Genomic DNA, 143,318 nt, shown 5'->3' with positions numbered 1-143,318 from the left:
CCCAAATCAGAAATGACAAGAAGTCATGGCTACCTCTGATGTATGACTTCCAAGCAAATCCTCACAGCAAAAGAGAAAATGCTCCCCCTGGGTCCCATCTCAATAATCTGCTCAGTAATTTGTTTATTTTACAAAAGGAAGGAAGTAGGCTTTCTCAGGAAAATCTCAGAGCTGATGTGTCTCTATTAGAGTCACCTTTTAACCCAGAGACATCTGGTAGGAAGCCTAGCTCTCATTTAAAAGCCAAGTGAACTTCTCCCCCAGTCTCAGTCTTGTCCCCTTCACATTGGGTATAAAGACACTCCCTCTGGGTTGTTGTGAGGATTAGAATAATATGTGTGAAGTGATAGCACACAGCCTGGCACCTAGAAAGCTCTTGAGAAATGGTGGCTGTTATTGGATTGATATGACCATGAATAAGGAACACTTGGCTCCACCTGGCACATAGTAGGCCCTCTGCATATGGCAGCTAATTCATTCAACAGTTTGTTTGTAGTTCCCCCTCTTGTTTTCCCATCTCCTGTAGCCCCAGTACTATTGGAATGGAGCCTTCATACTCTACTATTTAAAGCACCTACTATGTGCCAGGCATTCCATACATGATCGCTTATTTAATTACTACACCAACCTTCTGAAGCCTTATTATTAGTCCCATTTTATAGCTGAGAAAACTGAGGCACAACAGAGTTAAGTAATTTTCCCAAACTGGTGATAAGTGGTGGGATTTGAATCCACATTACAAAACACTTGTTGACCTTGCTTCTGGGTCAGAAAGAAATTGGAGGTCTCACTTCTCCTTTCTCACCATCTGTACCTCCCACCCCATACCACTTCTCCAGGTTGTTAGAGTTATTGGGCAATCCAGGGGTTGCAAACCCAAATGTCTATCAGGTGCTCTGCAGGGGCAGACATGAGGGAAGCCACAGGGTGGGGACAATGATGACAAGGTCACATGTGTCCCCTCTGTGACTGATTAGAATGCAGGCCTCATGTCTCCAAGGCTCTTGATTTTTAAAGATATTTGGAAATTGAGACTTTTAAAATGTAAAACTTTCCCAATTTAAAAATGCTGGCAGCAAAAATTTAAATTTTTTTAAAAAAATTAAAAAAATTTTTTTTAAATCCCTGTACAAGTCAGAATACCCTCTGCCTATTTGCTGAGTTTGTCCTGCAAGCAGCCAGTTTGCACCTCTGGACACTTGCCATGTGCTAGGCTGGGAGGAGGAAGCCAGACGCCTCAGCCCCACCTGACCCTGCACAACCCCCAATGTCTCCATCTCTGTCCTTGAGAAAAAGGTAATTATGTGATAGAGCCAGCACAGGTGATTGTGGGAGCTCAGAGGAGGGGCCTAATCCAGACAGACTTCCTGGAAGAGGCAACTGAGACTGAGTTTTGAAGGACAAATAAGAGTCAGTCAGGTCAGAAGGAGATGGGAGTGGATGGGTGGGGTGAGAAACATGTTCCAGGCAGATGGAACCCCATATGCAAAAGCTTGGCAGATGGGGCGCTTGGGGAATTCTTTGGAATTAGAGATGGTGTGGTCAGGCTCAGGTCAGATGGAGCTCATACCCAGTCTGGGTGCTGTGCATTTGTTGGCTTATGTTAGACAGGTGGTGCAATCTCTCTGTACCTCTGTTTCCTCATCTGTAGAATGGGGGAAATATTAGTCCCAGACTTATAAGGTTGTTATAAAGACCCCTTGCATTAAGATGCACATGGGACTCAGCACAAGGCCTGGCATACCATGAGCCCTGGTCAATTTCCTTCTCAGTAGGAAAGCCCTTGAGGCCCCAGCTATGGGGTGCACTTCCTCTCAAAAGCCATGGAGAGCTGGGATACAAAGCAGGGCGGCAGTCAGATTGCCGTTTCAGAATTGTCCTCTGACTGCTGTGTGGAGGGTATCTTAGAGGCAACATGAGGTTCAGGAGCCAGGAGGAGGCTGATACGGACCCCTGGAGGGAGAAGCAGGAGGCTGGGGAGGGGTGGATTGGAGGGACCTGGGCCATGCACCCTGGTGAAGAAGGTGGGCTCTGGAGGCAGACTGCCTGGGTACAAATCCCACCTTGGCCACTTACTAGCCTTAGAATCTTGGCAGGTGTCTTAATTCATTTTCCTCATCTATAAAATGGGCATGACAATAGTTCTCACCCCATGGAGTTGCTATGAGTATAAATGAGTTCATCCTGAGAGTTGCTGAGAATATTTGAAATGCTTAACAACCATTGGACCAGCTAGAATTGTTATTATTAAATATAAAGGTAATGGATGAAAGGAAAGGATGTTGGCACTATTTTTGCCCAGGACAAAGCGGTCTCAAAAAGGGCCTCCTACTGCAACAGCCACGCTGTGTGGGAAGCCTCTGGCCAGGAGTGAGAGATTGGTAGAGGTTTCCCTCCCCAGCTGGTTAATTCACTGCTAATCTTGCAACAGGCCAGCCTAGCCGTCGCTGGCTTCAGAGAAAACACGAACTGCCTGCTTTGTATCTGCATATAAGTGGTACAGCTCTCTCTCCTGGAACCCAAATCCGCTTGGCAGCTGGCAGAGCGTGAGAGAAACTCGAGGACAGGAGAGAGACGTGGGATGGACACAGGCCACTTACCTGAGTTTTCTTCTTTGAGCCTCCTGCTTAGGGGAGCAGACCTTGTCTCGCTTCCCACACAGCGTGGCTGTTGCAGTAGGAGGCCCTTTTTGAGACCGCTTTGTCCTGGGCAAAAATAGTGCCAACATCCTTTCCTTTCATCCATTACCTTTATATTTAATAATAATAATTCTAGCTGGTCCATTGGTTGAACTCAGACAGACCTGAGTTCTCATTTCTAATTGCTCTGCAACCTCAGGAGATTTACCAAACTTCTCAGAACACCAGTTTTCTCATTTATAAAGCGGGGATAACGATGCCCACCTCTCTGAGTTGGTGGGTGGATTGAGAACAATATACAAGTCAAAGACCTGTGCATCGAGCCCTCTGGGCTTTATGGGGGGGCGGGTCAGCTGATAGTGAATCAGGTGTCCTAGAAATTGTAATCATTAAAGGCACATGTGTGAGGCGTCAGACAAAATGGCCTTGCACCCCAGCTTCACCACTCGCGGGAGGGATGGGCAATTCACAGAACCGGAAGTGCCCACTTCACTGGGGAGGAATAAATGAGATGATGGATTTAGGCCCTGAGCTCCAGGCCTGAAACACAGTAGGGGCTTCATACATGGTGGCTGCGATCACTGCCAGGCTCTGGTGAAAGAACCTACTGTGGGTTCTAAGGAGGGACACTGGCTCTGGGCTACAGCACGGGGCTCAGGGGCCACGTGGTGGAATCTTCTAAACCCTTTAAACACATGAGCAAACAGGGCAGTTGGCAGGAATGGGGCACACGGAGGAGGGAAGGAGGATAGCCATCCTTGACAGCAGCATTAGAGGAAGCAGGCTACAGGACCAGGCGGGGAGGAGCGAGGAACCCTGTTCCAGGCAGGTGTCTTGGGGGGCGCCCCATTTCCAGTTGGGAGAACTGCCTTGTGCCCTCATTGGAATGGCTCTGGCTTTTCATATTGGGTTTATAAGGAGTTAACTATGAAAAGGACAGTTTTTAACAGACTATTTGTAAAGCATTAATTCATCCGCCTAAGTATTTATTAAGGGCCTACTATGTATTAGTCAGGATTATAGGTGCTAGGATACAGCAGGGACCGTGACCGTTAGCATTGGTGCCCCTGAGGAGCTAACATTTGAGTGGGGGACATGATAGCAAACAACGACAGTAACAAACATCAAACAACAGGACAGTATGAGACAGTGATGCCAATGAAACAAGGGTGATGTGAGACCCAGGAAACCCCGTTAAATACAGGAGTCAGCCCACACCTCCTGGGTGATGTGACCTTGAATGCACTTGATTATAAGAAGGAGCGAGACATGGGAAAATCAGGTCAGGGTGCAGCAGACAGAGCAACAGAAAGTGCGAAGGCCCTGAGGTAGGAGCCACATGGTATGTTTGAGGAACGCAGAGAGAACATTTCAGAGACGAAGACAAGACAAAGTCTAAAGTCTTCATGGGAATGAAGTCTAAAGCCGCATACAACTGATTACCAAATAGTGGAATGTTTTGATTGGAGGAGGCACAAGGTGCCGGGAGAATTCAAAGGAGGAGATTCCCACCCAGTGTAGGATATCAGGGAAAGCTGCCTGGACAAAGTGATATCTAATCTAGGACATAAATGACAGGTAACAGAGGAGGACAGGAAGGGTTTTCCAGGCAGAGGGAACAGCCTGTGCAAAGGCCCAGAGGTGGGACAGGGCCTGATATATTCATTAGGAGAATTGCAAATAGATGGATATGGTTGGAACCCAGACCTGAAGTATTGGGGTGTAGGGATGGGATTGAAGGTGTCCTTAACATTTAGGAGAAGGGTCAGGTATGACCCATCCCAACATGTCTGATCACAGAATTGATATGCTGAGCAGGGCAGGAGGAATCAGAGAAGGAACTGGAGGCAGGGAAGCCAGCATGGAGATGGATGGAGGTGGAACTATGTCCAGGGTGAGTAGAACTTCTGGGGCGGAAAAGGCAAATTCCAGGGACATTACACCACAGAAAGGACTGGCCTGGGGATAGCTTAAGGAGCAAGGGACAAAGGGAGGTGGATGGAAGCCTCAGAGAACTCAGAAGAGTGGATGGCTGAGTACTTCTGGCTTGGCGGGTGATCAAAGTGGGCTTTGAAGGATGACTGACCCAGGTCAAGTCCTGGCCTGTCCACTGCCCAGCGGTATGGACCGTCACTCCCCCTCGCTGAGTCTCAATTTCTCCATCTGTCCAGTGGCACAAGCTACCTTAAGAGCTGTTGCGCAGACTGAGTGTGAATGTGTAGGAAATTTCCTAGCACAGAGCAGGCACTCAGCGCATGTTAATTCCTTCATTGACCCTTGGCCTTGGGCACCCACTGTGCCTCTCTAGGCCTCTTTTCCCACCTGTAGAATGGGAACCAGGATGCTTGCCTTGTGGTGCTGCCAGCAGGCATTGGTGAGATGACTGAAGGCTCAGGATACACCCCAGAGCAGAGCACAGATTTCATAATTTTCTCTTTCTCCCTCCCCTGCAGGAAGAGCCAAGAAGAATGGTGTGGCAGGGGCTGGTGCTGGCTGCTGGCCTCCTCATGCTCTCCTCTGCCACAGCGGACTGCCCATCGCACTGCTCCTTGTGTGCTGTGAAGACCCAGGATGGACCCAACCCCATCAACCCCTTGGTAGGTTTCAGGCAAGGCTTCTGGATGGCCAATCCTTGGGGGTTGTGTACAGAAGGGACCATCAGTGTGTGAAGCTCAGAGAGGGAAGATAGAGGCCTGGGTAGCAGTATGCCAGTCCTGTATACTCGTCCCACTTGTCCAGGGCATGTCCTGCCCTGTGGTCAGTTTTGGTATCCAGGGGCTGCTGTTTTCCAACTCTTAGCCCCTCTCCAGACCTCACCACCATGGGTTTGCTCAGGTTTGAGACAGAGACTCTGGTTTCCAGGGACCCTGATGCCTGGCAACAAGGAGAGTCATTCATGGGGTGTGCTGACTTCGAGAGTCAACAGGCCTAGAGTAACTTTTCAGGGCTTCTTAGCACCAGGATGATGGGCACCTCCAAATCTAGTCATTCTCATGGAAGGAGCTCATTCTACCACATCTAAATACCAGGATCTGGTTGATGGGATCCAAGCTTTGACACCACTCCTGGGTCTTAGCATCTTTTGCCTCAGCCTTATGGGCTTTGTTTTGAGTCAAGCTTCCCCACGTTCCTCACCTGTGAGAGCAGGTGGGCTGGAGTAGAGGCACTAAGGGTATGGTGGACAGAATGGAGACTTTGGAGCTGCCACTTTCTATTAATAGTTCCATGACTCTGGACCCCTCTCTCTGAGCCTTAGTTTCCTCATCTGCAAAATGGGGTGATTCCACGAGATGATGATGCAAAGTAATAAATGTACAATTCTAGCCACTCTGCTGAGATGAGCCCAGCTTGCCGGGCGCTGTCCATCCATACGTGATCTCAGGACAGAACAGTGGTTAAGCGTGAGGACTCCTGGCATTAAACTGCCTCGGTCCAAATTCCAGAATTGTCCAGTATTGTTATCACTGCCATCATCATTATCATCGTTGTGATGTTTGAATTCTCCCAACACCCCCAGACTTGAGGTCCCTTCATGTGTTCTTTCCACCATTATGCATTGTTTTTGTCCTGCTCTATGAAGTGTTTGCAGCATCCTTCCAAGGGAAGGTTGGGAGAACCAACTACCTCCTCTGGAGTCAGAAGTAGAAATGATGGGTGAGCTCAGCAGAGCACTCTGGGAAGATCTCACTTCCAAATTTGGCATTGCCACCTGTAGCCATGTGCCTTTGGGAAAGCTGTTTCACTTTTCCATGTCTGTTTCCTCATTTTTTTCATGTGCACGATATCACCTACCTTTATGTACCATTGGAAGCATGAAAGTGGGCAGCTGGGGGCAGGGGGCTTAGTGATCACAGCTAATTTTGATTTTCTCAGACATTGGGCAGAGGACTCTCTGGGGCATGGGAGTACATGTGCTTTGACAGTTTGATGGGGCTGACATTGCTACTGTGGTCTTTTGGGGTCTTTTGCAGATTTGCTCCCTGGAATGCCAGGCTGCCCTGCTGCCTGCTGAGGAGTGGGAGAGGTGCCAGGGCCTTCTGTCTTTTTTCACCCCCTTCCCCCTTGCGCTCAATGGCAAGGAAGACTTGGAGAGCAAGAGAGCTCTGGAAGAACCCAGTAGTGAGCTGGCCACGCACACGGGGCCCTTCCTGAAAGAGCTGGAGAAAAACAGATTCCTCCTCAGCACTCCAACAGAGGGGAAATCTCCAAGCAGGAGCCTCGCAGAGAAGCTCAGAGGTCTTTCTGGCATGTTGGGGGAGGGAGTGGAGTCAGAGCTGGTGGGGGACACCCAGCTGAATGATGGCGCCATAGAAGCTGGAACACTGGATTCTGCTGAGGGGAACCCGAAGGAGCAGGTCAAACGCTATGGGGGCTTCTTGCGCAAATACCCCAAGAGGAGCTCAGAGGTGGCTGGGGCTGGGGACGGGGATGGGGATAGGGTGGGCCACGAGGACCTGTACAAACGCTATGGAGGTTTCTTGAGGCGCATCCGTCCCAAACTCAAGTGGGACAACCAGAAGCGCTATGGCGGTTTTCTCCGGCGGCAGTTCAAGGTGGTAACTCGGTCTCAGGAAGACCCTCTTGCCTACTCTAGAGAGCTTTTTGATGCTTAAACACCCCCCTCCGCCTTATGGACGTGAGTCAGGAGCTTCTCCTGACCCCCTTCCAGACTGGAGTGCACTCACTCTTCCTCCCTACATTGCCTGTCCCCATGCTCAGTTCAGCATTGCCTACAAAACCTCCAAACCCAGCCTGTCTCTCTTCTGCCTGGAGTGCAGTATCTGTCTGGGGTCAGTGCAGGGGAAAGATGGAGGTTCCTCTCTCCAATAGGCTTAGTGCTTAGCTCAGACCCAAATCTTTAAACTACCACCAGGAGCAGCTTTTGATACCAATCCCTCCACCCCATTCACATGACTCCCCAATTCCATTAATCTAGGCTGACTTGTTCTTCGTCCCTCTAGACCTATTGTCTCCAAGCTTTGCTGATCACATGCCCTTCTCGGAAGAAAAATGAGCATACCCACATGCAGATACATTCATTTAGATAGTATGTACATGTATCATAAAACATACAAAAGACTGAAATGAAAAACAAGATAAATAGACAAATAGAAATCCTAATATTTTATTCCTAAACCTCAAAGTATCTCCTTGTGAACCCCACTTTGGAGACTATGCTTTAGGTAAAATGCTCAGACACTGCCTTTTATTGGAGCAGGAATGTTGACACTAGAAAGTTCAGTCTTCCAGTGGGTTACATGTTCAGTCAATGTACTCTGAGTTTTCATTGTTTAGAAACACACATCTCACAGAACTGGGTTCCTGAACTCCGGTCCATCTCAGTACCCTGGACAGCGCCCAGCTCCTCACAGGAGAGGAGTCTGCGTTGACAACCCATTTCCCAAATGGTTAAAGAGAGCAGTTTTCCCTTTGAGTGCTAAAATGATCGAGGAGGGAGTGAGGCAAACCAATCTGTTCTGTGCAACAAATTCAAAATGTGGACCAGTTCCCTCAGCCCTCATTAAACTAATTAATGTGATCAGTATCACGCTCCTACCCCAGGATGAACTGAAGCTGAGTCAAGTTGCTGAGGTTAAGCACAGCCGTGTTCTTGAGCAGCTGAATCGGCTGCCAGGAGTCCGAGCCATCTGGCCAAGCATATGCAAGTGGGCATTGAGTAAGGGAATCCAGAGAAACCATGAGAAAAAGGCCCTCCTCAAACCCCCGTAGTGATTCTTTCCTTTTAATGTCTCACAATGAAACCACAAAGAGAGCTGCAATGATTAAGTGCTTGATGCCGAATGAGTTCCCTTGATTCAAATAACCCAGAATCAGAGGCGGAGATCTCCTGATGCCTTGGTTTCAATCACAGTTCCCTCTGTCTCTATCTCTCTGTCTCTCTTGCTTATTTGTCCTCAAGCTCTGTAGTAAGGTTTGTGGGTCCAGGAGGCTGAGCTGGACAGGAGAAGAAATGGACTTGAATTTGGTTATTTTGTATAAGATCTTACTGAGCACCTCTTCATGCGCAAACCCCAGCTGGCTCATGATGTTCTGAAATGTATCGATTGTTTTAGGGTTACTTTGTGTGCTTTTTAAAAATCCCATTTATGCAATTTACTTGGAATTTGCTTAATCCTTAATAGGCCTGTGTTATTTCCCACTCCTCCCGTACAATAAATAAATAAAATTGCTGATGACTTGGGGGCTGTGTATGTGTATGCCTCAGTCCCCAGAGAGGGAAAAAACCATTTGCAGAAAAGAGTGTTAGGGAATGAAAAATATACATGTGCACGTGGGCGCACGTGCGCGCGCACACACACACACACACATTTTTCATTTTTGAAAATCAAATATAGAATAATAGAAAGAGCACATAGAGTGCCATAGCCTTTAATCTCACATCTGTGTGACCTTGGGTAAATCACTTGACCTCTCTGAGCCTTAATTCAGTAAAATAAAGACTAATAAAATCAAGACTGAGAGTACCAACTCTGTAAGGTGGCTGTGAGAATTACATGTGCTCATCTATGCAAAGCTCCTAGAATGTAGTAGGTGCTCAGTAAATGAGGATGTCCTTTCTGCATTGTCTGATGGCACAGTGGCAAAGCTCAGGCACCCAGCCACACAGTGGGGAGAGCAATGGGAGGTGCTACAGAGGGAGCCTGAGCCTCACGAACTCCCAGGGGCTGTCTCCTGTGCTGCATGACCAGGGCACGAGAAAAAATGTCCCTGGACAAGGTGAGTGGGCCAGGCAGGAAGAGCACTCTGGAGAATGGGTGGCATAACGTCCTTTACTGAAATGACATCCTTCATTAAATGGCATAAATAGGCCTTGTGTGAAAGACTCAGTGACTCCAGACCATGTGGGTTCCATTTCGACCCTGGCTTTCTGAGAGACTTCTTGGAAAACACAGAATCGGGGAGGCCTCATTCATTCTCACATTCATTCAACAAAGTGTTAATTGAAGGCCTCCTGTGTGGTAGGCCTTGTGCTAGGTGCTGGAGGTACAGAAAAAGAAAATGGAGATGGTTTCTGTGCTTATGGAACTTACAGTCCAGTGGAGGAAGAAAGCAGTAAACAAGTAAACAAAAATGTAAATGTGAAATTAAAAATAAAACTAAATACATTTAAATTTTAAATAAAAATTTAAATAGGTGTAATCGTTGTGAAGAAAACAGTTGGTATTTAGTAATAATGGATAATAGGGGGAGGGTAAAAATCTCCCTGGGATGTTCAAGAAATCCTTCTTGAGGAATATCCCGTTCTTGATATTCATTGGGTCATCAGGTTGGAAGGAACATGGTTGGGGTTATCTCCTCCATCCACCTACGTTGTGCCAAATTTGACGCATTGATAATAAATTTTCATCTGCTTGAATGCATTCATTGACTTGGATTTCACAACGTATTGCTACTCCTTAATGATTCAGTGTTGGGAATTCCATCTTCATGTTGGGTTAAAATTTAGGTTTCTGTCACTTTTACATATTGGGTCCTGTTCCTGCTGTCTGCTAGCCCAGAAGCTTCTTTAGGGAAGATTTTTCTGCTACTTGCAAACAAATGGCTCCTAACTATCTCAAATAATTTAAAGATACAAACAAACAAACAACAAATAATTTGTTGGCTCGCATAAATGGAGAATATAGATATTAGCTTCAGGTAGAGCTTGATCAAGGGGCTCAATGAGGACACCAGGACCTCTCCATTACTAGGCTCTTTTTTCTTCTGTGTTGGCTTAATTCTAAGACTCCACATGCTTTTGAGGTGTCTGACAGCAGCTCCAGGCTACACCATGCAACTTCAAATCCAGTATGCTATTTTCACAGCAAATCCCAATCAAAGTTTCAATGCACCTCATTGGCTCTAATGGGGTCATATGTCCAATCCTGAGATGATGCAATCATTGTGGATAGATTAATATGACGCTATGATTGGTGAGGACTGAACCACTCCTGGATACCAGAGTGGGATTAGGAGTGGGAAATGAGGTGGTTCTCAAGAGGAAAATTGGAGCATGGTTCCCAGTAGGAGAACAAATGAATGCCAGCCCACCAAACAGTAGATGGTCACCCCCTAGTGAGTGAAGGTGGCTGGGTGCCCACTGGGGCAAACGAGAGTGTACACCATGGGGAATGTGGGCCCAGAGTAGCCAGATCTGATTTTTAAGAGACCGCAGAAATCTGGGTTTGCATTTTTTTCAATGTAGGCAAGTAATATTTTTTTAAAAGTACTGAACAGGACAAACAACAGTATGTTTGGGATAAGACACGTCGCTCTCTCACCACTATTTTGTGACCTTTTTTACGAGAAACACTCTTTTGGGGGTTAAAAAATTTCCCCCGATATGCTATGGATTCCTATATTTCCCCCCTGCCATGGAATGCAATCGTTCTGGACTTCCTTCTCTGGACGCATTTCACTTGGTCAAGGAGGCATGCCCATACAAGGTGGAAAGAGCTTGGCTAGGGGTCCTACAGACTTGGGTTCAGATGCCCCTTTCCTGGGTGGCTCTGCACTTCACTGAGCCTCAGTTTCCAATCTGTCAAATGGGGAGAAAAAGACGGCGCTCTCTGCCCAGAGGTGAGGATTCAGTAATATAAAGTCTGTGATGTACCGACATACAAGAGGTGCATGACACAAGTTGCTGTCCCTTCTTATCAGGTGGTGCCTCTGATCATGGCATTCCAGTTGTCACCTGAGTGAGGCACACACCTGTTGAAAGGACAAAATCCTCCTGGTGGTAAGAAAACGATGAAATTAAAAAAAAAAATTTTAATCGACTAAACATATGTGCTGTAAAGTGTACTGAATCTTAAGTGTGTGGCTCAATGGATTCTTACATATGTCTACACCTGTGTGACCCCCCACTCAGATCACACTATAGAACAGTTTCAGCACCCCAAAGGGGTGATCATTTTTTTATGAGCTGTTTGTGGGGATGAAGAGAAAGCCAGAGGAAGAATTGGAATAAAAACATCACAGGCCTTGCAGAGCACTGATTCTTTGTCTGTGTCACCAAGGCCACTGTGGAGTGATCGCAGAGCAGGCGTGGGTTAAGGGATGCCAACGTCTCGGTAACCTTAAAATAGTGTGTTATTAATAAGCACGCGGTTTCCACGACAACGCCGTACACCATCGTCAGCGAGGAAAGTCTTGTCATAATGATCATGACGATCAGAACGGTCCCTCGGATTCAGATCACCCCTCCCCACCCCAACCCCAAGCCCTCCACACAAGCGGGCCCAGTGACAGCGCTCGTCTGTTCATTAAAGGCCCCAATGCAAAGACCACAAAAATCCCGACGACAGTGTCAGGAACAATGGTGCCCTAATAGATGCCATTTTGACATTCTCAATTCATGTCGCCTCTCATTATAGCTGTGGAGATTTATAACACAGATTTATAATTACTCTTCTAATACGTAAATGTGCACATAAGTTGCATTCCCACCCCATTTGTCTTGTCTCTGTCTACCTCAGTCCAAGTCCCATTGTTCTTTGTCCCCAGGGCTCCCCTCATCCTTAATCTCCTTTGACATGATGTTTGCCATCTGAAAATGTCCACCCGTCTCACTCTTAAACCCCTATTATACCAGCGTAGCTCCTTAGGGACCTGCCCTGGCGTTGGGGAAAGCCCAGAGTGCTTTTCTGTCACTGGTAAGATCCGTGCAGCATTTGGACTCGGAGAAGGAATACTGCACTGAGAGTCTGGAGACCTGGGGACCTGGATGTGGTCCCGGCTCTGCTAATTGGCCATGGGAGGGGGGCTTTGAGTTATTCAGGACACAGTTTTCTCATTTGTAAAACATGTGGATAAATATCATAAGGGCTTTTGTCCTTTCAAGAGCTGGCATCTAATACCTGCTCTCCAACGGAACAAGGGACCTTTGGCTTCTGCATCTGGAAATGGGGCTGACGAATTCCTCCCTGGCAGGTAGTGGGGGAGGGTCCCCATGAGAAAACACAGGGACTCTGCCTGGCCCAAGGTTGTTCCATAATCAGTGCTAATGCCCTCCCCTTCCGAGCTCATCCAATCGATCACTTGGTAGTTTGTGCAGCCCCTGCTGTGCACCCTGCACTGCAGGCGGGACGGGATTCAGCAGTGATTAAGCAGAGTCTCTGCTTCACAGGGCTCACTTTCTGGGGGTGGCGAGAGACCAATTACCTATAAGTGAACAAATGGGTCAGTGGTTCACGTGGCTATGAGTGACGGCAGCAAGAGGTGCCACTCAGAGATGTCACGAAGCCCTCTCTGAAGGGTGATATTTGGCCAGAGCTGTGTAGGAGGTGGGGAAGAGCCTTGTGGGTGTCTGAGTGGAGTGTGGGGGACAGCATTTCAGGCAGGGGGAACAGCAAGTGCAAAGGCCCAGAGGAGGGCTCGTTGGTGTGTAAAGAAGAGTAAGGAAGCTGAGGGGACAAGTGCGGGCAGATGGTAGGAAACAGGTTATAGACACAGACGGGGCTCCTGGGACACAACACTGTCTCATTTCTGCTGTTACCTCTTGGGATTAGTAGAACCTCCTTTTCTTGCAATTGTTGCCCAATTTATGGGCCATGAAAAGGACCGATTTTTGCTCTGAGTGAGATGGGAGCACTCGAGGGTTTTAAGCTCAGGAGAGACATTATCTGACATGAATTTAAATGGATCAGGGTGGCTGCTGTGTGGAGAGCAGGCTGCAGGGAGCATGAAGGACCATTGTGTGGTCCTGTCAGTGAATGGCACCCTCCAAAGATGGAGGATACCAGGAATGAGGCCCCAGGCACCATATCCTGTCCTTAAGAGGCAGTGGTGGGCATCTGGGGGCATCAGGGCCATGGTCAGGCAGAGGCCAGCTCTCAGGACGCAGCCAGCGGTGGTGGTGAATTGCACTTAAGAAATCAGTCTGCAGAAGCCAACTCCCAGAAAACCCCTCCCTGCCCTTTCCCCAACCCCCTCTTATCTCAGCCTTGAAAAAATGGGAGTCTCAGTGGTTTGAGCTTCACGATTTTAGGAAGAAAAGCCCCTGAATTGGGACTTGCTTTACATAAAAGATGCATCATTGGAAAGTATATAAATAAAATTTTTGCACATCAAATTGTATTTTAGTGCACTAGGGAATATTGTTGTTCAATTGCCTTATAGATTTTATAGATTACAACTGTGTCTCTTGCCCACTTAGGCACATTTGAAAACTCAGAAAATCATTAGGGAGCTCATGTGAAATGACCCAACAGTCAGGGTTCAGATATCAAGTGTTTACTGAGCCCCTGCCCTGGGCCAAGGCACATGCATAACCTTTGCCCTCAAGGAAGACCTCAGCAGGGAAAACCTCATAATACAAATAACTATGAAAAATAAACAATGATTTACTCCTGGGAGGAGTTTGTAACAAAGGGAGCTGCAGGTGTGGAGAACAGGGGGCTGGCCCCACGGAGGCTCTGAGAAGTGTTCCAGAAGATGTGACTTTGAAGCTTAGGTCTGAAGGAGGAGCAGAATTTAGCCGAATGTGAGTGCGGGTAAGAGCAGAGAGGGTTTTCAGTGAAGGACCAGCATGGGCAGACGTCCAGCGGTGGAGGGAACATTGTGTGTGTAAGAGTCTAGAGGAAAGCCAGGGTGACTGAGCAGAAACACGGAGATGGAGCTTGATCATGGAGACAGAGCGAGACCAGGAGGCCATGTTGTGATGCGTGGCTTGATGTCAGAATGAGGGAAGCAAATGGAGGATTTCAGGCAAAGAAGCGACATGGTCAGATATGCTGAGCCAGAGTTTCCTGAAACCAGGTGAGGCATAAATATTTATACATAAACCTACCACAAAGAAAATATCACCTTCGATCCCACCTCTTAGAGAAAGCTGGATGTTTCCGCTTGTCTCCTTCTGGGGTGGTTGGTGTCTCTGCTTGTCTCTGAACGCTGGCCGACATGCTTTCCTCGTTTAGCATTAGATGTCTTACGCACTTTCTACACATTCTTCTTGTGTCGTTTATAAGTCTACATAATCATCACAGTTCACAAACTGGATAGACCATAATTTACTCAAGTATCTTCTGATGGGGAGAGAGACTGATCGTTCCCAATTGCCTGGAATAGTCCCAAGATGGTACCTTAGCTTTAGTACGACCTTGGATTCAAATGTATCTAGTCATAATTCCTATGGGATAAACATTCGAGTTGCTTGCGTTATTATGAATATGACTGTTACTGCTGTTATAAATAACCCCGTGATGAATGTATGTCAGCTAATTGGCTTAAGTAAACCATGTAAAGTCACAACAGTCCTCGCTGAAAGGACCCTTAGACTTCATCTTGTCGTGTTTCTCAGACTTCAGACATACACGTGCATTCTGCCACAGCCACACACCACCGACACTAACACTTTTTTTTTTATAAATCAACTTACTTTTTAAAATCTTCTGAGAATGAATCGATTGGTGAAGGAAACTTGATGTTGCTACCCTGAGTGGAAAGCCAGTATTGTATTCTATTAATAGAAGCGGCGTAACAATGAATTTAAGGAACAATGTTACCAGGGACCAGCTCTGGCCTGAAGCCTGCTCCGGACTGGAGGAAAGAAAAGCATTGCAAGCATAACAGGGATGTTAAAGACTCTAGCATCAGAGGAGCCTTTCTCTTTAACAGAATCAAAATGTTTCAAAGAGCGTTTCTCCCTCTGGGGTTTCTGGTGGCAAAGCTGAACCCAGTATCATCATTGAGGGCTGAGGTAGCTTCAGATAATGGCTTTGTGCGTGGTAATGAGTTTGGAATTTATTTCAAGGGTTTTAAGTATGAGAGGGGTGTGGAGATACTCTATTTTCATGTAAGGAAGGCTGCTCTGTGCCAAGCCCTGAGCTGTCAATTGACTCACTAAGTCGCTCATTCATTCATGTGAGTCTGGGGACCCATAGGCTCGCTTTCTAGTCTCCTGGAGTTCACGTTCTAGAGGATGAGACAGAGATAAATCAAGCCCCACTTCAACTTCATACGTATAGGTTAAATGCCATAAGAGCTTTAACTTTTTTTAAAAAAAATTATAGACTTCATTTTTGAGTTTTAGGTTTAAAGGATAATTGAAGGAAAGTACATAGAGTTTCCATATACCTCTTCACCTCCCCCAATACATCCAGTTTCCCCAGTTATTAATATCTTGCGTTAGTATGATGCATTTGTAACAATTTGAGGTAATGTCGATGCATTATTATTTGAGTTCACTCTTTGTGCTGTATATTCTATGGTTTTTTACAAATGTATAATGACATGTTAGCACCATTACAGTAGCATATGGAATAATGGCTTCACTGCCCTAAAAATCCCCTGTATTCCATCTATTCACCCCTCCATCCTTCCCTCCCTTCACCCTTGACACCCACTGGTCTTTTATTGTCTCCCTAGTCATGTCTTTTCCAGAATGTTTTATCGGTAGAATCGTACAGTGTATAGTCTTTTTAGACTGGCTTCTTTCACTTGGTCATATGCATTTAAGCTTCCTTCATGTCTTTTTATGGCTTGATAGCTCATTTCTTCTTAGCACTAAATAATATTCTATTATCTGGATGTACCACAATTTATTTATCCATTCACCTACTGAAGGACATCTTGGTTGCTTGCAAGTTTTAGCAATTATGACTAGAGCTGCTATAAACTTCCCTCTGCAGATCTGTGTGGGTGTAAGCTTTCAACTAAGGGCTCTACTTTTTATTAAACTTATAATTTCATTATTAGTTAAAATTATTTTTATTACCTTTGATGTGTAGGGGTAAGACGGGATAGGCTGGCTCTTTCACAACATGCTCAGGGGAGAGGACTTTCTAAATAAGACCTGAAGGGTGGAGAAGGAGCCGGCCATGGGCGAGCTGAGGGGAGAGCATCCCCAGCAGAGGGAAGAGCTAGGCACAGGCCTTGAGGTGGTGACACACAGAGCCTTGGGGAGTGGCATGAAGCCAGGGTGGCTGGTGTGGAGTGGAGAGGTGGAGAGCCACGCAGGCCTCCAGGCCACAGTGAGCATCTGAGATTTTATTACCAGTGCTCTGGGAAGTCATCTGGGGCCTTAAAGCAAGGAGTGAAGGGGCTGAGAACTGCAAGGTGTTTGCAGGCATTAACTCGGGGGTGTCCCCACCACCCCATGAGGTCGGAACACTGTCTCCTGTTGCATATCAGAAAACTGAGGCTCAGAGCCAGAGAAGGCCCACGGTCTCTGTCTCACTCAACTTCAGGAATGTTGCAGCACCAAGCGTGGAAAGAGAGATGCAGAATCCGAAAGGGCGCCTCCGAATATCTATCAGAGTGGCAATCTGGGCAGACAGCAAGGGTAAGAAAGAGCTTCATAATTCAATTAGACTGTAAGGACATTAGTGAAGGAAGTCGGCTTTGACCTCAGGGCAGCCGGTGGGCAAGGCGAGGGGAGTGTGGGGGGCGGGGGTGTAGTTTCAGATCAGGCAGAAGAATTAGGTAATGGGTATGGCCAGAATCTAATTGTTCAGGAGACTAACCTCTTTAGAGGAAATTGAGTCCCTTGTTGTCATGGCAACCAATTAAGAAAGAGCTCAGATGTCCGTCAGCAGAAGAGAGAATCACCCTGGACACTGAGTGATCAAGTCCCAGCAAGAATCTCTGGTTTATGGGTGCACCAGAATTTCGTTCAGCCAAGACCCCCAACAACGATGGCTTAAATAAGATCAAAGTTTCTTTCTCATTCAGAAGTCAGAGGTGGGCAGCCTAGGGCTGTGTTTTCTTTAGCTTTTGCTGCACAAACAAACTGCCCTACAACTTAGTGGCTGAAAACAGTGACAGTTTATTTCTCCTACTCTGTGCGTTGGTGGAGTGTCTCTCCTGCAGGTTTCAGCTGGGCTCAGCTGGAGGGTTGTCTGGGCGGGAGGTTCCACTTGGCCTTATTCTCATGCCTGGCAGCTGGTGCTTCTGGCTGGAACCCTCACCCTGTGGTAGGCAACACAGACTTCCTCACATGGGGTCTCGGCTCACATGGGGTCTCGGCTCAGCACTCCAAAAGGACACATGTGGAAGCTGTGTGGCCTGATGGTGTAGTCTCAGAAGTCACCAATGTCAATTCTGCCACATATGACTGATCAAAGCAAGTCACCAAACCAGTCCAGGTTCAGGGGAGGAAAACAGACTTCATCTCTCACTGGGAAGAGGACAGAGTCACATTGCAAAGAGGCACTGGGGTGGAAGGGATCTTTCCAAATAATCTATCACAGGCTGAAATGGACGCTGTGCTCCATGAAGCCATCAGAATCTGGGATCCTGCCAGCTCACCATCCCTAGAGTGGGACCCTGGCCCTCCAGGTCCAACAGAGTAGCTAGAGGCCAACCATCACACCCACGGTCCAGGTGGCAAGATGGAGGAATGGACAAAAAAGGGGGCAAAAGACACACGTACCAGCTGTCTTTTCAGAAAGGTTTCTGAAACATTTCTGCTTGCATCTCACTGGCCAGATCATAGTCACATGGCCACACTTAGCTGCAAGGGAAGCTGGGAAATACTGTCATTATTCCAGGTGGCCAAATGCTCATTCAGAATCTGAAGTTCTAGTTCTAAGGAAGAAGGGGAGCATGGATATTGGGACCCAACAGCTTCTGTCCCAATATGAAACCTTTGCTCCCGAGATAGTACAGTGTACTGAAGGAAGTCACCCCATCCCACTTAGGATGGAGAAATGTCTCCTCATTAGGCAAATGCATGTGACCCTGAAAAGGTTTAGAACTCAAACCCATATCATTGTGTATTTTGTATTTAAAGTACTCATAACATTGAAGAGACTTTTTTTGGCATATTAGAGAATGAACAAATTAGCCTTGTGACTCCAATTTAAAATGCGTAATTGATTTTAGACTTGTGATTCTTCTGTTGAGAAGCATATGAATCTTCTTATATTAAACTTATAAATGATACCAGAATGTGTAAGAGAACTTGAGATTCGTTGGATGTATAAGGTTTTAAATTATATTTTCCAAAGTGGTTTAAGTACTTTGAAAAGTTTTGCTTGACAAGTCAGGCAATGGAAGTGTTTAAAAAAGGAAACTGCATGTGTTAAATTAGCAAGTCCTGTGTAAAATGTTGAAGATAATTTAATTAACAAGTTTGCAAATGGATGGATCATGTAACTCAGTTTGAGTGGACTGACCATTAATCAAAAGCCCCTTGAAACTGACTGCATAGAAATAGAATAATGGTTTGTAAATTGAACTTAAAGGCTTGAGAATGACTAGGTGTTTTTTTTTTTTTAAAGCTACTGTAATACATTGAATGTTAATTAAATAACAAGCACTGGCAAGGAACTTTTATGTATGTTAAAAAATCTTCCCCACACTGACATTCCCAACCTCACACAGGAGTTAAGTTGGGATTTCTTTGGGTGACCCAAAGTCCCTGCTTGTGCCCTGGCCACAGTGATGCCAGCCTGGGTGGGGAATTGGCAGGACGTGACACAACTGGATGGGGGAGGGCAACAGAAGAGGTATCGAGAATGAACTGCCCACAGGTCGGGCACAGGTGTGTGTGCTCAGGGAGCCCATGCTGGCTGCAGGAGCCCCTCGGAGGACTCCCACGGCCCCATCCCACTCACCTCAGCCTCCTAAGTTTACACATTGATTTTCATTGGAGACTTACCTTTGGAGAGAGGAAGGAGGTCCCGGGAGACACTCATGAAAGAGTCAGGGCTGACACTGAGGCCCTTGGAGGAGTTGTGGGAGAGAGGGCTTCTCTCCAAGTCATCTCCACACTTTGTGCCTAGGAAGGGATGAATTATCATAATAATCTGAATCAATCATTACTGACTTTGGTAGTCAGTGCTGTGGGAGCCACGCCCAGATCCCCAATTTTGGCTGCTGCACCCTCCCCTGTTGTCTTAATACTGGGCTCTTACCATCACTGTCCTCTCAGAAAGTTGGCCTCTCCTCAGTGAGTCTACCCTCCCCCAATTCGGACTGGGGTTGCGAAACACCAGTCTCTCACCTTGTGCCAGTGTCATTCACGCTCCAGGGCTCACCTGGGATCAGGCTGGAGATATCCACAGCTGAGATGAGACCACTTTCTTACTTAGCAGCAAGTGGAAAGTGGTGCTGGCCACTAGCAAAAGACATCTGAGAGTCAAGTTTCCTCCTTGATCCTCAGCTTCCTCCCAATACTGGGAAGCCATTACCAAAGCCCCTCTGTATTTGTGAAGGATTTGAGTTATGTGCAGCACATAGTAGGCCCTCAGTTTAGTTACCGTTGCCTCGCCAGAGACCCAGTCTCTTTTTAGTGATCCAGGGAAATTTCAAGGAACATCCTGTTCCTCTGTAGTGACCTTGCTCCAGCCGTCAGGGATGCACCTGGCCTTCACAGAGATCTGAAGGGGCCAGGAGGCCATTGGTCCAGCTCTTTTGGGTAGGTTTGCAAAGATGCTACATCCACACGAGGTGGCAGCAGCGAGGCAGGTGGCTGGCAGTTACCCGTGTCTGATCTGGGAGCGCCCCCTCGTGGCGATACAGAACAATACATGTTGAGGGAGGTTTTCCCACCCTCCAGGTGGTCTTGTGATTCAAATTCCAGGAGACAAAAGAAAATGAGGATTTAAGGCGGGAGCTCAGGAACCTATTTAATATAAATGGGCAGTCATTAACGTTAAGATGAGAAATTTTCTCTGTACTTCCTATAAGACACTTCAGTGCTGTCTTTTCTCTTTGGCCGCAAATGATTAAGCAATTTCCTCACTGCAAAGAAAAGGAAATAAGGCTTGCCTTAGCTCTCCTCTGCACCAGTGGCTTTCAGAAATTCAAGCCTCACTCCAGAACAAAGCACTTTACTTTCTCCACCCATTCCCTATTTGCTCCACTCAAAATTTAAAATGAAGATAAAAACAGGCCCAACTTTTGGGTCACCTAGACTTTCCTGAAGCTCTGGGAGAAATTTTAAATAAGAATGAGGATGATAAAAGCAACAATAATAAACTATAAATGCTGAGGGCTCTCAAATAAGATTGAAATGACTTAGTGGAAGAGCATTTCATGAGTCCATGAAATGGGCATTTCATGATTGCTTGTGTAAGGGTGATGGTGTACTTTTCAAGATTTAACAATTTAATTTATTTTTCTTTATATTTTTCTTTTTCCTTTCCTTCCTACCTGATTCAATCACTGTGCTTTTTTGAGGCTACATGCATACCTCGTTAATCTGATTAATTGCCACAATGCTGACTTAAAAGAAACCGATTCAGCCCTCTGACATCTGGACACCAGCAATCACGCTGCAATTCTGGACTGCAATTTTCCGTCAGATGATATATTAATCACTCCTATGACCGGGTTTGAGACAACCATCGTGGAACAAACCAGACCCCAGGAGATGTTCTTGCAGACCTCAGCCCTAAGGAGTCACATGCCTATCTCCCCCTCTCTTTTGTTCTGCCCCTTCTTGTGTACCTATAAAACTCCTTGACCCGTCTAGGAACGTGGAAGGTGGCCTTCGAGATGTCAGTCCGTCATCTTCCCGGAATGTTGGCAGTTTGAATAAACCTACTTTTCTTTCCATCAACCCTTGTCTCTCGATCATTAGCTTACGAACAGCAAGCAGCTGTATCTGAGTTGGTAACACTTGGATGGCCCAGATTACCCAGGGCATTTCCTCACTTACCACGTTTGTTCATTGACTCATTGACCCATCTACTTGTTCTTCATTTCATTCATGCAAAGAGTTTCCTGATTTATTTATTCATTCATTCTCTCCGTCACTTATTTCCTCATTTACTTATTCACTCACCTCCTCATTTATCAATTCACTTGCTCGTTCATTCTTAGGGCTGTTTATTTATTTATTTACCTGGTCATTATTTGTTCTTTTTCATACTATGCTGATCATTTCCCTATTTACTCATTTCTTCACTGATTCCACATGTACACATTTATCTGTACATCTCTTTGTCCATGCATCCATTCCTCTGCCTATCCCTCACATATCCGTCTATCTCTCCATCTATCCATATCTCCCTCCATCCTGCCTGCCATCTATCCATCCATTCATTCCCTCATCCTTTCTGCCATCAATCCCTCCCCCCATCCACCCATGCCTGCATCCACCTATCCATCTTTTCAGGCCTCAGGTTGACCCTGAAAATTACGTGGATAAAACCTAGTTTCAACCTCTGAGGCACATGGTGGTGAATAAGAAGAAAGAACACCATTTCATTGTCATTAGAACTATGCCAAGGGGTTGACAGAGCACAAAGGAATCCTAAATCACCGGGGGTGGGGGGTGGGGGGGGCAATTTTGGAGGAGATCAAGGCCAAGCCCTAAAGGAAGAATTAGCCAATTGGAGTAGGATGCAGGCAGTAGGAATTTCAGGCAGAGGGAATAACATGTACAGTAAATCCTCACTTAACATCATCAATAGGTTCTATGACTTTAAGCGAAAGGACGCATGACAAAACCAAGTTTACCACAGGCTCATTGATATACACAAGAGTTAAGTTCCTATGGCATCTCATCAACGTTATAATGACATGACATTGAAGGAAATGACGTTATTGGAGGACCTGCTATACACGTGCTTGGAGACAGAGCAGGCAGAGTGATTGGGGACCTGCAAATATGGCTGGAAATTAGAAACAACCAGAAGGAAGGGTAGGGAGGCAGTGGGTCTGACCGCCTGGGATCACACTCACTTCTCTGCAGTATTAACTCTTAAGACTTTTAGCTTTGTGCATCGTGAGGATGGCTGTTAGCTCTGTCTGCCCTAATCCCCTTCTGGTCTCCATCAGCTCTGAGAGAACAGCCCTGCAGGACTGCAAGAAATACAGGCTCCCCCACAGTGTCCTTGGTGACAGAGCCCACCTCCGCTGATCACTGTCAGGGGCGAAGTCACCCTTAGCCCTCCCCTCTCTCTGTGGTCATACTCTGGGCAATTCGCTTCCACAGAAATATACTCATAGCTCAACTCCAGCACAGCTGTCCCCAGCTTCCACTTCCTCCCCCGAGTCTGATAGGTTTCCAGGCCCTGCCCGGCCCACCTCTTCACTTCATCCACCCCCTCCTTGTCAGCCAGATTGACACTTACTTATACAGACCCCCATTATCTCTTGCCAGCATCTCCCTCCCAGCACCTCCTCTCATCTTCTCACTTCTAGTGGCTTGCCCAGCCCCCACATGGCCATTCCTCTGCCTCCAGAGTGGCCCCTCTGAAACGCCAATATGTTGATGTCATCCACCTGCATCACACCCTCAAGACAACCTTGTTCCAAGCCAGGGGGTCACATCCAAACTCCCTGGCCAGGCGTTAAAAATCCTTTCCTGCCTGGCTCATTCTATGTCTCCAGGCTTGCCTGGCTCCACCTCCTCACAAAGCCTCGGAACTCACCACATGCCCCGCCCCTACTCACCTCTCCCTCTGCAACTTCTCCTCTGCCTACCAGGGCCTTCTCTGCTCTGTTTTCCCGAAAACCTCCTGTTCACCCTTCAAAACATGGTTGAATACATCCATTATATCTTGTCATGCTGCTATTTCAGCAGTCCTCATTCTTTGCAAAGACTTATTTTCCATCTGTCTGTCTGTCTCCCTCCACTAGACTGTGACCCCCTGGGAGGCCGGAATCTTTTCACAGTCTTTGCTGCATTCTCAGAGCTGAGAACAGTGCCTGGCACACAGAAAGTGCTGTGTAAATCTTTTATGGAAGGAAGGGATGAATGAACAAAACATCTCTGTGGATGTCTGGGTCTGGATTAGACTGATAACTCCTCCTGGTCCTGAAAGGTTTGTGTCCAGCCTAGCCATTTATCCTGCTGTGAGAACAGCTCGGAAGATCTTTGACAAACGCCCACCTCGCATCCGCTGGAGAAGCTAGGATAATCTGGTTGCTTGGCATTTGGGACCGGTTTCCAAGGGCTTGTCTTCCCAAAGAGATCTTGATGCTAATGCTGACTGGCAGAACAAGATCCTGAGGGTGGGATGGGCCAGCCAACGATTATCCAGGTGCTGGGCTGTCAGTCAGCTGAACTCTGGAATCAGAACCAAGGCCCTGGGGGAGGAGGTGGTGGCAGATGAAAATTCATTCTGAGGGGCTGGCAGCTGTTTTCCAAGGCTAACTTGCTCCAGCTCTGCGCAGACATTCCCGTAGCACATGCTGGGATGTGATCCCCATTCTCAGCCCCCAGCACAGATGGTCCTGCCTTCTGCTTTGGGAAGGGACCACACATCCAAGAGGCAGCAGAGTGGGACGTTAGAGCACAGCTGCTGGGCTGCCCAGCTCCACCTCTGACGAGGAGGTGAACCTGACAAGTTCCTTCACTTCTTTTAGCCTCAGAGTATAACCTCAGTTTAACACACAGGTGACATTAGTACCTACCTCATGGGGCTGTTGAGGATTAGATGAGTTAATATTAATACATCTCAAGCCCTTCAAACACTTCCTGGCATACAGGAAACGTTCAATGAGAGGTACCATTTCCTGTGTCTTGACTACAAGGGCAGCAAACTCAAGAGCCTAAAGAGATCAAGCATATGATGGGGTCTTGATTTTTAATCCAATCTGACCCCTTTATGTGGAGTATTTAGACCATCTAAATGTAATGTGTAAATCGATATAGTTGGATTTAAATCCACCATCTTGCTATGTGTTTTCTATTTGTCCCATTTGTTGTTTCCTTTTTTTTCTTTGTATTAAACGTTTCTTATGATTTCATTTTATCTCCTTTGTTGGCTTATTAGCTAAAACTTTCATATTCAAAGTATTTTTTAGAGCAGTTTTAGGTTCACAGCAAAATTGAGAGGAAGGTGCAGAGATTTCTCATATGCGCCCTTCTCTGACACAGGCACCGCCTCCTCCATGATCGACAGCTCCCACCAGAGGGGGACATTGGTTCCAACTGATGAACCTACACTGACACATCATTGTCACCCAAAGTCCATAGTTTACATTCGGATTTACTCTTGGTGGTGTACATTCTATGGCTTTGGACAAATATATAATGATATTTATCCACCATTATAATATCATGTAGAGTAGTGTCACTGTCCTCTGTGCTCCGCTTATTCATTCCTTCATCCCACCTACCTCACCCCTGAAAGCCACTGATCTTTTTACTGTCTCCATAGCTGTGACTTTTGCAGAAGATCACACAGTATGTAGCCTTTTCAGACTGGTTTCTTTCTCTTAGTCATACGCGTTTAGGTTCCTCTATATCTTTTCATGGCTTGTGAGCTCATTTCTTTTTAGTGCTGAATAACAGTCTACTATCTGGAAGTGCCACAGTTTATTTATCTATTCACCTACTGAACGACACCTTTGTTCCTTCTAAGTTTTTGGCAATCATGAATAAAGCAGCTACAAACATCTGTGTATAGGTGTTTCTGTGGATTTCAGTTTTCAACTCCTTTGGGTAAATACCAAGGAGTGTGATTGGTGGATCTTATGGTAAGAACATATTTAGTTCTGTAAGAAACTGCCAAACTGTCTTCCAAAGCGGCCGTACCATTGTGCATTTTCACCAGCAATGGGGGAGAGTTCTCGTTGCTCCACATCCGTCAGTATTTTGTGTTGTCAGTGTTCTGGATTTGGGCCGTTTTAATAGGTGTGTAGTGGTATCTCATGGTTGTTTTAATTTGCATTTCTTTGATGACATGATGCGGAACATCTTTTCATGTTCTTATTTGCCATCTATATCTTCTTTGGTGAGGTGTCTGTTAAGGTCTTTGGCCCATTTCTTAATCAGGTTGTTGAGTTATTTTAATGGTTGTTTTGAAATTTATAGTATACACATCTTTAAATTATCATATTCCATGTTCAGGTGATATGATACCATTGCACATATGAAAACCTTACAACATTACACTCCCATTTCTCCTCTTTCTTTTTTTTCATTTTTATTCTTTTTTCTCCTCTTCTTTTGTTGTTATATATAGTGTTGCTATATATATGAAAACCCCCACAGCACACTGTTATTTACTTTGGCTTTAAACAATCAACTTATTTTAGAGATGTAAAACAAATTTTTAAAATAAAAAACAAAACAAATACATAACCCAAATATATAGGAAAACTATTGTAGAGGTATGTCAGGGAGTTCATTAACATAAATGTGTTATATTTTCTGGATTTTGTGATGTCCGAGGTGATTATTAGCTTTTATTATTTTAAATTGTGAGGTTTCTCATTTTGAATAAATCTTCGTATGTGTACTAAACAAAAAAATGAATGTTTAAAAATATTATTCTTTGCCCAGGTAGTTGCCATTTCAGTGCTTTTCATTCGTTGTTTTTTTTTAGAAAAAATAAAATAATATTTTTATTTATTAATGACTAACAAACCTCTAAACCACTTTTCTACCACATTTTTGCCACATAATCTTTGCATCATTATGTGACTATTATAATATTCTTTTTTGTGAGAAAATAAAGATATTTCTATTCCTTGTGAGCTTGAAAGATAATTCAGTTTTTTCTGACTATGTATTTTAATCGGTGTCATTGAGGTATAATTAACACACTATTTAATTTCTCATTGTGAGTGCACACAGTTTGGTGATTTTTAGTAAATTTATATAGTTGTACAGCATGTTTTAAAACATCTTCATCAACCCAGAAAGTTCTCTCGTTCCCATTTGCACTTGTCTTATTAAATTAATTCTTTAGGCTTTTCATTCCTTTGTGTAGATCCAGACTCTTCTTGGTGTCTTCTTTCTACTTGATGAGGGATTTCATCAGCATTTCACATTGTACAGGTACGCTGGTCCTGAATTCTTTCAGCTTTTGTACATCTGAAAATATTTTTATTTTGCTTTCATTAAAAAAATTTTTTAAAAGACATGTTTGCTGGATGTAAAACTCTAGGTTGACTTTTTTTCTTCCAGCACTTTAAAGATGCTACTCCTCTATCTTCTCATTTGTCTTGTTTCTTTTGAGAAATCTGATCCTATCCTTACATTTGTTCTTCTGTATGTAATATGTTCCCCTCACCCCCTGCTGCTTTTTAGAGGTTTCTTTTTATCCAGTTTTGAGCAGTTTGATTAAAAAGGCCTTGTTATTTTCTTTATGTTTCTTTAAGGCCAGGAGGGGAAAATGGGAGTATAATGTTATCAGATTCTTGAGTGCAATGTAAGGTTCTCATGTTGTATGTAAAGTGGTATGTCACTTGGAAATAGGAAATAGGTTCTGATAAGTTAATGTGTGGGTTCACTGAACTTTTTGGATCTGTGGGTTTATAGTTTTCATCAAATTTGGAAAAATGTCAACCTTTATTTCCCTTGCAGGACTCCAAATTATCTGTCTGTCTGTCTGTCTGTCTGTCTATCTGTCTATCTATTTATCTATCCGTCATCTTGACTTGAAGTTGTCCCACAGCTCGCTGGTGCTCTGCTCATTTTTATTTTCAGTCTTTTCCCCACCCTGTATTACATTTTGGATAATTTCTATTTCTTTAAGTTCACTAATCTTTTTGATTTGAGTACTTTTAATATCGTTCATATCACAATTTAACATGTTCAATGTTTCCTCTAACATCTTGAACATAGAAAATACAGCTATAATTATAGTTCTAATGCCTTTGTCCATCAATTCTATTATCTATGTTTTCTCTGGGTCAATTTCTGATGATTGAATTCTTTCCTCATTAAAGTGTTGAATTTCCCTGCTTCTTTGAGTGCCTGGTAATTTCTTATTAGATACCAGGCATTATGAATTTCACATTGTTAAATGCTAGCTTTTTTTCTTTTCCTTCTTTTTTTGTATTTCTACAAACATAGAACTTTTTCCAGGGATGCAGTTAAATTATTTGAAGGCAGTTTAATCTTTGCTTTTAATCTTTTTAAAGATGGGACCAGAGCAATGTTTAGTTTAGAGCTAATTTTGTGCCACTACTGAAGCATAAACCTCATGAATACTCTGCCTATTGCCCTATGAATTATGAGATTTTTGTTTTTACTCTGGCCTCCTGGGCTTGTTTCCTCTACTCTTGTCAGTTCTTTGCTGGCCTTAGGTAGTTTCATGTTGTGATAGTAAATTTAATGTGTCAACTTGACTGACTTAAGGGATGCCTAAATAGCTGGTAAAACATTATTTCTGAGTGTGTCTGTGAGGGTGTCTCTAGGAGGATTAGCATTCAAATCCTTAGACTGAGCAAAGAAGTTTGCCCTCACTAATATGGGTGGGCCTCATCCAATCTGCTGAGGGCCTGACTAGAAATAAATGTGCAGGCAGGATGAATTGGCTCTTTGCTTGAGCTGGAACATCCATCTTCTCTTGCCCTCAGATATTGGTGCTCTTGGTTCTCAGCTTTTGGACTTGAATCAGATACCATCTATCCCCACTCATCCCCTAATTCTTGGGGCTTTGGCCTCAGAATGAATTACACCACCAGCTTTCCTAGTGGGTCTTCTTAGCCTCCATAATCACATGAGCTAATTCCTATAATAAATCCCCCTCTCTTTCCTGTCTGTCTGTCTGTCTGTCTGTCTGTCTGTCTCTCTCTCTCTCTCTACACACACACACACACACACACACACGGTGCCAAAAAATGTATATACATTTTAGAAAGGAAACTCTGTGTGTGTGTGTGTGTGTGTGTGTGTGTGTGTGTGTGTGTGTGTAGTTTCTCTGGAGAGCCCTAACACAGATGATTTTGGTAGCAAGACTGGTTCTAGAGGAACAACATTTTAAGGATCAGTTTTCTGAATTGGTTCTGGGGTTTCTGGAATAGGTACTCTGATATGCTTAGATATATAGATGCAAATGACTCTATATCCAATAGTACAGAGGGCTCTGATAGGCCATGGTGTCAACAGTTTCTCGAGATACACAAACTATCTGCATGGGGTACGCCTAATCGACCTATTTAACAAGAAGCAAGGAGCTGGGTGACTGCATTTAACACTTTCAAACATTTTTGGAAACAGGACTATAATGACATTTGTTGGTTGTTCCTAGCGTTGCTGAACAAAGTGCTGAAGGAAAAGGATGAGCTCAGGGATTCAAATTCCCAGCTCAAGCCCAGCAAAGATGACCTAAGAGCTTCTATGTGTACCCTGAAGGAGAGCCTTATCTCCTGTAGCCACGGCTGAAATTGCTGAAAATCAAATACAAAACCTCATCCTGCAATTGGCTGAATTACAACACAAGTTAAATTCCCAGTCTCACAGGGTGTCTGCTGCTAAAGTGAGGGCACTGATTAGGAAAGAATAGGATCCTACAAGTTGGGATGTGGGCTGTGGGAAGGCCTTGATGAAGCTGGGGACACTGAATCCTTAAATTCTGATGAGTCTTCTTCACCAGTGGAAGAGATTTCCCTACCCCCAGGAGAATTGCTTCCCCAGCATAGGTGGCCTCCCCAGCCCCAGTGGTATCTGCCTTTCCACCTTTGCTGAGGGAATTAACCCTGTATCACCTAAGGAAATGGTAATGACCTTCCTGAGGCAGTTGCCATGCAACACAATGCCGATTCTCCCCAGGATTCACCACTATCACCCCTCTTTGCTTATAGATCTGTAGCTAGACTTATATCCCAGCAGGTCTCCACACTTGAGGTACGAGGTGAGATACACTCCAAAAGAACTACTTGAGTTTTCTAATTTGTACAGACAGAAATCCCAGGAACATGTGTGGGAACGATCCTAAGGGTGAGGCATAATGGTGGAAGGAAGAGAAAGTTGGGTCAGGATAAATTTACTGACATGGGCTCACTAAGTAAGCAGAGAGTCTCTATTTACCATTGAGGCTCAGGAAGTCAAGAAGGGGTCTCATAGTTTATTTGGTTGATTGGCTGAAACATGGACCAAAAGACAGCCCATGGAGTGAAATGGAAATGCTTGACCTCCCACGGTTTAAAGCAGAAGAAGGGATTCAGAGGTGTAGGGAGATTAGAATGTTAGAGTGGATCTTTCATTTAAGATCTACTGGCTCACATTGGGAGGGTCCAGAACACATACCTTTTATCAATACTTTGAGAGATAAATTCATGGGATGGGTCCCAGCATCCTTGAGGAGCTCTGTGTTCACTCTTCTCGGTAGGGCAGACCTCACAGTGGGAAATAAAGACCATCAATTGGAAAACCTAAATGCAATGGAAGTAATTGGATCCTGGGGTGATAGGAGCCAAGCAGCTGCACTCAACCACCAAAGGCAAGGTGGACATGGTTACCACAACGGACAGCAGAATCAAAGCAGCAATCAGACTAGTGTGGCTTGCATCGATGGGTGACACTGGCTAGTTAATGGCAGTGTTTGAAGAAGCAGAATCGATTGGAAGCCTACTAAATTTTTACTTGATCTGTATAAGCAGAAGAGTGCTAGGTCAAATGAACAAAAGTCAAAACTGAATCATAAAAACAGAGTCATGGCCCCTCAAGTAATTCCCAGACTTAAGCCAGTTAACAGACCCAGAACCCCCTGAATGAAATGGGGGTGAGGTCCTCTTGAGGAAAGATCCCAGGATACTACCGAAAATTTATACTGTTAATCCCAGCCTTCCCAAAGAGACCCATGGCCTTTTACCAGGGTAACTGTACATTAGGAAAAAGGAAATAATCAGAACTTTTAGGGTCTACTGGACACTGGCTCTGAACTGACATTAAATCCAGGAGGCCCACCAGTCAGAGCAGGGACTTATGGAGGTCAGGTAGCAATGAAATTTTAGCTCAGATCCATCCCACAGTGGGTCCCCAGACCCATCCTGTGGTTACGTCTCTGGGTCTAAAATACTGGAATTAACATACTTAGCAGCTTGCAGAATCCCCGCACTGGTTCCCTGACCTGTGGAGTGCAGTCTATTGTGGTGGGGAAGGTCAAGTGGAAGCCATTAGAACTGTCTCAATTTAGGAAGATAGTGAATTAAAGGCAATACCACATTCCTGGAGGGACTGCAGAGCTGAGTGCCACCTCCAAGGATTTGAAAGATGCAAGAGTGGTGATTCCCACCACATGTCCATTCAATTCTCCTATTTGGCTGGTGCAAAAGACAGATGGATCTTGGAGAGTGACAACGGATTGTCAGAGCTTAACCAAGGGGTGACTTGAATTTCAGCTGCTGTACCAGCTGTGGTTTTATTCCTTGAGCAAATTAACACATCCCCTGGTACCTAATAAGCAGTTATTGATCTAACAAATGCCTTTTTATTCATACACATCTATACGTTTCAACAGAAGCAGCTTGTTTTCAGCTGGCAAGGCCAACAGTACACTTTCACTGCCCTGTCACTTTCTCTGGAAAATCCTGGCTAATATCAACCCTCAAGGCCTATGTCATAATTTACTTCGCAGGGATCTTGGTTGTCTTTCCTCTTTACACGACATCACACTGATCCATATTGATGATATGATGCTGATTGGACCCTGTGAGCAGGAAGTAGCAACTATTTTATACTTATTGGTAAGAGATTTATGTGTCAGACTGTGAGAAATAAGTGTGACAAAAATTTAGGGGCCTCCTACCTCAGTGAAATTTCTGGGGATCCAGTGATGTGGGGCATGCGGAGATATTCCTTCTAAGGTCAAGGGTAAGTTGTTGCATCTGGCCCTTTCTACAACCAAAAAAGAGGCATGATGCCTAGTGGGCCTCTTTGGATTTTGACGGCAACATATTCCTCATTTGGGTGTATTACTCCAGCCCATTCATTGAGTGAGTTGAAAAGCTGCTAGTTTTGAGCGGAGCCCAGAGCAGGAGAAGGTGTGCCACAGGTCCTGGCTGCTGTGCAAACTGCTTTGCCACTGGGCCATGAGATCCAGCAGATCTGGTTACAGAAACAAGGACTGACTGCCATGAGCATTTCCTCCTTATCTTGTTAGGAACACGTTTGTGTGTACATATGCAAATATTAAATAAATAGCTTTGTTTTCTTTCTTCTCTTGTTACCGTATCATGTTAAGATGTATTGACTTTATATTAGTATTTAAGTATTGTTAATTTTACATGATAGTGTTTAAGTTATGGGGTATCAGGTGAAGAGTAAATATCACTCAAGGATTTTATCTCTTCTTCTAGGGAAGGGATTAGTGCATTTTGGGTTGTGCACAGGGTAATTGTATCATGTCATAAGGTATTATGACCTTTTGTTGTCTTTATGTGGAGCTTAAGTACGGTTTAAGGAGATGTGTATGTGTGCCAGATTGACAAGGGGTAGACTTATGATGGCTATGGATCTCAGGTAGCTTCCACACATATTGTGATGGTTAATTTTATGTGTCTACTTTACTGGGCTAAGGGATGCCCAGAGAGCTGGTAAAACATAATTTCTCCTGTCTGTGGGGATGTTTCTGACTGAGATTAGCATTTAAATTGGTAGACTGAGTAGAGAAGATAGCCCTCACCATTGTGGGTCAGCCTCATCCAATCCCTTGAGGGCCTGACTAGAATGGACAGGTGGAGGAAGGGCGAATTTGTTCTTTGCTAAAGCTGGGCCAACCATCTTTCCCTGCCTTTGGAAATCAGAGATCCACACTCCTGGTTCTCAGGCCTTTAGACTCAGACTGAATCACAGCACTGGCTTTCCTGGGTTTTCAGCTTGTAGATAGTAGATTGTGGGACTTCTAGGCCTCCATAACTGTGTGAGTCAATTCCTATACAGTAGTCCTCTCTTATTCATGGGAAGTATGTTCCAAGAACCCCCAGTGAATGTTTGAAACTGAGGATAGTACGGAACCCTATTGTCATGTGGGGTCTCTGGTCCCACTCCGCACATAAGAACGCAGGACATGGTGAGGCCAAAAAGGAACACCCACGGAGCCATAGATAGGGGAGTCATACCACTATAGTCTCGCTGGCGTCTGTGTTGGGGACACAGGAAGCAGGAGCCACACGAGCCGCAACCGCAACCTGCCGTCCACTGGTCTCTGCCAACCCACCTCACTTGCTAACTGCAATCTGCCTCTCTGCAATCTGCAATCCACACTCCACCACGCCACACCACTACACCACCAGACCTTGTTAGCTTGGCTATGGCAGTTATATCAGTGGCTAATGGCTAACCGGTAACAGCTGATGGCCAACTAGTCACAAGTGATGACCATCTACTACCGGAGCCAGCACCTTTCAATGTGAGGCCAAGAGCCTGGAAACTGCTCTCTGGGGCTCTGTCCCCACACCTACATATGCCGTTGTTTTTTTCCTATGCATACATATACTTCACAGCTTCTCTCTGGCATATTCAAGTTGCCAGCATCACCACTCTAGCAATTCAGGGCCATTATTAAGTAAAGTAAGGGTTACTTGAACACAAGCACTGTGATACCATGACAGCCAATCTGATAGCCAAGACGGCTGCTAAGTGACTAACGGGCAGGGAGCATATATAGCTGGATGAAGTGATGATTCATGCCCCCAGAGGGACGGAGTGGGATGGTGTGAGATTTCATCATGCTATGGAGAACAGTGCGCAATTTAAAACATGAATTGTTTATTTCTGAAACTTCCATGAAATATTTTCGAACTACGGTTGACCGCTGGTAACTGAAACCATGGAAAGTAAAACTGCAGATACGGGGGGACTGCTGTATACATTTCTTCCCCCATTGGTTCCGTTTCTCTGGAGAATCCTGGCTAATGCAATGCTCATCAGTACTCAGAAGAAGACTCTCGGGGTCCTCTGCAGCTCTCCTGAGCTGGTTCATGGTCTCTTTCTCTCTTTGTCTCTCAGTCCCTCTCTCTTTTTTTCTTTTTCTGTCCAGCTTGCTCCTCAGTGAATTCTGGCCATGTTTGCTCCCTAGCTGCATGTCCTCAACTTGGGGAGACCACTGGGCTCCACTTAGGTTCCCCCTCTTGCACCGTGGTCTGAAAAAAATCTCTCCAGATAGTAAGCTGGGGGCAATTACAGGGCTCCCCTCTTTGGTTTTCTATCGCTCAGGAATCACTGCCTTTGTTGTCTGATGTCCAATGTCTTGAAAACGGTTGTTTTGTATATTTTGCCCATTTTTGTTTGTTTGTTTCAGGTGAGAGAATAAACACATTCCTTGTTACTCCATCTTGGCCAGAATGAAAGTCAACGAATGAGCCCAGATCTCTTCTCAAGGAAACACTATATCTCCAGGTGTTTCTGTTGGGCAGTTATGATGGAAACTATTGGTCTTAGTCGTCCTAATTCTTCTTTAAAGTTCTTTTAAAAAACACTGGGTGAACCAAACAATTCCTTCTATAGGCTATATTTGGCCCTTTGCTTGCCATTTTGGTACTTATGCTGTATCTGTTTCCAGATGTATTTTACTTGTCATTTTAACTCGTTTACGCCTCAAAATGGACATTCTTTACATTTTGCAAGTGCAGAAATTAAGACTCAGAGAGGTTAGTCAACCTGCCTAAAGTTAGGAGCTGGAAGAGGCAGGATTTGAACCTGGGTCCTCTCTGACTTCAAAACCAGTGCCACTTCTTGTATGAAATTCCTACCCCTTCGTCCTCATCTGCACCATTACATTTCATATTGTTTTTGTGTATTTACTGCAGGCTTCTTCCCTCTCCCCCTGGGCTTTGAGACTTCCGTGTCTTTTCATCCCCATTCCACTATGTTTAGCAGAGGGCCTGACCCGAGGGAGATGCTGAGGGAAATTTTGTTAAATAAATGACTGCTTTCCATATGTTTGCCCTCTTAATGTTTCATACTTTCTCTAGTCCACACCTGTCTATTAAATGGGAGGTACATTACCAGTAGCACAGGTGGCATTTAAATCAGGCAGCTGGTACCTGTGAGATGATGCCTCTGCTCCCGCAGGGGAGTGATGCTAAGACAGAGTGAGATCATTTGAAGGGAAAAGGGCTGGTTGGCTTCATGTAAACACAAACTTTGAGGGACTGAAAAAATTTTTTAAGTCCTAAGATATTGGAGGGGGGATATTCAACTTCTGTAGTAATCAAAAAAATTCAAATTAACAAACAAAATATTAGCATAATCTAAAATATACCACAACACAGGTACTGATGAAAATATAAGGAAAAGATGCTCTCACACGCTGCTGATGGCATTATAAATCAGTATAATTTTTCTGAAAGGCCATTTAGCAAAACTTATCAAATGCCTTAAAATGCTCATATTGTTTGACCAAGCAATTTCAGATCTAGAACATTCTATCCTTAGGAGCTAATCGGACAGGAGCACTATAATTTATCCATGAGAATGCTTATTGTAGCACTTGTTCATATTGTATTAGCCAAAAACGAAGGACTTGATAAATGCATCAATTTCAAAGAAAACCCCGCAGCCTTTAAAAACAAATATGCAAAAGAGTAATGATTTGAAAATGCTTATGAACAATTGTTGGTTGAGAAAACTCAATTATAAAATTATGTGCATTTAATAATTATCAATACCTCCTGTGTGCTTTACTTATCTCATTAACTCATTTGGTCCCTACAATGATCTTATGAGGCAGGTACTTCCTTTGTGGATGTAAGAATGGAGTATGGAGAGGCCAACAGACTTCTCCACAGGTAGGTGGCAGGTGGCAGAGCCAGGTCCACGACCTTCCCAGCCACACCAGCAGTTCTCAAAATGTGGTCCCTGGCCCAGCAGCTCTGCATCTCCTGGAAACTGTTAGAAATGCTAACTCCCAGGCCTTCAGACCAGAATCTCTGGGGTGGGGCCCAGCCACAGGTGTTGGAGCAAACCTTCCAGGTGAATTCACGCTAAATTTGGAGAACCGCCGCTTTACAGTAATCCAACTTTTCTTGAAATTTTGTTCAGTGAATGTATATGTTGGTATAAAAACATTTCTGATGAATTAGTCACTAAAATATTTACAGCTTCATCTCTGGATGGTGAGATATGGGGTGATTGTTTCCTTGTGAAGTTTTTTTTTTTTTTTTTTTCCATTTTCAAAAGTTACACGATGAACATTTGTGACCAGGGAAAAAAAAGTGTTCTTAAAAAAAAGGTCCCCAGGGAGAAGGAACTCTGTCTAAATCTCAGTGAGTGGGTATATATTTGTGGGGTAGGAAATGTAAAGTGGGGAATAGTGTCCTAAGTCAGGTAGACGCTCAGGCAGTGCTCCTCAAGTGTGCATGAATCCCCAGACGGTCCTGTTAAAATGCAGACTCTGACTCAGCAGGTCAAGGAGGCTGAGATGCTGGATTTCCAACCAGCTCCCAGGTGCTGCAGATCTGGGGACCACACTTGGAGAAACAAGTGACCAGAGAGGTGTATGTTCTCAACTCTCAGAATGTAGGCTCCACAGGGGAACCTTTTCTGGTTCAATGATGTGTTCCCAGTGCTGAGAACAGAACAAGAGTTATCAAATACATGCATGGAGACCCTGAAAGCCGAGGGTCCTGCTGGGGATTCAGGAAACTGGGTTTTGATTGTGGTCCTGTATCTGCCGCCGGCTCCCTCCTGGGCAAGCTGTGGCCTCTCGATATTCACTGGGCAGGGTGACAGCTCTGGGCCCTCTTTTTCTATGATGTGTAAATCCCACTCGGCCTGGGCCAGGACTGCCTGACATTTCAGCCTATTCGAAACGGAGTATCAGGAACTTGGCAACTTGTGACCTGTGCTCTGAGAGGCCCAAGGAAAGAAGTTAGAAATGAAGAAATCTCCAAGTTGAGGTTTCTGTAGAAACATTAACTCATTCACACAGTCTACATGCTGTAATTGGATTACAGGTTAGGCTCGTAGCCTGAAATAAATTATATACTCTCCGTATTATTCAGCACTGTACTGTATAATAATAAATTATACAGTTACAGGCCTCAGCCCAAGTTATATCAAATTATACCACAGTGTATAATTACCCTGCACTGCACCATGTAATAATAAATTAGACAGCTACAAACCTAAGTTGTGATTCCGGAAAGAGATATGAGAATGAGCAGGGGCTGTTGATCCATTCCTCTGATTGGAACCTTGTCAGACAAGCCAGGGGCCAAAGGAGAAAGGGGATGTTCCTTCTTCCTTCTCTCTCTCCCTTTCTTCCTTTTCCTTCCTTCCTTCCCTCCCACCTTCCTTCCTCCCTTCCCCCACATCCTCCCTTCCACATAGATACCTCCTTGATTCTGAGTATAGACTTGACCTTGGAAACCTGGACTAATTGAAACTGATAACCATCCTCAAGGGTTCCCAGGTTGTGGAGAAAACCACATGTACACATGAATAATAAAATAATGAAAGCATCCAGGTATCAAATGTGTCAGCACAGGTGTTAACTCCTCATAGCCCTGTGATGTGGGTTTCATCATCTCCGTCTGACAGGTGAAATGAGCAAGGCTGAAGTGACTTGCTCAAGGTCATACAACTGGAAATGGCAGAATGGGATTTTAGCCCAGGACTATCTGCTGGTTGTATTCTTTTGAGGGTCCTCTTCAATGGAATCAACCTGGAAAGTAATAATCAAGTATAATAAAAACTGACATGTCCTTCGGAGACACCACGTTGGAGACTGACATATCATCTCCTGGTGAGCTGAGCACAGGCAGGTTTCTCTACCATGGGGTCAGTCTGCTCTTCCTTCCTGGGAGCTCCTGGGCCTGGTGTAACATGTGATTGTAATGTTAGTGGGTATGAGGCACTGCTGTGAGCACTCTACATATTGTAAACTTAGCTTATCCTCTCAACAACAATCTTATGAAGAACGCACTCTTCTTGTGCCCATTTTACAGATGAGGAGCCCGAGGCAACAAGGGGTTAACAACTTGTTCAAGGTCACACAGCTAGAAAGTGGCAGAGCTGGAATCTGAACTTAGCCAAGTCTGGTCTGCCAAATCCCTCATTCTTGACCACTATACTGTTAATTAAAAAAAACCAAAAAACCAAAAACCAAAAAAAAAAATCCCCCCAAACCCACATTTATCTTTAAAGTTGAAACTTATCCTCAGGTAGTTGTAGGATGAGAGGCCCTGGGGGACTGAACCCCACATATACATTGTGTTGAAATGTATTGAATATTTCATTCCAATACATATGTGTCATGCTATTTTTTGTAAGTAAATGATGTAATAAGTGAAAAACCTGAATGTGCATGGTTTAAAAAAGGATTCTCACAGATTCTCACATGTATCTCATATCCACTCAGGGTGTGCATGTGCCCATTGGGCCACTGGTGCGTTATTTAATTATTTATATTTCTTTCTTTTTCTTTTTGTCCTAAGAGCATATTAAACATGCATAAGCTGTGTTCCATTGTAATCTAAGTGTGAAAGAAGCCCAAAGGGACAGAGAAGTGAAGGCAGGTGCCTCTCTGCCTGTAGTAGTCAGGGAAGGCTCCTGGGAGGAGGTGGCATTAACATGTAAAGGGTGAATAGGAGTTTAAAGGGCATTCAAGGAGGGAGAGGCATTCCACGCAGGGAAAAGAGTAAAGGTAAAGCCCTACAGGTGAGAAGTGATTGTCTTCGGGGGAATCCTAGTCCTTCTAGGTAGTTGTGTGAGCTGGGCAGGTGGTAAGGTGGGGTGGCAGGCTGGGTCTTTGGATGCTTCACTAAGGAACTGAGACTTTATCCTGAAGGCAGTGATGATCCGTGTGGTAGAGTCGGGGTTCCTTGGGGACTTCCCAGCTTTTCAAGGTAGCCCAGCAGGGGGAAACTGAGGCCCTGCAAGGACTACCCTCAGCCTGTCCTACTCCAGCGTGCAAGGCTCTCACATTCTGATCGAGTGTTTACTCAAATGTTCTTATCATGTCTGGCAAATAGTAGAGGCTTGGTTATGTGGGTCTCCCTGGAAGGGCATCTATTGGGGGTGGGGCGGGGGGGTGGAGATAGGGTGGCCAGATAAAATCCAGGATGCCCATGCCCAGTTAAATTTGAATTTCAGATAAACAACAAATACATTTTTAGTATAAGTATGTCCCAAATATTGCATGAGTTATACTTACACTAAAAAAGTGTTCATTATTTGTGTGAAATTCAAATTCAATTGGGTATCCTGTATTTTTATTTGCAAACTCTGTCAAATCTAGGTGGAGGGGAGCTGGCCACTTTCTATATAAAATTCAAACCCCTGTGCATCATCTGTCAGGGTCCCATCAGAGAAGAAGAGCCTTTACGAGTGATCTGGAAAGAGGGAATCCTCACAGGGCTGTGTGAACTCATGCAGTGAGGGAGCTGGGCGAGGCTATGTGTGCCAGCGGTTGCCCCTGCATATAGTATGAGCTGGAAGTTTCTACGGGTCAGCAGGACCAGCAGTTGGAAAGGAGAGCTGCTGTGGGCAAGAGCAGGACAAACCGGAAGCAGCGTCTGTCTGTCTCTATGTCCAATCTCAATGCTGCAATGACCTGCAGGAGAACCACAGGCCCTTCCCACGGCACTGCACGCGTACCTGACCCAGGACTCAGGGAAGCTGAGGGCGATCCCATGGGAGCTGTGGATCTGAGTGCTGCCGCCCATGCCAAGGAGATGGACAGCAGGTCACCAACAGCATGCATGAGTGGTCTCTCTGCCTGGCGACATTCATAGTGTAAAACGACGGTGGTGTCTTCACTTGTGCCTTTGAAACCTGAAGTAAAATGTTGCACATGGCCAACACCAACCCAGAACCACGTGGGAAAGGGATTCTGGGACATGCAGCTCCAGTTTGGCTAGGATGAGACAGTTTAAAGCCCTGTCATCTGCGCAAACCACAATTACAAAGGAAGGGAGTACTGGGTTTGCTCCTTGACTAGCTCCGCAATCTTGGGTAAGTTAACTTCTCAATGCCTCGGTTTCTTCACCTGTAAAATGTTTACAAACTCATACCTCCTTGGTAGAATTACTGAGAAGATAAAATGAAACAATGAATCCAATCTGACAGCTGACACCTCATCAGCAGTTAATGAATAATAATGACTACTTGTTTCAAAGAGGTTGCTATCCATCTATTTTGCTATGGGAAAAAGAAAAAAGTCACTTGTCTTAAAAGATAAAATATTAAGAAACAGTATGTTGCAAAGTCCTTTCCCAATTAAGTAACTCACCAGGTCAGTCTTGGAAAGATAACATACACCTTCTTCAAAGCGTCTCTAAATGCCAAGATTAAAATCAGATACCACATGCAGACTAGTTATAAAGCGCCACGCTTTCAGCAACCCTTTCTCTTCTCCAAAATAAACAACACAAATAAACCTTAAGTGATGAGAAAACAGTAAAAATTATGCCTCAACACTGCTGCAGATGCTGTGGTTGCTGATTAAAAGAAAATGCTTTCTTTGAAAAGGCCACTCATGAAAAGGAAAGTCTGGCAGTGGAGCAGACGTGGAATGGAAGCTGGGAGGCTGGTCTGCAGGTGGTGGTCACCACCAGGGGACACTGACAAGGCCAGGAGGGAGCTCAGAGGGATGAGAGGCAAAGGGCTCAGAGGATAGATAGCAGCTCTCTCCATTTCTCGTGCTCAAAGAGTGACAAAGAGAAGCGTTTTCCAACTGGCCCTTCATCATTTGTAAACTCAGGGACTGTTTTCACTGCCATCTCAGTGCCATGCCTTATTTTCACAGTTGAAAAGAAAAGAAAAAAAAAAAAAAAAGAAGCAACTTCACCGTGGTTGGAAGAATAGGGGTAAATTGGCCATCTTTGGAACGCTGGAGGCCTCTCTCTGACTCCCATTGGAAAAGGCAGCCCCTGGGCAGTCTTTTTAGCCACTTAGTCTGATTCTGAGATTTCCCTTTTAACGACTTGTAATTTCAGATTGCAACAAGAAATGTGAATGCATTCAGGACTCGTGGGCTTGTGCCAGGACTGGAGAGGTTGGGGAAAGTGTTCCCAGGAGCAAAGCAGGTGGCGAAAGTTCAGAGTGGAAACTGGAAGTCCTGCATGTATGTACGGCAGGAGTGAATCGGAAGGCAATGGGGCAATAAGGAGATGATAAAAAAAACAAACGTTCGCCTGTTAAATCTGACCGTTCCACTTCTAGGAATTTCTGTGCAATGATGTTTATTGCAAAATTGTTTGCAAAGAGGGAAAAAATAGAAACAGCTCTAACCTCCTTTAATGGGGAATTCATGACCTCCCTCAATCTTCCATTAGTGCCCCTCCAATCCTTTCCTACCCAGCAGCCAGAATGGGTTGTAAAAATTCATATTAGAGCAGGCGGTTCCCCTGCTCCAATGTCTTCCTATTTCTCTCAGGATAAAAGCCAAGCTCCGCATCGTGGCCCTACCTCCTGGGGCCCCAGCTGGCCTCTCCACCATCATTTCAAAAATGCTCATTCTCTACCTCCAGTCAAGTCACTCTGAGCTTGGTCCAGCCTCACAGCCCAAATTTGCCCTTGCTCATCCCTCTGCCTGAAATAGTCCAGCCCAGGTTCTTCCCTTGCCCTCCCTCTTCTCTTTCTGTTGGTGGCGGTATGAATGTCATCTCCTCAGGGAGTTAGAACACTGTATCTAAATTGCTCTCCCTCCCCTACTCAGTATCTCTCCATTACTTTGTCCCATCTTATTTTCTTCATAACACTCAGCAGAAGGTGAAATGATTTCGATTATTTATTTGTGCATTTGTTAATTGCCTCTCCCACTGGAACGGAGAGCAAGGGCTTAATGTGTTGTGTGTCCTTGCCTGGCGTAGAGAAGCTGCCGCCACATGCAAGCTTGGCAAATGAATGGATGAATGAACGAATGAATTAAGAAGCCTGTGAAGCTATTTAAAAGAATGAAGTAGATCTCTATGTGTTACTTAGAAAGGTGCCCCAAACATATAAAGTAGTTGGAGATGAGCCTATTTATGTAAAAACAAAGCTTATACAATAAGAAGAGCTACCAGTTTGTGTGGACTCACAATCATCTGGGCCCAGTTGTAACCACTTTTACATTTATTGGCTTGTCTCATTTGAGCTTCACAGCCACTCTTTGGGAGATGTTCTAGGCTCCATTCTACGGAGGAGGAAACTGACACAGAGAGGTTAAGAAACTTGCCCAAGGTCACACAGCTGGAAAGTAGGGCGGCCAGAAAATGAATCCAGAGTCTGACTTCTAAAACTCTATTCACTAAATGGTGTAGAGTGATTACCTTAGGGGATGGAGAGAGGCTGAGGTGAGATTCAGGAGCTCCTGGGTTTTGGGGGAGAGGGCCAGATTCCAATTCAATGCTTACAGCACTGTGTGATCTTGGGCAAATCACTGCCCTTTTCTGTGCTTACCTGGGAGCCCAGGTGGTGGTCCGGAGCTACTGAGAGGAATAAATTACGTAGGAATCCAAGTGCCCAGCTCGGATCCTCAACACCTGGAAGCTATCAGCAAAGGGTTGTGAGCGTTTGGGAATAGGCCTAAACTCCTCTGCCTGAAAACCCTGTTCCATTTCTTGGAACCGAGGCCAGACAGAGTTTCCATAAGGCCTGGGTGCTTGGCTCAAGGCAAGGGTCTTTCCTCAGGGCCGCAGGCACCTCCAGCTGTCCCCAGCATGCTGCTCCAACTGCAGAGGAATGTGACTCCCTGGGCGGCCCAGCAGGGGAATGCACAGGGGGCATTCCTAAAATAGCTGAGCTCCAAGCTCAAGGTGCTAAGAGCAGGGCAGGCAGGATTTCAAAGGGCCTTTGCCACATTGTGAAAGACAAGACTTTAAAACTTGTCCTGCATCAGCAGAATGGCAGCTTGGAAGGGAAATCAAGTTAACAGCAGGTGGCTCGGGAATTTTATGCAAGCAAGGGCAGCACTGTTTCCACTGGAGGGTGTGGTCTTGGGCTGTGGATTGTGCCTTTGGGTTCCCTGTAACCTCCCCTTCTGAGCACTCCTCACCGACTGCAAGTTCACGTTCAGTTTTGTGATTATTTGGTGATCTTGTCCCCACCTGCCCTTTACCCCCTCCTGTCCATAGTATGCTTCCCATGTGTCCACAGTGTGACCTACAGTAGATGCTGGGTAAATAGCTCTTGAATGAAGTTTCCCCTTCTGCCAGTTTTGTCATATTAGAAAGGCCCTGGGATTTAATTCTGCAGCTCTAGGACTAAGTATCTGGGTAACTTTGACCTTTGCTTTCAAAGCTATGAGACTCCGGAGTCAACCTGTCTGGATTTGAAACCAGGCTCTGTCTCCTACTAGCTGTGTCACCTTGGGAAACTTTCTTAACTTCTCTGTGCCTCAGTTTCCTCATCTAGGAATCTGTGACTACATCATAGATTGCATGAAGGATAAATGGCTCAACACATGGAAGGTGCTTACAATAAGGACTGGGATGGAGCAAGGTCTAGATAAATATTAACTTGTATTATTTTTTAATTATGTGTAAATCAACTTTATTAAAGTATAACTTACAAACAACAAAATGGACTCATTTTAAGACTCCTGTTCTGTGAGTTTTGGTAGCTATATACACTCCTGTAAGCACCACCTCACCTCGATCAAGATAAAGGACATTTCCATCTTCCTAAGAGTTCCCTCTGCCCCTTCAGTCAATCCGCTTCTCTACTTTCTGTCATGATAGATTCGTTTCGCCGGTTCTAGAACCTCATATAAACGGAATCACACCGTGTGCACTCTTTAGCATCTGGCTGCTTTTGCCAAGCATAATGTGTTTTTGAGAGTCATCCACGTTGCTTGTGTATCGGTAGTTTGTTCCTTTTTATTGCTGGAACTCATGTTATTAGCAATTGTTTTCTCAGTCTCAGTTTTCTCATCTGTAAAATGAGGTTCATAATTTCCACCTCACAGAATGTGGTGAAGAACTAACAGGAGTGTGAATAATGCTGCTGCCACATTGATTCCCCCACAGAGGACCCAGCATCCCACACTCAAGCATGCTCTCCCCACCCCCGCCCCCTTACCCCCTGAGCAGGGCCCCTTCCCCTGTTCCAGGGACCCTGGGGCCCAAAGGGTCAGGGCCTTGTGGAGTTGATGGGGGGAGAAACCTTGTGAATAGATGCACAGGCCAAGATGATGGCCATGTTTATAAAGCAGACTGCTATTTTTTTAATACTTTGCCTTGTGTCCTTTCCCCTACTTCCCTCTTCTACGGATAATTAAAATGCAAGCTGGCACTCCCTGTGAGGAGACAGCTGAAGATTTAATTGCCCCAAGAAAAATTTTCCAGCGAAAGGTCCTGTGGTAATGGCAGCTCCCGGCCTGGCCGCCCCAGCGCCTTTGCGTTCTGCACATAATATTAGCGGTAATGTGTTAATCTGCATGAGCAAGGGTCCATTTACTGGCACCAAGGGACTCGGGGCTGAACGGAGCTGACAGCCTCAGTCAGGCCACAGCCTTCTCGCCACTGAACTCTCACCCAGCCTCATTCTGGAGACAGGTCTGTGGCCCAGATCCATGCGACCAGCTGCCACACCAGCTGACCCTGCTCAGGGTGGACTGCGGGAGCAGAAGGCCGGGGTGGCTGGGAACGGCACCTTCCACCATGAGGTCTTGGCCTGTTGTCCTTGAAGCGGGACCCAGAGAACATGTCTGCAAAGCGGTCAAACCCCACCGGCTCTAGAAGTTGGGCCATCTACAAGGGGCGCCAGGGTTGTGCAATTTCAGGACAGAGAAAGGCCTTCACAGTCTCTCATCCTGCTTTCTAAATATGGCCCCGGTTTCCCCAGATGAGGCATCAAAGGCTCAGACAAGGGTCAACGGCTCCTTGCCTACTGGGGAGCATGCATCAACTTTCAAAAAAGTGACAGCTCTGAACCCAGGCTCATGATGGAAGACAGACTGTCTCAGTGGAGAAAGTCAGTTAGACAGGGGTTTGAATCCCAGTTCTAAACCTGCCAGCTGGGGAACTTTCAATTCTCCTAAGACGCCACACCGTCTTCAACTTCTATGCTTTTTTACATTCTCTTCATGTTCTTCTTTCCCACATTTCCTTCCTCCTTCTCTCCCTCCCTCCCTTCCTCCCTTCCTTCTTTCCCTCTGACCCATCCACCCATCCTCCCATGCATCTATCCATCCAGCCATTCAACCTCTCTCCCTCTTTCCCATCCATCCATCTATCCATCCATCTTCCCATTAATTCATCCTCTCATCTTCCATCCTCCCATCCCTCCATTCCTCCTCTCACCTATCCAAAAAATATTTATTGGATGCATCCTATGGACTGCGCACAGGATAAGTGAGCAAAGCCAACCCCTTGCTTGCCCTGAGTCAGCTCCCAGGGCAATGGAGGTCAAGTAATCACAGCGTGAATGTACAATTACACATGGTGACAAGGGTTACCAAAGGAGAAGTTCTGGGCAGGGTTGTTACGATGGTGTTTAACAAAGGGCCCAGTCTTTGGATTGGAGGACAAGCAGGAAAGACCCAGGAAGTATTCCAAGCAGAGGGAGCAGCATATGCAAAGGCCCTGTGGTTCATTCCAGGAATTGTCAGGGCACTGTTGTTGCAGGGAGTGATGGAGAGAGTAGTACAAGAAAAGTCTGCAGAACTTGGCAGGGGCCAGCCCACATGGGGAAGGCTTGCTTCTGCCTGGCACTGCCTCCTCCATACTCTCCATTTGGCTCATTCATACCCATCCTTTAGGTCTCAGCTCAGGGATTTCCTTTTTAGAAAGCCTTTTCTGCCCTATGTGGGCTAAGTGAGGCCAATGTACTTTCTCCTAATAAGAAAAAATATCCAAAATTTAGAAAAAAGGCAAAAGGAAGTGGCACTTCCTTTCAGTGCCATAGTGGGGCATTGTTTAAAAAGGTCCACTAGAGTTAATTTTATGGAGAATACACCTGAATTGGACTTTGCTATTTGATTAGGGCCCAGATTTTATAAAGTTACATGCTAATCTGTAGATTTTTATCTAGAAGAGGTACAACTGACTTCTGTCTGGTAGAAAAGTTAACTCCAAAAGTATGGTTTAATTGTCCTAAAGAACATTAACCAGTTTTACATGTAACCTAAACATCTTATTCTCACATTCCTTTTCCGAAAAGCCTGTAAATACCCATTTATTCTTGGAATCAGCTTTTGCCTCCTGCTGGCGCCCTCATTAATGTGTTCATTCTGTATTTGTATGTATCATGTTTTATAACTTCCTGCAAATCACACGCTGACACCCGCTTGTCCTAGCAGCACTCGTGCACATGTTGGGGGTACCAGATGCTCTGGCTCCCTCACAGCCCATGAGCTCGCAAGAGTGGCCCCTCGTTTGTCAACATTGAATCTTCAGAATTTTGTACAGGGCCAGGCTCATAGTGGGCTCTTGAGAAATAATTATGGGCTGAATGAGAGATCTTGAACGCATCTCTTTACCTCGGTTTTCATATCTGTGAAATGGACATCAGAGCACCCATCTTCAAAGGATGTAAAGGTTCAGTGAAGTAAAGAATTCAAGTGCCCAGGATCCTGTCTGGCCCATGGTGGGCTTCAATCCCCTTTCCCCAGGGGCTGGATCTCAAAGGTAGGACATGAAGTTCTGGGGTTGAGAGATTGTGGTCTGGTTTGGGGGGAGCGTGACTAAGTCACTGGGAGGTGACTCACTGTGGAGTGAGGGTGTTCACATGTGGCTCCACCTGGTGTTTGGTGGGCTAGGAAGACTAGGGAGTCCAGTCTGAGCTGGGGAGGAGCAGGAAGCGTCCTGTAAAAGGTCACGTGGGGGATAAGGAAGAGAACCCTGAAAACCAGGCGGGGGTGCTCGATTCTCCAAAGTTGGTAAGAGGGAGCCATCCAGGCTAAGGAGGGAGGGAGGGACCTGATGACATGATTTCAGCCAGGAGAGGTGATCTGTCATTGTTGAGCTTCTCCGAGAACCTAGCATTGGTGCGTGCATGTGAATGTGTATATGAGTATGTGAGTGTAAATATGTGCGTGTGTGGGTGTGAATGCGAGAGTGCGCTTGTGTGCAAATGTGTGTGAATGTGTGAAATATGTGCAAGTGTGGGGGTATGGATGTGTGTATGTGTGAATGTGTGTGGGGTGTAAGAGTTTGCATGTGTGTGATTGTGTGTGGGTGTGAGAGTGAGTGTGAGTGAATATGTGTGGGTATGTCTGTGTGTGTTGACTGCTGTCTGCCTCACTCTGTTGCAGTCTTAGATCTAGTGTCTATTTAACCTGCACTAGAAGCATCCGAAGTGAAGACATCTACTGACCCATTTCCCAGGTGACCAAACCAAGGCTCAGAGGTGAAGCAATTTGCCCGAGGTCACAGGGTGAGACTGTGTGTGCAGCTGCTTCTATAACGCTGGGTAGAGGGTGGAGAGGTGTGGGTATAGGGTGAGTGGGAAGTGGGGGAGATTCTCAGTAAATAAAGAGATGACAGATAAATTGTTTATCCTTGTAGCCAGCCTTGGTCTTCATGCCCAGTTCGGCACTTTTTCTTTCACCATTTTATGTGCTATTTTGGTAGCTGGAATGCTATCTTTCAAATGAACTCAGCAACGCTCCCTGAGTCCCTCACCTGAGCCAGGCCCTGGGCTGGGTTTGGGAACCAAAGGTGAGGCATGGACACCATCTTTGTCAGGTTGGGGCAGGCATCAAAGTTGGGGGGTTGAATTCCCAGTCTTTTTAACCCTTGGAGGTGAAACTTATACCCAGGGAGATGCAGACGTGTTAAGTCCGCACTGATGGATTTTTATACCTGCAGGCCTACACGTAACCACCCCTCAGACAAACAGAACATCCCATTGTCCAGAGGGCCCCTCTGGCTACTCGCCATCACTGCTCCCTCCAAGGCTAGCCCCCTTCTGCCACCAGGTTTGTCCTGTTTCTGAACATCTGGGGCACATGTGTTTGGGGAAAGCATTTTCAATTTTACAATCTTGCATTCAGAAAACAAACCCAGACCGTGGTCAAGCACAAAGCCATGGTTAAGGGGTGGGTGCAGTGGGGACCCCAGTGGCGGCAGGCTGGACCCTGGGGAGGCCCAAGGGTACATCTGCTGGCTGGTGATCAGACAGGTGACCAGGACTGCCCTGACGCTGACACTTTGGGAGTGAGACCACGTGGTGTTTCCTGGCTCCTTATGGAGCTCAGTGTACCCCAACACTGTCTGTAGACCCCGCTGTCTCTTCAGCAACCCCCAGGCCCCCATCTTGCCCATCCACTGCTCACTTACACGCACAGACACAGCACTTCCTCGATGGCGGCCCTTGAACAAGATGGGTAATCTCTCTGTGCTTCACGTTGTCTGCTAAACAGGGGATAATTATAGTCCTACCTTGCAGGTTTGTTAAGAGGATGGAGTGAATTGATATTAAATAAGTTCATATTAGTACAGAATTTAAGAGCCTGTTGATACATAGTAAGCGCTTATGTAAAAATAAAATAAAATAAATAAATTTGATCCAATCTTGGCTGGTGGGAATATGCTAGAAGACACGGGCTTTTCCAGTTGGGCATTAGGATCTTGAGGAGGGGGCAGAGATTTTCCTGATCATTGTGTAAAGTGGGCGGGGGCTGCAACTGGTCTCTGGATCCTCATGGAGGAGGTGGTTCCTATCCTTCTCGATGCCCAAGGAACCCAGTGGAGATGCCCAATAAATGCCAAGTGCCTGACTGATTTCCTGGCGGGCAGGAAGAGGGTCACTTGGCTTCTATCAACTTTCATTTTGCCTGCCAACCACCAGCCCTGGAGATTCTGGCCATGGAGGAGCCAGACCCAGGTGCTGCATGAAATACATCCCCAAGTCTCCTTGCTTGGACACGGAGTCCTTCATCCCCCACCTTCCCAGAAAACAGAAGGCATTTCTCCGCCCACTCAGCCTGGATTCATGCCTTGAATACCTCATCCTCACAAGTGGCACACTTGATTTCACAGAGAACTGAGTTCTCCGTGATAGCCAAGGTCCTGGCCTGTGAGGCAGGTGAACTCTCAGCCCTGCAGGAGGCTCCTTGCCTCAGGTGTCTCTGATCACATGGACCAGGTCAAGGGCTCAGTGATGGTCCTGGGTGCGCTTGTGGAACAGAGCACAAGTCACAGCTCAATTAGAGATTTGTTGTGTGAGATTGGCCAGGTCACGTGCACATCCTGAGCCTCAGCTTTCCTTCTCTGCAAAATGGGCACAAACACCACTGACAGCAATGAGAATTAAACGAGGCAGTACAGGGTGGTGGGGAAGAGCCAGACTCCTTGGATTCAAACCTTGGCTCTGCCATGGGACACTGAGGAAATCACTTAACCTCTTTGTGCCTTGGTTTACTCATCTGTAAAATAGGGATAACAAGAGTTCCTACCTTACATGGTGGTTGGGAGATTAAATGAGCTAATAACTGTAAAGCACTTAGCATATTACATAGTCAGTAACAATACATGATGTATTGATATTAGCTCAGGGGTTAGAAGTTGGGCACTGAAGTCAGACAGCTAAAGTTTGAGTCCCAGCAACATCATTCATTAGCTGTGTGACCCTGTATAAATTACACCACATCTCTGTGCTTTGTCTATAAAATGAAGTCAATAATATTATTATAAATAAAGTCAATAATATTATAATAAATGAAGTCAATAATCGAGTTGTGAGGTTTATGAGTTAATCAATGAAAAAGGCCAACACATAGTAAATACCAAATATTATATAATTGTCATTTATATTATTTATATACTAATGGAGGGGAGGTAAGGAAGCTAATATTTATTGAGCACCTACTATATACTAACACTCGACATGAATCGTCTGGCAAGGATGATTTCTAGGACAAGCACATTAGGTTTCTGCATTCAGTAGAGGAGGAAAGTGAGGTCTTGCTTGTTCAAGATCCCATGGGCTGTAAGGGGTGACCAGACCCCACTGTGCAAATGTTTAGGGCGGGAAGGAAAGACCCAATGTTTAGAGAAGGACTGCATGTGCCACGCATGGGGCTTGGGACCCCATGACCCCCTTTAATCCCCACATAAACCTTGGGACATTATTGTCCCCACTGTACTGATGACAGGCCTGAGATTCTAGGTGAGTGGATTGAATTCCCACAGCTATGAAGTGGTAGAGCTGATTCAAACTCGGTTGTCTGTCAGAATTTTACTTATGAAGGTGTCCTGGGCTCCTTACAATGATTCCCTCTGAGCCAGAGAAACAAAGTCTTTGTGTCTATTTAAAACCCAAGAGAGAGGGCCAAACGCGGAGATCATTGCCAAGCTGTAGGGCCACAGGTAGTCCTCTCCTAGGCTTCTGGGGACAGGGTGACACACTCACAGAGACAAGGACACTCAACACCCGCAGGGGTCATTGTTACCCAGAAATCTTTATTACAAAAATATTTTGCAAGCCAAAAAGTTTAAGTTGCAACTATATACAAAATGGGGCCTGTTTCCTTCCCAGCAGTTTTAAAATAAACTCCCCCAACCACGCTCCTTCCGCACTGTTGTTTTAACCTCTTCCTTTTCCTGGGGTTCGATACACAAGGTACGAGAATCTCCAGGCTGCCAGGCTGGAGCTACATCTACACGGCTTCCTCGGCCTCATTCCTTAACTCCCCTTCCAAAATTCAAAATAAAATAAAATTAAAATGGCACCAAGAAAACATTCTTTTAAGATTCTATGTGCATGTGTATATGTGCGTGTGTGTGCTCACGCACATGTGCTCTCTCTGGGCAGAAGAGAGCGAGATGAAGGGTTACAAGCCAACGTTTTGGAATTTGGAAATAGCCCGAGCCAGGTGGCTGGGCCACTGCGCTCCCAGATGCCACAGAGAAACTCTGGCTTGTTGGGCCAAAGCTGCCCACATGGCCTGTTGGCTCAGCTCATTCCTGGATGTCATCATGTAAAACACCAAATCACTGTCCCCCAGAGAGTCGGGTCTATGCTAAGCTCCCGGAGTTCCACCTGCAGGACGTGCTGACAGGCAGGATGGCTCAGCTTCTCGCTCTGATCATCCCTTGGGTACCAAATGGCTGGACCCGGGTGGGTAGGGGGGTGGGGCAGTGAAGATTAGTGTCTCAGCTCTAAGAGCTGATCAGTTATATGTGAAGACTGAACACACACAGCGTGCAACATTTGCTTGCCCTCGGCCCAGCCAGGCCCCCACACCTAATTGGAAGGGTCGGGGTCAGAGGATAATGGGTCACAGCCTCTGCTCAACCTCCTGAGACAGAGGGACAGAAAGACAGGTCAGTCCTGGCTTCACAGCTGCCCAATCCTCCTGGCTGTCTTGGATTTATTCCAGTTCGATCCCAATAGGGTTTGAGAGCAGAAATGCAGGATTTTTCCTGCAGAGAACAGCTCAGAGAGCTGGAATGGGAGAAGGTCTCTAAAGGAGTGGGGGTAATGGCCAGGCAGGGCTTCCTTCCCTGCGTGGCTCTAAAGTGCTTGTGAGCAATGGTGGGGGAGGGCAGGGGGAAGGCATCTTTCCTCTCCCCTCCTTCCAGGTGAGAAGACTGAGGCATTAGGTCTCGACAAGACTGCATGGTGAAGGAGGCAGCCCGGAGAAGCACTGGCAGATTTGGACTTACCATGCTGGGGGCAGGAAGGCAGTAGTACCAGCCACGTGGCTCGGCTGAGAACGTGGCCAACTTAGTCCTGGAGAGAAGGCTAAGCATCTCCATGAAGCAGCCAAACTGGAACCTTCTTCCCCATCCTCAGGGCCCTGGGATATGGAGGAAGTCAGTTTCTGCTTGTAGGCTATTCCCTCCAGGAAACCAGCTGCTAAACCTTAAACGGCACAAGACCCAACCAGGTACTTCAACACATGACAAAGAGCCAAGATAACACTGCCGTTGTTTTAAGAAAAAAAAGAAAAAAACAAACAAAAAACAAAACACCACAGATCAAATTTTCTAACACCTCAGTTTCAAGATTGCACGTTTCACATTTCTCAATAATTTACAGGCGTCCGCAGCGAGATGTTGCTGAGTTAGTGCTAGCTGGAGGAAGCAAGCTCGGGTCTAGAAAGGAGAGGCAGGTCCATGTGGAATGTCACCGTCAGGACGCTGGGTCTTCAAGGAGTCTCAGAGGGCAGGAGGAGGAGGGTCTTATTACTCAGTCCTTGTGATGGTGGAGGATTCTCGGAGGTTCCTTTCCTCCCGGGGATGGGGGAGGCCAGGGCTGTGGGCAGCCACCTCACCGAGTCTCCGGATGAGGTCTCAGATTTTTTTCATTGTTCCAGCTTCTCCATGGATGGGGCAGTTCAATCGAAAGAGAAAAGTTTTCCCAAAACCACAGTTGGGTGGCGATGGTGGGAGGAGGAGGTGGGGATTTTCTCCCTCCTCACCCTGGAAGATCAGGCTACAGAGCATCAAGGAGGCAGTCAAGGGTCATCGAGAACATGACCAAGACCCACGATTGATGGAGAGAGGCATGAGAGTTCTTGGTTCCCCGGCAGCTCTGGCCAGTTCCCAGGCTGGTCTGGCAATATCAGTTTCCATGTGTGGCAATGCGGGGGTTGTGGTCACCCTGGAAATGCTAGAGAGCCAAGTGGGTTGGGGAGATAAGAGCCAGCCTCATCCTTGGGCCCAGGACCTGTGCCACCCTGGCCCTCTGGAAACTGGGCTAGCTGTCCTCATTGCGCCTGCCCCACATGGGACAGGAAGGCTCATGGGCACAGACCCAGAGACAATGCAGGCCCTGTTTACTTCCTCTGGACCTGGACGCTGGCATACTCTGAGTAGGATGGCTCGGGCTTGGGGGCTGGCTGCTTATGGGCCCGGTTGAGGTGGACCATGTCCAGGTCAGCATAAGTGAGGGTGTCCTCGGGCTTGGGTGGCGGGACAGCCTGAATGCTGGCGTACTCCGTGTGGTTGTTTGGCTCAGCAGCCCGGGGGGCCGACTTCTTCCTCTTAGGCAGGTTCAGGTCTGCGTATGTGATGTCATTGTTGTCCTGGATCTAAATGAGGCAGAAAGAAGGTCATTCTGGAGCCCCAGCCTCTCACCCACTCTTGGTACTAAGTCTGGATGCTTCTGTCTCCTCTTGGCCTCCATTGGCTCAGCTCTAATTCATACCCAGCTCTTCTTTGACCAAGGTTACCTTCCTCCAGCCTTATCCTTCCAATCCACCTCCCTCCTCACACAGCCTGAAGGATCTTCCTAAATGCTAGTCACCTCAAAAGCCCGGACTCAGCGTCACCTCCTCCCACAGTTCTGTCCTGCCTTATCAACGCTCCTCCATCTGCCCAGCAGCCACTCTACTCCTACTCACAATGACACCCAATCTATTCTGTACATTTAAGCACAAGCATCACTTCTTCCTGAGACCTTCCCGTCGTCTGGGTTCAGGGCTCCTTCTCTGTGCTTCCTCAGCCAATGTTTCTCCATCACAGCACCCACCATCTAGGACTGTGTCTGTTTGGGGGTTTGAGTAGATGCTGATCCCCCAGTGGGTGGGAACATGCTTTCATTTACTCATTTATTCAACAAGTATTCACTAGGCAGAAACCAAGGTTGGCACAGAAGAAGCCTGATCGGTGTTGAATGAAGAAAGAATGAATGAATGGCAACAATTTCAGCCCCACTGGGGACTTGGAAGCAGAGAATAGGGACATGTGAGAATGAGACACAAGTTAGCAGGGTAGTAAATGTTCTGAAATCAGAAGACTAGAATTTGAATCGTCCTTCTCTCTAGCTGAGGAACTTCGGGTAATTCACTTAACCTTTCTGGGCCTCAGTGTCCCCATCTGTAAAGTGGGGACAATAATCGTATCTACCACCAGGGTCACCGTGAGATGAGATCATCCAGGGAAAGCTCTTAGAATGGAGCCTGGCACCTACTGAAAGAGCACATATGTTCGATAAATGGTTGTAATCAACAGCCACCCAGTGACCCTGAACATCTATCTCCTATGTACTAATCTATCCCATCCACCACTGAGCCTTAAAATTACCCATCAGGAATGATAAACTTTGCTCGTTCTGTGCCCGGCACCTGTGCTGCAGAAGCAGAGAGGAGCTACCAACGATGGGAACTCCTGGTTGGTGCACAACAATAACCACAGATTTCATCCCAACAGCTTATTAGTACCATGCTAACACCTGGATCACCTTATTTAGCACCTGTCACAACGCTGTTTGGTAGGAATTTTGTACCCCATTTTACAGGTGAAGAAACTGAGACCCAGGGAGGTTAAATAATTTGGTCAAAGTCCCACAGCTGGAGAAGAAACAAAGTCAGACTCTAAAGCTGTGTTCTGACCATACAGCTCCTTTGTCCCAAACCGTGCACGTTCACACTTCTCTCTCAGAAAACCACACCAACAACATTAAATCCTCTCCCTGGCAAGGGCCGGCACCTGGCATCAGGAATCCCAGACACAAGGCTGTAAGTGCCACAAGAGCTGGGTTGTGACTGCCCTGCTCACTGCCCAGGGCCGTGCACACAGTAGGTGCTCAGTAAGTCTTTGCTGATTGACTTTTATACAGGTTTCAGTGACCAGTTCTTTTTACTGTCATGCTTTCCCTGGAAAGTTCCAGAAAGAAGTCGAGAGGTAAAATGACTAAGAAGAAGGTCCCCGTCTCCCATAATTGGAAATTGTCTTGTTTTTCTAATTACCTCCCGAGTTCATGGTCAGGGCCACTGGGGGGCCGCACTGAATCAGGAGCGTGACCAGTGTTTTGGCCTACAAACATTGTGCCTTTTACCAGCCCTGACTCTCTTCAACAGATTACACCTAAAACGATGACAACAGCCAGGGAAATGTCAAGGACAGCTGGCGCTCTCTTGTTCCAGATTCAGGGCAGGTCCTGTCTTGTTACAAGACGGAGGGGAGCCCTCTGCCTCCAAGGTCTGACAACGTTAGCCGGTAAGGAGCAAAGGCTAGGTTTCTCGGAAACAGGCCAACCATGCTGCCTGTGAAATCTCCTCAGCAATGATGAGGAGACACTGCCAGCTGGAGGGAGTGTGTCCTTGCAGGAGGTAATTAATGACACAGGGTCTTTCCATCAGCAAAGGCAAGAGAGACTCTGGCAGCACTGTGTACTGCATGTAAGGAACAAGGCGGAGGTAGGGGCGAGCTGGCCAGGTTGCTCCTGGTGGAGGGACCGGCCTGGGCAAATGCACGGAGGCAGGATGGCACAGTCCACACTAAGCAAGGCTGCAGCCTGACTCCATTTACACAGAATACGTTGTGAAGGGCGCCCCCCCCCCCCCAATTGTGCGATGGGTGGTGCTGACTCAAGGAGGCAGAGACAGACTCTCCTGGCTGGAGCAGAGGGAGAGAATGTGCAGAGAACAAGGGAAAAGGAGGAATGTAGAGATAGATCCTCCACCCTCCGCACCCTCCCGCCCTGAGGAAGGAGTCTTAATTTAGAACAAGATCTGCAACTCTGGTTGATGCAAGAAAATCACACCATCGCATTTCCCAGGAAAGGCACCTCACCAAAGATTGTACCTGGGTTACTTCTCTGGCGTTCTTCTCGGGCTCATGCAACCTAAAAAGGAAAGAGACACAGAGATAAAAATATCCTCCCTATCTCAACCACTCATGGGAATTGGTAAGCATAACATTGAGGCTCCACTTCCTATCTGGGTGGAGGACATGACGAGAGGTTAACAGACACGCAACTGCTTATCACATGTTTGGACGAAAGGGTCAGGCTCACGAAAAAGGAGTTTTAAGCAATGCACTATCAATTTGGTTTTTGAAACCTACTGTATTGGCAAGGATCTTTTAAAATGATAATACTCGGTGTTGGGGAAGGTATGGTGACACTGGCACACTCATACATTGCTGGTGGGCGGGGCACGTTCATACCTTTGGTACCAATCTTTTGGGAAGCAACTTAGCCAAATCAAGACTTGGAAGGTATCCTCATCTTTTGACTCATAATGGTATTTTACGGGGGTGGGGGGCGATTCAAAATATAGAAAAAGGTTTATGCACAGAGGCATCTATTCCAGGGCAGGGTGAGGGAGGGACGTCTGCATCTTATAGCTCTGCCAATTGTGACTGGTTAAAGAAATTAGGAGAGATAGACTCATAGATAAAGATTTAAAAGGTTCATGAAGAGGTTTCTTTTTTAATTACAGATGATTACATTGAAAAGATGAACGGAAAAGCAAAATTCTCAGTGGAATGATCTCAATTATGAAAAATGTGTAGCTAACACTGGAAAGAAACCCAGTAAAATGCTAACAGCGTGGTCTTTGGGTGGTATTTTTTCTTTTCTTTTTTTCAATTTCCCATAGTCTCCAAATGTTCTATATTCTACACATCTACGTGTTACCATTAGAAAAAGAAAAGAGAAGAACCAAGTGCCCTGGTTAATGAAAGAAGCTGTTCACGAGTTTGATTCTGTAATTGGAGGCCGTGGCTTGGCTCACTGCAGGTTCATGGTCAAGGTGGTGAGCAAACCAGCGCCACTGGTTCTGCGGGAGCTGTGTGAAATCTCCAGCCGGCCACGCCAGAGATGTGAGCCTGGATAATGTCATAAATGAGCAATGGAGCTTGGCAGCGGGGTTATTAATGGATTTGGCATGAGTGCTTGGCTCAGAAAGCAGTTCTGCGGCATGACTGGCCCCATGTGGCCACAGAAATGGCCCCCCAGGAGCAGGGACACTGTCTGGTAAGGCAGATCACGCAGATCTATATACACCCCTCCTGTTTCCAACCCTTCTGGAACTCTCACTGCCTTGGGATTGAGTCCAACTCCTCACCCGGCTTGTAAGCCCCATGTGGTCTGACCTCTGCTGACCCCCCCACCCCACCCCCCAGGCCATCCACTCCTCTGCCCTCATTTACTCACTTATCCACCCACCAAATACTTCAAGGTGGCTACTTAATGCGATGCATTTTATGTGTCAACAACCGCCTTGAATGACCCTATTGACCACTTTTTCTCTTGGTTAACTTTTGTGTACCCTTCAAGTCTTAGCTATGGAGTCACGTCCTTGGGGAGGCTTCTCTGATAGTGCTGGGCTGGCTGGGCCGCTCCTCCATGACAATTGCAAACCTCCTTGCATATTTTCTCATCTGGTGTATATGTCTGTCTGTCTGCCTGCCATGCTTCTTTACCACGTGGGGGCTCAAAACGTGTTCAAACGCAACTAGGAATGAATACCAGTCAGACTGCCCCAGGGCCTTTGCACAGTCAGTCTTCCTTACCTCTTCATCTAGTTCACTCCTCTTCCCTCAGGTAGTGTTTCAAATAGTCCTTTCTTGGGAAAACCTTCACTGAACCTCCATGCTCCATTCTCAGAACACTGGGCTCCTTTCTTTCAGAGCAATATTTCCAACAGGAAGAAATTATCCACTTTTTTTCGTGTCTGTTTCTCCTCTGGTCTCTCCTGTCTCAGTGAGTGGCACTGCTATTACTCACTAGTGCTCGGGCTAAGGAAGTGGGAACCCTCCTCGAGTCTCCTCATTCCTCCTTTACAACCCATGTCTAATCCACCACAAGGCTTGTTGACTTTGCCTCCAAAGTACACATCAAACCCACCACTCCATCACCTCCACCATCCCAGCTCCCTAGATTCCTGAGGTGCCTCCCTGTGTCCCTGTTTCTTCTATTCCTGCCCCCTTGCGCTCCATTCCACGTGTAAAATGCATAAGCAATGTCACCTCTTTTCTCTGCTCAAAGTCCTACCCCCTTTTCCCCATACCCTGAAGTCCATCTCCGTATCCTGACTGGTGAGGCCTGCATGACTGGCTTCCACCAACTGCTCTGGGCTCCTGTCTCTCTTCCCCTCGCTCACGCCACCCCAGCTGCCCTGGCCTCCTCCATGTTCATCAACGTGTCCAGTTGCTCCTGCCTCGAGGCCTTGGCACTGGCTGTTCCCTCTGCCTCGTCGACTCTTGCCCCAGATATCCGCATGGCTGGAGCCTTCTCACCCGTCAGCTATCTTCTAAATGTCACCTTCTCAGACAAGCCTTCCCTGGTCGTCCACTGCACCCCACCTCCTGCTCCGCTCCGTACCCAGCTTTATTTTATTTAGTCAGCACCTGCATCACGCTGTGTATTAACCTCCTGGCTTGTCTGCCTTCCTCCCGATGGACCGTGAGCTCAGTGTGGGCAGGGACTAGGCCCACCTCCTTCACCACTGGAGCCCTGACACCTGGTAATGGGCTGGTGCCTCGTCAGCTCACCATAGATATTTGTGCAGTGAATGAATGAATAAACACCTCTCTCATGGCATCAAAAGTGCCATGAGACCAGAGCTTGTGTCTTTTTTGCTGCCCTTTGCAATCCCCCAGCTTAAGGCCTGGTGCTGAGCTGGGCTCAATCAGATGAATAAATGAAAGAATCAGGGAAGCCCTAAATATTCCAAGAATAAACGCAGTGAATGTCTGACAAGCGAACAAGTAGCCAACCGAATGAACCCCAGTGCCCAATTAAGGGAGCAGACACATTTTTCTGTCGTCTGAGCTGGGGAAGATTACAGACGACGTTCTGCCTGTATGTTCCAAACCCAGGGAGTTGGAAACCGCCAGTCCCTCTGCTGGCCCTGCAGCCGGAAGGGCCCTTTGAGCTCAAAGCTGCGGCACCCCCCTTGGCACCCTCCCTGTGGTGCTCAGTGTTACCCATACCACCGCCACCATCCTCTGGAAAGCGTCTGATCCCAGCCAGCCGAGCGGAAGCAGCTGCTACATGGGAAACCACCATTACTGCTCACTAGCTGTTGCTTTGCTTTAGAGAGATGAAAGGGAGCAAGCGATCTCACGGCTCCCTGGGTAGGCTCACGCTGGAAAAATAAAATAACAGGCAGAAAACGGTTGGCTTCTCTGGGGAAGAAGAAACAGGCAGCAAGAAGCCTGGGCACAGACGAAGAATGTCAGCTTCAGTGTCAGAGAAATGTGGGTGGGAGTCGCAGTGCCAGCACTTACGAGCTGTGGGACCTTAGGGATGTCACACGACTTCTCTGAGCCTCAGTTTCCTCAACCACACACAGGGACAATAATAACTTTCCAGAACAGGGGTTCTCAAAAGTCTGGCTTGGGAGCCGTAGTATCCGCACCACCTGACAGCTTGCTAGAAATACAAATTCTGCATCAGAAACTCTGGGGGGTGGGGCCCAGAAATCTGGGTTTTAACAAACCCTCCAGAGGATTCCGCTACACACTCAAGTTTGAGACCTACTGTTCAATTAAATTGGGATAATAGTAAATCATAGGGTCTTTTGTGATCATTTAAAATCACAATGGGCTGATAAAGGTAAAAGCATAGGTTGGTTCCTGGAACACAGTGAGTCCTCTACAGATGTGAGCTGCTGATGCTATTGTCATTATTACTGCTGACACTGCCCTTTTCTTCCAGAACTTATTGTCTAATTGAGGAGATAAGACAACGAAAAAATAATGACAACAATAAAAAGAAAACAAAAAAGAAAGATATTTGGATATTTGGGACTGTGAAGCCACTGAGAGGGAGAGTTTTAGGGATTCAGAGATGGAGATTGCTGCAGTAATTTGGCATGGCATTCATTCATTCATTCATTTGTTCATCACTGAGCATCTATTCCATTCCAGGCACGGTGCCTTGTTCAGCAGCTATGAGCAGTGAACACGAGGGAAATGGTCCTTGCCCTCAAGAGGAATGGGTTATAACCTGGGGAGAAGTGCAGAGACAGCTTGAACGCATCAGGATGTTAGTGCAGGGGCACCAGGAGAGCTCACATGAGGGGCTTCTGGTCCTGAAGGAGGTAACGCCCTTGCTGAGCCCAGAAGGAAGAGCAGGAGGTAACCAGGTGAAAGGAGGGGTGCCTGCTCTAGCTTCCAAGTCTCACAACTCCAGGGGGTGCTGTTCACAGAGCCCACTGGAACTGCTGTCCCCTGGAGTGGTGGAGACCTTGGGTGGTGCCTGAGCAGGGGTGGGGGAGCACATCTCAGGGAGCTGGGCCAGCACACAAGGGCTAGGAGGAGAGCGAGGCTGCAGCACGTGGGAGTGAAGGGAGGGCAGCACGGCTGAGCCACAGAATTTGAACACTGGGGAGTGGCTGGAAGTGAAACTGTCCAAGTCAGCAGGGGCTGGACCACAAGGGTTTGAGGATCTCAGGCGGGCATCTGGACTATCCTGAGGGCCACGAGAACCACTGAAGGTTTGTAGGCAGAGGATGGAGCCACGTCTTGCCCTTGGAAAAGAGTGCGCTTGCTGTGCACACACGCACACAGCACTTCTATCGCCCCAACTTTGGGATTGTTCTCGACTCTACATCCAATCCATCAGCAAGTTCTCTTGGCTCTACCCCCAAAATGTATCCAGAATCTGACCATTTCTCAGCCCTTCCCACCACCCGGGTCCAGGCCACCATCATCTGCTTGGACCATTACAGCAGCCTCCGCCCTGGCTTCTCTGCCTCCATCCTCACCTTCTACAGCCTGGTCCCTACACGGCACTCAGGGAGATACTCTTAAAAAAAAAGTCAGATCATCTTCCGTCTACGGCTCCTCATCCCACTGGGAATAAAACCCCAAGTTCTAACTGCCACAGGCCCTACTAGACCACTGGCTTTCACTCTAGGTCTCTCAGTTCCTGCTCTGGAATTCGGAACTCCACGAAGCTCTAAAAAATTCAAAGATGTGCAAAACCCATTTGGTGGCAAAATCTGAACCAACAGGAAGCTATTTACAGTTTTTGGGTTTTTTAAATCGCCCTTAGTATGGATGTTCGTATACTTCCAAGCAGGCACATTCACGTGGTAGATTATGGGGTGCTGCTTCTACTCTACTGGGGTGAATATCGGGGGCCTTCCTAAAAGCTGAAAAGTCTGGATGAATCACACATCCGGCTGCATGGGCTTCAGCTAGGAGGCCGTGGGGTGCAGCTCCCTGCCCTCATCTCCTGCCCTTCCTCGTTCCTTCTGCCCCAGCCGCACCGGCCTCCTCTGTCCCTTCTGGTACTCCTCATCTTGGGCCTTAGCCACGCCTGCTCTCTCACGCAGCACACACCTCTGCATCATAGTTCTCTAGCTCAGTACCCTGCTCACATCCCCTCTTCAGAGGAGGCCCCTTCACCTGCCTAAGGTAGCCATGCAATAAATCTCCATCCCTTCGCTGTGTTTGCTTTGTCACCACCTGACATGGCACTATGTATCATTTTGCCTCTACTCTTTTCTGGTGTCTGAGCCTCATTTAGGCCCGGACTGATTCTTGTTCACTGCTGTATCCCCATCACCCAGAACAGAGCTGGCACATAGTAGGGACTCAGTAAAAATCACTGACAGTATGAATCAACAAACTAATGCACCATCTGTGACGTAATATCATCGCCTTAGCCTCTAACCAGGGCATGGATTTCAGGAGGGCACCCATGCTTTCTATCCTACTCACTCAGCATTCCCAGGGCCACCCATGCCAAGGTACTCAATAAATATTTAACGAATGAAGGAAAGAACAAAGTATACAACTTGGATCTGAGGGCGGCATGTACAGGAGGTGGCTTCTGCCACAGTCCAAACAGGATTTGATAAGAGTCTCGCTGTCTGTGGACAGCACACATGAAATCAGTGCCTCTATGCACGGAAATCCCGTTAAATCCCCTCACTTGAGACCATAATTAAAAATGGGCCTGGCATGAGGAGCTTACAAAGGAAAGAGGTAGAAAGGCTGGCTGGCACAAGTGTGAGGGTCAGTGGGTGTGGATTATGCTTTACAGTGTTGGGGGCTGTCAAAACAACTAAGTAACAATTGCAGAAGCATCCCAGTACAGCGATGCACTTACCTTGTAGAAGAAGTGGAGCCCTTGGCTGAAAGTGAAAAGAAACAAAAGCTGGTTATTTAACTTAGAAACATACTTTTCTTATGTAACATTTTTGGGGGAGGGCAAAGGTTTGTGTACAGTGACATTGGGAGAAATTGTTGAAATCATGTCCTTCCAACCATAGGAAACCCCAGTGAGATGGTCCATTATCTTTCATCCAGGAAGACCAGTGGCTGGGCCTTCCTGCATTCTCACCTCCGGGAATTGCCAAAGGTCAGATCCAAAAGCAGCCCTCAACCCTACCCCTGTGTGGGCCTAACTTCCATTCACTACACACCTTACCTGAGCAAGCCTGGGGCCCAGTCAGGGCCGTTCATTGCTGGACAACATATTCTAGCAGGGCTGCGAGCTGGGGGAGCAGGTATGAATCCCACTTCTGTCACCAACTCGCTCGCCACATGACCCTGAATGGATCATTGTCCCTCTCTGAGCTTGGATTTCAGCTCTCTAACTCACAGGATTGTGCTGGACATGCATTCATTTTCATGTGACCTCTTTCCAAAAACAGATCTTGGGAGGACATAAAGGGTTCATTTGGTTCAGAGATTTTTAAACCTGTGATACAAGGCACCCTGCAGAGAAACCGCCAGGGTTCAGCGACCATTTGACTCGAATTTCACTGCAAAATTGTAATTAAAAAGCAACATGCACACTCACATGTGCTCGGCACCACATGTCAACAGGCTGGAGGCCGCCACAATGCAAGAATTCTCACTGCCAGGTTAACACTTGGTGCCTGGGCACGTATTGGATTTTTAGGTGAGTGGGTACCTGTTGCAGCTCAGCATCTAATGTTTGAATAAGAGGCTGGTAAATTGAAAAGTGCTAGGACACGAGTCATCTCATGACAGGACAGGACACTGATGCTCCTGTTTTATACCAAAGAGACTGAGTGACTCCTCAGGGTCACAGACCCCGTAAGTGGCAGAGTTGAAACGAGGGTATTTTACTACGAGTACTGAGCTAGAGGATGGGGAGACCCATCCAGGGACCAATGAGGAAGAAGGGGGTATGTCATTAGGGTGGAAGTGACGTGCAGTGATTAGGGTCCCTGGAGATCCACTGCCACAGTTTGAATCCTGGCCCCACCACTTACCAGTTGTGAGGCCCTGAGCAAGCTTTATAAGTTTCCCGTGCCTCAGTTTCCTCATATGTAGATGGGGTTAGTAATACTACTGCGGAGGTCTGTGGTGAGAACAGTGCCTGGCACATCAGATCTGAGTGAGTGCTAGTTGTCACTGTCACTAGAGCCCATGTGTGTGAGCCGGGCTCTGCACATGTACAGACCTGCCACTCAGGGGCTGGGTGGCTTGAACCCGTGTCTGCAGCTCTCCGAACCCCCATTCCTCCTCTAGAACACCCGGTTGCTTGAGCCTAAGCCCACAGTAATGAGCTCACATGTACCGGGAAGGATTTGGTGCCCAGGGACGAGCCTCTAAAGGGGACTGAGATTTCACTAACGGCCACCGTGAACGCTCCATCTGATGGGCTGGCTTGTCACCTTTGGTAGGCAAAGGACCCTGCTTTCCCATTCAAGCAGGGGCTCTCCAGGAACTTCAGAGAAACCACCAGGCAGGCCACTTGACAGATCCTGTTCCAGATTCCAGAGACGTGGGGCCTGACTCTAGCCCTCCTGGATGGGGAACTTGCGGCTCGGTCAGTATTCACAGCTAAGTCTTTCCAGCCAGCCCTGGAGGGAGGGACCGCTGGGGGGCAGAGGTGATGGGGGGTGCAGAAGGGATGGGACGTGTGACTGATGCACAAATGCCCACTCAAGCTGAGCCTGTGGGTTGGGCAGCAGCTCAGGATAGTGCTTCACACTTTGCTGGCTGTGGCACATGATACTTCCCAACAGCATTTTTAAGACAACTTAGTATAGAATATGACAAAAAAGAAAATATCAGAGTTCTAATTTTATCTATAGGGTGCGTGTGTGTGTGTGTGTGTACATGTGTGCGTGTGTGTGTGTTGGGTTCAGATGTGAAATGTATTTCTATGAATTGTAGTCAAGGAAGGTTCAGAAAGACAGGCTTAAAATTGTTTCCTCTGAGAGTGGGAAAGAGAACTTGTATTTTTTGAAGTCTAAGAATGTGTCAGAGCTGTTATCTCACACGAGCTTCTTTGATTTCATAACTATCCTTCAACATAGGCATCACTATACCCATTTTACAGGTGAGGAAACTGAGGCTCGTGGAAGCCCAAATGATTGTTTAGAGCCTATAACAACACTGGTTTGTCTGATTCCAAAGTCAGAGGCCTTGTCATAGCAGCAACCTCTCCCTCTCTCTCTCTCTCTCTCTCTCTCTCTCTCTCTCTCTCTCTCTCTCTCTCACACACACACACACAATGCCCTGTATTTGAACCTGTACCCTCCTTCTGTGGAGTCAAAGACTGCACACCTTGCCACTGTGAGGGGAGCTTTCCAGGGAGGTGGCTTATGTTTCTGGCCTCACATATTATATAATGCTGACAACAGGAGCTAACATTTTTTGAGTACTTGCTGTGTGCCAGGTACTTTCCTAACCTTTTACATGTCGTCACCCACTTAATCCTCCCAACAGCCTTGCAGGTAGGTTGTGGTATTATCCCCACTCCCTTCCAGCCTCCTGCCCAGGGGCTGCACACATAACCTGGGCAGGTAAGAGGAAAACAGAAGTTTTCCAGAGGGTTGCTGGGAAATATCATTTCCTCCTGAGACTCTCTTGCCACCCTGACAGTTCCCTGCTTGCCGCCTCGGTAGTGGTCCTGTGAGGATGTGAGGCCTGGAGCAGTGATGGCCATCTTACCACCAAGAGGGGAAGGCTGGTGAAGAGGCCACACCAGCCATGGCACTGCTACCTGTGGACTTCTTGTTACTGGAAGTGACTGGACGTCCTTCCAGCTTAAGCTACGTGTAGCTCAAAGTACTCGAGTGGCCTCTCCCTCTGGGAAGGAGAGTCCAGAGGCAAACTCTCGGGGAGGAAGCAGGAAATTCACCCACCTTTCTTCTGTCGAACTCGGAGGAGGTAGAGGGCTGCGATCAGCAAGGCCACCAGCAAAGCACACACCACGCCCACCGCAATAAAGATATTATTCAAGCTGCCACCTAGGGATCAGACAGAAGAGAGGCTTCATGCATGCAAATGAAAAACAGAGAAAATCAGAACCCGCCACCTCTTTTCACCACTAGGCGGGCATCATTAACTGAGACTATCTGGCTGGGCCTTCTCAGAGGTTTCGAGCCACATGGGCACGGTGATGGGTCTGCACACACTTCCCCACATGAGTCACACCCAGGCAGCGCAAAAACCATACCAAGGTGCCAGGAGGGAAACTTGGTGCTGACAGCCATGGTGGAACCCTGACTGCCGGGTGTGGGCAGAACTCTCACTCCTGAGGAGCAGAAATGTGTTCCTGCTCATCTGAGTGAACCCGATGGCCACCATGTCAGCACAGGTCCATCCAAAACTCTGAATTTCGATTGGGTGTCACACAGCAGCGTCACACAGGGCGTGGGGGAAGGGACAGTGAGGAATGGCAGACGCAGAACTGACTAATGGACTCTTCAGTGCTCTTAGGGGCTGTCCACGGATCTGTGCCCGGGACCTGGGCATAGGAGCTCTGAACCAGGACACTTGAAATGAAGACAAGCACTTTGGTGCCCCCAGGGCACGGGTAGGGAATCCCATACTAGAGCACAGTGGATGGTCGAGAGCAGGGCTCTGAGCCAGGGGAACATGGGTTCAAATCAATTCCCCTAGTTGTGTAACCTTGAGCAAGTCATTTAAACCTCGCTCCACACACTGGCTTCCTCTTGTGCTACTGAAGCCAAAAATAATCTCTACCTCATTGGATAGCTCTGAGGATTAACTCACTAACTAACCAATCAACCAACTAACCCATCCTTTCATCCTTTTTAAAAGTATTTCCTGAGTGCCTACAATGTGCCAGTCTGTGTGCCAGGTCCTGAAGCTATGATGCTGAGGAAGATAGCCGTGGTCCTCAGCAGCTGAGACTCAAAGCTGAGGGTCAGAAAGCTCATCTCCTTCAACACCGCCATGAGCAAGTGAAGAGGCCAGAGAGAGGCACTGACTTGTTCAAGGTCACCCAGCAAGTCTGTGACAGAGCCAGAGATTTATCCACATGTCCTGTCTCCCAGTGCAGGGCTCATCCTATAAAAAGCAGGCATTGGTGACATTAAAGCGACACCCAGACAGGACCGTAAGGCTTTAGAGTTTCCCTGTTCTCTTGAAGGATGGATGAAGGAAACAAATGGGCTCTATTCTAATCCATTCAGAAGGTCTGCTATGTACAAGGCATAGTCATGCTAATGACAGGTGATGGAAGATTCCACAGTGGCACCAAAATGCCAACTAGTGCTGCCATTTCGAAGAAAGAAGAGATTATTGACCACAGGTTCAAAGGGGGCAGAGAAAATGACACTCTGACACCTTTTATTTTCCCAGAAGAGTGGCAGCATTACCATCATCTTAAATGGGCATAGACTTTGGCCCAGACATGCTCTTTGGGAAACTGTCCCACACAAATAGTTGCACATGGAACAGAATATGCACAAGGACATTTATTGAAACTGATTATTATACTTGAGAAAAGCACAAACATCCTGAAGCCCCTGCCCCACTCCCACTAGAGCAGGCTTGTAGTGGCAGCCAGGGAGATGAGGCAGCAGTTAGAAAGAGCAAGGGGGCGGGGGAGGGCTGATGTGGAAAAGTGAAAACAGTAACCGTTAGGCGAAGAAAGCAAGAGGCAGGGTGCTGTGAACAGATATCTACCTCCGCTTTTCTCTCTTTCTTCAATGTATATTGATGTCAAAAGATCTATAAGAATATGTACTACTGTATTTCCCTGAAAATAAGACCTAGCCGGACCATCAGCTCTAATGCATCTTTTGGAGCAAAAATTGATATAAGACCCGGTGTTATATTATGTTACATAAGACCGGGTCTTATAGAAAAATAAGACCGGATCTTACATTAATTTTTGCTCCAAAAGACGTATTAGAGCTGATGGTTTGGCTAGGTCTTATTTTCGGGGAAACACAATAACTCTTACTGGTGGTGACTCTTGGAACTCACTGCAAACTTCTGCTTTCTATCTATAGACTTCTAGCCTAATCTATAATATGCATGAATTACTGATCTTAACATTAATAAAAAAATAATAATTTAAAAATCCGGGTCAGTTGGAGTGGAGGCCTCACCAGGGAGTTCATCCGTGCTCTGGTCCTTCTGGTGGACAGAGGCCTGCACGGTAAGGTTTTTGATGACCGCCGGCTGCCCATCGTGCTCCACCTGGCAGGTGAGCACCACGTCCTCCCTGTGGGCAGATAAATTCACGAGGAGCCAGCTCATCTGGGTAAAGGTTCCGTCCTTGTTCTCTGTGAGGGTCGTGGCCGTTTCTGATCGGGACAAGTTTCCATTCTCCAACCAGCTCAGCTGTAGGCGCTGGGGGTAGAACTTCTTCACAAGGCAGGTGACGTTCACCATGTTCCCTGCCATGGAGTGTTGGGTAACCTCCAGGGTGGGAGGAACTGAAACAACACAGGGCAGAAGCTCTGACCTCAAGGAACAGACAGATCACAGGGGAGGGCTCCATAACTTAGCTCCTCCCCCTACAGCAAGGGGACCAACCAGGACACTGCCAGGCATACAGCAGGTGCTCAAACACTGAGGGAACTCCTTGCATAAGAATGAAATCACTAAGCACAGTGCCAGGCACACAGTAAGTGCTCAAGGACTGGTAGCTCCTATTAGGGTAATTCACTCCTATGAGTGAATTCAACAAACACAGCCCCTGGCATGCATTTGGAACGTACTAACTGTGGCAAAATAAATGACATCACCAAACACACAGGGACCTCGCTCACAGTAGGTGCTCAGTAATTGGAGTTGCTAGTGGTAAAGCAATGAAAGTGCCTCCACAGTAGTAGGTGTTACATGGCAGCTGCCATTAAACAGTAGTGAGTGACCAGCACACACAGGTGCCTGGTGATGGGAAGGACTGTCAGGAATTAGATTCTAGACAATTCCAGGTTTGGAGCAAAAGCAGGGGGAGGAGCAGGCTTGGAGGTTGAGGGCCAGGTGTGGGCTCGTCTGGGTGGGAGGGGATCTACCTCGGATGGTCTCAGACAAGTTGGCAGTCCCACGAAGAGGAGGGCCCCCCTGCAGGGTGACGTGGTCCACCTTGCAGACCAGCTGAGAGCGAACGTCCCCCGGGGCCAGCACCAGCCTGGCTGTGCTGGAGATGCTGTAGGAAGCGCTGTCTCCCTCTGGGTCCACGGTGGTCTGGGAGGCTGGGAGCTCATTCCCATCTTTGAACCATTTCAGGGTGATCTTTCGGGGGGAGAAGCCGTGGGACTCACAGGTGAAGTTCACCATCTCCTTAGGCAGGGCCCTCCCGGTGGGGCCCGATACCACAGGGGGAGAGGGTTTGGCTACAAAAGGAGCAAAATGAACAATAACCATGATTGTGGTTATCACCTCTAAGGATAAGCATGCGACACTGTTAAAGAAGCCTCACATATATTATTTTTGAATCCTTAATAATGCTGGGAGGGCAATGTCAACATTCTCATCTTACAGAGGAGGACACACATGCCCTCAGAGTTCACCTCTGAGTGAGGGGCAGGGCTGGCATGCAATTCCAGGCCTGAGTTTAAAGTCCATCTTCTTTTCTCTGCTGGGTGGTTTCACACCAGTCTGGACATGGGAACAAAATTACTGATCGATCTCCCTCTTCGCATTAACTGTTCCTAGGTGGCCTCCCCTGGAAAGCTTCCCAACTTCAGGGAAAGCGTTTACAGAAGTAAATGCAGGGGAAGCAGTGACGTGCGGGACCACTGTGAAAGCAGGAACCAGGCCGGCCAGCTGACCAGAGGGGTGACTGGGGCACATTCTAGCTCATTCTGAGAAATGGGACAGTAGGCATTTCTCCTTCATGGGGCTGCAATGAGGGTAAATCAGGCAGTGGAAGTATTTTTGCTTTAAGTAAAATGGAAGATGCTCCCCAAAAATAAACAAACACAGGTGTATCTGGAACCCAGACTTCATTTATATCCAGAGCTCTTCCCTTAGGAATTTATCGATTTACTCCACAGTTTTTATCCTTTCCACAGATATTCCAGTGGGGCTAATCTGTGCCAATCCCTGAATTTGAAGGGAGTGGATGAAGGGATGTTTTTCCGAATCTGGGTTCTTCTCGGGTCAGTTTTGGGTGGAAAACAAAGATCACTGAGTGCTGAGAAAGCCAAAGGTGGGTAATTTCTTAATTGTTATTAAATTAGAAGAGACGCAGACACAGGCCTAGAAGCAGGCAGGACTCCTGTGTCCTGAAAGCATCCGCACATCAATGAATCAACAGTGAGGGTAGTTTCTCCCTGTAAAAGGAAGGGTTCTATAGAGTGTGTCCAAATTGTTCATTATTACCCAACACTGCTGTAACTGGGCAGACAGCAAATATGACAAATATTTGCATTGTAAATATTTCACCTACTTCCTAAAACTCATCAAACATTTTGAGGACATAGTAACGGGGTGTCACTTGAATAAGTCAAGCCATAAAAACACCAGCAGCTGGACTTCCCTAAAGGGATGAGACGCTGGGATCAGTTACCATTTATTGAGAACGTCTCAGGAACCTGACACTCGGCCAATCCCTCCATGCCCCTCAGCTTCTTCATCCTCCCACCATCCTTTGAGGGAGGCCTGTGTGGTCCCACTTATGGATGAGGCTCAGGGAGGAACACAGCTGGCTGGGAGCACATAGCGAGTAAAGGGCAGAGCTCATCTCACTGCACACAGGACTGACTGACTTTAGCATCTCTGCTCTTCACCCATGAGCCTCAGTGTCTGTTTCTGTACAAAGTGGATCAAAACACCACCCTGGTACGATGAGTGAGGATGTATGTAAAACTCAGAGTCTGGCATATAGTAGGTGCTTAATAAATAATACCTATGACTGTTGTCACAAGATCTGGTCTTACTGGTACTGAAACTACCGGTTTGCTCTATAGGCAGTAAGAAGGCAAAAGCATAGTGGAAACACGAAGAAGAGTCAAATCCTGCTCCCTGTAGCTGCTGTGCAAAAACCCAAATGACAGAAGCAGAGAAACCACTGAATTATGATTCTCTCCCTCTTTCTAAAATAATCCCCTCAGGAAACAAGTTCGGCGAATTGGCTTGCAAAACACAAACGAGATCTCTTGGTTCCCTCATCCCTGGAACCAAGGAGTTGAATGGGACTGGAAAAGGCACAGGCTGTGGAGCCAGGCAGACGGGGGTTCCAGACTGTTCCCACCATTTACCAGCTGCGGGGCCTGAGCAAATAGCACAACCTTTCCAGGCCTCGATGTCCCTGATCTGTAGAAGGGGCGAAATCAGGTCATGAGTCAGATCATGACTATAAGCTCCCCCTTGGCAACTGATTCGTAGTTGTTGCTCAAAGAATGGAGGTCGTTCTTACTGATTTGTTGTCACACATCAGGGATGAAGGATCCCACACCGTACTCACCACTCACAGCGAGCCTAGTGCCTGCTCCAGACTTAAACTCCACGTTGTCAGGGTCTTGGCTCCGGAACTTCACACAGTAGTAGGTACCAGTGTCTGCGGGGGTGATGTTACTGATACGGATGGAAAAGTCCATGTTGTTTCTCCTTGTGGCGTCTGCAACATTTGTTACTCGAGGGAAGCGAAGGAAGCGGGTTGCTTCATTTACTTTGAAACTGTAGATTAGCTCCCTGCCTGGCCCTGTCCCCCTGAACCACTGAAGGGGCCCCACAGGAAGCAGGGAGGTCACGGTGCAGGGCAGAGTGGCCGTCTCTCCAGCTGCGACCGACACTGACATCTCAGGCTGAATCACCTGCAGCTCCTCACCATCCCCTCCTGGAGGGAAACAAAGCAGTTATTTATTCATCCTTATGGGCTCCTGTAGGTTTTGTCAAGTGTTTATCAATAACCATTATTATTGACTGAGCCCACAGTGTGAGTGGGCCTTGAGCTCAGTACATTGCATGTGTCATCATGTGTAACCCTCACAGCAAGCCTATAAGTGAAACCCTGTAACAAGTGAGGAAACTGAGGCACAGAGAGGTTAAGTGATGGGCAGAGAGTGGGTGTGAGTGTCTGAGCCATCTCTGGAAGGGTCACGTCTGAGCTGGGCTCTGAATTCAAATCTGAATTTACTGGATAGTAAGGGGCACAGTGTTCCTGACAGGGAACAGCCTGGGCAAAGGCTCAGAGGTGGATGGAGCATGGTGTGTGGACAGTCCTATGAGAGTTTAGATTCTGGTCAGGCTGGCCTAGGAAGCCGGCCCTGAGCAGGGAAGCTGTTCTCAGCAGGTGGGCCTCATCTAGTCTGTGGAGAGTGAAGCAGGAGCTGGGTTTCAGTCCTGGCTCAGGGCTTACTGCTCCATGAGCTTGGCCATTGCTCGGGCCACAGAGAAGATCCAATGGGCATTCCTGCGTGTGGTCTCAGTACTGCCAAGCACCACATGTGAGTGCTGCCCTTTATTTGGGCAGGTCCCTTTACTGCCCTCTGAGCCTGAGTCTCATCTGTCAAAAGTTACATGGTCCTGTCTTGATGGATCTCTGGAAGGACCAACCAACAAGCCAGGGCCAGGAAGTGGCTGGTCTTTGGAGATGTCTGACATGGTTTGAAACCTGGCTCACCTTCTAGTCATATGTGACCTAGTTTATCCACTGGTTCTGAGCCTCAGTTTCCTCATCTATAAGATGGGTGGATATCCCCTAACCTTCTGCTTTAAGTCACTTAGCACCAAGCTGGGCACAGGGAACCTACTATCATTACACAATGAATAAATGAGGGAGGGTCAAATGAGGGAGTTGTTCAAACTTCATTTCTTCCAACCCTTGATGATGGTCCTGCAGGCCAGGCCTGTGCTGGGTGCTGGGGACACACAGGAGATGGAACCAGTTCAGACCTCAAGGGCTCCCGGTGGTACAGCTGGAAGGAGTCATGAAAGTCAGTGGGGGCGGGGGGGGGGGGGAAGGAAGGGCCTGAGCCCCAAACTGGAGAGGACTGGAGCACATAAGACAGGGGCTCTGGGTAGAGAGGATGGGGAGGAGGTGAGGACACAGGTAGAGGAAGACGAAGAGACAGGTGAAGTTGTGTGAGGTGTGCTGCAGGTGCTCAGAGCAAGGCACAGCCAGAGCCCAATTCTGAGCAAGGTGGGGGTGGGGAGAAAGGACATCATAAAGACTTAGGAGAAACAGAGAGGTGGGGGGAGAGAGGGAGAGACAGAGAACCACAGAGACAGGCCGTGGGAGAAGCAGGCAGAGACAGAGAGAAACTGAGACAGAGACGTGGAGTGGCGGCAGCCGGGGGTAGGAGCAGATGGGCCATATGCCCTCCGCCTAGGTGCTCCACTGACCTATGATGTGACCTTGTCCTGTCCTGACCTAGGCCACCTTTGCCTTGTACATCAGACAGGGTTGCAGCTGATGCCCTGAGCAGCGCCCTCTGGCTCTGGCAGGGCAGGAGAGAGACGTTGTGAATTTGCCCACCAGCCTGTGGCCTGGGACCACCCACTGGCAGGGGCAGGGCACCAGAGAGAAGGGAGGCCCCTGGACTCTGCCCTCACTGTGGGCAAGCCCAGGGCCTCAGGACAGGTCCGTCACCCCATGCCTGTTGTCTCAGCCCTGACTCCCAGGCCAGGGCCACCTGGTTCTCATGGCAGATGAGCAGAGACTCGGAGCGGCAGCCTGAGGATGGTCCAACCCTCACAGTGCCGGGAAGAAGCCAGAGCTCACAGAGGACAGGGGCTCGTGTGGAGCCAGTGGGCAAGTGTGTGAGAGGCACACAAGCCAAAAGAGGCCAGCAGTGACCCAGAGACATCTGAGGCGGCATCAGCAACTGCCAACAGCATCCAGCCAGGAACACTCCCAATGGGTCTGCATTCCAGCATGGAGACTGGACAAACTGGAAATGCCTCCTGGAGGCAGCCCGGGCCGCAACAAGCAGGACTGGGGGGAGCACGGGTTCCCCCTTAGCCAGCTCGGCAACCGCCCTCCCTGGGCCTCCACTCCACCTTCCATAAAGTGGGGTGCCACCACCCACCCCCCAGGATAGTCAGGAGGACTGTGAAACAGTTGGACATAAGTGCCGGCGCAGAGGTACTGGTTAAATATTAGATTCTGTTCCCATTGTGATGATAGATAAATTATTTACTTGATTTTCTCTAGATTGTCAGGTCCCCCCATCGAGAACGTAGGATCCACAAGTGACTGTTTCTAACCCCTTGCCTACACCAGTGTCTGGCACACACCAGGCCCTCAATAAATACATGTTGAATGAATGCAAAATGAATGATTAATGGAGGGCTTTTACTTGCTCCCGGGCAAATGCCCTCTCTGAGCCTCCTTCCTCGTCTGTTCATGGAGCTGCTACAGGCATATACACCCAGACCACAGGCAGTCTGCAGCCTGGGACCGCACCTGGCCCACAGAAGATGCCTGTAAAACATGGCAGTTATTATTATCCTTATCAATAACACCCCACAGGGCTGTGAGTCAGCAGTTGTGAGGGGGAGAGGAGGCTGCAGAGTCAGGCATGTGTGCGGCGTGTCGGAGCAGGGCTATTCTCGTGGTGCAGCCGGAGGCCTGCAATCACACCCGGGCAGGTGACAATAAAATCTGGAGCCCTGTAGGGCTGCCCCCACCCCCCACCCCTTTTTTTTAAGTTCTCTCCACCAACTGCAGCCAGATTTAGGTGGCTTAATTAATTAGCTAGTGTTTATAAAGTGTTTGAAGAATTTTAAAGTGCGGCATAAGTGCCAAATATTATTTTAATCTGTGTACATGTGTGGTTTTTCAAGCAGTTTTTTTTTCCCCCCCTGCTTGCTTGCTTTTCTTTTTCTCTCCAGGTTCTGCTTTGGGAACCTGGTTTGTTAAAACTCATTCCTGCGGTTCTGCCCCTGGGGTCATCACGCTGGCATTGCCAACAAAACCGTTTCCTGCTCTCTCCTGCCCTCCTGGCAGAGAGAGCGACTGTCCAGGGGCCTGAACCGTCCGTCTCCGGGAGAGAAGGGCGGCTGGGCCGGCATTCTCACACGCTGCTGGTGGGAGTGGAAATTGGAACATCCTTTCGGGAAAGCTGTTTGGCAGGATGTACCAAAGGTGTGAAAGCTGTTTGGAGTGGGGATCCTGTGTAAGAATCTTGCAAAAGTTGGGAAAGAACCCAAAGAGCCAAAGACAGGGGATGGTTAAGTGAATTATGGCCTATCCCCTAGATGAAGTGACAGGTAGCCATAAAAAGCCATCACCATGAAAACTGGCGATCTGGAAATTTTTGCATGGCATAATTGTAAATGAGGTTGTGATTATGCAAATAAAACCTGTTCATTGCAAAGCATGTAGAGAAAACAAAAAAGTGTAAAAACAAAATAATGATCTCATAGAATACCATCAAAGACAACTGGGATCAACATTTTGATGGAGTTACAATATTAGTGAATAAAAACACTGTAAAATCATACTCAGATAACTAAGAATATGTACAAACATTTGGCTTCATTCATTTGGTTCTTAGAAAAATAAAAAAATTGGAAATATCCTAATGTTCAAGAAAAGGAGACTATTTGATCCTGTGATGTTGGACCCACATGATAATAAAAGCCATGAAAATGATGGTGTAGAATTATAATTATCGATGCAGAGATATATTAGGAATTCAGAGTCAGTTACTCAGTGACATTTTCAGTGTGATCCCAAACTCTATAGTTTTTTTTTTTAAATGATGTATGATACTAAAGATTAGCAGTGATTAATTGTAAGTAGTAGATTTACAAGGGGTTTTGTTTTTATATGTTCTGTCTGCATTACTTGTGCAATAAAAAAGAAGGAAAAATTATATTTTCAGTACGATCATGACTTTGTAAAATAAAATAAAACTATATGCAAATACACAACTACAAGGAATTATACAAAGCGATAAAACACAACTCTCTTCGGATCATGAATCTAAAGCTGATGGGTTTTTCTTTTTTTATCTTTCTGTTTTGGGGATTTTTCATTTTCTAAACTGCATGAATATTAAAGAATTTTTACAGTATCCCATTGTGTAATATGCAAATCTATACATGCAATATGTATGTTACATATGTGCTTATTGTTTGAATGAGCCTCCCCTCCAAGTTTGTCTGTTTTGTTCACTGCTATTCCTCAGCTCCTGATACAGTGCTTGGCACAGAGTAGATGCTCAGTAAATATTTGCAGACTGACTGACCAATCAAATGTCTAGAGAAAAAGGTCTAGAATAATAAACACCATAACTAACGTTGAGGTGTGTTACGTCTAGGAAATGGGACCAAGGGTGGGCACATTTTCTTTTTACTTTATAGTGAACAATATATTGAAGTCTTTTTTCTTTTTTCAGAGAGCATTTACTGCTTTGGAAAAAAATTAAAGGAATGAAATAAAATCTATGAGTAAGGGTTCTAATGGGAGAAACCAGCAGAGTGGGTGGTACCTGCCTGGTGTATTTGTTGTAAGAGGAAATCAGTGTCTACGGGATGCGGGAGCCCACAGCACAGGGCTGGGCAGTGAGGTATTACTGGAATCTACTGTGCGACAGGCCCTGAGGAACGGCCGTGTCCCTGGCCTCGTGGAGCTTGCCCACGAGCGAAGACAGACTTGAAGGAAATAAATCAAGTGATTACATTTGGAATTAACACCAACGCCTTAGACAAGTGGCTCCTGCTGGCATCTCTGACTCCATCTCCCACCCCCTCCCAGTGACCAGCTCCTACCACCCCAGGCTCCTGTGTCTTTCTCAGACAGGCCAAGAAGGGTGTGAGAGATGCACTAAGATGGGGGCTGAGAACTGACCATCAGTTGGAAATATATATGCATTTTCCATGAAACACACACACACACACACACACACACACACACACACACACACACACGATTCCCCAAAAAGTATACACATTTAAAGAAAGGAAAGAACTGCATTAAAATTATAATACTCAATATCGATACAACACTCAATACCGATAACAAAAGATCAATACAAGTCACATTTGGCTTCTGCAATTACAAGAGGTGCTCAAAGTGGTTACCATCAGCATCCAGACACTTCTGATTACAGCGAACTACTGCTTGAGCAACACTGACCAAAGTGTCCACTTGTATACATTTTTTTGTCATTCCCGGTATATATATATATTTATATATATTATATAATATATATATATTTATAATATATTTATAAAATATTTATTTATATATTATATATATTATATATAAAATTTTCCATGTCCGTGTGTAGCTTTTGAGTTAAGAAAAGATGAAAACAATTTTCATTAGAAGTGAAAAAATAAGCACGGATGCTTTTCTAGTGTTAATAACATATAAACTTAGAACTGAAACTTGCCGGGAGGGAAACAGGGTCTCTGTGATCCCTGGGTGTGATTCCTCTAGAAGCCTGCCTCATCAGGGTACAGAGAACAAAGCTGAGATGGACATTTCCCAAGAGCCAACCTTGCCCAGATGGCACTCACTGTGACTCATGTGGGAATCTGCCCATCCCCCAGAGCAGTGGACCACGAGAGCAAGGGGCGTGGGGACAGGCTGGAGGCCAGCCGTCAGGTTTCCACAAACTCAAGGAGCCCAGGGCCTGGGAGGCTATGGCTGGAGCTCTGGCAGTGCCCGAGGCTCAGCCTCACAAGATAGCTGGGATGACACCCCGGCCCCCACAGCAGGGGCAGCTTGGCACCCCGTTCCCTGACCACAGTCATGATCATTACTGGCCATGCCAGGGGGGCTGCTTGTTTATCACTTCAGGAGCACAGCAGCAACTCGTCAGGTGCCGCCTTTGGTGTCTTCTGGATTATGATTTGATGGCTGTGGGTGAGAGTGGGTAGTGCAGGAATGTGGAGGACAGTACGCACACAGGAGTGAAAGAGCAGATGTGGAAGTATGCACAGACGTGCCTGAGTGTGCCGAGTGCAAGCATTCACACACATGTGCATGGGTGGGCCCTCGGGGCCGTGTACACAGTGAGCGTGTGCCTGTGTGCAGGAATGTGTGACAGGTCAGCTCAGAGGGTGTCTTCATGCCAGTGAACAGGCTGAAGGGTGAGAAGGAGCATATCTGAATCATGGGCGTCCTGTGTGTGTGAGCATGTCAGTGGCGTGAGAGGGGGTGTCTGTGCCTGAGGGTGTGACGAGATGTCTGGCAGGGGTGTGAGCTTTGGGTGCACATGAACGTGTGTGGGGGAGGGGAGTACAGGAGAGACAAGCACGTGGGGGGACGTGTACATGAGAGTGTGTATGTGTGTGTGTGTAGAGGGTGTGTGCACAGGGGGGGCATGTGTGCCGTGGGTGTGGTATACGCATGAGTGTGAATGTGACAGGGTACGCTGGCATAAGTGCTGGGGAGCGGGGACGGCAGCGTCTCTACATCCTGCGTGTCTACGTGCCAGCTGAGAACACACCTGGCTTGTGTGAGTTTCCACGCACACAGGTGTAGAGAAGAAGGAGGCTAGGAGCGACACTTCCCTCGTCTGTCATCAGGTCCTGGCGGGCACAGCTCTGCGTGGCACCTGGCACAGGGTCCTGCCCTCGCGGAGGCTCAAACCTTTACTGACACCTACTTGCTATGTGTGGCCACAGGGCACAGTGGTGAAGGGGCCAGCCCAGACTGCTCTGCTGGAGCTCACGACCCTGGGTGGGGGACAGATGGCTTCTGGGCTGATCCTGGAGGGGGCTGCACAGGTGGATGGCTATGAGGACTCTGCAGTTCCCAAGTGAGCTCGGGGCTCCGAAGCAGGTGTACTGGGGCTCCGATAGCCGCAGCTAGGCATTGCTTTTCCCCTGGAGTCAGACTGATTCATTCATGCCCTCTCAAATTGAGCTCTGCTGCCAGGCCCTGTCCTAGATACCACAGGACACAGAGTCAAGTAAGATGAATCCCTGCCCTTGTCTTGAACATGGGCAATAACCACATGCAGAGCAATCAGTGAGCAAGTAGAGGCTTGGCGATGGGGTCTTGGAAAAAGGGTGGAACCTGAGAAGACGTCCTGGAGGTGGTGGCCCCTGACCACGGTTTTGAAGGCTGACAGAGGCTGGGGAGGAGGGAAGGCATTCCAGGAGAGGGGAACCAGATAAGCAAAGGTGCAGAGGAGAGAAAAGGGCTCTGGATAATCCAAGGACCAGGACAGAGTCCTTGGGACGTGCTTGTTGACAGTGAGCAAGCTGGGATACGGCAAGCCGGGGATTGGGCTAAGCTGGCACATTAAAGGATGGCTTCCGTTGCCATCTGAGGAATAGTCTATTGCTACCATTGTATAAACCCATCGTGCAGAGATACACCAGGTGCTGTGGTAGAAGCTACCACCTGCATTGGAGCCAGCAAAAAAGAGGATGCATGTCGCCTTGTAAATAAGGTGGGGGTGTTCTCTCCCTACCCCCACACCAGGCAACTCAGGGAACTGGGCAGCGCATCATATGCTTGCAGGGAAAGGGGAGACCTTGGTAGCCCCTCAAGGTAGCAAGAAAACTTCTAAGATACCAACACAGTCTAAAGCTTGGGCTCTGGGGCCAAAAGACCCATATGTCTCCTCCCTAGCAGGGTGACTTGGCAATGTCACTTTTCTCTCAGCCTCCACTTTTTCATCTGTAAACAAAGGAATACCACCATCTCTTCCCCAAGGTCAGGGTGGCACAGTGATCAGAAGAGTTCAGTGATCAGAGGGTGAGTCAGCGATCAGAAAAACTGGACTGAGAACTCTACATGCATTTCCTCAACTCCCCTCTCCCCCCACGTTCCATCTATTAGCAGACCCTGCCAGCTCAGCTTCTGAGATTTGGCCAGGCTCTGACCTCTTCTTACCACCTCTTCTGCACCATCATTCCTCACCTGGATCCTTACCTCAGTTTCTAACCTGGCCTCCCCACCTCCACTTCACCTCTCTCCAACACATACACCCTCAGTAGCCAGAGGAGCCTCTGAAACCTGAGCCAGGTAACAGCCTTCCTTTGCTCAAAACACTCCTACAGCCCCCACTGCACTGCGAGTGAGACCCAGAATCCTTCCAGTGGCCTCCAGGACCCCACCACCTTGTTCTTAGTTATGCCAGATTCTCCACTCACCTCAGGGCCTTTGCACTTACCATTGCCTCTATCTGACACTCTCATCCCCTAGATATCTACACACTGGCTCCCTTACCTCCTTCGGGCGTATCTGAGAGGTCTTCCCTGGCCACCCTGTATAAAATACTACCCCCTCAATGACCCCTGGTCTGCTTCATTTTTCTCATAGCACCCACCACCAAACATATTATGTATTTGTTAATTTCTTTAGTGTCCATCTTCCCAAGCTAGATTACTTATGAGCTCTTTGAGAACAGGGACTTAGTTTTGTTCCCTGTGGTACCTTCCAGGTTTATACCAGTGCCTGGCATTTGTTGAATATAGTTTTGGTTTGGATTTCAACTTTGCCACTTGACACGACTGCAAGAAATGTCTAAACCCCTCTGGACCTCTGCTTTCTCATCGGCAGAATAGGGATGATGATGGTAATGGCACTAATAACTGGGGTTGTTCTGAGGATGAAACAGACTAATGTACGTAAAGATCTCAGCGCCATGCCTGGCACAGAGCACTCAATGCAGGGCAGCTGTTATGTACCACATAGCAGATATTTCAGGATGAAGGGGATGACACATGATCAAAGCCTTAAGCCTGAGGAGCTAAGGATTCTCTCCGAGGCAGAACAAGCTCTGCCCCAACGTATGCATGAGAACACTCGGAGCAGGACGTGCGAGCAGGCTGAGCATGCTGTTGGCAAGGAGGCCGGGAGGCAGGGAGGGCCAAAGGCCCTGGTGGGTGCTGGTGGGGTTTAGACTGGACCCAGAGGTGATGCAGAAATGCTTGCAATATGTTTTTTTTGCAAAGTAGGAGGGAAACAACTACTACCTCTGTGTGTGTGCTGTAAATGCCCTTTGTATTTACCTGGCCTAGAGGGACCAGGTGAGGATGAGAGAGCATGCAGGGACACTAATACCCACCATTCACTTGGTGCCTCGACAACCTTAGGAGCATCTTCCCACCTCCCCATTTTGCAGAGGGAGAAACTGAGACCTGGAAAGACTGAGATCCCAGGTGGTGTTCTTCCAACCTCTAGGCTCAACTGCTCCTCTAGGACAGGCCCTGGTGCTGCCCAGCCATGCTCTTGTGGGTACAAGGTGTGGGTCAGGCCAGATAATGGGAAGTCCTCATTTAACTGTCATCACAGCCAAGTGGGGTGAGGGCTGTTGTCACCATCCCCTTCCTACAGGTGAGAAAGCTGAGACGCTGAGAGGCAGGGAAGGGGCAGAGGCAGGACTCAACCACAGACATCTGCCACTACCATCGTCTGCCATCAGAGCTCGTGTGTGATCACTTCTCCCAGTGACGGGGGTCCCCTCCAGCTCAAGCTTCTGGATTCTCAGGCTGCCAAGGACGCGCACGCATTTTCCCAGCTGAGATAAAGGCCCCCTTAAAAGCGACACACATTTATTAAATGGCATTTGCCAAGGTTTCAGCACACTCTGCTGCCGACAGCAGACAGTCTCTGGATAAGATTTTTCCCCGACCTGACACTATTCACTGATGCCTTTTATAGCACTTTTTGCAACTTGCAAAAGCACTTTCTATGGCTCTTAATTCCCTTAACCCTCAATAGTTCCCATGCGGGAGGAAACAGTGGTAATGTTTCCATTTTGCAGATGGGGAAACTGAGGCTCAGAGCAGGGCAGACACTTGCTCCAGAGCACATAGCTAGTAAGCAGCACATATTGGATTCATAATTCAGGAATGTAACCCAAAGTGCGTACCCATTTCACTGCCTTCCCTGCTAGAGAGGGGTTCTGGAGTGTCATGGAGATGGGTATCCGGCCTGGAGCATTAAGGCTGGAAGAGACCTGCAGGAGAACAGTCAAGCTCTCCCAGAATGGGAAACAGAGGCCCAGAGGGTCAGCGTAGTAAGTGTCAGGTCTCCTGGCCTGTAAGAGATGGAGCCAGAGCTCCACCTGCTCTTTCTAAACCCAAACCATGAAACGATGATCACACACAGTAACAGTAACAGTAACAGTAACAGTGATACTGGCTAACAAGCATCGAGCACCGACATTACTAGGAGCATGACAGGCCTCTCCAAATCTCCATAGGAACCAGCAAGACAAGGTTGTCACTACCCCCATTTCACAGAGGACAAGACTGAGGCTCAGGGAGGTACAACCACTTGGCCAAGGTCATGGCTGACTTCACTTGTGTCTTCACCCACAGTACCAGATGGCTTCATGCAAAGAAGGACCAGTTTGGGGGGGCCTGACCCTGAGGCAGGCCCTCCAGACCAAACCCTGGCTGAGTGTGGCACTGATTGTGTCATGTTTCATGGTCTGTCTGCTCATTTTGTGTGGCCACAATTTTAAGTACAAATTCTGGGGATTCTCTCCCCAGCCGACATTATTTTTGTACTTCCTGATATTCCAAGGACCCTATGTCACCGTGATGGGCAGGGATTTGTGATTTGGCCATGGCCCTGGTCACAAAGGTACTACATAGCAGTTAGAGCACAACTCTGCTTTTGGCCCAGGGTACCTGCCTGTGTGACCTCGTAGCTCTGAGCTTCTTCCTTAAAATGGGGATCGTAGTACCCTCTGTTCCCCTCATTCAACCAATATGTATTAACCCACCCACTGTTGCCAGGCCCTTTGCTAAGTTCCCAGGACGCCCGTCAGTGAGTAAGAGACATTGTCCCTACTCTCACGTAGCTTATATCCCAGTAGGGGAGACAGGGCTAAAGTAATGAAACAAATAGAGAAAAGGCTAGGAGTGCTAGGAAACAAATTTGGTGCCATGATAGAGAATAAGGGGAAACTGCTTTGAGATTGGGGTGGCTGGGAAAGGCATCTCTGAGGAGGTGAGATTGCAGCTGAAACATGAAGGAAGCAAAGGCCAGGGAAGGTGTTCCACCAGTAGAGAGCAGCAAGTGCAAAGGCCCTGAGGTAGGAAAGAAGCTGGTATGTCTGAGGGCCAGAAAGAAGGCTACTATGGCTGCAACTCACAGAGGAAGGAGAGTGTGGTATGAGAGGAGGCTGCAGAGTAAGATGGGGTCCAGAGAATGCCATGCCTCATGAGTAAGGAATTTGATTTTATTTTAAGGGCAGTGGGAACCACTGAAGAGAGCCAGAATGGAAGCAGGAAAGCAGTGATGAGGGTGCTGCAGCATTTACAGGCCTGGGCTCAAATCCTAGCTCTGCACCTACAAGGTGTGTGACCCTGGGCAAGTCACTTTACCTCTCTGAATCTCAGTTTCTTCATCTGTCCAATGGGTATAATAATAGTTCCCATCTCAAGAACTGTGGTAAGGATTAAATGAACTAATGTACAAAGTAATGATCCTATCACATGTCCTGATGCGTTCAATGTCAAGTGTTCAATGAACCAGATCCTACTTGCTCTAGCCCTGACCTCTCCTCATTTCCTCTCCCCTTGTCTCCCTTCACTCCAGCCTCACAGGTCTCCTTGCTATTCCTGAAACATAGCAAACTTGTTTTAGTCTCAGGGCCTTTGTACTTGCTATTCCTTCGATGTGGAGTACTCGTCCCCTGGTATTCCCACAGCTGCTCCCTCTGTTTCATTCAGGCCTCTCTCCTCAGAGGGGCCTTCTGTCTGTCCCCACCTAACATCCTATTCCCTAGTCCTGCCTTAGGTTTCTTCATGGCCCTTGTCTCTACCTGATGTAATGTTTACTTAGGTCTGTTTCTATTTCCTCACTAGAGTGTCAGCAACATGAGAGCAGGTGTTTTTGTCCGTCTGGTCCACAGTTGTATCACCACCACCTAGAGCTTGTCCTGACACATAGAAGATGCTCAAAAGTATTTGTTGAATGAATATTTATAATTAAAATGACCGCAATAAGGACAGCAGAGTGGTTAAGAGTAAACCGAAGCTTGGGTCAGACTTTAACTCTCATTGGTTATGTGGCCTTGGGAGGAGCCTAACTTGGCTTTGGGAGCCTCAGTTTCCTTGTCTGTAAAATGGGGATGAAAGACTCCATGCTTTTTGGCTCATTGAGAGGATTACACAACAATGCGCATCAAAGTAGTGATGGATGAAATGACACCCGATGTGTAGCATTTGCTTTACAACACCACTCCCAGCAAGGTGCAGGAAGGTGAAACAAGCACGGCAGGTCAATGTTGAAGCTGGGTTCCCTTCACCATTCCTTCCCATTTTGCAAATGTTTGAAATTTTCTAAAATAAAATGATGAGGAAAAGACAGTCCAGATTCAAGGCCCAGCTTTGTGCCTCGCACCCAGCGCGTTATTTCCCCTCACCACGAACTTCCATTTCTGAAGGACACTGTGCACTTGAAGAATGGGGCACTAGAGACGGCCCAGCACCCATGGCCTCAGCACCCACACACGCCGGCTGTCCCACGGGCTGGAAGCTCCTCGCTCAGTCCCTGATTCCAGTCTCCCTCCAGCTCCTGATCTGACACCTGATCTCCTCTGGCTCTTGGCGCTAATCTGCAGCCATCTAACACCCTGCGCCCTCAAATGGATGGGCCAGGAAATCGTACCGACACAGACAACCAATTCTGTATCATTTCCGACTTCCACCTTTGCTGTTTTGCATCTCTCTGGACTGAAGGCCTGGCAGGACACCTGGCAGAGAAAATCCACCTTGTGGAGGGCTCCGGCAGAAGGCCTGCTCAGGGACACCCAAGTTAACAGGAAAGCAGTTTCAGCTGTGAAAATAGATGCTTCCTTCTCCAGCATGGGACGGAAACACATCTTAGGAACACCTGACTCCTCTGCCTCCCCGGAGGATACACTGATTGACAGAAATATGAGGCGTGCCAAGAAGGCAGGATGCCAGCATCCCTGGGCCTCAGTTTCCCTACCTGTCAAACAGGGCTAAGTGCTGTCTAGTTAACAGCGTGGACTGTGCGATTGTTCTGACTCTGACACTTATTGCGTGGCCTTGGGCAAGTTGCTCTGCTTTGAGTCTTGTTTCCTCATTGGTCAAAGGGCTCTAATGGTAACTGTGCGCACCAACCAGGGTTACTGGCAGTCCCATTGGGATCAGACATGCCAAGTGCCGGGCCAGATAAGTGGCCAGAAATGATGGCTCCCATTATTATTACTTTAGTATGTTCCCATGCAATTCGGGATCCTGTCGGATTTCTAACTTTAACAGTGGAAACTTAGAGTACACCCCTGTTTTAACAAGCCTCGCCCTGGACCACAGGGGACTTGGCATCCCACCCTTGCTGTTTTGCATCTCTCCGGACTGAGGGCCTTGCCATGGATCTGCTGTGTGAGCCCACCAGTCCCTTCCTCTCCTCAGGCATCGGTATTCTCAGTGTTGCACAGGATGAGAGGACTGACCGCTCTCTCAGGCCCCCTCCAGCTTTCCATCTCTGGGAATCCACAATTCCAGACCTGTGGATCAGGACAGAGACACCTAGAGGCAGGCTGTGTCCACAGCACTCAGTTGCACTAACAGACAATTAAATCACACAGCCTGGGTTTCTGCTCAACTTGTCTACCTCCCGCTGGCATGAAAGCTACAGGGAAAAACCTCAGGCTGATGACATTCACTCCCCTATCTGCTTTGTTGTTCTGTGAGTACCCACTCTGTGCAAGGAGCTGTGCTATGTAGGTGCGTTAGAGTCAGTCCTGCTTTTACAGATGAGGAAATCCACGCAGAACAAAACTGATGATGACGCTGACTAATGTGTACTGAGTGCCCACTATGTGCCAGGCACAGCCTCAAACACCATCCATGCAGTCATTGACCAATCCTCGAAACATAGCTGTTGATGTCATCTCTGTTTTAGAGATGAGCAAATTGAGATGCCGTTCAGTGCATTGTCCAAGGAGATAGTGGAGCTGGGAATTCACTCCCAGGGGTCTGGCTCCCAAGCCTGTGACTCCCTGGGCTATGCTGTGTCTCTACATGGAAAGGCTAAAAGACCACCACGTTGCAGGAAAACCATGCCAACCAGGTGCTAGAGTTAAACATGCATACCTATGGTGATAAAACAAAGGGAAAGCAATACATAGCCTCAGGAAGGATCAGGTACAATCCTGTTGGAGGGTTCAGAGCAGGAAGAGATCCCTTGGAGCATGAAGGATGAGTAGGATTGGGGCATATGGAGATAAGGGGGTGCAGGGAAGGGCCTCTCTGATGGCAGGAACAGCATAAGCGAAGGCACAGACATGAGTGAGTTTAGCTAAGGGCATGGATTTGTACAAAAGCATTCACCAAACGGGTTTAGGCTGCATGTTCATGGGTGTTATACAAACCAAATGCATCTTGGTACAGGGTAGCATGTTTGGGGAACATGGAAGTAAATAGGGTCTGACTGGAGATTCTACAACTGTGGGCCTTCTCAAGGTCTTTTAGGTACTAAGGTGCTTGAGTAGCCAGGAAAGCTTTGGCCTGCAGGGAGGAAGCCTGGTTATCTAGCAGCATTTCAATAGGTCAGCTCTTTGGAAAACGTGGCTGAGAAATAAGTCCTGTCATGGGAGGAAGCTCCGGCCCTGGTGCATTTTTTTTTTCTTTAAAGAAAATTTGGACCCACTCAACAGTTTTGAGCAGGGGAGTGACATGATCCGAGTTGTGTTGACAGGCCAAAAATCTGAGCATATTTAACAAGGGGGGTGGGGGTGGGGGAACCTTCCGTCAGTCTAAGACTACAAATAAAAAAATAACCTGTCGCACGGAGCCATTGGAAGCAGCAAGCGAGTGAGTGTGGGATCTGTACAACAGTTTTAGACTGCCTTCCTCTCATACACCCCCTCTCCATCTGTCGCAAAGGGCACCAGGAAGATAGATGCAAGGAGGAATATTCCAGCTCTGGGGGCTCCAGAGCTCAGCAGCCCAGATGGGGGGCTCTGACGGGAGCCACATCGTTCCCATGAGTTGTCATTGGTGAGGGCCAAGGGGCTGTCAGTGTTTCCATCCTCAGTGTATTTTCAGAGAAATGACTGTGACTCAGTTAAAAACTTCTGTCCCAGAAAGAACCTTTCTACAAACCTCCATCTAAGCCTGGACGGGGCACCTCTCACTCCCTCCAGCTTGGACTAAGTAATCCTGAGTAAGTCAGTGAACTTCTTCTCTTAGAGGCTACCCAGCTAGGAGGCTGGGATTCAAAATCCAGGCTCCCTACCACTTACTCCTTGGACAAGTTACTTCTCCAGTTTTGGACTCTGTTTTCCTCGTCTGCAAAATGAGGATAATAGCCAACTCAAGCTTTGCTTTGCTGATGGGTAAGATTACACAGATAGGCAGTCAGCACACAGCCACGAATACAGTGAACAGTCAAAGAACATTGGGTCTCCTCGCTTCTCTCAACACACGGTTCACATCAGGACTTCATACGTGCAGAGTGACTGCAAGTTGAGGAATGAATCACACCCTGAGTCTCCATAGGGTTGGTAAAGGAATCATTAATGGCCAGAAAATACCCAGAGAACACATGGCTTTAAGGACAGTCCAATAGCCTGAGTTCATCACGGCCAAAGCCCCCCCACCCCCCACCCCATGCCCTTCTCTTTTTGTGAAAGAGGAAGTGAGATTAACTTTACCACTTAGGAAAGTACAGCGGAGCCACCAGCATGCTACCCTCTACCAAAGAGTCAGAAGGTTCATCAGAGGGCCCAGCTGTCCCCCAAAGCCTGAACTCCAACTTGGCCTGGCCTTCTCCAAGCGAGAGCAAGGAGTGCACGGCAGCTCATCTAGGACCGGCCAGTTAGATGACGCCTACATCCCAGGACGCAGGTGGGGCTAAACCAGGAGCCAGGTGCTACTGCTGGTGCAGAATCAGGCTACCCAGGTGTCCCCAAGCCCTGGTCCCCTCCCTTCTCTCAGTCTCAGAATCTCCCTCAGTGAAGCTGTTTTAAGAAACAGGCGTCACATTGACTCCAAGACACAGGTTGGTGACTTCACTGGCATGGTTTTAGACTTTCCCTGTGGCGGCATTTGTACTGAAAGCAATCTTTAGAAACTTTTCCCCCTGCCTCCCCCAACCAAGATAATTCCCATGACCAGCCCCCGCTAAAGAGTGACCATGTGAAGCCACAGCAGTCATGTGACACCTCCCAAGCTGACAGTTCTGGCTGAGACACTACTAGTCATTCAATCCAGAGCCGCCTTCCTAAGCCTGACATTTGAGTTTCTCACTCAAACAAATCCATTTTCTTAGAGAATTGGACAACTGCCTCCTTCTACCTTCCTGCCCTCTGTCCTGCCTGTTCTGCTTTGTCATAATTTCCATGCTTAGAGCAACTGAGGAAGGGGCCTGAAGCCCATCCTTTAGCCAAACCTGGTGAATTCCAGGCCAGAGCCCAGAGCACGACCAGGACCCCGTAGAAGTGAAGGATGCTGGGAGGCTTCAGCTATGTTGGCGACTCCCTATCCCTTCCCCACCACACTCAGCCAAGAAATTTGTTCTCACCTCCTAAGATTTATTTATTTCAAAGTTAATCTTGGCCCCTCTGCTGCTCCCACTTTTTCAGGCTATTGATGCTGAATGGATTGGAACGGAAGTTTTATGGCCTAATCTTTACCATTTTATAGATTGTTTTTTATAGATAAAAGGGGGAGATTTGCTCACAAGAAGGGTGGTGGTATTCCCAGCCAGCGCCCCGGGAAAGGCAGGCTGTCCATCTGAACACTTGTTAACCAGTGTCACCGCTCATTTGCCAGAAACTGAACCACAGGGTCCTGGTTGGAGAAGGGTCTGGAACAGATATTTAGAAATTAGCTTGGGCTCAGTTCCCTGCTTTAGGAAAATTAAGCACCTGTGAGAGACACTCACGAATTTCCAGGCCTGGAAGAATGAATGGTAAGGCAGGAACTGGGACTTTGCACGGTGTACACGGCCAGCTCAGGCAGGAAGGAGCAGATAGGAGATGCCACTCACCAGAGAGACATGAAATATATCCGTGCTTCCTTCTGCCCAGCAAGGACCCAGCTATAACTGAAAGACCCAGGGATGGAGTTGGGGGAGGCCTACGTGCATCCCCTGGGTTCAGGGGAAGCTGTAGAGCAGAGAAAAGCAGCTGTTTAGCCCTACTTCTCCCTCCACCCACTCTGCTAGTTCTCCCTTTCTCACTGCTTTCAGATGGTTACCAGTCTCTAGGCAAATGGAAGCGGGGGGAGAGATACTGAGCTTATTTTTGCCTCCTTCCTCAAGAGAGGGAGGCACAGAGACCCCTCTGCCAACGACAACACAGCTTCAATAAACCGAAAAACAAGATGCCCATTTCTCTCCCGCCCCCCCCCCACTCCTTCAACGCCAGTTCTCAGCCTTCTCCGTGCCCTCCCAGGAGACCCAGGGTTTTGCAAAACCCCTTTAAGAAGCAGGACTCCTGAATGATGACCTCACCCCTTGGTGAACACATGCTAGCTTTCAGAGCCTGCCTGCTGGAGAGAGACAGGTGTTTGATGTAGGCCAACAAAAAGACATGCTCAGAGCCACAGGTAATAGCCCCACAGAGCCCCTGAACTGCAGGGAGCTGCCTGGCAGCCTGGGGAAGGCAGGAGGAAGTGGTGTGGTGGGGCAGGAGAGGAGCAAGGAGCATGGCCATCCGGTGAGAGGCTCTGGCAACTCCAGGGAAAATTCAGTGTTTTCATATCAGGATCTGTTGATCGCAGCAGCTTACCCCAGGGTTACCTGTGGCCTCCCTTCTCTCTCCCGATACACACACTAACACTGTTTTATTCTGTGTGCCAGAGGGAATGCTCCTGCTTCCCTTATTGCAAGTCTGCTTCTGTTCCATCCCAGGCAGTACCTGGAAGACCTCTGCCCCCACCCCTTCTTTCAGACCCTGAAGTCAAACAAGTGGAAAGCATCAGTCCAGGGAGAGAGCTTCTAGGGAAGCCAGGGGTGCCTTGCTCTGAAAGATGCTGACAGCCTGCCTCCCCCTCCAGATTGGGCAGGGGCCGGGTGAAGCAACTCGTCTGGGTATGTCTGTCCCAGTGCCCAGCTCAGTGCCACGCAGTCAGAGTCGGGAGAGACTAGGTTCTACCCTTGGCTGTGTGACCTTGGACAAGTTGCTGGCCCTCTCTGGGCCTCAGTTTCCGCTCCTGTAACCCTGGTTGCAGGCATCTCTACCCCTATTACTGCTAACATTGCCGAGTGGCTCCCGGTGGCAGGCTGAGGGGCCTGAGCCCGCAGTTTAGGGGACAGCAGCGGGGTGGGAGGGCGCTTACCTACTGTACTGAAGCAGGACACGGCGATCAGCAGGCAGAGCAGCGGCCTGAGGCGGCCGGGGGCCAAGCCGGCGGGCTCCATGGGCCGCGGCTGAGGAGCGAGGAGGGAGAGCGGCCGTGAGTGCGCGCTCGGGCGGGCGCGGGCTGGAGTGGGGAAATGACTAAGGCTCCCCCCCCTTCCCCTCCCCTCTCTCTCCTACTGGCCGGGCTTCCCCCCCTCACCGGAATGAGCGCCCGGAGCGGCTTAGGAGCTGCCGTCACGGCGGCGATTTTCGGAGAACGCCCCCCTACCCCCCGAAGAGATCGAGAGATAGAGAAGGGGACAGACCCCTAGCGCGCCAGAAAGAAAGCCCGGGCGGCCGGAGAGAGGCGGCAGGAGAGGGAAACAGACCCAGGGGAGCCAGGGAGAGAGCCAGCGGCACAGAGAGGCGAGAGAGGGGGAGAAAGGGGGGGGAGAAAGAGGGAGAGGGGGGGAGAAAGAGGGAGGGGGGAGAGAGAGAGAGAGAGAGAGAGAGAGAGAGAGAGAGAGAGAGAGAGAGAGAGAGAGAGAGAGGCGGCGCGCCGATCGAGACAGACAGCGCGGGAGAGAGGAGGACCCCGAGCCAGGGCGGAGGGCAGCCCCGCTAGCCGCCCCCACCGCTGCCCACCTGCCCCGCCCGGGATCCTAGCGGCGTCGGCGACTCGCCTCTCTCCTGGCCACAGTCCGGGCCGCGGCCCCCACCCGCCCGGCCGCGGCCCCCTCTCGCCTCCCGGCTCCTCTCCTCTCTCCTGCCCTCGCAGGGGGGCTGCAGGTCTCTGGCTGCGCCGGCACCCTCTCGGAGAGCGCCCTACAGCAGCGCGCCCCGGGGAGGGAGGGAGCGAGGGCTGGTGTCGAGCGCCGGGTCAGGAGGCCAGCGTCGCTCCTCGCCCGCGCTGCCGCCCGGGCACCCAACCCCCTCCCGGGCCCACGGCTGCAGCCCCGGGAGGCGGCCCGCCAGCCCCCGCCGCCGGCCCACCGCGCTCGGGCTGGGGACTGGACCAGCCTCCGCCTCCAACAATGTGCCAGTTCAGAAGCCCGAGCGGCTGTCACCAGTCCCCAGCCGCTCCCTTCCCTGTCCCCCTCCCACTGCCAGCCCGGCTCGGACCTGCGCCGCCAGCGAGCGCTGGAAGGCTGTGGAAGCGCCGCTGGGGCTGCCCAGGGCCGGGCCCCCCGCTCCACTTTGCGCAAACTTGTTTGTCTAAGGTCAGCGCCGCGAGCTGGCTACATCGTCCTCTTAAGGTGGACTGGGGAAGTTGCGCCCGGCCTCCCCTGCCTCCGGACTCCGTCGCGGTCAGTCCCTGCTTCCCTTTAGCGAGAAGCTGGAAGCCGCGAAAGAGTGGGGGAATAAAGGGGGGATGGGAGTGCTGCCTTTTCCCCTCCCCAGGTGGCCCGGACCCTGTGCCCCAAAGCTGAAGGCCCCTCTTTGGGGTGGGCTTGGGCCAAAGGGGTCCCGATTCTTTCAGAGCTGGGCCGAGGTGACGGAAAAGCAGGAAGTAAGTGAATGTAGGGGGAAGGGGGAGAGGAAGGAGAGAGTGATCTTACAAAAATAGCGTGTGTGTAGGAAGGACTTGGTGCCGCCTGGAAAAGAGGCGCAGGGAGGAGAATGAGTGAGAAGAGGGGCTGTGGCCCGGGAGACTAGAGGGGAAGGGTCTGGCCTCCCTAGGGAGGCGGGCTCTCTCTGGCAAGTGCCTCTCTCAGGGGTGGCAGATTTAGGGTGTGGAGGAGAGAGAGGATTTGAAGGTCTGGGCTCTGGGAAAATGACAGACAATGAGGAAGGTGAGAGGAAAGGAGGGGAACAGAGGCAAGAGGCCTGGAGTCTTCAGAGAGGACAGAGCCTCTATCTATCTATCTATCTATCTATCTATCTATCTATCTATCTATCTATCATCCATCCATCCATCCATCCATCCATCCATCCATCCATCCATCCATCCATCCATCCATCCATCCATCTATCATCTATCTATCTAATCTATCCATCCAACCATCTATCTACCTACCTACCTACCTACCTACCTACTACCTATCTATCTACCTATCTACCATCCCAGGTCAGTGATAGGCAGTGGGAGGGCTGGTTACCCGGCAAAAGGTAACTCCAGACTGTGGGAGGGAAAGGAGTCCAAGACCCTCTGCTAATTGGAGGGTTTGGGACTTGGAAATACACAACAACCAATTTCGCTTCATGAGTCTGTTAAGAGCATATGAATGAAGCAACAAAAGGGAGTTGAGGCCCAGAGAGGAAGTGGACTTGTCTAAGGCCACAGAGTAAGGCCTGGGGTAGAAACAAGGTTTGAATTTCTGATTCCCAGGCTAAATAAAATGAAGACTTTTGCAAAGTGACACCCCCACTCCCACCCCAGCCTCCCTGTCAGATGCCTGGTGTGTTAAGACAGGGAGGCAGGAAGGGTGCAGCTGCTGAGCGCATGGGCCAGACTCCTTGGATTCAAATCCTGCCAGCTACCTCTTATGAGCTGTGTAGACTTGGAAAAATAGCTTATCCTGTCTGTGCCTCAGTTTCCTCATCTGAAATTAGGCCAACATGAGTATCAACCTGAAAAAGCTGGTGTGAGGATTGGATGCATTAATATTTGTACACTTTAGAGAGTGCTTAGCATGTCCTAAGTGCTACATAACATTTGATAAATAAGTGAAGTGTTTGGCGACAGTCCTTGGGGAGCCCACAGGATTCTAGACAGTATTTGAAGTACAAGGGAAATTTTTTTTCTTTGGGTGTGGGAGATACAGCAGGGAATCATACAAGGTCCCTGTCCACAAGACATTTACATTCTAGTGGGAAGACAGATAAGTCGACAAGTAGAAATAATTAATGAACAACAGAAGATTGAGCTCAGAGAGTGAGAAGGAAAACCCTCATTTAGATAAGGGTAAGTCTTCCCTGAGAAGCTGGGAGCTGAATCGTAAGAAGGGGCAACAAAGTGAGGATTTGAGGAAGAGGGAACAGCACATATAAAGGCCCTGGGGCAAGTGTGGCTGGAGGGAATGTGCGATGGATGGGGGAGAGGGGTTCAGCTTGGTAAAGTGCCTGCATTTATTCTGCAGGTAGGAAATCATTGAAGGGTTTAAGCAGGGGAGCCCCATGGTCTGATTCATGCATTTAAAAGGCCACTCTGGCTGCTAGTGGAGAGTGGGCTGCAGGAAGGGGAGCGTGGAATCGACACCAGTAAGGAGGTGGTTCTGGGGTCCTCCTAGTATTTGAAGTGGGAGGTAGGGAACCTCTAACTCTTTAGGCCACGTCTGGCCAAGACCATGAAGGTGACCAGCTGAGAGTCCTGGGAAAATCCATCATTGGAATCCACCTGGTGTAGGAGTGGGGGCAAAGGCAGCTGGTGAAGGTCAGCGATGAGGCAGACTCCTGGCCTGGGATTCCAGAAGTTTCTGCCATCCATTCACTATTTCCCAGGATACACACACGCACACACGTGCACACACACACACACACACACACACACTCACTGGAGACCTGCCTGGGATTAGGAAATTGAGGATTATGGAAGGATTATTATTGAACCACCTGCTGTTTATATATAGCACTTTGGCACAGGCACCCAGCAGGGCTTCCTAACACCAAGGCCCTTTCATCCTCACCTCCACCCCAGGAGGAGACCTGGGCCTTGTTCTCCTGATTCAGTCCACAGAAAAATCACCCTTGGCTGACCATCATGCCTGGGAGGTCACTGAGACCAATCAGGCAGCTGGGTATACTGAGGATGGAGGTCAATTTGTCTGAGGTCACACAGCGAGATTATGGCAGATAAGTGAAGAGAATCAGCCACCTCCATAGGAAGCATCCTGGGCTGCCCTGGATTAAAACTGAATTGCTTTCATACATATAGCATTCATTCATGCACTTAACAGTATTTATTACACACCTACTGTATGCCTGGCACTGAGCTAAGCACTGAGGATGAAGCAGGTGAGAAAAAACAGACAAAACCCCCTGCCCCAAGGAGCTGACATTCTAGTGGGAGTGAATAAACAAACCAGTACATAAAATATTTAGTCTGTCAGACATGGATAAAGCTATATGAGGAAATAAAGCAGGGAAGGGGACCAGGAGGGCCTATGAGAGGGGAGAGGGTCAGGGAAGGCCTCAGAGGAGGTGATGTTTGAGTGAATATCTGAAAGACTTGAGATGGAAAGCCAGAGGCGACTCCATCCTGCATGGCTCCCAACTCTTCTGTCACTCTCCGTGTGCAATCTGTCAGCCGCACATCACACTGGCTGGACCTTCTCTTCACATCTAGAACCAAACCACTTCTCAGCATCTCTGCTGCCGCTACTGCCCTAGTCTAAGCCTCCACCATCTCCCACCTGGACACTCTCTTTCCACGTTTCCCCCCACTTCCTCCATCTATTCTCCACTCAGCAACCAGAAGGGATCCTTTGATAGAAGTCAGATCATATCCCTTCCTGTTGCCCAAGACCTGCTGGGAAGAAGACTAGAATGAGCTCAAGGAAGGGAGGGTCAGGGGTTTCAAAGCCAAGATGCTGCCAATTTAACTTCTGTGATTAGGGAAAATGTGTTTGTTTTTTTTTAAATGAGCCTCAGTCTCTTCATCTGTGAAATGGGAATAACCAGGTCTACCCTGATCCCAGAGATAGTAGTGGCACAGGTGTGAAAGCAACCATGGCGGGAGCATATCTGGAGTTTGCCTCTGCAGGTGGGGTGATGGTTCCTCTGTGTGTGCCAGGCCCCTCCATATGCGTTGTCTCACTGAAGCCTCAGCAACTTCACTATGTTCCCAAAGGTGGGGAAACAAGACCAGAGGCAGAACACAACTCGACCAGGGTCACTTTGCCAGGGCATGCTGGAACCTGCAGGGACCCAGCTCTGCCTGGCACCAGCCCTGCCTGGGCTCAGCTCCTCACTTCCCGTAACCCTGGACTGGCGTCAGCAGGCAGGCCCGCCAGGCTGCCTTTGTGTGGGGCCTGTCAGGAGGCTGGAGCTGCCAACGACCTATTTTTCTGGGCAAGAGGAACCATTTGGAGTGAGAGGCCTCAGCTTTGGAGCCAGAACAATAAAAATAAAAACAGCAAGGTCTCCTGGGCGGCCTGGACCAGGGAACCAACAGCCCCAGAGAGGAGCTGCTGACAGGCTAGAGAGAAAGTGGGGTGGGGACATGAGGTGGGAGTGCCCTTACCGCACCCCTGCTCTGTTCTCTGATCTGTATGTGGGTTATCGCCAAGGCTCCCGGCAGCCATTTTATAGCTGCAGAAACCAAAGTTCAGAAGGATGGAGTCACTTGCCATGGACACTCAGCTAGTGAGGGGCCGAGCCAGTTAGGATTTGAACTTAGTTCTTCGAATAACAACCGTTCCTATTTGTTCAACATCTACTATACTTTCACAGGCATGTTCTCGCGACATAGTCACAGCGTACCTGGGAGGGGGTGCTATTAATGCACTTTACAGAAAGAACGCTGCCTTAGAGAAGTCTTTGCTCACAGGTCACCTCCTCAGAGAGGCCTTGCCAGACCACCTTGTTAAAATACCCCCACTCCAACCCACCCCAATGGACTCTATCCCTTTCCCTACATTATTTTATTTCAAAGCACGCGTCACGACCTGCCAGTGTTATGTGTCTTTATTGCATTTTGTCTGTTTTCCTTAACTAGCCACAAACCAGCCCAGCCCAGTGGCCCAGTGCCTAACTCTGGAAGCACATCTATGGCTCAAACCCCAGTACTGCCTCAGACTAGCCCTGGAGCACGTTACTTTGACCATCTGTACATCACCCACCAGTTCAGGTAATGATAGAACGGTGCCTAAAGGTTTCTTGTAAGGGTTAAATGAGTGAATATAAGTAAAGATGTTGGGTATTGCCACTGTTTTCTTCCACCACTGAAGCCTAGGGCTTTCAGCAGTAAACAGTAGGTTGTCAATAAATATGTATTCAATGTAAAAAATGACCTGCCCCAAACCACACAAGACATTGGCAGAGCCTGGATTTGAAGACAGATCTCTCTGAGCCTGGGCTTCAATGCACCCCATGTTATAATCACCTCTTCACAGCATGCCCCCCTTCCACCATAGCTGCACAGGACTCAAAGCTGTGGTTCCCCAATTGAGCAGGCATGAGCGTAGCTTGGAGGGATTGTTAAACAGGGATTTCAGGGCCCCACCCCCAGAATTGCTGATTCAGCAGGCCTCCGGCAAGGTCTGAAAATCAGTGCTTCTAACAGGCTCCCAGGTGCTGTTGATGTTGCTGGTCGGGAGACCACACTTTGAGAACCACTGAACAGACTGTGGTTTATGAGCCCAGCCCCAGTTTTCCTATTGGTTGATCTGTCTATCCTCTGTTTTCTGTCCTGACCTCCCCAGGGGAAGCAAAGTGGGTGACAGCACTGGCTCAGAAACAGCAGCCAGTGCCCCGAAGCTGAGAGGCAGTGACAGATCACAGAGCCAAGGCTGTGGGGGGAGCCATGCTGTAATTAGTGCTTTCCTGGGGAAGTTAGCGACTAAGCGACTCAGCAGGCAAACAAGCATCTCTTCGAGCTTGTCAGGGGTGGGACTGTGCTGTCAGGCCCTAAACACTGCTCTCAGGCTCTGGGGATCTGGCTCTGCCAGAAACTGAGCCCAGCTGTGCAGAGCTGATGCTCCCCACACAGCCCTGGGTAGTGATGCAAGGGCTGTCATCAGGACAGACAGCTGATTGCCTCAGCGTACACTGAGAGACCTGAGTTCAAGTGCTGTCTCTGCCTGATAATAATACTAATAATAGCAAAAATGTAGGCGCGCTTATTAAGCCCCAAGCCAGAAGGATTGCAGCGGATGCTCTCATGCTTCTTAGTCCCTCTTTTATGCGGATATAATTCTTATTCCTATTTCTCAGATGAGAAAACTGAAGCACAGAGAGGTTAAGGGGCTTGTGCAAGAGCACGCAGCCTGCGAGCTGCAGAGTTTGGCTTTGAATCCAGGCTTTTTCATTACTCAGTCTCTGCTGCCAACCTCTGCACATTCTGATTTCTACTTTGCTGTGTATGAGTCTGGGTGGCCCCACAGTGCCCTTTCTGAGTCTCCCTCACCGCCCAGGGGCTGGCTTGATGATTTTCAGGCCCCGCTGTGGCTCAGCACCCACTCGCTGATGTACTGTAGGCACGGGAGGATCAGGTGAATGAAATAATGAATGAACAGATGACTCTAACTCTTCCCAGTGGTGATGGGACAACAGAGCTCAGTGGCTGAGAGCTTGCCCCTCGTTAGCTGTGCAATCTTGGGTGGGTCTCAGCCTCAGTTTCCTCATCTGAAAACAGGTTGAGGGCAGGATTAATGGATAAAAAGAGTGGCAGGGGAGAGCTTGAGATAGAGATAGAGAGAGAAAGAGAGAGAGAGAGAGAGAGAGAGAGAGAGAGAGAGAGAGAGAGAGAGAGAGACGCAGACAACAGCTGAGAACCATGGTTGACGCTTGCCTCTGTCCCATCTTCTCCATCTCAGTTCCGCTCTTGCCGTTCTCAGGTAAAATTGCTTGGTATCCTTGAGCCCTCTCTTTTTCTTCCTCTCCGCTCACAGTATTGCCAGCCAATCCTCTTGGCTTTACCTTCACAATAAACCCAGAATCTGACCACTCCTTACCACCTGTATCACCCTTTAATCCCACCCACCTCCATCTCTCACCTGGATTAGTGCAATCACCTCCTCACTACCTTCCTGTTTCCTCACAGCACTTCCCATTTTGTCCCTCCTACAGCCTACACCTCCCAATAGCCTTGCCTCTCATCTCTTGGAATAAAACCCCAAGCTCTCAATGTGACCCACAAGGCCTCGCATGATCCCACCCACCACCCCCCTCTGACCTTTCCTCCCCACTCTTTCCCCAGCTCACTCTACTTGAACAAGCCTCGCAGGTGCCCACCTCAGGGCCTTTGCACTTGCTGCTCCCTGTGCCCAGAACCCTCTCTTCCCAGCTGGCTGCCTGCTGCCTGGCTTGTCCTGTCCCTTCCTTTGAATCTTTGCTCAAATGTCCCTTCCTTGGAGAAGCCTGTCCCGACCACTCTATCTAAAAGTGGCCTGTCATTTCTTACCCTCTTACCCTACTTTATTTTCTTGATGGCATTTAAATGTGATATACTTCTTGGTTGCTGTGGCTTTCCTCACTCCAATGTGAGCTTCATGCAGTGTCTTTGTTCTCCAGCACCTGGAGCCATGCCTACACAGAGCAGAGGCTCAGTAAACAGTTGCTGACAGGGTGAAAGAAGGAGCTGAGAGGGAGCAGCTCTGTCCATGAGGTGCCTGCAGCTGGACTGAGGGTGCAGGCTCCTTTGCCCTGGTGGCTCGGCTTGGCTTGTGTTTCTTGGAGGAATACATGTCCTCATTGAACTTGGGTTTCCTTCCCAGGCAGGGAGACCAGGACTCTACTTGGCCTCATTCCTGTTCCTGAGAGGAAGTATCTATCCCAGGGCAGCATCCAGCCTGGCTCTTAGGGAAAGCCAAAGCCACACAAACCACTTTCTATGCTCCCAGCTTCTGAGGAGACAGCACTGGGGCCTTGGGGGCAGTGGGAGGCCATGCCTGCCTCCGTGCTGCCACTGCCACTGGGAAAGGAGGAAGGTGGGGTGCCTCTCTCCCCCAAGCTCATTTCCAGAGCTCTTTGGTCTGTTACTTCAAAGGAGCCTCAAAGTCTGCTGTGTGAAGCCTGGGCTTGGATGCCAGACTCACCTGGCTAGAGTTTGTGCCACTCACGTCCACCCATTGTACAGATGAGCAAACAGAGGCTCTCTGAGGGACAGGGGCTGCCTGGGTGACATATTGGGCCAGTGCAAGCAAGGGAGATGAATCCATATCTTTTGATATCAAATTCCTTTTCCTCCTCTTTATCCTCAATCCACATTCCTCCCTGTCCCACCCCACAAATGCCTGGGGGCACTGGGTGGTTTACACCAACCATCCCACCACTGGAGTTCTTTCTCACTGAGTCTCATTCCCTGCCCTGCATAAACAGCAGTAACTGTCCCTTGGAATGGTAAGACAACCAAGGCACAGAGAAGGAAAGAAGGTAGTCCCGAGACTCACCGCCTAGAAGCGTGACTGACCAAATCAGAACATGTTAGTGTATTTGTTCTCCTAGTGTTTTTTCTCCTCAGTTTCAAGCAATTAACTGTGTTTAGTAAATAGGTGCTGTGGGGATTTTGGCAGAAGGGCCCTCTTGGTTTTTTGATAAAGTCTGGAACCGAAGGAATTATCAGTGAGACGGGAGAGGCTGGGGGGAGGCAGAACATGTTGGAGAAGCCGGAGGGTCCCAGATCAGAGGGAAATGCTGCCCTTTCCCCTCCACCGAAGCGTGGGGACATGGCTTGGGTCAGGCCTCATGGTGTCCCCAGAGAATCAGACCTGGGTTCCAAGGCCTCTGCCTCACCACAGGCCCCAAGCCTCTGCAGTGCAACTGAGCCAGTGGGAGCCCACAGGTGGGACAATGGGCACAACCTTCATCCAGTCTACAGATATTTATTGAGCACCTACTATGGGCTGGGGCTGTGCTGGGTGCCTGAGGCATTCACATTCTAGTGGGAGCGATGAAAAAATAAACACATGAGTTATGCACCATGGTGTATATACTATGTAGGCAGTGATAGCTGCTGAGAAAGAGGAAGCAGGGTGAGGGACAGAGATGGATGATGGCGGGGTGAGGGGAGGCTGCTGTTCTGTACAGGGTGACAGTGAGGGTCTTGCTCAGGGAATGGTATTTCCTGAAGGAAGTGAAAGGGAGAGCCACAGGAATATCGGCAAAAGGAACAACTTGTGCAAAAACCCTGGGGTGGCCTGTTCAAGGACAGTGGAGCATCCGGGAAACTAGAGCAGAGAGAGTGAGGGGAGTGTGGGGGCAGGCGAGCTAGGAGAGGAAACACGGCCCAGTCCTCTCAGCCCCACAGGCCAAGGCAGGGCCTTCGACTTTTCTTAGAGGAAAATGGGCTCAGGAGCTACGGGGAAAATCATGTAGACAGATTCCTGGAAGCCACCTCAGATTTTCCTGGATTCTCTGACTCTGGAACTGAGCAAACTCTGGAGATGAGGGAGACACAGAATGACCAAGGTTGGGCTTGCTTCCCATCATCCCAAAGGGATTGGATCACAGACCTAATCCAGGACATCTCAAACCTTAACTTTGTTTGTAATAGAGTCTGACTTAGCAGGTCTGGGGTGGGGCCTGAGACTCTGCATTTCTTGTTTTTTTAAAAATTAGTTTCAGGTCTATAAAACAGCATAATAATTAGACATTTACACCTCTCACAAAGTGATACCCCCCCAATCTACTACCCCTCTGACATCGTATATAGCTGTTACAATTCCATTGACTCTATTCCCTATGCTGTACTTTATATCCTGTAACATATATATATATATATATATATATATATATATATATATATATATGTAATTATAGTTGACATTCAACATTATTCTACTTCAGCTTCAGGTGTACAGCGCAGTGGTCAGGCATCTACACAGTCTATGAAGTGATCCCCCTGATAAGCCCAGACCCATCTGGCACCTTACGTAATCTATACAACATTATTGATTATATTCCTCATACCGTATTTCATGCATTTCTAAACAAACTTCCAGGTAAAGCTGAAGCTGCTGGCCCACAGACCACACTTTGAGTAGCGAGGTATTGTGTGTTGCCCAACTGCGCCTGTGGCCTGAGAATCCTACCTGCTGCTCAGTTTCAAGCCCAAATCCTTGGGGATGTCATGAGTGGCTCTTGACAAATTTTGCAGCCCTTCCCACTCAGCTGAGGGCTGGAACCTTGCAAAGGTTGCCTACCAGAGAAACGAAGGGGTCTCCCCTCATTCCACCCTCTTGCAAGTCCCACCCCTTCCCTGCAAAACCTGGGAGCGTGGAGTGTAGCACCAGCCTGCTTCGATCCAGATTCTAGCCCTGCCAGCTGCAGGCGGTGTGACTTTGGGAAACAACATTTGCCACTCTGTGCTTCAGCTTCTCATCTTTAAGAAGGATAAAACAACAGCTCTTTTCAGGACTATTTTGAAGATGTAAGAAACAATATTTATCAGAAGCCTGGCACATGGGAGGTACTCAGTAAACACTGCATCACTCTCCCTCCAATTCCCCCTGTCGTTTAAGGGAGCCATCTATGTATTTTCATCTCATTATTTTAAATTTTTCTATTTTTGTGTCTGTTTTATGAAGTACATATTAGTCCCAAAGTATATAATACATTTATAAAAAAACAAATAAGCATACACTGGGAGTGCGTGTTTACAATTTTTTTGCTGATAGGGAACATGATTAAAAAATTTTTGAAGCCCAGTGGAATTGATAGAAAGAATGTTAGAGCTGGAAGGGATTTTAAAGACTTTCAGTTCCCTCCAGCACTCCCTCTTTATGTAAGGCGTGAACCTCTCTGCTATACTAGATTGCCTCTAGCAATGGGGAGCTTACTACTTTTCAGGGCAATCCATTTTGTACAGCTCTGGGAACGGTTTCCCGAACTCACTGCCTATATGTGTTGCAGCTGCCTCCGAACTGCCATGGCCTAACTGAACTGCTCCCTCCCACTCCACTGTGTCATAGCTCTGGGATGTCCCCAGGGCCTAACGCCATGCTGTATGCATAGTAGGCCTTCAATAATGAGTGGGGTGGCAGAAGAATGAGAAGGGGATGAAAAGGGTGAATTTCCTGCCAATTCTCATTTGGAAGGTAAACTGACAACTCAGTGCTGTGTCCTCCTGGAAGTGTGTGAGTCTATTCCACATGCATCTGTTTGTTTGGGTTTATTTACATGTGTTTGTCTGCACATATGTGTATGTGTGCATGCTGCTGTGTGTTTCTCCATGTGGCTTTGTCTCTATGGATGTGTGTGCGCCTGTGTGTGTTGGACCGCAAATATTCATGTGTACTCTGCATGTCTTTCCCTGGGTCTTTGCATGTCTGTGTGTTTGGGGGGTGTCACTGTGGGGTTGTGTCTGCCTGTATGTGTTTGGTTTGCTTGCATGTGCTATGTACAGATGTCCATGTGTGGTGTACACGTCTCTCTCTCTTTGTATGTCTTTGTATGTCTGTGTGCCAGGGGCCTTTCTTTGTGTATTTCTGTGTGTGTCTGCCTGAGTGTGTTTCCCCTTTCCTGCTCAGCCCTTTTGGGGGTGACTCCTTGCAGCCTGGTTGACTTAAGGCCGTCTGACTAGCAGGCAGCAAGGGCCCATACCCCTCCTCCCCTGCTAGGCTGTGCTAATCACGGGGTTATATGCAGATGGCAAATGTGCAGCTGCCAGGCTTGGAGGAGGGACTGGGGAGAGGTGTGTAGAGGAACAGACACCAAGAAGCGAGAAGACAATTTGGAGGCAGAAAAGGGGAAAGCAAGCCTGGCTGTCTTTGGAGGTAGGGTGTGAGGTTCTCTCCAGAGGCATGAATTCTATAAAGAGGATGTGATGTTTTTCTTCCCCAGTCAAACTAGTCTTAGAATCGCAGGATTCTAGAATCCTAGAATTTTAGATCTAGAGAATTCTAGAATCTCATCCTCCTGTAACTCTAGAGACTCTTAGGACCACATCCAAGGCCTCAAATCTTCCTGTGCTCTTAACATCTTCAAATGCAGTTTTCTTCTTCCCCCTTTTCTCGCCTTTCTTTGTATAGAATGATGGCCGGGGAATGACCTTGAAAGTTCATCCCGGCCACCCTCTGGCTTGGGCAGGACAGTGGAGAGAGAGGCCCAGTCAGCTGCGACATTCTTAGGGATGTTGACCTGGAATCTTTCCTTGGCAAAAATTTGTCTCCGGACTGGTCTAGGCTCTCATATTACCCACTCTACCTTCTGCAGGAGACAAAGGTGCTTATGTTCCCAGGATATGTTTTCAGCCATTCAGGAGCGGGCATAACAGACTGCAGGTGTGAGGACTGCCATGGGGTGGGCCTCCTCCAAGGCCCTCAGCAGAGGAGGTATAGTAACCCAGCCTGGGGTGGGGTAGACGGCTAACCAGGCAGCCACCTCCCCCAGGATGTCCACTGGGGTGTTTCCTTCCTCTCACGGCTCTCAGGTTGGTGGCTTAAAAGGCCAGACTCGTCCTATCCCAGGGACCCTAGGAGCCATGGACTGTCCCTGAGAGAGGTCAGTCCACTGTGCTTTGACTTCTGCCAGGACTCACCCAAACGCTTCAGTGTGGCAGCTTCTCAGGCCTTGACTACTAGCCATCCCATCCCTCCCTCTCACATGTGTCCAGCCACACTTGAACTCCCCACTCACCTCAATATATTTCACTTTTTTGTGCCTCCAAATCTTTGCATGGGCTTTTCCTTTCTGCCTCTTTTCTGTGGTGCAAACTCTTGTCCATCTGTGGACTGCAAGCTCCCACTCAATTGTAAGAGCCATGAGAGAAGAGTTTTGACTTACTTAATACTTTATTTCCTAGAATTTACGATAATGTTTGATACATAAAAGATATTCAATAAATGTTTGTTGAGTGATGAACAGATTCAAAGTTTCCCCTATGAAGCCTCTATTCCCTAGTCCCTCATAGGTGTTTCCTTGGGGCCTGCACCACCCTTAGGGTTACCTGTGAGCCAGAACTTACCACCCTAGGCCATGGGTCTTTGCTTGATTAATCTGTCCTCTTTGCCAGACTGGGAGCCCCTTGAAGCTGAGACCATGTCTGGTCAATCTTTGTACCTGTAGCATCCGGTTCAGAGCCTGGCACCCAGCAGGTGTCTAGCAAATGCAGGGCAGTTGCCAGCAGTCCAGCTTGGGGACTTGAAATCTCCCGTTGGTCCCAACTGTGAACGCTGGTCCAAGCTGTTGGCAACATCTGCTTCAAAGTCTCATTTGCAATTATACGTTCCCAAGCTCTTGCCTCTTAATATTTAATAACCAGGCAGCTAGCCTTCTCTGGCAGCCACTTAAGCCCCTGATTGCCTCTTGTCTGAACTTGGCCCTGAGTGAAGCAGGAACCACACTGGGGTTAAATATAAAACCCATATCTCGAGTCTGGGGCCAGTATAAGGCTGGAGCCTCAGGGACACGAGGAAGGAACACCCTGGCTGGAGGCTCCTGGATGGCCTTACCAGGCAAGGCACGTGGGGCATTGGCTCCAGCTGGTGCCACCTCTGCTCCCTGCCACGTAAGGCTGTGTCTATGCATGCCCTTGTGCGCTGGGGAGAAGGAGAGAGGAAAAATGTCAGTGGGATCTTCCCTGACTCACATCCGAGCTGGGAGAGAAGGAAGAAAGGGAGATTCCGCCTGGGCTGTGTCCCAGCAGGAAAGGTGGGTCTATCCTGTATGGCTTGGCCCCCAGGAGCCAGTAGCAGTCCGCGTGGGGGCCTGAAGTGCCACAAAGTGGGTGCTGGCAGCCTGAGGACTGGGAGGCTTTCCAAGTCGGCGGCGATGAGACAATACTAATGACCTGACCCTCTGGGTTGCCTAAGCTGCTGCCCCGCGCTGGGAAACCCTGCAGGCCCAGCGAGGCCAGTGTCAACTCTGCAGGCTGACCTCTGCAGGACTGCTGGGCCAAGAGGGTAAGGCACAGTCCTGGGAAGGTTCGGGAAAAGGGAATAGCAAGTGCAAAGGCTATGAGGTGGGACTGCTGGCACTGCTGACGCCTAGGGCTCCAGAGAAGGGCCAGGAAACAGGCTTCGGAGGCAGCTTCACAGCAGATGCTGAAGGAAGGTGCTGCTGGAATTCCCATGTGGGAAATCAGACTTGTCACATCCCCAAAGGGATTTTACAGCCCCAGGAGACTTGGTTCATGGCTCTTGCTCTGCTCCTGACAAGCTCAGGGACACTGGGCGTGTCCCTGCCTGGTGCTCATGCCATCGCTGCACACATTGAAAAGCATGACTGCCCAACCCTCCCCATGTGGAGAGTCCCCTGTTTTCCCCGCAGAGGTCATCTGGCCCAACCCAGGACACTGAGACCAGAAACGCCACCCTGCAAGCCCTTCAGGGCTGATCCTAGGAGACGGCTGGCCGTGGTGCAGAATTCTTTGCTCTTATGAGGGGCAGTATTTACTGAGCATGTGCAAGGTGCTGTGCTAAATAAACCCTTTCCCCACATACATAATCTCATTTAATCTCTGTCATCCTCATCTCTTCTTTTTCCCTCACCCCCTTATCCATTCTCAAGTCCTGTCCACAGCACCTTTAAAACGCAGTTCCAGTCCATTTACCTCCTTCTGCTTCCCCCAGGACTACCCTTACTGACCACCATCAGTGCTTGCACCCGGACACTGGACTAGCCTCCTGTCAACTCTCCTGCTTCCATCCTGGCCCCTGCAAACTATCACCAGCCAGCAGCCAGCAGGTCTTTGAACAATCTACATCAGTCCACGTCCCTCCCCTGCTTTTGAACCTCCAGGGGCAGCCATGGCGCTTAAAATCAAACCCAAATCCTACAGCTGACACTGCTCTGTCTGCCCGGTCCCTCCTTGCTCTCCCTCCCTATTCATCCTCAACTGCCCACTCTGCTGTAGCCACACTGGCCTCCTTCCTGTCCTCTGTGTGTGGTCAAGTCCAATCTGGGGCCTCTGTGCTTGCTGTCCCCTCTTCCTGAGACCTTCTCCTGACGGCGGGTGCCATGGTGTCAGGGATGTGCTTCTATTTTGCTCCCAGCTGTGTCTCCTGCCTTGAGGCTGGGGACTGGGGACCTATGATGAAGCCCGGCTTCACCCACACCCCTCCACCCAAAGGTCACCCCCTGAAGCTCCTGTACAGGCTGCCAAGCTCCCTGGAAGCCCCAGTCTTATTGCTGGTCAGCGATCTCAGCCTCCGCCACCCTGTGGGTTTCCAATGCTCCCTTCCCTCTGCGGCAGTCAGTCGTTGCTACATAAGTTAATGGAATAACAAGACACTTCACCCATTGTCTGATGCAAATACCTTTTGTTGCCAGCGCCAGCCCACAGCTCAGATCTCCCTGAGATCTGGCCACCTCCCAACCCAGGCTCCAGCCTGGGCCAGGCCAGGGCACTGGCCACCCTCAGCAGCAGCCCCTGCTGTCCTTGGGCCCAGGAAGGCCCTGTCCTTGTCACACCTACCTTACAGCACTGCCCTCTGTGTGCAGACCTTTTGCATGTTTAATTTTTACATGATTGTGTTCAATTTTGATCCCCATTGTGCAGCCATGGAGATGGAAGTCTGTGTTGCCCTCCAATGAGGGTCCAGTGGGGTCTGGGCACAGACTCCAGGGTTTGACCCATTCCCCAGCCATTCCTTAGGGCTTCGTCCACGGGATCCCTTTAGACCAGGGATGTCCAAACTGCGGCCCATGATCCATTGTTAATTGGCCCGCAGCAAATTCCAAAAATTTATTTAGCTTACTTAAATAAACGAGGTGAGGCAATACGAGTGAGTGGCCCGGCTGTTTGTATATTTTACCGCATATGGCCCTTGGTGAAAAACGTTGAAAAAAGTTCTGACACCCCTGCTTTAGACTCTCATTCCCTATTAGTTACATATTAACATCTCTATTTACAGATGAAGATGAGGAGGGTGGTGATTTGCTTACAGCCACACTGGCGATAAGCGGAACTCTGCCCTTGCCAGGGAGCCCAGGAAGGTGGATATGTGAGTATGGGGGTAACTGAAAGTAGAGAGTTCCCAAAGCTCACTCCCTCGGAAGCTTCCATCCGTGACCCCACACCACCGAAACATGCCTGGCTTAGTTCACGTGTGGTGCCTCAAACGTGTACAGGGCACCCAGAAGGAGCTGGGGTCACTCAGAGGGAAGACGGACTTCCCCCAGGTGATTATTTGAGTCTCAGAGGACAGCAGGATAAGCGGCAGCTTCCCGTCACCCCCCAGCTGAGGACGTGGGGAGGAGAGAATGGGTGTGTCGTAGGCAGGAGAGAGGTCTGGTCAAGGAAGGACACCTGGTGTGGTCAAAGGCTGGGAGCCTGCGATGGAGGGACTGTCCCTCTCACATCACCTCTCATCAGGTGACCTCAGCCACCCTCAAACTTGAAGCTCCGCCCCACCCTGATGACTCCCACCCAAGTCGGAGGTCTTCTTCCTGGACCTCCATCCTGAATGCCCCGCTGGCCCTCAGACTCAACGTGCCTGTAAAGAAACTCTTCATCTTCCCTACTTGCTCTCCTCCTCCTGGGTGCCTTTATCCCACCAGTTCCCAGAATTTTCACACACCCTTGGCCTGCCTCCCCGTCCCTCCATCTCCGTAGCCACCCAGCCTTAGTCCTGTCTGGTCTCTTTCATAGGTGTGTCTCCCGTCAGTTCGGTCTGCTCCCATTCTCAGTGTTGCTATCCTCTCTCAGCTTCACCTGTCACCTGAACCATGGATGTTCCTGCCTCCAGTCTCTCCTCCTGCAACTCAGCCCGCCCATGCCACAGGATGGGCTTTCCAAATGCAAAGACAGTGTCCTCTGCCCTTCAGGGGCACCTATGCCATCTGACGCCTCAGTCAGGACTTGAAGGCCTTTCTTAGTCACCAAGTGCTCCCCCAGCCATACGTGGCTGTCCCATGACAATTCTCTGAGCACGCCTCCAGGTGTCTGCCTGGCATGCTCCTGTTTAATTGTCAGACAGAGCCCGACCCTCAAGGGCCTCCTCTAAGGAGGCGTTTCCAGCAAGCACCTTCTTCTGGGTCAGGTGTCCCTTTCCTGTGTCTCCTCAGCCCCTCCCTTAGTGAACGTCCCCATGAAGTTCACAACCTGTGCATGCTCTTCCTTTCCTGTAAGACTGGGGCTTCCAGAACGGGGGTGAGGTGGGTGGGCTGAGTGGGTAGAGATAGGACCCTGACTTTAGTTTAGCAGTAAGAGGACAGGCTCTGGAACCTTCACCTGAATGGACCTGGGTTCAAATCCTGGCTCTGCCCGTTTCTAGCTATGCGATCTTGTACAAGGGAACTTAGGCTCCCCATGCCTCAGGTTTCTCATCTGTGAAATGGGCAAAATAATTATATTACCTCCTCTATGTGGTTGTTTGGAGGATGAAATGGACATGGGCCACTTAGAAGAGGACCTACCTACCACATAGTAAATGATCAATAAACAGTTCTTCTTATCACCTCCAGATCCCACTTTGACAGCTCTTATAAAGGTCTATTCACCTAACAAACAAACAACTAGTTCTGTATAGGTCGGAATTGTCTCTAAGCCAATAGTTCCCAAACTCAGGTGAGCATCAGAATCAATGAGAATCATGGGGAAAGGTAGATTATCCTGTCCCAGGAGGTCCAGGGTGGGCCTGGGAACGAGCCTTCTAGCAAGCTCCCTGCATCCCCTTCTGATGTGGGTGGTCCAAGGCCAGACTCATACTCACAGCTGGGAGGTGGGGAGGGTGCATCAAATGAGGGCTTTGCCATGGAAACATGACTCCAGTGACCAGCCCTCCTCCCCCACATCAGCTGTCCCTGCAAGGAAGGTTCAGGATGTGACAGAACAGTCAGGGCCTTGCCTCTGGGGCCAGGAGGCCTCGGTCTTAACCCTGATTTCTCTCTTCTGGGCAGGTGGCTTCCCCTCCCTGTGCCCCATTCCCTTCTCTGACAAGTAGAGAACCCCCAAGTTCCCTGTTGTGAGAGGTGCGTAAGTCCCCATGTGGAGCTGCCCCCAAGAGTGAGACATAGTGAAAGCTCAGGAAGCATGGCTATTACCCTCGGCCTGCAGCCGTTTGTCTTCTGAGGCCTGCTCTCCCTGAGTGTTTTATTTTCTCATGATAGATTCCAGCTCATGTTCGGGGCCTCCACCTGCATACAAATGCCAAGTGGACAGGCGGCCCTCGGGATCTGTCCTCGCCTGCTCTCCGCCAAGCACCAGGCTGTGAGTTCCCAACAGGCCCGGAAGTCCCAGGGCCTCCTGCGAGGCCAGGACCGCCATGCCCTGTCGTGGCCGGAAGCAGCCGGGCTGCCGGGCCCTTTGAGAGTGGTAGTCTCTGCGAAAGAGCGGCCGCTGGGAGGTCTTCATGGCACTTGGGAGTTGCTGGAACAATTGGTTGCTGTTTGGGGGAGGGAGGTTGGCAGGCTCTTGCCCCTCGGCACTGAGCCCCTGCCAAGCCCCTGCCAAGCCTGGGTCTGGTTTTCCACTGCCTGCCAGTTCCAGGGTGTTCGGGGAGGGGCCAGAGGCATTCACTGCCCCTCTCTCCAGAGTCTTGGCTGTGGTCAAGGAGGAGGCCTGAGCAGGTTTGCAGAGCAGGGGACGTGCACTGCCCAGGCCTTGCTTCTGCCAGGCTAAGAGCAGAACGCTTAGAACTAGCCCCCCACAGACACATTCCCTGGGCTGCTAGGGGACTGCACTGCCACAGGGACACAGAAGGCCTGTGTGGTCCTAGTCAAGTGCCTTGGCTGGGGAAACAACAGTGAATAAAACAACGTCTCTGCACCCGTGTAGCCTGTTCTTGCGCAGGGAGATGGGAGTAAAAGCTGGAGATCGCGCAAGGGAGAAAAATAAAGCAGCGTGAAGGGACGCAAGGTGATGGTGCAGGAGCTCCTTTTGCCAGGATGACGGTCTCTCTGAAAAGGTGACATTTGAGCAGAGGCCCAAAGGGCCGGGTGAAGTGAGAGAGACATGTGGCTGTCTGGAGGAAAAGTGTTCAGGCAGAGGGAACAGCCTGTGCAAAACTGTGAGCAGGGAGAGGACCTGGCATGTTTGACAAGACCCTGGAAGCCAGTGTGATTGGCATAGAGGATCCAACAAGCCCAGAGGGGTGAAACTCCTCACAACCCTCCCTGTGATGGTCCTACCATCATGCTCATCTTACTAAGCTCAGAGAGGTTAGACAACGTGCCTGAGGCCATGCGGCTGATAACGCAGGTACCTGGCTGGACACCCACTCATTCTGATGCCAGAGCCTCTTATCACCATGTTACTAAGTTGTACAGGAGGCACCTTATAACCAGCAGCCTGGGCTTACTGGATACTGGCTATTTGTTTCCCCTTCACATTCAGTGGGGCTGTGTGCCGGGAAACTGGGAGTGGGGCCATCTCTAAGGCCCTTCCTGGAGATCTGGGGTCTGGCAGGCCTGGGTTCTTCTCCCTGCTCTGCCCTCACTGGTCATTGGGCTTTTCTGGGCCATGGCTTGCTTGCCTATAAACTGGGGCTAATTCTCCCTACCGCAGAGGCCTGGCAAGAGCTCAGGACGTGGTGGATGGTTAGAAAACATTTACCCCCACCCCCTCTAGGCCTCTAAAGCTGTGTTTCTTACACCTCAGAGTGGCCTTCCCTGCGCATGTGTTCAGGAGGAAGCATGCCCGGATAGTCTGCAGGCCTGGGGGCTGGACCGGGCTTGCTTTCTAGGGGGTTCTGAGGCAGGGGGCTGGAGGAACCGTGCCCTCCCCCTACCCCCCCCCCCCCCATCAAGGCTGCTATAAAACCTTGTACAAGTGGGAGAAATTGGCGGCCCCCTCTTGTCTCCTCCTAGGGCTCTCTCTGCTTTTCTTCTGTGGCATCCATCACGCTTTTAATTACGTGTTTAGCATCTGTCTGCTTCTCTGGGCTGTGTGCTCCACTACTCGGCTGGCCTTGTTCATGTCTGGGTCCCCAGCACCAAGCAGCCTGCCTGGGGTGTAATAAGTGTTTGCTGGGAAAACAAACAAACAAACGCCTGGCTGGGTGAGTGAATGCATGGATGCTCTTTGGAACAGCTGGACTCAGTGTCCCCCCGGAGGCCTGTGCTCTAACACAGGCTCTGCGGCCTCACGCTTCCTGTGTGATCTTGGGCAAGACACAGTGTCCTCTGGAAAATTAGATTGATTAGTGAGGAGGGGTGGGGAGTGGGGGATCCCAGAGAGTTCTGGGGGAACGTGTGGGAATGGATTCCAGGGAGGGGTAACTGCATGAGCAAAGGCTGGTTCAGAGGGACCCATAGCCAGATGTCCACGGGACCAGGGCTCCTCATTCCCCGCGGCGTGTGTGTTTGTTAGGGAGTGTATAGGAGTGCGGGGTGTGTCTCAGTGACTGAGGAAGCTAAGGCACAGAGAGGGGAAAGCCCTCACCTGATATCCCTTAGGGGTGGGTGGCAGGTAGTTCCCACTCACCTTATCGGGACCAAGTTGGGGGGTGGTGACGCCATGGAGCAGGGGAACAGGACAGGTTTTGCGGGGGGGAGCCTTTCAGGCCTGTGTTGTGGGCTTCAAACGTCAGGCTGATGAGCCCAGACTTTGGCTGGAGGCCCCAGGAGCCCAGGGGCCCCAGGAGGTATGCAGGAGGGAAATGCACGGTCACAGAATTACCCTGGCTACTGGTGCTGTGGCAGCAACTACAGATGGTGTAATCACTCAAAACCTCCTGCTCACTTCTCCTCTTTCTCACAGAGGAACCACAGCGTGAGGGTGTCTCAGTGGGGTCAGGGATTGTTTGGGCAGCTTAGTTTAGTGGCTGGTGTGTGTGTGTGTGTGTGTGTGTGTGTGTGTGTGTGTGTTCAAGGGTGACTCAGAGTGGACCCTGCGCCTCTTAGAGAGGGAATTCTATCATGAAAATCATTTGGTGGCCCTCAGGTGGCACGGGGTCGCACAGCAAGCTGGCACTAGAATATTTTGAGCTCACAGTAATGAAAGCAAATGGCAATTTGGCGTGTCTTCAGGCTTGAAAGCTGCAGTGCGTGTTCAGTCATTGGCGGCCGTTATTACCCACTGCTAATGGGGACTGCTGCTCCCAGGCTGGTGAGGGAGAGAGGGCTCAGAGAGGTTAAGTGACTTGCCCAGCGTCACACGGCAGGTAATGGGAGGGCAAGGTTTAAGGCGCAGAGTTTGGCCTCTCCCCCTCCCCCAAGGCCAGGCTGCTCCCTGGAATGGATCAGCTCTGAGCTGTTTCTAAGCACTGGTTTCCATAGCAGCAGGGCCATTCCTGCACAATGGATCCCCCATCTTCCCTGGGATTTGCTGCTGTGGGGCTGCAGAGGTGGAAGATGCTCTGACTTGGGGGACAGCTGGGATGTGAGGCCGGGAGGAGGTGACAGGCCATTTGCACCATCTTGGGGTCCTCAGCCCTTACCAAAATTCTTCCATTGGCTCTGGGGTTGGGTTCACTTTCAGGTAGAAGGTAGGGAGAGAGAGTAGAGAGAAAGAAATAAGAAAACACCAGAAACAGAATTGGGGGGTAGGGGGGATAGAGACAAAAGGAATTATACAAAGCCAAGACAAAATTAAAAAACAAAGAAGCATGCACTGCTTTCCAGACAAATAATTTAATTTCACCTTTACAGCTTTGGAGGTGGATTCTGTTTAGTCCCGTTTTACAGATGAGGAAACTGAGGGCAATGCAGTGCTTCTCAAAGTTTAGTCCAAGAGCCAGCCTGTCTCACCTAGGAGTTGGGGGGATTGTGTTGGTTAAAATGCAGCTTCCCTGACCCTATCTTGGACCTATGAAATCAGGATCTCTGGAGTGGGGCCAGAAATTTGCATTTGGTGAATTCCCCAGGAGAATTTTCTAGAGAGTAAAGTTTGAGAGTATCCACACACATGCAGATAGCTGCTCTGCCCTCTACTTAAGTGTATGCAGCACATAAATGCAGAGCCAGGATTTAGGACCCAGAAGGGAGCAAGGAAGAGAGGAAAGTGACAAAGAGAAGCTTTTCAAAGCAAGACAGATATGTCTCAGAAGAGCAGGCAGAGAGCAAGAGAGAGAAATAAGGTAGAAAGAGACACGTGGGGAGAAGTCCACGGAATTAAGAGAAGGAGCAACCTGGTGGGACCACAGGGAGCTTTATTGACTATGACCACCTGTCACTCTAAATGCAGCCCCTCACTTGGTCTTCACAATAGCCTGATGAGGTCCTACCGCTCCCATTTTCTGGATGAGGAAACTGAGGCATGGAGAACAAAGGTGCACAGCCAGCCTTTGAGCCCTGGTGCCTGGCTTTAAAAGAGGTCATGGCTCTAGCCACCAGGCTAGGTTGCCTCTGAACTGGAAAACTACTATGGAGAGAGAAGAAACCAGGTGGAGATTCAGGTGTTAGCTCCGAGGGGCAGCAGAGCTCACCCCTATCCCCAGAGTGGACTCTGACAACCCAGGCTGGAGTCTGGGCTCCATCTGAAGTCCTGGAGGTCCAGGCTGCAGAGGGATGCAGACTGGTGGCCTGTGTGCTTTCGCTTACCCACCAGGCAAACAGAACAGGGGCTTAGACTTGGGCCTAAATCTTGGCTCCATCACTTACTCCCTGTGTGACTCTGGGCAAGCTATTTAGCTTTTCTGTGCCTCACTTTCCCCACCTGCAAATTGAAGATACTAATCAGGTCTACCTCACAGAGTTATTAAGAGGCCTCACCTGAGATGGAACATGAGAAGTGCACAGAGCAGTAGCTGGTGCTAGTAAGTGCTCGATAAAAGCTGTGAGGAATCACCGAGAAGCCCAGGGGGTCATATAGAGGTCCTCACAAATGGTGGGTCTCCTGGAGCTCTATTGGCCCTGAACTGGGGCAGGGGAGGAGGAGAGGTTCCCAATGAGTCCTGCCCTTCTCTGAACCCAGGGGAAACCTACCAAACACAGAATCATTGATGGAACAGAAACAATGGCTCCATTCATGTACCCACCTGCTGCTACAGGCCCCGGCCCTGAGAGTATCTCCAGGTCTTACTGGGAGCTTTCGGCCCGTGACTCACCCGAGCTCACACCCACATCAGCTCTGCCCAGATGCTGCCATGGCTCCATGGGCCCCGCTATGTCCACTGGGTCCCTGCAGGTCTCCTCCAAGGTCTGGGCGAGATACACAGCCGAGGCATTGGAGCCTGGGGATGGATGCCCCATCTACCTCTGGGGGGAACGAGTCCTCCTATTTTATAGATGAGGAAACAGTGGCTCCGGGTAGGAGAGTGACTTGCCCTAGGCCACACACCAGGAAACGGTACAGCCAGAACACTCACCTACTTCTATCCACGCTCTGGTTGCCTCCAACCAGCAATTTTTGTGCTCTTGCTACATACAAGGCACTGGTGATACACACGGACATACTTGCATCCCTCTCACGGGCTGGGAGTAAGCCAAGGAGGGGGGAGGTCCTCCCCATGTGATGGGTGCTGTGGCAGCAGCTGGCATTTACCGAACATGCCAGGCACACTCCCAAGGATGTTTCCGGTACGGACTCATTACCCTCTCCACAGGTGGGTGGTGACAAGCAGCCAACCTTTGTCCGGCACCTGTTCTGAAATGTGGGCGCTCTCGGGTTGAGTGGGAAGTGCGGTGGGAGGTTAACAAATGAGCCTGTGACCATGGGCCTTTCTCCAGTGGTGGTGGGGAGTGTGAGTTTCGTCTCTTTTCTCTTGTGACAGCGCAGACCAGCTAAAAGCTCTGATGTTCATTAACCGTGTAATGGCACTGTGCTGCATTTTACATGATTGGATCTTTGGAATTCCACTGACTATGTGAGGGTGAATCTGTTATCATTACTCCATCTTATAGATGAAGAACAGTGAGGAACGGGAATTCTAAGTCGAAAGAATTTGAACCTGGTACTGGGGTGCCACGACCTGTCCTTTGATCCTGCTTCTTGGTTCTCTGGGAAGGGAGGGGTAAGCACAGGTTAAGGCTATGGGCTGGCTTCCCAGAGGAGATGGAATATAGACTAGACCAGAATACAGGCCAGAGTCAAGACAGAGAAATGGGGGGAGAGAATGGGGAGGAAAGCCTTGGGCCTGGGAGTGTGGAGTGCTAGCAGGAGGGCAGAGTGAGCGGAGAGCATCTGCCAAGGCGGCAGGGCCCGTGAGTTCCTCCAAGCTTTCCTCTGCAGAGTGGGGGAGACTGCTACAATCTCATCTTGTCACCGAGTTACTTTCTGTCAGGAAAATGAAAGTGAGGTCGCGCCCTTCTCTGCTCAGAACACTCCTGTAGCTCCCCGTTGCTTGGAGAGAAAAGCTGAAGTCCTTACAGTTGCCAGCAAGGCCCTGCCCTGCTGACCCCTGCTGCTCCTCTGACCTCCCCCAGCCTGTCTCCCCTTGCTCACGTGGCTCCAGCCACATGTTCTGGAACATGGCAGGCACCCTTGTGGCCCTTTTGCCTGCAAAGCTCTTCTCTGAGTTACCTCTGTCGCCCCCTCACCTTGCCAAACTGTTTTTATAGAGAAGCGTTTCCCTGACCATCCTATTTTAAATTGCACCTACCTCACTCCCTACTCTTTTTTCTTGGTTTACTTATTACGTTTTCACAGCACTCATCACCATCAGTACACGATGTATTTTACTTACTTGTTTTGTGTATGGCTACCCCTGTGATGTCAGCTCCATCAGGACTGGGATCTTGTCTGTTTTGCTCACTGCTATATCCCCAGAGCCAAGCACAATGCCTAGCACATAGTAGGTGCACAATAAAAGCAATTGTTGAATAAATACAAATAGCAACAATGATCTCATTTCATCATCATCTGCAATTCATTTTCTCTGTTTTGTTGATGAGGAAATTGAGGCTCAGAGAAGGCAAAGGGCTTACCCAAGGTCACACAGCAAGTAAGGGGGCATGGTGGGTGCCAGCTTCTCAGTACGAAGAAGGACTTACTGTCCAGCTGCTGAAACACTGTGAATGGAATTCCAAAGATCCAATCATGTAAAATGCAATGCTGTGATTGCATTTTACATAGTGCAATCACAGAGTTAGTGAATATCAAAGCTTTTAATTGAACTGCATGGTCACAAGAGGAAAGGTGCAGAAATCACACTGCCCACCACCACCAGAGAAAGGCTCAGGAGTCACAAGGGTGTCATGCGTCTGACCTGTACTAAGTCATTTAATCTTCCCAACAACTCTCTATTATCATCCCACTTTACAGATGAAAAAACTGAGGCTCAGATGAGCTAAGTACCTAGTCCAAAGTCTCATAGCTAATGAGTAGCCAGAGCCAGGATATGAACCCAGACATTCTGACTCCAGAGCTCAATTGGTAACTACTACACATCCTGCTTGGGCACTCTACCCCCACCCCCTGCCCAGGCATGCAGTTTGGACGTTATCATAGGAGGCTTGAGCTAAATCCCTTCAGCCTGTCTCCACACATAGGACTGGATGCAAGGACTTAACCTTTCCTGAGATGAGATTTCAAACTGCAAAAGAGACACTTTACCCCAGAAGCACATCAGCATCCCACACTCACCTCCAGACTGAGACAAGAGTAGAATGTCTGCTCATACTGCAAAAGCCTTCAGCGTGTGATTTCCTAAAGTGTTGCCTCACCCCTACCAAAGCCCAAACCTCTGGGCCTGGGGCTTCCTCTGAGAAGCACTAGGTCCCCTTTCCTGTCCTGCTATACCTGGGCTCTGCCTTCTGCATGGAGCCTAGGGCCAGCCAGGGACCAGAGAGAAATGGCTCTGCAGGCTTCGGGGTAGGACCAGTCCTGGCTAAAGTCCGCCCTCCCTGTGAAAGTCTTCCCCATCCCACAGGTATCTTTATTTAGCTCCTTTTTACTCCGGGGGTATTTGCTGAGGACCTACTGTGCACCATGTGGCATCCCAATCAGAACCTTTCTTAAGCATCACAACAATTTTGTGCACTTGGTCATTTTGCAAAGGCAATGAGTCAATATTTATTGAGTACTTACTGTGTTCCTGGCATGAAACTAGACACAACATAGAAGAAGACAGATAAGGACCTGGCTCTTGGGGACGTTATCCAGGTAGAGAAGACAGACAGATGAGGAAGGAGGCAATCGTGGGCAGAGTAGAATAAAGAGAAATGCTGGGGGACTCTGCAAGCACAGAATAGGAGCTCCGTATATATTCGTGCTCTACTGCAAAGCTCTGAGACTCCTGCAGGATCACAGCTTCTGGGTAGTTCTCGAAAGTGCTACCCTATTGTGCTAATCCGGGCTGGACAGCGGCTGTCACAAACATTCCCCCAAATCTCAGGGGCTCAATACAATCATGTTTATTTTCACTAAATCACAGTCCTGTATTGGTCAGCAGAGATGCAGGCCCTTCCATCCAGTAGCTCTGACATCCTTTGGGGTTTGAGGTTCTTTTTCTGGACCTTCTGCATCCCCCAGCGGAGGACAGAAAGGATAGGGCACGGAGGACCATGTGGGAGGTTTTATGGGCTTGAAAGGGACTCATGGCCAACTCACCTGGTGTGTTCGGGGATTCAGGTAGTGACCTAGGGGTTACGGAGAGAGTGGTGTCAGCACCCAGCAATTCCTGCAGGTGTTTTCAATGGGGGAGAGACAATTTTCCTAAACAAATAGGGTGCTTAGGAAGCGGGCATGGATTTGGGTGGCCACATACTTCTAACCAATAGACTTCCTTCCACTCCAGTCTGCTAGTCAGGATTCTTTCAGCTTCAATGGACAAAAACCCAATTCGAAATCACTTAAGGAAAAAAGGGAATGTGTTGGTTCTGGTCAGATAAGGCAGGTTTAGGAATGGCTGGACAGAGGGATTCAACAAAGTCATCTTTTCTGCTTGGCTTTATCCTACTAGCAGGCTCTCAATGTGTGGTAGGGAGGACAGTCACCAACGCGCAGGCTCAGATTCACACGCCCCAAGACCAGCAAGGCGGGTAGAAGAAAGGACTTCTTTCACCTACAAGTCAAATACAGAGGGTGCCAAAAAAATGTATGCACATGACTTGTATTCATCTTTTGTCATCAGTATATATTGAGTATTACAATTTTAATACAGAGTTTTTTCCTTTCTTAAAATGTGTATACATTGTTTTGGCATCCTCTGTCAATCCCAGAAAATCACTTTGGTCCTGCATGGGACCCAAGGGCACCCTTATTTGAGTGGTCTTGATGGAAGCCCCATGAAACCCACATGATGTTGGGTAAGGGCCATTTCCCAAAAAGGGATTCAGATAATGCCATCACGTTCACTACAGGGGAACTTATGAGTTTTCCAAGAGCATTGGGCTTATCACACTGTTCTGGATGTCAAAGGGGATAGGAAACTTGAGAAAAATCAGTGGCTAGTATCTTTATTATTAGCCAATTTCTGGGACTGAGGTGTGGAACTTGTGATTTTATAGTGTCAACCTAACTTTGCTTTTCCCCCAACTTAAGTTCAAAAAGAGTAGGAGATCCAGAAGGCAAGAGATGAAGGACAAACGTCAGCTTGTAGATAAAGCCGTGTAGAGAACATGGATGGGGAGCAAAGACAGACGGAACTGCTGGCACTGGTCTTCAGAACTGGACGGACTTGACTGTCCAGGCACAGGATTTGCGAACCAGCACAGACCACGAGGCAGAGCACGTCTTCACAGGCAGGCTGACAGGGAGCTCAACTCCCCTCCCTACTCCAGGATCAGTCAGTCAGGATTGTTGCTCTAATGGAGGGTCCCCCACCCCCCATCCCAACAGTGCTCTGCCCCGGGACCCTGAAAGTACCAATGGCATCCCCTAATGGGGGGAGCTCCTGCTTCCGGAGGCAGTAGATGAAATTTGTAAGGTGCAAGGAGTCAGAGAAAGAAGTATGTTTGTTTTCCTTTGAGTTTGGAAATTGACTGTTCAAATAATACAATGCACTGTGAAATTTTAAAAGAACAGCAACAGAAAATAATTGTTAAAACACAAGCCACCTTTAATTCCACCATCCAGGGTTAACTATTATTACTTGTTGGTATATATCCCTCAGGCCTTTGTGAGTGTGAGTGTTTCAACAAAATTAGAAACACGCTTTATGCACAATCTCCTATCCTGCTCTCTTTAACATTCTATATAAAGCATTTCAGCATTTCCACAGGCTGCGGGCAGCACAAAGGGTAGAGACAAGAACTGCGTCTGTTTGATGACCGTGGGGTCCTGGGGCCTCGCATGTGTGCCATGCTCAAAAAATACCGTCGAAAATAACAGTGATAGGTAAGATATTTATTAGATGACTTTTAGGCATCACAAGACATCATCTAATTACATCCTCACACAAGCCTATGCCGTAAGCACTTCTGTGAAGCACATCTTATTACAGATGAGTAAACGGAGGCCAGGAGAGGTGAAGTCACTCACCCTAGGTCACACCTCTGTGCTCCATCTCTGTGTGAACACATGCTTGCACGTGTATTTTCCCATTTGACACGTGTTCTTGTCATTTTCCACTTTTAATCAGGGCTCATCTCTGTTTCCCTGAGACAGGACTCTCCATTTGTTTTCTTTTTTTTTTTTTCTGTGTTTTTTTTTTTTTGTTTTTTTTTTTTGACTCTCCATTTGGAAAGAAAAGCTGGCCCACCCTGTGCAGGGCCCTGAGGACTGAGCTGAGGCCTGCTGCCAGCAGTTGGTCAGTCCCCACTTAACCAGTCTTAGCCAGCCTGGATCTAGGATGGCTTTGGGTCCATCCTTCCTTGGGGCATATTGACCTCTCCCCTGTACCAGGCTGCATGTGCCAGTGTGTCTGCCCATCATACCAGAAGCCGGGGTCTTCCATTATGCCTACTCGCTATCTTCTAGAACCTCACAGGGGCAAATGCTATTGAAGCCCCACCCAGATCCCTTTGGCCTTTCTTTCCTATTTCAGGGCACGCTGGTCCTGCGTCCAGCTGCCAACACATGAGTGGGGACTTTCTCTGGCTACTCTGAGTCTGCTCTACTCCCAAGCCTGCATGGCAGGTCAGAAGTGCCAGGGAACAGATGCTTCCTCGGAGCAGCCTTCAGCCAATTACTATTGCAATTGGCATTTAAATACCCCAGCGCCCTTGCCTTCAGGGGGTGCGACTCTGAGGCACTGGCTCCCAGAACTCCCCAGCAGAGCTCAGCCCCAGTTACTTGATAACAAACACTCATTGGCTTCCTTCCCCTCCGTGTGTCACTTCCCCACCCCCCATCAGTGCTTCCTGGGATTCCTCCCACATAAACTTGAATCCTTGGCTCAGGATCTGTTTCTTAGGGAACCCAAACGAAGAGACCTACTCTCCCTTTCTTCCCCGCTGCCATCACCCTCTTTAGATCTCTCCCACCTGCATTCCCCACAGGCTGGGTCTCCACTCTCTCCCCTCCAATTCATTCCCCACACTTGTTCCCAGTCGCCTTTTTAAAATATGTTTTGGCCACCCTCACAACTCCATTGATGTCCTCTTGCCTCCAAGCGGAATCCTCAGCATAGCATTTCAGGCTCTGTGTTTCTACTCCACTGACCGCCCCAGCATCTCTCTAAGCCACACCCCTTGCCCTGCACAGGGGAGTGGAGGGGGTGGGGGGGGTCACTAACCCGTCTCTCATGTCTCTGCCTTTGCATTTGCTCTTCCCTCCACCTGGCATGCCCTTTCCTATCTTGGTCACTCAGAAAACTTCTACTCATCCAGCAAGACCCACCTCAGAAATCACCTCCACTCTGAAGCCTTCCTAGAGCACCCCAGCTATGGACAACTCTTTCCTTCTTTTGTGTCTCATTAGTACATTATTTACTCCTTTTATTCAAGACTTGTCCTACTTTATTATAATGATCTGTTTATACCTCTGGCTCCCCTGCAGGACTGTAGCCTGCTTGAGGCTGGCTGAGTCCTCCTCAGCTCTCACCCCAATGCCTAGCCCTGGGACAAATTAGGTGTCTAATGAATATAGGTGTCCCTTGCTAGTCACACTCTTATTCCTAACTATTCAAAACTTAGGAACCAAATAGATGAGGATAACATGGTGTCCTCTCAGGATTCTGAACCCATCGTCCAACATCCTGAAACCTGAACTTAGGAGTGGTGTGAATTTGGGTGGCAAGAAATACTTGTCTATGAATGAATTAATCACTTAATGAATGAGGGAGTTCAAAGCTGAGAACGTTTATCAACTCTGGGCACAGACCTGTGGGAAGTTGGAAGAGAGAAGGCAAGGGGAGAACATGGAGATGCCGAGCCAGAGCCAAGAAAGTTGTTTTGCTTTGGAATATATTATTTTTGCAGGTTGCTATAGTTACCGCTGTGAAATTAAAAATTAAAACCTTGTGAAAGAGAGAGGGTTGACTGAGATGAGGCAGTTCCTTGACAGGCTGAGTTATTTATCTTTTCTCCATGTAACATCTGGTTATGTGCTTGCAAATTTATTTTTAATTCAGAGCTCTAAAAAGGATTTCGTGGTGGTACGAGGTGCTCAGATGATCGGCTCGGGAGGGGAAGGTGAAGCGGGTGAGATCCTGGGGCTGCCTGTGACCCCACCTTGTCTTCTGGCCCTCGCTACTACTTCTGACACAACCTCTAGGAACCAGGGGTAGCTCAAAGGTGTTCCGGACCCCCTGCCAATCAAAAGGCAGCCGTAACCATGGTTCCCAGATGCAGAGCCAGGATGGGGGCTGCTTTCTCCGTTTCCCGTGGTTCTCTGAGCAGGAGGACAAGCACGGCCGGGGAGGAGGGAGACTGAGTTTTTCTCTCCACTGTTCTGAACCTGTGTGGCCCTGTGCGTCTCCTGGGTTCTTCCTAAACACCTATATCTGACACCCGGAAAGGCGATGAATAATTTCATGAAGACAACATTGGCTGGCGTTAGGAGATGTGGGATCTGGGTCCAGTGCAGCCATTGCTGGCTGTGTGACCTTGGGGAACCCCCTTCCCTCTCTGGTCCCTAGTCTTCCCTCTCTGGACCTTGGGGAACCCCCTTCCCTCCCTGGTCTCCTCTCTTCACGGAAGGGCCAGAGTCTGGGATAACCCCTTAGGCACCTGTTCTAGGAATCTAAGTGAGTCTAAGGGAGTTGCCAGGTATCATCGGTGCTTATTTTTGTGCTTTTGCTTGACTGCCCCTGGTGGCAGGTTGTAAACCTAGGGTAGGCTGCCGAGTGGGCTCCCTTTCCTTGCCAACCTACTTCCTGCCTCAGAGCTTTGCACCTACTGTTCTCTCTGCTTGGAGCCCTCTTTCCTCAGAAGTTCACAAGGCTCCCTTCCCCGTCCCACCTAGGTTTCTGCTTAAATGTCACCTTCTCATCAAAGCCAATCCAAAATGACCCTCCTGCCTCACTGTCTTCTAGCACCCACCATACCTGGGGGTATAGTGTAATATTGATTGTCTTCCCTATAGGATGAAAACTCCACGAGGGCAGGGACTTTATCTGTCTTGGTCATAGCAGGTCCTGGCACACTATAGGACTTAATAAATGTTCGTCTAGTAAGTGAATAAATGAATGAGTGGGTGAAGAAAACATTTATTGGATCCTGCCAAATGCCAGGCTAGGTTAAGACAGGTTAGGATAGGTTAGGACCCAGGGGAAATGAATGATATAAAAACTCACAGGTGAGGGAAAATGAGTGTCAAAGGCAACTCGGAGGGAGGAAATAAATTCTCTCCAAATACCGGGCATGTGCATGTGTGTGCGTGGTTGTGTGTGGTTGTGTGTGTGAGTGTGTGTGTGTGTGTGTGTGTCAGGGAGATACTTCTCTGCTGTGGTAAAAATGATAATACAAGGTGGATGAGAGAAAATAATTGTATATATAAAGCCCAAATTCTTTTATAATAACAAAAGTAATAATAACGACTATGTATCAAGACCTCATTACAGATGGGACACAGTGCTTTGCATAAATGAACTCCGAACTTTACAAAAGCCACACTGTGAGAGCAGGATCTTGTCCATTATTTCCACTCTGTGTCCCCAGTTTCTGGTGCATATTAGGGGCCCGATACACATTTATGGGATGAATGAATCTCCATTTTATATTCAAGGTGCTTGATCAGGAAAGGTGAATGACTTGTCCAAGGACACATAACCAGCAAGTGACAAAGCCAACATTTAAGCCAGGTCCTTTTGGCTCTGTCCATGCTGAAAAAAGAGATCTTCCTGTCTGGTGGCTTCTTTGAGTCACTGTCTCCCGCTCATTCCCCTGGAAAAAATCATTCCCCCGCCCGCTCACCCATCACGAACCCTCACAACTTGCCTAACACTCTGCTTAGCTCAAAGTCCGAAAGACCTTGGTCTGAATGGAATGGAAATCAGGCTGAGGTTTAACCATTGAAATTGCAAACACAGCCCGGGCCCTGGTGTTGTTCTGAAGCATCCTGGCTCATCGAGCCTGACGGGGCTGGTGTGGGAGGGCCAGGGAACATTTTGTGGGCAGACAGATTCCAAACTTCTTGACAGGTCTGGACTCATTACTCAGGTTCCCCCCCATGCGTGAGTTCCAAAAAGCATGGCTGAAGCCCCGGGCCTGTGTGTTCAGCAGGGATAAATAATTAAAGAAGCATGAGTCGCCAACAGCCTGACGAGGGGGTTGTTGTGTAGCTAGCAAAACTGCATCCCAGCCCACTCTGTTTTTGGGTTGAGGCCCTTGTTTCTGAAAGCTGTTTCGGTGGCGGTGGGAGCATCAGATCCCAATGGCAGAGGGGCCTGATTGCACTGTTCTAAGGGACGGAGGGCATGCCTGAGGGAGGGCAATTGCAGCCGACCAATCTAGGCTCAAACCCTTGCTGCCTGCTGGACATGGAGGTGAGGGTGGGGAAGTGTCTTCTTAGTTCCCGTTCAGTTCCGTTGTTTCATCTGTAAAATGGGAAAATGGCCCCTACTTTGCTGGGTCGTTGTGTGGATGAAGGTGTTGATGTAAACTGTAAAGTGCCTTGTAAAGTATCGACAGGAATACATCCGCTCCCTTGCTCATTGTCCGCCTCGCTCGCGAGTCCGACGGCAGGGACTGTGCTGGCTTTGTTCACCTGTGAGCACCTGGAACTTGGCATGCCCGCAGTAAATTTGTTTAACAGTCAAATGAGTGATGGGTACATTTGGTAATTGTGAGTCACATCAAAGGTGGTGCCTGGGAGTTCAACTTGCTTGATACTTGAAAGCCTGGAATTTTCAAGGTAGGTGGATTCAGGGCAAGACCTCTACTCCTTAGAATTCTCAGATGGGTTCACATCGGCCGGTCTGGTTCCTGGTGACAATGTAATCTGAAGGGCAATTGCTCAATAGCCTTTCTGAACCCTGATCCAAGCAGAGGCCTGATGCTAGTGCATTTGGCTGGGGAGAGATAGAAAGGGAGAAAGTGTGGTCCCTGGAAGCAATGCGATTCCACAGAGAGAGCATGGGCTTGGGTCCTATCTCATTCCTACCATTAGGAAAGGGAGAAATACACTCAGCTGCAAATAACAGAAATCCTACTATAGAGGTATAACCTGGTTGGTGCTTATTGTCCTAGATGACAAGAAATCCAGGATAGGCCCCAGGACCCATGTGGCTCTCACTGATACCACTGGGGACTCAGGCTCTGCTTGCCAGTATCTTTGCCATCTTTAGCGTGTAGCCCTTTGTTCTCATTCCTGGTGCCTCATGGTTCCAATATGGCTGCCAGATCTCAGGCATTGCATCTTTGTTCCATGTAGGAAGACAGAGATGGGATAAGTGCAAAAGAAAGGGCTTTGTAATAGTGGAGGAATGCTGTCTCTGGGATTTCTACCTTAATCTCATAGCCAGATCAGTGTCACATTCTACTCCTAGCCAAAAAGGAAGGCAGAATAATTAGCTTTGGGGAGTTTTTTGTAGCTAATGTGAGAGGAACTATTGGTTGTGTGGAAGGCACCTGCCCACACATGGTTTCAACAGTCTAGAATGGTTCCCCAAACTCTGAAGTCCCTCCATGCTCACTAATGCTTGAACTTCCGGAAAGAAGGGGGTCTCCCCTCTGACAGAATTGTGATCAAGATGGGGGCTGTGTAAGCCTGCTCTACCGAGTACCAACTGTGTGGTCTTAGGCAGGATCTGTAACTTCAATGTGCCTCAGTTTCCTCATCTGTAAAATGGGGACCATGGTCCTTCCTCATGGGGTTGTTTTATGCGGACTTAAAACTGTGCCTGCCCTATGGTACGCATTAAAAAAATGTAGTTCTGAAATTATTGTTATTATTATTACTATTATGACCGTCATTACTAGGATAAGGCTTTGATGACAGCGAAAACAATAAGGCTCCAAGTGTCTGAGGAGTGGTACCATCTCTGCCCTGACTGGCTGTGTAACTTTGAATAAGTCCATCTCTGTGCTGGTGTCTCCTCTGTATAATGAGGATCGGGAGTCTGATGGTCTCCACAAGCCTCCCCTGATGGGACTCAGAAAGAATCCTATCCGACATCACACCTCAGGCCCCCTGTGATCATAGCTTCCCTGTGAGTGGGTCTCATTATGGAGACAGCAAACTCGAGGGCTGTTCTAGGCTTGCTCACTCCAGGTTCTCCCTCCCAGGTTTGGCTTTTGGTGCTGGGTGGAGCTTCTCTCTGTTTCTGGAAGTCCTGAGCTGTCACCCTGCACCCCCTCTTCCTCCAGTATCAACCTTCTCTTGCCACACTCACTCTCGGCCCTGTCAGCCCTCTTTCCTTCTCTAAATGTTACTTCCTCTTGCTGTCTTCCCAGCAGGGAACTGCTGAAGGCAGCTTCCTTGCAGTGGGAGGCCCTGCATTGGGAGGGGGCAGTGAGGAGGCTCCCAGGGCCCATCTGTGACGTAGAGTTTGTTTTTTTCTAGGAAGGGTGCTGAGAAGCCCCTCTGACCTCCTCAGGGATCTTATCCCTCAAATGGCTGGTGATCTCAGCAAGCTCCCGTCTGTGAAATATGGCAGCTGAATGCCATACTTTTGAGAGGCCTGAGCAGAGTGCATTTTGATAGCAGGAGCCTTTCAGAGCCTCTGAAGTGGGAGGCCTGTGGTGGCATAGACTGTCAGCCCATCTGCCCTTCAGACCCTTCATGTGGTGTGCAGGCTCCTATTGGAAGGGGGGCAGATCTGACGGGGCTCCTGTGCCCCCACTACCCACCTCCTCAGATGGCAGCTTCTCTTTGATGTGTTTCTTGTGTTGGCATCCACTGAAGTTTTGATTCGAAGATAGGACTCCAAAGAGAAAAGTAAAATTTGAAAGTGATAGCTAACTCCTTATAGACTTACCACGTGCAAGCTACTCAGCTAAACGCTTCACACATATTAACTTGTGTAATCTTACATCAATGTCATAAGATAGGTCCTATTACTGGTTCGGTTATAAAGGCAAAGGAATTGAGCAAAGATAAGTTTAGTAACCTGCCCAAGGTCACACAGCAAAGAAAGTGGGATTTGAACCCGGGCAGTCTGGCTCTTCACTGCTGTTTTCTCCGTAAGCCTCTGATTAGGTCATCCTCTCTCCCTCCCCATCTGGTGTTGGAATTCCTGCTACATTTCCCCAAATCTATTGTCTGGCATGAGCTTACACACCTGCAGGGATGGGGAGCTTACCACCTCTCTGGGGATCGGTGGTCAGCTGTACCAGTTTGAAAACTCTTTCCCAAGTTCATGGACTCCTTAAATAAGTCCACAGGGCTCAAGATGGTTTCCTGGGAAACACAGCAGCCGGCTCAGCCTGCAGAGACCTGGTGTGGTCTGGCTTACAGATGGAGAAATTTAGAAGGCGCCAACAAACCTCATGGTTTGGGGCCATGGGAGAAGATGTGGGGTGGACGTCAGCGTGATGGCTCAGAGCATGCGCTCTTGGCTCATTTCCCTCCCGCTGCCTTAATCTCATCTTCTATGAAAGGGCACTTACGATATCAGCCTCTCCCTCGGTTGGTTGGTGTGAGGGTAAAACAAGGTAATCCATGCTAAGTGCCTGGAGCACAGGCAGTATTCAAACAACGTTAGCTAGGACTTGGTATATCATCATCGTCGTCATCATCACCTATAATCTATCTTCTCACTCCAGAGTTTAGGAATGACTTGCTCAGTGGCGGGAGCACAGAACTAGTGAGGTCGGGAACTTGATTCTTGGGTCCAAACCGTCCGCTTTGGCAGAGCGTCCCAGAGAAGGGCAGGGTTTTGCTTAAAGCTTCAGGCTAGTCAGTGGCAGAAAAACTAGAGTTCCATGTTGCAAAGTGAGAGGTGATGGGCCAGTCCCAATGGATGCTCCTGGAAATGCGAAGTCAAAGGTCAGATGAAGGCCCCGTGGGAGGGCAAAGCTGGCTCATGGGCACCTGGTTCTGGGAGGAGCAGAGAATTACCTTTACAGATGTAGCAGAGGTGGGATGCTCAGGTGTTCAAATCCAAACACCCAGATATGTTGTCTGACTAAGGGTCTTTATGCTACACGTAGGTATGAGACATAGTTTGGAGGGGTATAGCCTAGCCTGGCCTGAGGTATAACTATAGACTCTCTGGAATATTTTTAGGTGGTTTGGGGACACAAGAGGCAGGACACCTGAGTAGTCTAGTGGAGAAAGCAAGGACCCAGAAAATACATGTGGGCTTGAATCCCAGCTATTCCACCAACTTGCTCTATGACTGACCACTCTGAGCCTTAGTTTCTTAATCTAGAAGATGGATATGGGGTTGTTGAAAGAATTAAATGTGACAATGGCAGCTGAGTAGCTAAAAAAGTTGCCAACCCAGAATGTCTTAAGCATATTTAAAGATTAGGCGATTTGACACATCTAAACCCAGCTTGCCTCTATCTCTCAAACAATCAGAAAGACCCAGGCACTTTGAACCGCTATCTTGAGAGGCCACGCTGGGGCATCTCTGATTCCCTAGAGTTGGGGGGAGGAGCATGTGCTCTCTCGGCTGCCAATCTACCCCCGTGTCTCGTCAGAGGTCAGCTGGTCCACCCTCTTGCCCCTACAAGCCAGCCCCAGGCTGTGAAGGCAGCTGCCCTGGTCCGGGAGGAGAGATCCCTGGGAGAGAAAATTTCCCCACCCCTGGAGGTGTTTGCTCAGGGCTGCTACAGGATGAATATTTCCTTTCATAATGTTGCTAATCACTTTCCCCTCCAGGCAGGAGTGGAGCCTTTCCCAAGCTCCTCACAGCTGTGGTGCCCTGTGGGTTCTTAATCAATGTTACATGCTAATTAATAATAGATCCTTCTGCTCTAACTCCATCACTCCCAGCTACCCGCTCCCTCTGACAATCTGGCATCTTCTCGGCCAGATGAGGCTGAGATCAAAGGCCTGAAATTAGAGCAGAAAACTTTTCCTCCAATTCATTGTGGGAGGAGAGCTTGAACCCCTTGTCATGCGGGGTTTCTGGTCAAAAAGGAACACCCACGGAGCCGTGTAAGGGGCTCATACCACTACAGTCTCGGTGGCGGCTGGGTTGGAGACACAGGAAGCAGGCTCCACACAATGCACAATCCGCCGTCTGTTTTTCTGTCAACCAACCAACCCTGCTAGCTGCAATCTGCGCTTGCTAGCTTAGCCACAGCGGTTATATTAGTAGTTAATGGCTAACTGGTTACAACTGACGGCCAACTAGTCATAGCTGATGGCCGTCTACTACCCCGAGCCAGCACCTTTCCACGTGAGGTCGAAAGCCTGGAAACTGCTCTCTAGGACTCTGTCCCCACACCCCTGCTGGGCCCACTCGCTGCTCAGTGAGATTCTCACCATGACCCCACTGGATGATCACCCTGCTTTACTGATGGGACAACAGATTGGGGGCGTCCGTTCATTTATCCCCATGGTCAGTGTGGTTCAGTAGGTCTGCAGTGGGACCTCAGAATCAACACTTATAACAAGTTCCCAATGATGCTGCTGCTGCTGGTCCATGGGCCACACTTTGAGATACTAGTCGTGATATTAGTACCACTGATAATACTAATTAGTGAAATTAGTATTGTTTCACTAATACCCATCCGGGGCAAGTTACTTGGTGCCAGGCATAGGGAAACAGGATGAATAATGCAGATATAGCACCTACCCTCTCACTGGGTGGCATCCACCTCGAGTACCACGTGGTGGGCAGGGAAGTATGTTCTAGAATCACACATACTTGATTCAAGACCTGGCTCTGTTGGTTATACTCTCTGATTCTGGGCACATTACCTGAGTTTTTGGAGCCTCAGTCTCCACAGCTATCTAATAGTGATAATTATGTTTCCTGCCTTGGATTGTTGGTGTGGGGATTTAACAAGGAAAGGGACATAAAATAAGTGCTCAGGAATGTTAGTTGAGCTAGCAATGTACCTTTAATGATTATGTTATTACTAATGTCGGGTCATCATCCAAGGTTGAGTAACGAGGTCCTGAGGGAGTTGAGATTCATTAATTCATTCATTATTTATTCATTAATTCACTTGCCACCTATGTGTTGAACATCAAGTATGTACCAGGTATTAGAAACAGAGGTGAACTCAAAAGCTAAACTCCGTACTCTCACCGAGCACACTTTCTTGCCATTAACAAATACATATACAGCAGGTCCTCAAACAACATTGTTTGGTTCAATGTTGTTTCATTATAACATTAATGAGAAAGAAAAATTGATTGCTGGCCAAGGCCACCGTCTGTGTAGAGTTTGCATGCTCTCCCGTGTCTGCATTTTCTCCAGGTACTCGGGTTTCCTCCCACATTCCGAAGATGTGCGCGTGAGGTGAACGGGTGTGTCTACACTGTCCCAGTCTGAGAGCGAGTGGGTGTGTGGGAGAGTGTGCCCTGTGATGGAAGAGCGTCCTGTCCAGGGTTGGTCCCTACCTTGCATCCTGAGCAACTGGGATAGACTCTGGCTCTCCGTGACCCTGAACGAGAATAAGCAGGCTAGAAAATAATTCTCTTGCTTGTTTTTATTCATCTTTCTTAGATGTATGTATAATTCACATTTATTCCAATACTTAATATTAAAAGTGTTTTGGGTCTTTATTTAGAAGTTGGTGATGTTTTTGTGATCAGAAATATGCCATAGGAACTTAATTCTTGTTGATATCAATTAGCTTAGGGTAAAAGCGGTTTCAATATACACTGTTTTGCTTAAAGTTGCAGTTTCCAAGAATTTATCAATGACATTAAACAAGGACTTATTGTCTAATAAGTGGGAGAGGTGATAAGTGTTATGAGGAGGAACCAAGCAGGGTGGGTTATAGATGTTGGGGGTGGGAGGTATAGGTTGGTGATGCTCTTTCAGGTACAGTAATCAGCTAAGGCCCCTCTGATAAGGGGACTTTGGAGCAGAAAGCTGATTGGGGAGAGAGAGCAAGCCAGTAGGTGTCTGCAAGGAGGGTGTTCCAGGCAGAGGGCACAGAAAGTGCAAAGATCAGGCGAGGACCGAGATCTGTGCATGCAACCCACCTGGATGTCTAATGGCATTGCATCCAGGGATTCTGGGCCTTTGTGCTTCGTAGCCCTCCCACAGCCTACATCTCTCTTCTCTACCACTCTCCTCGCCACCAAGGACTGGCCCACCACCGGTGCCATACCTTTGTACCCCAGGGAAGACTAGCCTGTTCCCAAGCACCACTGGCTTTGGAGCTGGGTGATCCTTCTATGACCTTGAACAGGTCACTTCCCTCTCTGAGCTCCATTTTACTCACTTACAAAATGGGAATGATTTTCTTACTGACACCTCAGGGTTGGTGATGGTCAGAAGATCTCCACACTGTAAAAATGCTTTGCAAGCTGGACACTTAGTAGGTACTTAGTAGATCGTAATGAGTAAATGCCATCTCTATTCCTTTCTCTTCCTCCTCCCTTCCCAGATCAGCTCAGTGAGACCCAGGAATACAAGTAGGAATCCAGGTGGGAGCTCAGACCCAGAATTCTCACTTAGCCAGAGAGTGTGTCTCATTTGCATAGATTTGCATAAGGCCTGGAATGGTGTGTACCTCTTCTTGCCTTTAGTTCCTGTGAGCGCACATCACTATTTAAAAATAGGGTGTTGATCTTCCCCTTTTCCCACCGCTCCCTTTGCCTGTTGAAAGAATTTCAAGCTATTAATCAAATATGCCAGGTTTGGAAGCTGTTTTCTTTTGGCCCATTGCAGAAGGGGGTCACTCACTCTGGGAAGCCCTTGATTATCTGCTTTACTGGAGGGGAGAGGACAGCAATGATCTCACACAGTGGAGGGTCCTGGAAGCTTTAAAAAGAAAAGTCAATTTTGTTCTTTCTGCTTACAAAAGCAGAACATATAGGCAAAATGGAAAAATATAGAACAGCAGGAAAAATCCCCCCCAAAGTACTCATAATAACCCCAACCAGGCACAATCGCTGTTAACATTTCAGTGTATTTCTTTCCTGGTTTATTTTTTCCTATGCAATTTTTATATAATTGAGATCATACCATATATATAAAATGTTACTGCCGGTGTCTCATTAACAACTATCATGAATATTTCCCTTTGGTATCACAAACTTTGTAAACATCATTTTCATGTCCATGTAATATTCCATTAAATAGTTTCTTAATCCTTCCCCTCCTGGAGGACATTTACATTTGTCCAGTTTTTTGTTGTTGTTTTTTTTTTGGTTTTCGGCTATTATATATGTGCCTGTGATAAAAATGTTTATGTTTTGGGCTTTTTCTCCTCTTACTTGGGTTCTTTTCTCAGGAGGGATCCCAGAAGTGAGATGACTAGGATGGAAGGGGAAGATACGTTTAAGGCTGTGGAAGATTTTGCTAAACCTCCAACCGGTACTGGGACTGAAGAATGTATTTTTGTGTTGGTGTCGCTGAAGGTCTCTGAAATCAGCCCAGGGCAATGCTGGGACACCCTGCAATGGTGGAGGCTGCCTTCTGTGGCCCACGGCTCCATAAATCCTGGCACCTCACTCAACACAGGAAACCCTCAACCTTCTGCTGGCCTGGATGCAAAGACTTTGATAATCTGCTTTCTCACAAACATTCCCTGGGGCAAAATGTGTTTCAGAAAGTATCTGGGATTCAATGAAACTTGAGCTGTGTCTCCAAGGCTGTCTCTATGAACTATAAGTCCTGGTTTGCACAAAATGACTTGGTTTTATGTCAGTTAGGAATGCCTTTGTCTTAAATATGAATTTCTAATTTTTTACTTAATAGTCCAAGGTAGGTACAGCTACCCAACTACGCTGTCTAGGCCTTAGGCTCCATCTTTCTGTTCTGCCATCTTTGGCACAGTGGCATTTGTTTTCACAGTTGTTGCCTCGTGGTCCCAAGATGGCTGCCACTCCTCCAGGTATCAAGTCCTCACTCTAGGTATGACTATGAAGGAATGGTAATGGGGCAAAGGGACATGCCAGCCAGGTCTGTTCTTTATGTCAAAAAGGTAAAATCTTTCCTAGTACCTTCACCTAGCAGATTTTTGCTTGCATGTCATTAGCCAGAACCAAGTCGTACAACTAGCTATTCCTGAACCAATTGTTAATGAAGATAAATAAGGTTATCTGGCCTTTGAACCAATTACGATTCACCCCCAGAGCTCAGGTAGAGGCCTATCCTCTCCCTCCTTGAGATCAGTGAATGACCAGTGCCATGGGAACAAATGAGTTTTCCTAGCAGAGAAAAATAGGGTGAAAGTAGGAGGGATGAGTGTTACTAGGAAGAGGACATTGCCGTAGGCTTGATTTCATTCCCAGGTTGGGCTCTTATTGGCTGATGCCTGTTCCTCTTGCCCTCAGAGCATCTTGGCTCAGGGATGAACACATGGTCTAAATAGGGCCAGGACATCCAGTCCACAATGGAGAAAAGAGAAGGCTCCCCTTTCTCTGTGGAGTGGGCACTCAGATATGATGCCCAGAACTGCTGCAGCTATTTTGTTGCCATGAGGGAAGTCAGTCTGAGAATGACGCTGACAAATACACAGGAGGGAATAGAAATTCAAAAGGAATTCCCAAGAAATTGGGTCAAGGCCTTGATCTAACTATACTCAAGGCCCTCATTACTTCTAGACTTTTTAGTCACAAAAGGTAACATACGATCCTTGTTATGTGAACTGGCTTAATTGAGGTTTCTGATGCAACTAAAAGAGCTGTAACTGATAGAGATACAAACAGGAACTTTGAAACGGAGGTTGTGTGGTTAAGTAAGTTTGAAGAACTGATTAAGCAAAGTTTGAAAAAATTTCTGCTTGAGTGGATTCTTTCATGTGCTGATATATACCGTGTTTCCCCCAAAATAAGACCTACCCAGACAATCAGCTTATATTGTATCATATAAGACCGGGTCTTATACTATAGTAAAATAAGACCAGGTCTTATATTAATTTTTGCTCCAAAAGACGCATTCGAGCTGATTGTCTGGCTAAGTCTTATTTTCGGGGAAACACGGTAATATGAAGCTTCATGAGGGGGAGATCTCACATAGCGTTTCCAGAACATATTATTTCATCATGGGACAGGGGATATCATTTTGGGAAATACTGTCAAGCCTAACCCCTACCCTATAAACCTCGTCTTTTGACCTGAGATGGAACATATATAGTTAATGTGGACGGAGCTGGGAGGAGAGTCAAGAGAGCAGGTTAAGGTTTCAGTTCCCCAAATTTTTTTCTGAGTGGTCTGTGAGTTTCCTCCTGAAGAAGGCCCAATGTCAAACAAGTCAGACACCAATGATAAGTAGAGTTTGGTACAAAGTCAATTCTAGGAAGTTCAATGTAGTTCGGAGAGCCTCAGCTGGGCGGGGGAGGTGGCGGGGGTCAGGGTTCTTGTCCTGGGTGGTGGGGCTTGTCCTTCCAGGTAGTTTTAGGCAGATGCCTTCTCTCCAGACATGTTGAAATCTCTAGATCTGTGAAATGGGAGCGGGCTCAGTTCTCAGTGATGGTCTTCCTAGCTAGCTGCAGGCCACATTAGGACCGGGGGTAGGATAAGACTTTGAGAGCATCTCCCCATTGCCAGGCCCTCTGTGTGTCCTGTAGAAAGAGAGAGGAATGAGACACTTAACCCTGCCTTTCAGAAAGTCCTGGTTTAAAGGTGTGTGTGCATGTGTCCCATTTAATTAACAGGCAGTTGGAGATTTTTTTAAAATAATAGGTTTTAAGCTATCTGTCCACCTCTTTCCGATTGCTGTTAGTCCTAGAATGCTGTGATCCTGAGGCTGTGTATCTAGGCTCAGAGGGGAAGAGCAGCCTGCTCATTTAGTGAGGTCTGCTGGGGACAGTGAGAAGGGAGGGCTACATGGGCTGCGTTTGTCTCGCCCTTGGAATACAATGCACATAGAATAAGGAGGACTGAGCATTGGAGTTGTGGGAGCCAGAAGGAGAACCCAGACTAGGTGTGGTTAAGGAAGGCCTTCTGGAGAAGAGAGCATTGACATTAGATGTGACAGACGAATGAGAGTTTGCCAAGTAGAGAAAGGTGGGAAGAGGATTCCGTGCTGTTATCATATTTTTCAGAAAGCCCTCTTTCCTGTTGTGCGTGGCGGTGGATGGAAGAGGGTGGGATGGATGCAGAGGAGCCGTGACAGCCAGCCAGGTGAAGGGCAAGAGCCAGACGAGGCAATACTAGAGAAGGAGACGGAGGGCCTGAGGAACTGGACACGAGTCAGCTGTCTTGGAGATGTTGCCCCCTCTCTCCATGACGGTTCAGGAAGAGAGGTGGGCCACCTTGAGCGGCAGGGACCAGCTTCTCTAAATGAACCTGCTGTTAACATTTGCTGACTCTGAACAAACAAACAACAATCTTGAAGCCTTGGAGCTGGGGCTGCGTGGAGCAGATCTGAGTCTGCTGTCTGACCACCTGGGGCTGGCTGCGGGGCCTAAGAGCCTGTCCTGCCCAGCTCCCGGAGATTGTCCTTGGCAACTGGCCACCCAACAAGATCAATGAGATTCCTCTGGTAGGAGGGGCCAAGTGGGCCGCTTCACTCTTGCTCGTCTAGGTGATGACTCCCTGAAGAAACTTTGGGGGACCTGGTTAGCCCTAACAACAGCAACGATAACAATTATGACTCTCACAATATCAACCCAGCCTTCAAAATGCATCCCGAATCTAAAACCTGCCATGGTCTCCATTGCTGCCACCTTCATTCCAGTACTATAATCTCAGCTGCATCGGCACCGAGACTTCTCAGTGGCCTCTCTGCTTCTAGCTGGTCCCCTTTAGTCCACTGTCCACACAGTAGCTAGAGGGATCCCTTTAAAACAGAAGTTAGGTCGTCACTCCTCTGATTAAAATCCTCCAATGGCTCCCATCTCACTCACAGTTGAAGTAAAAAACCCTACATTCTCATCCGCATCCCTGCTGGTGGTCCCCCCACCTCCCATTTACCTCTCTGATCTTATTTCCCATTGTTTTTGATCATTCAGCTCTGGTAACCCTCGCCTTCTGGATTTTCCACTAACTGTTATGAGCACTCATACCCCAGGACCTTTGTACCAGCTGTCCATTCTGCCTGGAATGCTCTTCTAGATAATCACATGGTCCCCTCCATTACCTCCTTTAGGTCTTTGCTTATATATCACGTTCGTCTTGAGGCCTCCTTGACCACTCTACCTAAACTGCATCCCTTACCTCTACTTTCTCTGATCCCCTCCCGTGCTTTTGCTCCATAGGACATATTACCACCTAACATCCTAGATATATTACTTATTTATTAAAGGCAGAGACCTTTGTCTTTTGATCACTGTTGAGATCCCAGTCCTGAGAACACTGTCTGGTGGCTATCAGGAGCTCAATATATATTTGTTACATAAGTGAAGGAGTGATACCATTGAGCATCATGTGTCTGACGTGGGCTTCAGCCGTCTTACTTGACAGATCTAGGAAGCCTGCACTATGAATTTTTATTCTCATTTCTGTTTTTTGTTTGTTTGTTTTTTTACCTTGGTAAAGTTCATCACCAAGTGCACTGTGTCCAGTCTGTTGATAATCTCAACAAAAGAATTCTTTCCCTCTGAGACCATATTTTTCTTTTCTGGGATGGTTCTAGCATTTCCAGTGGACTCTTTTTTAAAAATAGTTTCCTCCTCTCCCTGAAACGCCCCATCTGTTTATGCATGCTGTTTACCTTTTCCACTAGATCCTTTAATTGATTTATTTGAGTTTGAAAGTCCTTGTCTGATAGCAGATGATCGTTTGTTGGGTAGCGTGTCAGGCACTGGGCTAATGACATAACTTCAACAAGTTTCAGATGAGTAACTTGAGGTTCAATAAGAGGAAGTGACTTGCTTCAACGTCCCCTGGCCATCAAGTAAGGGCACTGTGCTTCCAATGCCAGAACGGTGGCAGAGATTTTGTTCTAACTAACTGTGTTAGTTCGCCTTCAGCCATGAGCTCTCCCAGAGACCTGGACTCAGCTCACCAATTTATCCACAAAGAAGGATCCAGGTGGCCCATCCCCATGGCACCTCAGTGTGGCCCGGCCTCTGAAGAGTGGAGCCAGCTCAGATTCAAGCCCCTCTGCTTGGCCTTTCAGACCCCCACCATCTGGCCCCATCCACCTTCCCCTCCCATCCCTAGGGCTTCCCAACAGGGTGACAAGCTGGTCCCCTCCTCTGCCAGAATCACTCGTCACTTTTTTCTCAACCTCTTCTTTCCACCCTGAAGATCGTTCTTCTGTCTCTTGTTCATTGATTCTCTCATTTAACATATACTCATTCAGTAAATGGAATTCCGTACATTTAACTCAATGAAAGATACGTGATATAAGATTGCAGCTTCTGGAGCTTGATAACCAGGTTTGAATTCTGGTCTCTCCACTCATCAGTTGTATGATTTAAGTAAGCAGTTCATTAGTCTGTGTCTCAGTTTTCCCATATGTAAAGTGGGGATAACAGGAGGGCCTAGCTCAGAAAACCAAGGTGAGGATTCGGCTAGTTAGACCATGTATGAGTATTGACCAGGGCTTGACACTCAGCCAGCCCTCAGTAGTGTCAGCAGTCACTAACAGTGAATGCTGAAATGTAGGGACACAGAGGTGACTCAGACCTGACTCTGCCTTTTGGGATCCCCCAATCCCGAGGGGCATCAGATATGTAGACCCAATCTCTGTGGTCAGGGCTAGAGATGGCGCCAGCACAGGCCCAGGGTAGTTCAGGGGCGCGGCCCCTCTTTTGTCCGCCTGTCTAGCCGCTTGGTTGCTCAGAGAGACAGAGTCACTGGGCTGTGAAAAGTCCAGCTGGCCAGGCCGTGGTGGGAGCCTCCTCCTGCCAGACCTTTTCCCGGCCCCCATTCCACTCAGCATGTTTGCTCTCTTTGGCCAGAGAGGAGACTGAACACTGCAAACACAGGGCTGAGACTGAGTCTGCGCTCACAGACAGGGCATGCATTCAGACGTGCGTACCTGCCCGTTACTAGGCGCATAAATGTGAGCGAGCACACTCAGACACTCAGACACACGTGCAGACAGAGCCCTATCATAGTAACAGCTCACACATCATTCTTAGAATGTGTCAGGCATTCCAAATATTTCACATATATTAATTTATTTGCTCCTCACAATAACCTTATGATGTAGGTCTTATTAATATCCCCATTTTACTGACAGGGAAAGCGAGGAGGCAGAGAGAGGTAAGGTATTTGTCCAAGGTCATACCTAGTAAGTGGCAGAATCTAGATCCCAACCCAGGGAGTCACGCTACTATGGCACACGCTCAGGACGTGCATACACAATGTCATATTCTCAGTTTCAGACTTGCAGACGCAGACACATGCTCCCTGATGGACATGGAGCCCTTCTGGGATGCACAAACACTCACAGGGACCAGGCAAGGACGCCTGCAGTCCCTCACACTCACCCAGAGGTGGAGGGCTAAGTGAACCACTGTTTAACTCAAGACCCCGCACAGCCGCTTAGGAGCACATGCACTCGTGCAGACACGCTCTTGGGGTTAGGAAAACACATGCTGTGTGCACGTGTGCCTGGATTCCCCACCCCCACCCCATCAACACACACAGAAACGGAAAATAGCAATCACAGAGATTCTTGTAGAAATCGGCCTGGCTCTTGGCTGACTTCTCCGAGGCTCTTCTCTCTCCTTTGAAGTGGCAGCCCCAGGGGGATGAGGGCTTCACCTACGTGATTCCCCAACATGCCCAGGGCAGTGCCCGGTACTGAACACATGCTCGACCCTGAGACATCCCTCCCTCAGGAATAACATCTGTCCCTTTGTGATACAGAAGCCTGACTTCAGTCAGACGGGCCCAAGATTTTGCTCTTGATGGCCCTCTTACTTGTGAGGCCAGTGGCTTCAGCTTCCTGAGACCCCCTCCTCCTAGAGCAGAGCCCTGCCATAGACACCTCCTGGCTGGTGCGCCCGCATGGCCCAGGGCCTCTGCACTTGCCTTTGTCTGCGTGGGTCCATATGGCTCACTGCATCTCTCTCCCTCATTCAGGTCTTTGATGAAATGTCACCTTCCCAGTGAAAGTCTCCCTATTTCAGTTGCAACCCCTCCTCCACTTGCCTCCTCTGCTCTCCCCACTCCAGTCCTGTCGCTCTTTTATACCCATCCACATCATTCTTCCCCCACATACAAGTTTTATTTACCTGTATATTGTTTATCTCCACTAATGCATAAGCTCCACGAAGAGCGGATAGTTGCTTCCCTCTGGTGTCTGAGCCCAGAACAGTGCCTGGCGTGTAGCAGAAGCTCAGCCGCAATCTGGGGAATGGAGAATGAGATTCAGTGTGAAATAGGGGTTGTAGTAACAATACCCCCCCGCCCCCCACCTCCCAGGGGTTGTCGGGAAGCTTAGGCGAGAACATCACAGGGGGGCACTTACTACACAGGACATACCACCACTACCTCAGAGCTGTTTAAAAAAACATTCTGTAGATGCCACATGACTACGTTCTCTGCTGTAAGTCTCACACAATACCTGGGTGTATTGAGTGAACTGTGAATGGTCCTTTGCCAGCCACTGCCCGTAGCCCCCTCTGCCCATTCTGCCTCTTGGTGCCCTACTGTATGCTTGGTGGGCATCTTTCCAGGCCTTTCGTGGATGTTTACATGTGCGCAAATACCCTGTCTCCCCGAAAATAAGACCTAGCCTGACAATCAGCTCTAATGAATCTTTTGGAGCAAAAATTTGACTATAAGACACACTAGATCTGATTGTCCAGCGAGGTATGATTTCCGGGGAAGCACGGTATGTAAACATGGAAATACATAACAAAATATGCATGTCATAAACAAATACTGTACAGCAATGGGAACATCCTCCATTCATTCCACAGCTATTTACTGAGCACCTATTATGTGCCAGGTATTGTTCTAAAGGCCTACAAACGTGTGATGCTTCCCTCTGGAGCTGACCTCTCAATGAAGTAGACAGCAGATAAGGATTATTTCAGGTGCTGATAGATGCTATGAAGAGACAGAAATTCAGGTAAGGGGATAAAGAATGGCAGGAGTGGGGCTGGAGGTTGTTATTCCGGGTGCTCAGGGGGCACTCTGGGGAGGTGACACCTGACCCAAGATTTGGAGGAGGAGGAACAAGCCCTTTAGAAATCTGGGGCAGAGACTTCCCGGCAGAAGGGACAGCGGGTGCCAAGGCCCCAAGGCTGGCGTGAAATTAGTGGGTTGGAAAAAAGAGCAAAGCAGCCAGTGGGGCCGGAGTGGAGTAGGGGAGGGGTCAGAGGAGTGGGGGTGGGGTGCAGAGCACGTGGGACTGTGGGGGCTGCAGTGAGCCACCGAAAGACATTGCTTGGTCTAGTGTGGGGTGTGTGTGTGTGTGTGTGTGTGTGTGTGCGCGTGTATGCACTAGCAATTTTTTTTATTGTGGTAAAATATACATAACATAAAATTTATCATTTTAACCGTTTTTAAGTGTAAGGTCAGTGGCATTAAATTCACATTGTTGTGCAACTACCACCACCATCCCTTTCCAGAATTCTTCACCTTGAAAACTGAAACTCTGTGCCCATTAAACAATAACTCCCCACTCCCTTCCCCCAGCCCCTGGCAACCAACATTCCACTTTCTGTCGCTATGGATTTGACTACTCTAAATACCTCATATAAGTGCAATCCTACAGTATTTGTCTTTTTGTGACTGGCTTATTTCACTTAGCATAATGTCCTTAAGGTTCATCTGCGTTGTAGCCTGTGTCAGAATGTCCTTTCTTTTGAAGGCTGAATAATATTCCATTGTATGTATATATCACATTTTTGTATCCATTCATCCATCAGTGGACACCGAGTTGTTTCCACCCCTTGGCTGTTGTGAATTACGCTGCTGCGAGCACGGTGCACAAATATCTGTTTAAGATCCTGCTTCCAATTCTTTTTGATTTGTACCCAGAACTGCTGGATCCTATGGTCGTTCTCTGACCTATCTTGGGGCTGCTGGGGGAGAGAGGCCCCAGGGGAGGGCCGAAGTGGGAGACCAGCATGCAAGCAGCCTCATGGCATTTGCCTCAATTACACTGTGGCCCACCTGTCACTTTAATGATTCAGGGCACTTCCATCCTTTAATTCACCTCTGAGAGTCAGGGGCTGTACGTCCCCTTTGGACAGACAAGAATGAGGTTGAAAGGGAGGGCGTCTCAGTCAGTTGCCTTGAACCCAGGGTCTGCCTTGGGGCTGACAGAAGGATGAGGTGGGAAGGATGGGGGGTGAGAGGGGTGTGGATCACAACACTGAGCCCCTCTATTTCCTGCTCCTGCCAGGCAGGGTTGGGCTGCTGGAGAGCTCACAGCCAGAGAGGCTCTGCCTGGCTGTGCCAAGACACTAACAAGCCTGAAATCCAACCCAGGGTATCCGGGGACCTGGACAGCATTAGGAGGCAGTGCCCTAATTAACCACTTGCCGCCCAGGAAATCCATTCTTCTCACTGCCAGCTTAGGAGGCTCACCCCTGGGGACCACCTGCTGCCTGCATCAAGGCTGGGGTGTCTCTGGGCAGGGCTAGGAGCTACTGGCTGTGCACCCCATTCTGTACCTGCAGAGGCCTCATGAGACTTGTCCGTGGAACGGCACACCCCCTAGCCACACTCCACCTTAGTATATCTGCTTGCGAAAATGAATGAGGGCCACCAGCAAAAGGGTTGTGTGTGACTTACCCAAGTCACTCTGGGAGAAAGTGCTAAAGGAGGGCTCCACTCAGGCATTCTGACTGAAGCTCTGGCTGCCACCACTTTCCCATGACCTTCCCTTTGCATCCTGACAGCAGCTAGAGTTCTGGCAGAGCCATCAGGAGAAGTCCCTTCTGACCTGGGCCAGAGTCTGTCCTGGGCGAGGGCACAATCTCAGTGGCCTTCCTTTCCTGGGGACATTTTTCCCCTCCTCCCCCTATTGTTTTCACTTTCTGATGAAGGTTTAGGGGATGAAAGGAAGAGATTTTGCTTCCATGGGCCAAGGCCCCTTAAACAAATGAAGATTGGGGCCAGACATGACCTGACCTTACCATGTCTTAATGGCTTCCCTTCCTCCTGTAGGCATCAGGTCCCCTGATCTCGCCTAACCATTTGGTCTCTTCCTTTCTCCTTCCCTCCCTTTCCTACTTGATCTACTTCCACATTTTACTTCACTACAGTCACATGGACCTCCTTGCTTTTCTCAGACATAAGGGGCGTGATCCTGCCTCAGGGCCTTTGCACTTGCTGTTCCCTCTGCCTGGGACTGTCTGCCCTTGATTTCACTCCTGCACCTCCTTAAGACTTTTGCTCAAAGGTTAACTTTTCCTGATACTCATTTAAAACTGCAAACCTCCCTGCCCTTCCTGGTCTCCCCACCCCTCCCTTCCCTGCTTTGTTTTTCTCCATGAACTCAGCACCACTCCTCACTCCCTGACTATTCTGCTATAATTTATATACTCATTAGTCTTTCTCTTCTGTCTAGATGGTACACCCCGTGAGGGCAGGGATTTCTGTCTGTTCTGTTTGCTGCTGTGTCTTTAGTGCCTGGAACAATGCCTGGCACAGTGTAGGAATTTACCATAAATGCCCTGAACACATGGATTCATGGACCATATCTCTCCACTGCCACTGCCACCACCCTCATCCAGCCTGCAGCCATCCCTCCCCTGGATGCTGCCACAGTTCCCACAGCCTGATCTCCCTTGTCCAGTCTTGCTCCATCTAGGCAGTTTCAGCAGCCAAAGAGAGCTTATTAAATGCAATGCTGACCAAGTCATCTCCCAATGGAAATTCTTTAGTGGGTCCCATCTCACGTGTAATAAAACCCACAATCCACACGTGGCCTGCAAGACACTGCCTGATCTGCCTTACCCTTAGCCTCACTGCCTGCGCCTTGCCCTCTGCTATAGCTGCACTGGCCTCCTTGGTACTTCTTGGAAACATGGAGCCCTGCTCCGACCTCAGGGCCTTTGCACTCTCTGTTCCTGCCTGGGGGAGTGCTCTTTTCTACACCCTTCCATCTCAGGCTAATATTGCCTCCCCAGAGAGGTCTTCCCTGACTACCAGTTCTCTACCAAGTAACTCTCATTTTATTTTCTTGGCTCCATGGCAAATCTGACAATTAATTCAGGCTTGTTTCATTTGTATGTTTGTTTATTATCTCCTCAAATAGACTGTGAGTTTCCTGAGAGCAGGTCCTCGTTGGCTCACTTCTTGCAGCTCAGAGGAGATACCTGGCACACAGTAGGTGCTCAATACATATTGGCTGGGTGAATAAATGAAGGTGTGTAAGCACTTGTAGGCATTTCCTTCGTTACTCCTGCTTGTCTTCACAGACCGGGGTAGTGATGCCCATCTGCCAGATGAAAAGACTGAGTCTCAGAGAGGTTGCACAATGTGCCTGCATCACACAGCTGGTGAGGAGTTGTGTCTGTATGTCCCTTTGTGTGTCTCTGTGTGTGTCCGCATGTGTTTCTGAGCACCCAAGTATCCCCTATGTGCATCTCTGCATATCTGTGTGTCTGGGCACCTCAGCATGTGTCTGGATTTCTGTGTGTTTCTGTGTCTGTGTACGTATTTCCCTGTGGCTGCTGTGTGTGTGTGTCTGTGTCTCTCTCACTGTGTGAGCCTGTGTTTCTATGTATATATTGCGAGGCCCTTTATGTTAGTGGTTCTTGTGTCGTTGTGGGTGCCGGAGCATGTGAGTTCACCCCTCCAGCTCTGACATTCTCCGTGCCCCCACTGAGTGGCCCATCTCATTTCCCAGTCAACCCCAGCCCCTCCAGGGATCCAGCGGCCCTGATCTCCCAGCTGCGTTGTTCCTGAGTTCTTTGGCTCCTGGGAGTTGGAGCAGAGCAGAGGGGCAAGCAAGCTCTGTGTATCCCCGGAGCCCCACAGATCCCAATCCTTGGATCCCCCCACACATCCCGCAGGATTGGCTCTCGACTTCAAATTGCCAATCCCAGATCAAGCTGCCAAGAGCCCGCGCCAGGCTGGTTCCCATGGCAACGTGGAAGCCGCCAGGCCGTGCTCATAAAACAGGTCATAAAGCAGAGGGATGGAAGGAGGAGCTGCAGGGCCGCAGGGCTGAGGGAGGAGTCTGCTGCCCTGCTGGGTGCTGGGGCCTCTTCCCTCAGACACCTCACTGTCCCCTGGTGGGGAACCAAGCCCAGGTCCTGTTTCTGCCCCATGCTGAGTGTCCTGAGCCTCAGTTTCCTTCTCTGTGAATGGGAGTAGCAGCCCCATAGTTCTGCCTGCACGTACCACACTGTCTGGATTCTAGAAGGCCTTGGTAAAAAGCCCAGCTCTCTGAGCCTCAGTTTCCCTAGCAGTGAAACCGAGAGCTAAGGAGAAACAATGTGGCAAGTGGAAAGAACCAGGCTTGAGAGAGCACGAGGTACAAACCCAGTTCCATCTGTAGGCTGTGTGGCCGTGGGCAAGTGGCTTAAGTCTCTGAGCCAAACTTGTTCACCTCTAAAATCGAGACGGAAATGTCATAGGGTTTTCTGTGGGAATTAAATCAAAGTTAGTAAAACATTTAGCCTGGTGCTTGGTCCAAAGACGGCTATGACTGTTAGTAATAATAGCAGCTAATAGTGATAACAGTGGTTATTCTGTGCCAAGCACTTGTCTACATGATTTGCACATAGCAATTTATTTTATCCTCACGAGTTGTAATTATTCCCATTGTATAGATGAGAACACCAAGACACAAGAGGTTAAGTGACTCACCTCAAGTCGCTCAGCTCCTGGAGGAAGAACTCCAGTTCAGATCTGGGTTCGGGCACTCTCAGCCACAACCTAGTACTGTCTGTTATTCCAGGCAGGGCTCCTCTCGACCCTCTCTGCGGAGCCGGTGAAGGTGGTGGGAGAAGGCAGCATGCAGCTGAAATGGCCCACTCAGCCTGGGGACCTCCATGTATGGGCCACGCAGAAGGTTTGAGGAGCGTGGGCTTGGTCCTCCAGAAGGACGTGGAAGGCAAGCTGCAAGGACCATGGAGATTACCTCCTTCAACGCCTCATCCTCCCATTTCTCAGATGGAGAAGTGGAGACCCAGAGAGGGCTAGTGACTTGTGCAAAGTCACATAGCAAGATGACAGCTGCTAGGATTCAAATCCAGGACTCCTTTCCCTGAAGCCCATTATATTCTTAACAAACCCATCTGCTGCCCAAATAATTAGGTTGTTGGGTATTTGGGCAAAAGAGAGCAAAACAATAGCAATAGTCATAATATTAATTCCCATGTATTGAGTGCTTAGAAGGTGCCAGGTGTAGTGCTGCACCCTTCATATACACCTTATCTAGTCCTTGTAGCATCCCTATAAGGTATAAGGTACATGTTATCTTCATCCCATTTTAGAGATGAGAAAATTGAGGATCAGAGAGGTTATGCGATTTGCCCCACATCACAGAGCTAGTGGGGTGGGGGAAGAGATGTGAATGCAGACCTGCTGATTCCAGAGCCTCACCCTGGATCCCAACTCCTTAACCCTGGCATCTGCCTGTAGCGTGACTCTTAGGAGAGTGCCCATGGAGGTGGCCTTGTGCCCATTACAGCCAGAGCCATGTCCGGGGCAAAGTCAATGACATTAGGGGCAGGGAGAGGAACCACATATGTCCTTGTCAGTTGGTTTTTTAAAAATCATTTATGTATTCATTTATTCACTCAACAAAGATTTATTGAGGTCCTACTGTGTGGCTGGCAATCTTCCAGGCCATCTCCAGCCTCACGGACCTCACCTCTGAGTGGGGAAGAGGAAGACAATACACAGAAATAATAAAGATGTTTGTCAGGTGGTGGTAAGAGCTACGGAGAAAAACAAAGTAGGAGGAGGGGACAGTGCATTGTGGGCTTCTCTGAGGTGGTGACATTTGAATAGTGATCTGAAGGTGGTGAGGGCACGGGCCACAGGGATATCCTGAGAAGGCTTTGTGGCAGAGGACACAGCTGGTGTCTAGGCCCCGAGCTGGATGTGTGCCCAACATGTTGGAGGAACAGAGGGCAGGTTGGTGTGGCTGGAGCAGAGCGAGTGGGGTGGGGGGTGTTGGCGGGGAGGAAGTGGCGGGTCAGTGGGAGTTGGACCTAGCAGGGCCCTATAGGCTTTTCTTTGCAGTGAGATGGAAATCACTGGAGGCTCTGAGCATAGGAGTGAAATAATATGATTTCGTTTTGAAGAGGATCCCCTGGCTGCTGGGCTGAGGCGGGGCTACGGGGAGCAAGGGCAGGAAGACAGACTGGGAAGTTATTACATTTCAGATGCAAGTGTTAGAGGATGGAGGCTGGGCCGCTGGAGGAGAGGCGGTGGTGAGGAAGGGGCACCTTCAGCTACATTTTAAAACGCAAACTTGGGGTGGCAGAACCTGATCCAGGATGACTCCAGGGTTTTGGCTTGAACAAGCCTGGAGTTGTCGTCTATGGAGGTGGGGAAGGCTGCAGGAAAGCAGGG

The 143,318-nt window shown here is 48.5% G+C and overlaps 2 protein-coding genes and 1 long non-coding RNA gene across 14 annotated transcripts in view; 2 read left to right on the top strand and 1 right to left on the bottom strand.

Moving 5' to 3' along the window:
• PDYN (prodynorphin) overlaps positions 1–8,841 on the top strand; it is a 14,795-nt gene extending 5,954 nt beyond the window's left edge. For both annotated transcript variants that reach the window (XM_019733709.3, XM_019733710.3), the window contains exons 3-4: positions 5,093–5,236; positions 6,611–8,841. In XM_019733709.3, the coding sequence (XP_019589268.3) occupies positions 5,108–5,236; positions 6,611–7,252 (771 nt within the window). In that variant the 5' untranslated portion in view covers positions 5,093–5,107 and the 3' untranslated portion in view covers positions 7,253–8,841. The remainder of the gene's footprint in view (positions 1–5,092; positions 5,237–6,610) is intronic.
• A 40,689-nt stretch (positions 8,842–49,530) lies between these two features.
• LOC109448419 (tyrosine-protein phosphatase non-receptor type substrate 1-like) lies at positions 49,531–89,670 on the bottom strand. Of its 10 annotated transcripts, none has more exons than XM_074318028.2 (9): positions 89,282–89,670; positions 88,158–88,248; positions 69,436–69,807; positions 67,040–67,360; positions 66,128–66,457; positions 63,908–64,012; positions 60,889–60,913; positions 54,624–54,663; positions 49,531–52,126 (listed from the first exon to the last, which is right to left on the bottom strand). In XM_074318028.2, the coding sequence occupies exons 2-9, from the start codon at positions 88,237–88,239 to the stop codon at positions 51,872–51,874; spliced, it is 1,530 nt and encodes a 509-aa protein (XP_074174129.2). In that variant the 5' UTR covers positions 88,240–88,248; positions 89,282–89,670; the 3' UTR covers positions 49,531–51,871. The 10 variants fall into 10 exon arrangements, with proteins under 10 accessions (XP_074174129.2, XP_074174125.2, XP_074174124.2 ...); XM_074318024.2 differs by having other exon boundaries at positions 54,612–54,663; positions 89,282–89,656; XM_074318023.2 differs by lacking the exon at positions 89,282–89,670 and adding an exon at positions 88,805–89,261 and having other exon boundaries at positions 54,612–54,663.
• Positions 89,671–90,068: 398 nt separating this feature from the next.
• Positions 90,069–107,458, top strand: LOC141568279 (uncharacterized). Of its 2 annotated transcripts, none has more exons than XR_012491399.2 (3): positions 90,069–93,947; positions 104,614–104,703; positions 106,811–107,458. It is a non-coding gene; the product is annotated as an uncharacterized LOC141568279 (long non-coding RNA). The 2 variants fall into 2 exon arrangements; XR_012491400.2 differs by lacking the exon at positions 90,069–93,947 and adding an exon at positions 98,725–102,409.
• Positions 107,459–143,318: the final 35,860 nt, after the last annotated feature.

Source organism: Rhinolophus sinicus, chromosome 13 (assembly GCF_057876585.1).
Source record: "Rhinolophus sinicus isolate RSI-liver-muscle chromosome 13, RSI-T2T, whole genome shotgun sequence".
Taxonomy (NCBI): Eukaryota; Metazoa; Chordata; class Mammalia; order Chiroptera; family Rhinolophidae; genus Rhinolophus; species Rhinolophus sinicus.
Note: the sequence above shows the minus strand (reverse complement) of the source record. Positions and strands in the feature narration are given on the sequence as shown.

Coding starts and splice junctions, on each gene's coding strand:
- LOC109448419 (XM_074318024.2), bottom strand. CDS start 88,239: ATGGAGCCCGCCGGCTTGGCCCCCGGCCGCCTCAGGCCGCTGCTCTGC. Junction 69,808..88,157: donor GTCCTGCTTCAGTACAGTAG/GTAAGCGCCCTC, acceptor GTTTCCCTCCAG/GAGGGGATGGTGAGGAGCTG. Junction 60,914..63,907: donor CCGAGTTCGACAGAAGAAAG/GTGGGTGAATTT, acceptor TTTCACTTTCAG/CCAAGGGCTCCACTTCTTCT.